This window comes from Carassius auratus, linkage group LG44F, assembly GCF_003368295.1.
Source record: "Carassius auratus strain Wakin linkage group LG44F, ASM336829v1, whole genome shotgun sequence".
NCBI lineage: Eukaryota > Metazoa > Chordata > Actinopteri > Cypriniformes > Cyprinidae > Carassius > Carassius auratus.
In genome coordinates, this window is record NC_039298.1 from 5,803,417 (window position 1) to 5,947,595 (window position 144,179).

General features: G+C 37.5%; 4 protein-coding genes and 1 pseudogene across 7 annotated transcripts; 2 read left to right on the forward strand and 3 right to left on the reverse strand.

Moving 5' to 3' along the window:
• Nucleotides 1-902: 902 nt before the first annotated feature.
• LOC113068405 (nucleolar complex protein 2 homolog) lies at nt 903-23,789 on the reverse strand (annotated as a pseudogene).
• A 316-nt stretch (nt 23,790-24,105) lies between these two features.
• LOC113068404 (kelch-like protein 17) lies at nt 24,106-39,131 on the forward strand. 2 transcript variants are annotated; one of them, XM_026241185.1, is made up of 12 exons: nt 24,106-24,337; nt 27,938-28,199; nt 29,393-29,514; nt 30,035-30,256; nt 32,850-32,966; nt 33,136-33,349; nt 33,430-33,574; nt 34,274-34,441; nt 34,617-34,705; nt 34,785-34,858; nt 36,288-36,469; nt 36,806-39,131. In XM_026241185.1, the coding sequence occupies exons 2-12, from the start codon at nt 27,986-27,988 to the stop codon at nt 37,032-37,034; spliced, it is 1,776 nt and encodes a 591-aa protein (XP_026096970.1). In that variant the 5' UTR covers nt 24,106-24,337; nt 27,938-27,985; the 3' UTR covers nt 37,035-39,131. The 2 variants fall into 2 exon arrangements, with proteins under 2 accessions (XP_026096970.1, XP_026096969.1); XM_026241184.1 differs by having other exon boundaries at nt 24,107-24,341.
• Nucleotides 39,132-46,264: 7,133 nt separating this feature from the next.
• LOC113068406 (pleckstrin homology domain-containing family N member 1-like) lies at nt 46,265-59,561 on the forward strand. Of its 2 annotated transcripts, none has more exons than XR_003279536.1 (16): nt 46,265-46,546; nt 48,461-48,551; nt 49,027-49,182; nt 50,171-50,251; nt 50,837-50,927; nt 52,279-52,412; nt 52,833-52,985; nt 54,643-54,723; nt 54,832-54,907; nt 55,071-55,216; nt 55,313-55,459; nt 56,166-56,414; nt 56,593-56,754; nt 57,117-57,338; nt 57,728-57,892; nt 57,977-58,167. XR_003279536.1 is itself a non-coding variant. In XM_026241186.1 (16 exons), exons 1-16 carry the CDS (start codon nt 46,473-46,475, stop codon nt 58,854-58,856), a joined length of 2,106 nt encoding a protein of 701 aa, XP_026096971.1. In that variant the 5' UTR covers nt 46,267-46,472; the 3' UTR covers nt 58,857-59,561. The 2 variants fall into 2 exon arrangements, 1 of the variants encoding a protein (XP_026096971.1); XM_026241186.1 differs by lacking the exon at nt 57,977-58,167 and adding an exon at nt 58,675-59,561 and having other exon boundaries at nt 46,267-46,546; nt 57,728-57,788.
• A 332-nt stretch (nt 59,562-59,893) lies between these two features.
• On the reverse strand, nt 59,894-66,196 carry LOC113068407 (uncharacterized). Of its 2 annotated transcripts, XR_003279537.1 has the most exons (5): nt 66,100-66,196; nt 62,077-65,611; nt 61,483-61,596; nt 61,017-61,269; nt 59,894-60,815 (listed from the first exon to the last, which is right to left on the reverse strand). XR_003279537.1 is itself a non-coding variant. In XM_026241187.1 (4 exons), the coding sequence occupies exons 2-4, from the start codon at nt 65,573-65,575 to the stop codon at nt 61,163-61,165; spliced, it is 3,720 nt and encodes a 1,239-aa protein (XP_026096972.1). In that variant the 5' UTR covers nt 65,576-65,611; nt 66,100-66,196; the 3' UTR covers nt 59,894-61,162. The 2 variants fall into 2 exon arrangements, 1 of the variants encoding a protein (XP_026096972.1); XM_026241187.1 differs by having other exon boundaries at nt 59,894-61,269.
• A 57,787-nt stretch (nt 66,197-123,983) lies between these two features.
• LOC113068408 (transcription factor HES-4-B-like) lies at nt 123,984-125,707 on the reverse strand. The gene is made up of 4 exons (XM_026241188.1): nt 125,355-125,707; nt 125,083-125,178; nt 124,890-124,977; nt 123,984-124,773 (listed from the first exon to the last, which is right to left on the reverse strand). The coding sequence occupies exons 1-4, from the start codon at nt 125,460-125,462 to the stop codon at nt 124,190-124,192; spliced, it is 876 nt and encodes a 291-aa protein (XP_026096973.1). The 5' UTR covers nt 125,463-125,707; the 3' UTR covers nt 123,984-124,189.
• Between the last annotated feature and the right edge of the window lie 18,472 nt (nt 125,708-144,179).

A 144,179-nucleotide genomic window follows, 5' to 3' on the forward strand; every position in this document is an offset into this window, starting at 1 on the left:
GAGTAATAGAAAGAACAGGACACAAAATAATGAGTGCTCATAAAGATGCTTCAGCCATCAACAACAGCGGTCACATGCAGTTGTGAGCATAAGAGAGGATGATTTAAAAAAAGTTAAAGGAATAAAATGGTTACCATTTACTGACCCTTTGAGGTTTTCCAAACCTTTGGCTTTCTTTCAAGACACACAAAGACAATGCATGGAAAACCATGTCCAGCACAAATACAGTGAATGAGGATTTTTAAAAAAGGATGAAGCAACACTATAAAAGTTGTTCGTATGTGTGCTATATTCAAAGACTTCTGACGTCTTATCTGACGACAGGTTTGAGACAGACCTAAATTAGTCATCGTCTGTGAATAGTCTTCACCTCCAGAGAACTGCATCAGTCAGCTGAAATTGAGAACGAGATCAGTCTAACTTCTAAACAAATCATTCAGACATGTGAACTGGATGAAACAACTCAATTGAAATGAGTCACAAAAAAAATAACTTTTGGAATAAGGACAATTTTCATTTTTTTTTTACTATTCTAGTAGAGTAGTTTTTAACCAAATTCCTACAGCATCACTAGAGCCGTGTGGAGCTCTGGCAGCTTAAACTCTGCTGTAAAACATTTAGAAAAAGCCAGGCGGTTTCAGAGAGTGATGTGAAAGCATTGAAGGGGAGAGATGTTTTGGCGAGAGAACAGGCTGCTCTCTGTTTTCCTCTCTTCCCACCTGGGCAGCACAGCCTGGCAGTGGATGATCCGAGCGTTTGCCAGCCTGGCGCTCAGGGCCGACCCCGTGCTTCCACCTCCTGCCTCTGGCCACACATTCACCACAAGCAGTGCCCTCGGCACAACAATGCAACATCTCTGAATACTGAGGTGAAAAAGTCTTTAGTTTTAAAACAAAGTTTTTGATAAGGTCTTTAATTTGAGATTTGACTTTATAGAATACAATGGTGCAGAAAAAGAAATGTAGTTACTACAACAGGGGCTGTACATGGCTCATCATTTCTTGGTGAGCTTTACTTATAAAGTACTTACTAATAACAGTATTAATTATGTTTAAATTTGAAATAGCAAAGCATTACTCTGGTGACTTTAGTCCTGATCAGAGAGCTCCAGGTCCTCTACCATATCTTCATCTCTTTCAGCCACCACCTTCAGCTCTGTGCTCAACATCTTCTTTGGTCTTTTGCTTTTAGAAGATGGGGGCTTATTCTGGTCTCCATGTGAGACAATGACAAAAATGGGCAAAAGTATGCTACTGTACATACAGTTAAGACGACTGAAAAATATGAGCAAAATTTTGATGAAAACAATTCCTCAGACATGCAATATAGTGAATATCTATCCCTACAGAGGCAATCCTAGCTCATTACAGAAACATATAATCACCTGAAACAGAGTCATCTACATCCTCTTCATTGCTCAGGTCTGAGAGGTCCTCAAGGCCTTCATCATCCTCATCAGAGCCACCCTGTTCTTCTGTAAAGAAAATCAGATAATGTCTTCAGAACAACATTCATTTGCATTTATCCAAATTTGCATTTTAATGTCAACATAAACATTTAAATTGACCCTTATTCATTGGTGCATGTTAATCCAAATAAATATGTTTGTCTTTATAACTTTAAACCTTTAAAATTAGTGGCACACAAAAATTGACAACCAAAATTATTCCAAGAATAAAAAGTTTTTTTTTCCAAACTTGTTTTAAAAGGGTTGGAATTGTTTAAACTACCAAAACAGTGACAAAAAATGTTACTCAAAAGAAATATGTTTGTCTTCAAAACCTTAAACCTTCAAAATTTGTGATGCACCAAAAGTCGTTTTCAAAACTCTGATGAAAAACAGTTTAGAATAAAAGGCGATGTTTAATTATTGCTTTTCCTCCATCTTGACTACTTATTAAATAAATGTGATTAACTGTGAATAAAAAAATAAAATAAAAATTTAACAACTACAAAAATTGGTGTTTCAGTGAAACATTTTTTTTTTCCGTGCTTCACTAATCACAATTCAATGCCTTGGTCTGCCTCTGAAATTTCTTTTTTCACTGACATCACAAATTCCTCTTCTCACTCTGTAAGGGAATACAAAGTTTTCTAATATAACACTTAACATTTTCAAGCCCATCTATGCACATGAATTCCCATTAAACGCACTCAACAGAAAGAGCTTGAATGATTTTAGAGGAAGCGTTCGTCTAGAGACTCGACTACGCCACAGCTGACCTACCCATGCTGCTCACGCATAGGTTACTATTTACATGACAAAAATAGAGGCTAGCTTCTAGCGGCAATTTAGCCTTCCTAATCCAAAGGTGTGTGTGGGAGTGTCTCGTGTTCTCTGAAGAGGACGGGTTTGAAATCCCTGAGCTTTGAAGTGGGATTTAATTAGATGCTGCCTGGGAGGTGAATGGCAGCACAGACACCTCCCCAGCCAGACACCCTCCACCCTAATTACCCAGCACACACTGGAGCCAGCCAGAGGGGGGAGCCAAGCTTAACACCAGGCACATCTTGCCTCATGCATCTTAATTTAACTGGCGACCGGCTGACCGGAGAGTTCAGAGAGGGTAAAGAAAGTCCACCAGGAGAACGAGGCAAAAACTTTAACAACTGCCTGTGGGCTGATCAATACAATGAGAGGGGGGAAAAGAAAAAAACAAATACACAATCTACATGTGACTCTGAGCATTGAATACAGCCTTGACACAGAAACACTGAAGATGAGGGTGTTTACAAAATCTCCACTTTAAGATGGAGAAACCTCAAGCCAAGTCTTTGAGAGCGTTGAAAGCATCAAATGATCTGGCACACTGCAGCGACAACAAAATAAACACCACTCAAGAATATTAATAGGCCAAAAACAGACCAACCCAGCAGGTAGTGAAGCACACCGAAACTTCAGAGACAAACTAACTAGAAGTTTGGAAAAGACATCAGACTGCCTCAAAATAGTAACAGCAATGGATACAGCACATTAATTGGACAATATTGGGCAATTTGAGTTTATAAGAGCTTGAGTTTGAATACAAATTATGAACTTAATAAATCATGATTTGAATAAAAAAAATGAACTGTTTGAAATCTGATTCTCTCTTTCATACTGAGGTGGATGAATTGACTATTAATTTTAAAAGTGTATGGAATTACAGAAAAATAATCAATGATTGGGGTTAATAAGATTTTTTAATGTTTTTGAAAGAATTGTCTTATGCTCACAAAGGCTGTTTTTTTTTAATCAAAGATAGTTAAAACAGTAATATTGTGAAATATTATTAAAATAACTTGCATTTTGATATAATCAATATAGACATAATAATTATTGTGACATTATTTATTTACTGTACTTTATCAATTAAATGCGTCTTTACTGAACAAGTTTTAATTTGTAAAAAAAAAAAAAAAAAAAAATCCTGACCCCAAATTTTTGGTTTTGTTTTGTTATTTGCAGAAAAAAAAGTAATAATTTTACAAAAAAGGGATATTACTACTATAAAAGTATATATTTCTAAAATATAATGGACATTCTGTGTTTTCATGATTTAAAACAAATATTGTGCACATTACGCTAGATAAATATTTGTATTTGTATGATACTGCCCATCATCAATTAATTTGACAAAAGCCCTATTCACGCAGGATTAGTATTACCCGGTGACCTCCAGTCATTTTTAATAATTGCGGAGGTTGTCTGTGATCTTAATCCGGTGCGAATCGGCCATGTCTGTAATTTGTAATGTAAAAATTCCCCCGCAAGGACCTACCATAATTCGCCCAACACTAAGGTTCTGTGATAATATTAGTTCTGTGCGAATTTACATTTTTGAGATTTGGCAGGTCGTATATAATTTTTCGAGGTTTTTATTTCCTGTGCGCCTTTTTCGCGAATAATGGAGCTGCGTTGGAGTGTTTGATAGTATTTTGGGTGCTGTCATCATATCGCTATCACCATACAATTTGCAAACAACCAGTTGTGCTGTAAGATATTACAGTCAGATCCTGTAATAGCCTAGCATCCAGGGTATGGACAAGTAAATATTGGTCATGTCATGTAATGTACAGTGAAATTAGAAATAATAGTCTCTTCCTTCCACTTCCACCCTTGTCCTTTCCTTTCCTCTCACTACAGCGATGACTCTTGTGGTCACACCAGCCGCTTATACTAAATCTCTGCCATGTGACCGCCATAAAACCAACTGCAGAAGTGAAAATGTCTTATTCAAAAGTGTTGAAAAATGAAATTATTTGTTGGTTTGGTAAAAGAGCAAATCAGAACAACAAATCAACAACAAACAAGAGCTTTTCCTTTGACAATATGCAACCAAGACCACAAATTAATATATTAGCGGTCCTGTGACTGTGTTCTTCAGGTCTAAGCGCTGGAGGTATGGGGCCAGTTAAGCCGTGTGGTGAAGGAGCGGCCACTAACATCTTTCCAAGCAAATGTTTTGAATTACAAACCCCCACTGGGATCCAAGTATGCGAAAAAAAAAGCTTCCTGTAAGAGAGAACGGAGTAAAAGAGAGTGAGAGACAGAATGAGAGAGAGGTAGGGACTCCACACAATGAGCACCAGATGTAAAAAAGAAAAAGAAAAAAAGAAGCCCCTCCACTCGCCTCCCAACCTCTATGGGACTTTTTCTGTGGCTGTCGGCCTGTCGGCTCATGGGCGGGAGGAGTGGGAGAGTGTGGCATGTGTCCGACATATGACCCAGCACACAACTCCAGATATAGAGTTAAAGAGGAGAGGCAAGTGCACGCCTGACAGCTGACCTGCCCTCCACTGAGATTCATTCACAGAGAGAGAGAGAGAGAGAGAGAGAGAGAAAACAAGCAATGGATATTGGATATGGACTCAATGAAATGGATTTATTTTGTGCATTTTTTTTGTTTTTGTGTTAACTGTTAATTGTTTCATGTTTTTATGGAAATTCTTCTAAATATTCAATATGAACATCACATTTTTTTTTATTAAAAATGTTCAATGGCAATATGAAATCAAAAATACATGCACATATTTTGGAATATATAAGGAATATTTATCCTTATATACAATCCTTCATCAAAATGATGATAACCTTGCTCGACCTCTATAAAAAATAAATAAATAAATAAATAACTTTTCCCTTCAGATGACATCATAAAGCCTTCTTATTTATCATCTTATTTTTATGTTTGTAATTAGTCAATAAACAAATTAAGATGTTTTTAACTTAAAATTGTTGCATTCGGAAAATCAAAATTTTTCCACTGGAGGAAATGTTATTATGGACTTATGTTTTGGCCATAAGCGACAGCTTAAAAGTTAAAATGTCTTAATGGCAGATTTGATTCTCACAAACACTAAGGTATTCACTTCCCAAAGAGTTAACTGGTGTCATGTGGATTATTGTGATGATTTTATCAGCTGCTTGGACTCTCTGACGGCACCCATTCACTGCAGAGTATCCACTGGTGAGGAAGTGATGTAATGTTACATTTTGCCAAATCTGTCCGATGAAGAAAAAAAACACTCATCTACATCTTGGAGGGAAAGTTTTCAACAAAATCTGGGTGAACTATTCCTATATCCTTCCTATATATTGTGAGCATTACAGTAAAACAGATCTAAAATAAAATTGCACTTTCAATAGACTTCTGGAGTTTATACTTTCTGTTTTTCAGAATCTTCTGACAGCGCAACGTAATGGACTACAGCCTCCCAGTGACAAAGAGAGGCATTACAGGAAAACAAAACTCTAGGAATCTTTCCCATTGGATGTTTCACAAGTAGATTAGATAATCATGTAGTTTATACATTAGTTGCAATAAAGGGTAATATATATTAACACGAAGCCTTCCTTACCTTTGGATTTGAACAGGTAGTAATCGTCGTCACTATCTGACTCAAAAAGACCCTTGAATTCCTTCTTCTTGGCATTCTTCTCTTCAGCCTTCTTGCATTTGATCTCAGGGAGATTCAAGTCCTCCATCTAAATAAAAAAACGATGAGAAAGAAAGAAAAAAAGGATCTTTAAATATTGTCATTAATCAAAACCAGCAAAAAATGAACAAAACACTCCAGACATAACATTAATGAGAATATAATGCTGATGAAATGCTGCTGTTATTTGTTTCAGATTTAATTTTAGACTAAATTTGCTCGAGTGGAAGTGTTTTTGGTTTGAGTTTCCTTCCATCTCATTAACATCAGATGTCACAAAATGAGTCACTGTTGAGACCGAGTATTCAACCTATTTTCTCTTTCTCTCTCTCTATATATCTTAATACTAAAAATGATTCAAAGTAATATTATATTATAAAAGTTATGTTATTCTCCCCTAAAACATAATGTGACAGTATGTGTGTGTTGAGGCAGCAGAAGCAGGAGGGAGGCAGTGGTAATCAGATCTGAGCGTGGGGACTCGGTGGATCAAAGCCTGGGACGCAGCCCTGAGCGATATAATGCTCTTCCTGTAGCACTAGCCCTGCCGCCGCCTCCGCCAATCTGCCGCTTCCTAGACGCCAACACTCCGCCTGGTGTCATCTCCATTATCTCCCCATGGACACGCTCCAGCTCCACACATACACGAACACACACAGTAGGTGCTTTCACAGAACCAGCACTACAGTTTTCACAAAGAATAACACATCTGTGCATTTCATGTAAGAACGGCATTAAAATAGCATTGGGGTAAACATACATCTTGATATATATAATCCAAATTATGAAATCCTTTCTGAAGATCAAACTATACAGTTGTAATGACGCTCTCACTGGTAAAACATGTCTAAATCCAGCTTCCTCTGAAAGGTGTGGTTGGGATGATTTGGGTCTAATGGGGATCATGGCTGGGGTTTTGCCATTTTTACCCTTTTTTTTCCAGAGATCTCCTTTTCACTTCCACTGGCTGTAATATTTAGTGAGTGGAGTATCTTCCTTTGCTACCCGCTTCTCCCAAGCTGCTTGTTGTCACATCAAAATAAAGAAACAATGAATGTTACTGCATGTTCACCCATAGGAGAGCTAAACAAAACAGATCTCAATGCACATTCTCAACAAAATAAAACCATAAATTTACTCAAAAAGTACAATTGTTAGACATGATGAGTACACACAGGCCTGCTCTGTTATTGTGGATCAATACCCCCCACCCCCCCCCTCCAAAAACAAAAAAAACAGAGCAGGAAATAATGTAGGGTCTAGTGTATTAATGGAGTATCAGGCAAATCATATCGGACCAAGAAGTGACCCTTGGTGCACAACTTTTCTCATGAAAAAGCAAAAGTAAGAACTTAATGGAAGGAAAAAAGTCAGGGGAGGGTGTAAGAGAGTGAATCCCTGTCAGCTTTTCCTTAAAGGTCTTTGTGGATGATACCGATCAGGTAAAATGTGATTACTTGACCTCCAAACCCAATAGACCATAATAAATATCAACTTCAGTCTACAGTTAGCTAAACTTATTTAGAACAATTTGTAGTAGTTTGTAGGATAGTGAAAACGATCGAAGCTAGAAAATGGCGCAATATGCTTCTTCCTTGATGCAACAGACCCAAAGAAAGCTAACAGATGTGTACATGACCAGTGAGGATGAGCTTCCCGCCAGACTCGGGGCTTCATCCTTTAAAGCATCTGTTCAACTACTGCTGTGCACATTCTGGAAGGAAATCCTGATGCGATCACTTCTTTCACTACTGTTCGAAGGCTAAAATGATCCGTAAGAGAGTTGCAACATTCAGTGCAGGTTCACAACACATTAACCTTTGGAGTTCAAGCAGGTGACACTGAATTTTAAGTTTAAGAGTGGTAAATCTTTCTTACAATCAATATAATAGTTATAAATAATTAACAAATAATAAATAAAATAACGGGCCATATAGTGTGACACTTATTATTTAACCTATGTTAACATGCATGTAAATATAAGTATGTATGTATTATGAGAAAGAGAGACAAAGTAAGAAAGACTAAAACTATTAGAAAATATTTTTAAAATAAATAACAAGTTAGAAAATATAGGCTTTGCATCTAACTGAAATAAGTTTAAGTACAACATTTACTAACTCAAAACTTTAAAATTAAATTTTGAAATAAACTAAAATAAAAAAGCGAATTCAAAATCCTGATATAATAACACTAGGTAGAAAGGTATCTAGATATTTAGCCTCTGTGTGTATTGTGTCATAGTGTGGAAGTATTAGAGCTGATGGAGGAACAGATATGACCCATAAAGACAGATATTTGTTTGTTGGACTGATCCATGGCTGGGGGATGCGGCTTTATGCAGCTGTGCTGGCGGCAGTGCTGGGTGAGAAGTGTGCCAAGCCACCCTCGTTACTAAAGGACATTTTTCCCGCTGGCCGGAGCCCAGCGACAGACGCACCCCGGCGAGGTGCCATGCTGTCTGCATGCTCTGCCCTGCTGCATCTCTCCCTACGGCTTAACATTACACAGAGGAGACACACAGACCCTTCCACCCCTCCTTCATTTCAGTCTTAAATGGCCTTAAATATTTATCAGAAGCACGAGTCAGTCCAGAGACAGCGAGGGGCGGGGAGGAGAGATGAACGGGCTGTGTGTCGGCAGGGGTGACAAATGAGAGTGGAGATGGAGATGAATGGAGCCGAGATCTCGCCCCAGAGAGGAAGCAACTTCTCACCTTCTCTCACAACCTTCACCCCTGCAGTCCCCTCATTTTTTCTTCCCACCAACTTAGTCATTATCATCCCATTCAGCACCATGGTTATTACTGTTAACTGAAACTGTTATGAAGACAAAAAATTACATTAAATAAAGTAAAAAAGAAAATGAATTATAAATGTGCACTACAATGTGATGAACAAATAAGCAGAATTATAAAGAAAATTAATATTATAGTTTCAATTATATATATATATATATATATATATATATATATATATATATATATATATATATATATATATATATAAATATATATATATATATTTTTATTAATATATATTAAATTCTAATTAAAGTTATTTTGCCAAGAAGAGACTGATGTCTGATTTATAACAACCAAAACAGTTCACTTTCTGTATACATTTTCTGAATTTGTGAATCTTAAAATGGGTGAAGACAACAACAAAAACAACAACAATAATAATAATTATTTAACTATTATTATTATTATTGTTATTGTTTTTAAGCAATAATGAAAATAATTGATAATAAAATGAATGCATATTATTTAGTAAACAATGACATATTTATAAAAATAATACATATTTAAAATCCAATGTACATTATTATATAACAAAATATGGATAAAACTATACTGAAACTAAATCAATTTGAAATAAATTCTAAAAATAAGATATATATATTTATACACCATCACTACTATTTAAAAGCAAACATAAAAACATTGATATTTTCAGTAAGTACAACCACCAAGTCTGATTCAATCCAATCTGCTACAGAGTTGACATTACCAGACACTCGCAGACAAAGCACTTAACATCTGCTCAACCTCCTCGGAGTCTCTCGTTGAGAGAAATGGCATTAGAAAGCTTTCGGCCCTTTACTTTCATCTGCTCTCAGCCACTGACCCTGTGTCAGGCTACGGCCGTAATAGCATTCCGTGCCACAACGGTTGTGTGTGTCTGTCTGAAGACCTGTGACTGCACTTCCTGACCTGCAGGTGGTGTGGTCAACTAGACTCCATGCTGTTTTCAACTGACCACAGCAACATGCATTCAGATGTGTTCACACGTAAACACGCAGGGCTCTGAACACGCAAACACAGACGAAGCCTGTGGGTAACCAGCAGTCACCTGCGAGGGGCCGGAAGGCAGGGTGGTGTTTGAGGTGGGTGGAAAGAGGAGGAACTGCAGGGATAACAGTCTGCTTTTACAGCTAAAATAAACATCTGACTGAAATGTCTGGTCCCAAAGCTCACAAATGTCTGACTAGAAGTGCTGGTATGGTCACTCTGTAATTGAAAAAAAAAAAAAAAACTCTAAAGGGAATAAAAAAAAAAACATCCTTGGGTTGACAGAATTAATCAAAACAAATGGATATAAATGTAATTTGCCAGTATAAGTCTTGTGATAAATTAATAATTTCTTTACGTATGTACAAACTTAAAACAATCTTAAACTATTGGCTTTATTTCGCATCAACCACAAGACATCTGTAAGCAAATAATGTATAATTAATATCTAAATGAATTCTTATTCAATTTATACAATAAAAATAAACCATACTTCAAATAAGAAGCCTTGGACAAACTATGCAAAAAAAAACTTTTCAGTCAAAAAGCACCTGATGGAGTTAGACTAAATGTAATCAGTTTTTGTCAACTAAAACTAGACTAAACTAAGAAGAGTGTGAATGTGACTAAAACTAATTAAAACTATTTAAATATTTTTTCTGTACCATGGTGTAAAAATAAATCACTGTGAATTTAACGGTAAAAGACTGTAAAAATGCACAGCGGTAAATTCCCCTACTATGGTGAAACTGTATTGGACATTAGATGTAATTTTACGGTAGTATACTGTTTTTTGGTAGTGTAAAAAGACCATATAATTAACAGTAAGTAACCGTAAATTGACATTTCTCAGAATTCGCTGCTAATTTTATGTTTTTTTTTTTCTGCTGCACAGAATGTACAAAAAGTACAAATGCAGAAATAAATGTAAATAATAATTTGAATCTATTTTAAATACATTGAAAGCATGAATTTATTGTATTGGTTTTATTAAATATAAAACATTTAATAAAATTTATAAATAAACGCGCGCACACGCACACACACACAAACACACACACACACACACACACACACACACACATATATATATATATATATATATTATAAAAAAAAAAAATGAATTGATATATAATATCATGATATCATGAATTATAAAACAGAATATTGAGGAATGAGGAATTTTCAAGTGAAAAAACATTCTGAAAAATAATGCAAGGTGGGTCTTGACTGCATGTTGCATCTAACAGGATTTTACCGGTTTTTGTTGAACTTTTATATTAATGTTTAATATTATTGTTCCCCATCTTTGTGGCTTTTTGATGCAAGGCCTATATTTTGCTAAAAGATTATGAGATCATTTAATTTCATATTGATTTCAACAACAGTTGGTCCATTCCTGGTAAAAAAAAAAAAAAAAAAAGTACTCACTCCAGCTGTGACATCAGCCGCGCCAAAAGCAGCTTTCTGCCTTCGTCCCGTGATGTAGCTGCAGTTCTCCTGTATCTTCTCCAGCAGCTGGCACATCTGCTGTCTGTAATTGGCCACTTTGCATTCCTTCAAGAACGCTTTCAACTAAGGAGACCAACATGAGAGTGCATGCATGAGAGACATTAGTGGAAAGATCAAACATAAAACACCGAAAAAATTATGCAGAAAGAATTTCTAACTATCCTAAAAGATTAACATTAATACATCTCTAAAAACTCTCTGTACAGATTAAATGATAACAAAATTTTGATTCTGCCAATGAAAAGTACGGAAGAAACAGGAGTGGATATTATAAATAAACCTGACTGGGCCAAAAGGATAAATATTCAAAACCAGATTTTCAAACAGCAGTGATGAGTGCTCGTTTTTGGCCAGAACAGAGGATGTGGCCAGAGTGTAGATCTGTGAGAGAAGGCTGAAAGAAGAAGCTGGCTTGTTTCCTACAGTCAGTGTGTTAGTGTGAACACTGCGGTGTATGTGTGCTATGTTGCAAGAGTAAGTGTCGGGATGTGTATGTTGAGGTGTGAGCACTAAAAGCAGCCATTAAATATAACCGTTGAGCATGCTCCATAACTTTCACTTATTATGAGCTGTTGGCAATGTGGTAAATGTCAGGAAGGGATGTGAATAAGTGAAAGCTTATTCCAGAGAGAGTGCGAAGAGTACCTGAACGATGGTGGGCAAAGCTAGCTCGGGAAAGCCAACGGAGCAGGCCTGTGTGTGGAAGTACTCCAGAATGAGGTACTCCACTTCTAGACCATCCTGAAACAGTGAAAACACAAACATTCACAAGTCAACACACAGGATTCATTCTCAACCCAGAAACAAACTATGCGAACACAGGGGGGAGGGGGGGGGACAGCTTTACATGTCTACACCATAAAATCCAACATGTGAATGCATCATTCAGGGAAGCTTTTTTTTCTTTCATTTCACTGCCCTGCACCTCACGTTTTAAAATGCAGAAGCGCGTTCCGTGTGAACCTGCCTGACAGTCACACAGTTGGGAGAAAGAAGAGTTTACAATGTAACATGTTCCTGCGTCATGAATTCAACACTAAATATTGGATTTGGGACAGCTAGGACCGTCTGCATTCACACACTTGCGTAGGATTTGATCAGGCCTTCAACAGCATCCAATTAAGCCCATTTTTAATTGTTGTATTTGGATTTAATTTTTAGCTATTTGTTCAGAGTTCGGCATTGTAAGCATTGTATTTCTAGGAATGCTGGGTTTTAGTTGAGTTAAAAACAAACTTTTGTTACACAGTGGTATTTTCAATAAATGTTCAATACCGTTTGATGTTTTATGTTTTAAAAGAAGTCACTAACGCTCACCAAAGCTGCTTTCATATGATCAAACATACTGTAAAAACTAATATTGTGACATATTCGTTTTCTATTTTAAAGTGTAATTTATTCCTGTCATGACAAAGCTGTATTTACCCGGTCGTCAGTGTCACATGATTCTTCAGAAATCAATCTAATATGCCGATTTACTGCTCAAGAATCATTTATTATTATTATTATGAATGTTTAAAATGTTCGTTTACAAAAGCATTTATTTAAAATTTGTATATTTTGTTTATAAGATTGCTTATTTAATGTGATTAACATTACTTTTTATCAATTTAATGCACACTTTCTTCATAAAAGTATTACATAAAAAAAAAAAAACCTTTTGAATGGTAGCGTAAATCCATTTTAAAAATATGTCTCAAGTTGGAGACATGGTGACATTTACAGAAGGGAAGGCAGAGTTTATTGCTTATTGCTCAAACTTTTGTGTCAGTCTAACACAAAAATAAAAATGAAAACCCAGTCTCAGAAACACTACGTCTATTACAAATGCCACCTGTTCCTGAGGTCACACACACACATGGAAAAAAGAGCAGTCAATCAGTTTTCCAAACAGAGAAATGGCAGCCCTGCCCCCCGACAGAGTTTTCACATCTCTACATCTCTAACACCTGGCATACAAGCATTCACACTAATCCTGACCCGGTTTAGTGCTGGGATCAGACCTAAATCCTCTGCCCTACCTAAAATTCACAGCCGCAGCCTTTGAAAACACATTCCTCCGCTATGGAAAAGGGAAAACCCTGCTGGTAACTGCCCTTACAGGAAATATTTAAGATTTAGTAAGTCAGACAGAGATCTCAGACAGCAAGGGTGTAGCGGCGTCTCGGGGGGTCTGTGGCTGCGGTGTCTTGGCCCGGGTGAACATACTGGAAATCTTCCCCGTGCCAACCAGGAGAGAAGGATAATCCCTTCAGCTTGTGTGGCAATCCTCTTGGCAACAACACGGTGCGCGTCGCTTTAGCCTGTGTAGCAGCGTGTTCGGGCTTTCATCTCTTAACCTCAATCCAGTTACATCCAGTCAGCATGAAGCCATGACGGGCTCCTGGCCCAGGAGGAGGGGCGATCTGATGCAAGTGATTGTCTTTTGTTTCTTTTTAATATGACTCTTTGCTCATTATTTTGGATTTACAATACCGTTCAAATTTTCGGGTCAGTAAAATTTGTAAGAAATTATATTTTATTCAGAAAGAATTTTAAATGGATCAAATATGACAGTAAAAACATTTGTAACGTTACAAAAGACTGACTTTTGAAAATTCTACTCATTAAAGAATCCTAAAAATGTTTCAACTTCTCTAGTAATAATGAATGTTTCTTGAGCAGAAAATCAGGATTTTAGAATGATTTCTGACACTGAAGACTGGAGTGATGATGCTGAAAAATCATCTTTGCCATCACAGGATTTTTTTTTTTTTCAATTATATTCAAATAGAAAACAATTTTAAATTGTTATTAATATTTAAAAACATCACTATTTTTACTGGATTTGTATCAAATAAATGAAACCTTGGTCAGCATAATTTATTTTATAAAAAAAAAAAAAAAACCTTTATACCGACCTACCTGCATACCTTTAAGAAAAAAAAAGTTTTAAAAAATTCAGTGTGAATTTGGGCTTAATCAATTTAAATGTTTAAGCTTTTTAAAAAGGTTATAATTAAGCTGTTTAAATTTAACTTTTTAAATTATTGATCAGCTGATTAATTGATGAACAAATCGTAAATCACCACGTATCCCATGAAGCCAGTTGTTAGGTCTTGTGTTGTCCTGTGTATTTATTATAATTTTTATTTTATAATTTTTTTATGTATTGTAAATTGTCTTTTTGTGTGCTGGTCTTGCTCAGATATATATATATATATATATATATATATATATATATATATATATATATATATATATATCCACACACACAATCTCTAAAAAATTCCAAATAAAAAAGTTCAGAAGAAATTCAGTCCAAATGTTTTTAGAAAATGTACATTTTTGGGTTAACTATTAAAGTATTTTACGCATTAAACCGTTTTCAATTAACTAAATGTGGTAACATTAATTCTGAAAGGCTTAGTGAACATACGTAGTCAGAAACAGAAAGAACATGAAGAATTGATGAAGATCTGAAACTCAAAGAAGTACAGGATGTGTGACCTTATAAGCCTTCTCTTGGAGATTGGTCTTGCTGAGTTTGAGGATCACTGCAAAATAGATGGGCTTTATACTCATGTGGCCTGGTTTCTTATTGAAGTCTTCCCGCTGGAGGATCTGAGGAGCAGAGTGAACAAACAGATACATCAGAGCACTGCATCACAGACATGTGTGCACAGAAACACACAAATAAGACTTGACTACAGCAGTAGCCCACTGATTATTCACACAAACACAAACCAGAGAATGACTCAAGGGCTTACAGGAACTTAAAATATACAATCTAAATCAGGTGTACAGATGAGTGTTTGGGAAGCTTTTCTGAAACTTAAAAGTAGTTCAAACCTTTTGCAACCATTGATAAGTGCATTGAGGCTAACACAGAAAGATCGCCTACTTCTTCATTAACTGATCTACAGAAATGGTATTGAGGGTGGGAGAGGGTGCTGTACATTCAGTCCCCCCATCTACAATCCCTCTCAGCACCAAGACTCAAACCTGCTACCTTTGGGTTACAAATAAGTCTCTCTAACCATTAGGCCATGACTGCCCCCAATTTTTTTTATTTACACTCCTGTGGTCTGGAGGAGTGGCAAGTATTATCCAGACCTTTATCAAAGGCATTTAAGTGGTTGTCTTTTGTTTAATTTTACTGTCTCTTTGCTCATTATTTTGGATTTACAGTACCAAAAAAAAAATTACAAAAGAAAGAAAATAAGTTTTTTATTACTTTGAGCAAGGATGCTTTAAATTGATCAAAAGTGACAGTAAAACCATTTATAATGATACAAAAAAAATTACATTTCAAACAAATGATGTTCTCTTGAACACCCTGAAAAGGTTAAGCAACACTGATAATTAAAGAAATGTTTCTTGAGTATGAAATCACCAAATTAAAATGCTTTCAGAAGGATCATGTGACACTGAAGACTGGAGTAATGGCTGCTGAAAATCAGCTTCGCATCACAGAAATAAGTTACGCTCTTAAATATACAGTTAATTTTAAACTGTAACAGTATCTTACAATATTTTATTGTATTTTTAATCAAATAAATGCAGCCTTGTTGAGTAGAAGTGAATTGAAACTTTAGAACAGTAGTGAAGTGATTCTTTAAAATTAATCTTTTTATATATTATTAATTTTATTTTAGCATTTTTATTTTTTTAATTTATTCAATCTGGAAGCGTAAAACAATACAATAAAAAATTGTCTGGGCGGTAAAAGTAACTGGGTGGTTTTTATATAATGTAATGTAATGTAATATAATATAATATAATATAATATAATATAATATAATATAATATAATATAATATAATATTATTTATCATAATCCAAAGAATACTTTTAAAGGTCCCGTTTTTCGTGCTTTTTTGAACCTTTGATTGTGTTTACAGTGTGCAATATAACATGCGTTCATGTTTCACGTGTAAAAAAAAAAAACAGTATTTTTCACACAATTCACCTATCTGTATACCGTTGTTTTCACTGTCATAAAAACGGACTGATGACTTTCTTGTTCTATAAAGTCCCTGCTTCAGAAATACATAACGAGTTCTGATTGGGCCAGCGGTTCCCGTGTTGTGATTCTGTTAAATAAAATATCTCGCTTGGCATTGAACTTTGAGCTTTAGAATTTTACAGATATTATTTATACTCTAACAACAACATTACACACTAACTAAAGTTTAAAACATGGGATCACGAAGAAGGGGACCTTTAAAAATACTTGCTCCATAACTAATATCTGAAAGATGCGGTGACTTCAACAAACAGTCAGCCAGCGTACTTTGGTACAGGGCTGTGGCGCATCCCATAACTCTCTCTCTGCACTTCCGCATTTAAGAGCAGTGGAAAGTGCTTGACGAGGTCATCTAGAACAAGCGAGGTGTGTGTGTGTTTGTGTGTGTGTGCACGCTCATGGACGGCCGGTCTACACAAACAGCGGATGTGGTGTCGGCCTGCGGGACACATGAGGAAGTGGTGGTGCATGGTCCCAACCTGATACGCTCAGAGGCTACTGAAACAGGAAGCTTGAAACCATAGGGGACAGATAAAGAGAGAGAGGGAGAAAGAGCGGGAAAAGAGAAAAGTAAAGAAAGCCATGCTCTACTCTACTTCTCGGCACACCGACTTTTTAACATGAGCGCGAAAACAGGAAGTGGACTGCATCACAAATAAACACAGGGAGCAAGAAGGGGGTCGGTGGGAGTCGCCACACTGACAGAGGATGTGGTCTGCGCAACACATTTGAGAGCTGAGTGAGAACCACAGACCTCCCTCACGTACGCTCTTCCCCCCCAGGCTTTATCGCAGTATGGTCAGGACTGGTGGGAGATCGGAGCCAAGCAGTGACCCCCCCATCCGGTGGTCTCGGCTGCTGTCGCCTCCACGCTTCTATTCTCACAACAGCTGTCACCACAGGGGCCCACGCCACCCAAACACAAACACCCGCCTCACACGGTGGAAAATGGTGACAGTTTGTGACCTCTACTTCTCCCAAAAATGAAGATGCGCAGCGTTCACACACATTAGGATGCGCGTTCATGCAGACCGCAAACTCTGGTGTCTATTATCTTTTAGTCTTTAATTCAAAGCTTGCCGACTGTTTAGGTAGCTTGCCTCGTCTTATTTATAGGTTTTTAATTTTCCACAATTTGATGGGTTTTCTAAATGACTAATCAATATTAAAGGCTCTGCCAGATCCCAAACAGATGTGATATTAGGGAGCGTCTTTTCTTGTGTTCCTTAAACCCGTATTATTTCTGTTTCCATTTACAACTCACTATACTGCCCTACAAAGCAAAAAGGCAGTAACTTAAAATGACTTAAAAGTTATCCTGTCATCCAGCCTAAGTAGTTACTGTACAAACAACTACCATTTTTCTCCTAAACGACACACATTTCAGATAAGATGTTTTGTCACATAACAAAGGATGCCTTGAATGTCATGAAAATGACAATAACTAATTTTTGACCAAAAATGCAGTTACTGCCTTTTTGCTTTGTAGGGCAGTATAGTTCTGTAATCTGAGAGATTTACAAGCTTGAAGTTTTATCCATTAGCAATGAATTTGATTTTTGAAAAGTGGTCAAATGCGAGTTTCCCTAATTAGCTAAACTACGATTTAAAAATGCGGTGTCAGTACATTTTTTTGTTTGTCTTTTAAAGTATTATTTTATGCTCGTGAAAACTACATTTAAAATACAGTAAAACAATAATATTAAAACAATAATATAATATTAAAATTAGAATACAATTTAAAAGAACTGTCTTCGATTTTATCATATTTTAAAATTGTATTTATTACTATGATGCCAAGAAGAATTTTCAGCATCATCACCACAGTCTTTGATAATTTCAGAAATCATTCTAATTTGCTGCTCAAGAAACATTTCTTATTACCAATGTTGAAAACGGTTGTGCTGCTCAATATTTTTGTGGAAATCATTATTTTTCCCCCACAATTAAAAACAAGAGCATTTATTTAAAATATAAATATTTTGTAACATTATGAATTTGTTTAATGTCAGATTTGATTCTTTTAATGAGACCTAAACCTAAAGACAGGTTTCTAAAATGTTTAAGCTTTTGAACACTAATGTATTTGGCGGTTGGTTAATGTTTTATTACAGCACTGCCTAAATAAAAATAAATGAATAAAGGGTAAAAGGAATTATGTTAAAATATATGAATGTATTAAATTGTTTATTTGTTACAATGAAACTCAAAGTCTAGCAGCATTCTAAACCCCTGCATCTCTTAATTAATTTACTAACAAAAGCAACAACATTTATTAAAGCAAAAAGATACATTAATTGACCTCACAAACTGACCCTTCAGTTTATTCGATTCTTCGTAGGAAGAATTCTTGTAATTGTACTTCAGATGTGACGAAAGGAAAGAGCATGAAGTCTTTTTATAGTTAACTGTTAAAAAGCAGGACGACCGTGATGACAGACGCCGTGGGTACAGTACTCATGCCCAAACCTCGTCCACCCACACATCAACCCGTTTATTCAAGACAGCCTGGGAGACTTCAGAACAGTTGATGATGGCATGAACTGCAAGTCTCACATCTAGCAGGAAGGGCAGGGCGGTCACGTATGTCTTGGTGTTGGCAGACAGCAGGGTGTGCGCTCTGACACATTAGAATCGCAGAGGTTAATAGCAGGAGATGGGCACAAGCCTACAAATACACACACAAACACATAAATGGAGCCATTAATGACTTGATAGAGAAGTTTCTGTAAGCAAATAAAATAATGTGGATTTAAAAAAAAAAATTTCCTATCTGCAGACAGAAATGTAAAGTAGTATTCAGAGCTTAAGTTCTTAGCTCAAATTGAAACACTGTGACTGAGGGCTGTAAACTTAAATGTGGCTAATGGCGCCACCTGCTGGTAAAAACAGTCAATGCAGTAACTCTTAATGGGATTTACAGAGTAGTTAACCTAAAAATAGATAAATAAACCTTCAGATCTTTCTGAAAAAAATTATAATATCAATTTTTTATTTTTTTGTGCTTGTTTGTAGGGCTGCACAATTTGGCTAAAATTTTGTGATTATCTATCAATCTGCCTATAAAATAATTACTAAAATAATAATTATTACTACTAAATAAACAATTTAAAAACTACAAAAATTTAAAATAAACATTACTATTGAAATATTCACTGCAAATTAGAGTAGTTCAGAAAACTAAAATAATGCCGTTACTTCACTCGAAAACATGCAGTGCATATTTATTTCATAAACACGCTATTACAATTTAGATTTTATTTTGAATAATCATGCATGCTATATTGATGATTTTAATTCTGACACTGTCAATTTCCAAAAAAGACACACACACAAAAAAAATTCTATACTGGCACATCTGACTCATGACTATGGGTGGAAAATATATTTAAAGATGCTGAGCAAAAAAAAAAAAGGTAGGCAAAAAAACATCAACAAAAAACAAACAACCAAACAGTCATACATACTTGATGCAGCCGATGATGACTTGACTTAGATCAATGGCTCCAAAACCTCACAGGGGTAAATGGTGCTCAATACCGACACCACAGATACAGACAGTGCACATACTGCCAGTTACACACAGACTCATGTGTCTCCTGAGGATGCACAAAACAGAAAAATACTGATCAAGATAAGCTGACATCTGCATCTGGACATATTTCTTAGTGTTAGAGTATTTTCTCAAAAATATGAGTAAAGTTGGATGAAAAGTGGGTGATTTAGAATTTGCCACAACCATACCTAACAATAACTAAACATCAATTTTAAAAATGAAGAATATCATTTTGAATAACAAGCACAGATGAATCATTCACAATAAGATTAAATAAATACAGTCAACTTTATTTTCATGTTAACTTCAAACAGTCATTCATTCAACACAAAAGAACACAGGTCAAGAGTTCAAACTACCTTCTTCTTCAAACTGATGGCGTTCCTGAGGTGGATGGCCAGCTGACGGATGTAAATAAAGGCATGCTGGTAGGACACCTGTGTGTCCAGTGAGTACCTCTCAGCGAGAGTCCGCTGCATGAAATTAATCGCTGGAAGAGTGTTGGGAGATGTGAACTGGCAGTTCTTTACGTAAGTGATGTACATTTGCTGCAAACAGAAAACTCACTGTTAATGATGAACCATGTATAATAAATATATTCACAATTTTTTCGTCTTTACGAATTCAAAAACATTTTTGTAGAAATCAGTCAATAATTCTACATTTTTACTATGTGCGCTATAATTTTAGTCAACTCAAATTCTATAGCTGCTTATGTTATTTGAGAATAAAAGCAATATATGAGAGTACCACAGTATTGCACACTGCTGTCAGGAACATTTAGTGCAAAAGAAAATTTCACCACATGGGAAATAAACTTATGATATGTTGTAAAACCCAACGTGCCTTAAGCACAGAGTTTAAGTAGATTTCCTGTTTGTGTCTGCAGATTTTGTTGAGAGCCAGGAAGAAGAGGACCCTCATCATCTCTTCTGTTTTCCAGTATTTGATCAGACTCTAGTGTCACAGACAAAAAAACACAACAGATGCTGATTAAAAACATCCATCTCAGTTCACGGAGCACCATTTCTGTCTGAGTTAGTGCCATTGATTTGCAGTGCTTACTTTTGCAAGTGCCTGCACTGTTTTGGCAGACACAGGTAGTATGGCACCATCTGGTGGGCATGACGGAGAACTGCAGCTATGACTGTGGTCTGTGTTAAACTGGAGGGGAGCTAAGGAGAGAGAAAAAATGGATCACACCTTAGCACTGTGATCCAGAAACTAGCTAAAAAAATAACTGACAAAGATGTGGGGAAAAATCTACCCAAACAACACCAGCAACATACATCTTAATATCAATCTGCTTTTTCTGCCACCTGGGACTTGAAGATGGAAGTATCAATCTGAAAATACAGATTAACACAATGTTACCTGAAGAAATCTAACTGATTAAACCATCTATGTCTACAGCAGGAGGAACAAAGCGGTTACTTTTTCTGGCCTTGCTCTGGAGCTTTCAGCTTCAGCATTTAGCTCAGAGCTGCTCATGTCCTTTATGCAGAACAGGACAAGGGAATTGAACACTGTAATGGGAAACAGGTAGAGGCTGTCAGTGAGCACATTAAACATCTTCGGTTCTGTACGCAAGTGTCTGAAATAAGCCGGATAGTTACCCGTGCTGTCTGAGATAGTATATCGACACAGCTTCTCAGAGTCGCCCTTCGTTGTAGCCACAGCAGCCTTAAAGGCTTGTGTGATGTCCCTAATCAATTTCGCCGTGGGCTCTTTCTGAGAAGAAAAACATAAAAAATAAATTAAAAAAAGATTAACTAAAAAGTTCTAAACCATGAATAAAACCAGCCAGCTCCCAGATTACCCTGCAATAATTGTATATATTAGTGCTGTAAAACGATTATTATATTATATTATATTATATTTATGTGTACTGTATTTATTTATTATTTATTTTATAAATACACACACATTCAGTATATACTTTGAAAAAATTTACAAATATATACTTTTATATATTTATATTATTATATTTCATACTATATATAAATGTAATATATAAACATAATATATTATTCTTAAATAAATACACATGCATGTGTTTGTATTTACATATATATAATAAATATACAAAGTGCACATATATTATGTAAACAAAAACTTTTATTTCGAATGCAATTAATCACAATTAATCGCTCGACAGCCCTAATATATATATCTATCTATATTTTTATCTATATATTAATATAATTTATATATCTATATCTATATAGATATATATATATAGATATATATATATATGTGTGTGTGTTTTTTTTTTTTATACATTGTAAAATGAAATTAAATCCTATGAAGGTAAAGCTTTTTTCAGCATCATTTCTCCAATCCTCAGCATCACATGATCCTTGGGAAATCATTTTAATTTGCTGATTTGCTGCTCAGGGAACATTTCTTATCACTGTTGAAAACAGCAGTACTTCTTAATATTTTAGTGGTTCTATTTTTTTTTTTTTTTAGGAATCTTTGATGAATAGAAAACATTTATTTAAGAATGTAAGACTTTTAATATTAGAAATTACTGTAATTTTTGATGAATTAAATAATAATAATAATAATTCCCTACATTTATATACTGTAGCACTTTTCTAGACACTCAAAGCGCTTATATAGTCAGGGGTATCTCCTCATCCACCACCAGTGTGTAGCATCCACCTGGATGATGCAACGGCAGCCATATTGCTCCAGAACACCCACCACACACCAGCTTACTGGTGGAGAGGAGACAGAGTGATGAACCCAATCAGCAGGTATAGGGATTGTTAGGAGGCCATGATGGTCGGAGCCCAATGGGCGAATTTAGCCAGGATGCTGAGGTCACACCTCTACTCTTTTCCGAGAAAAAGACCCCCTGCTGGCCTCACTAGCACCTCTTCCAGCAGCAACCTAGTTTTCTCAGGAGGTCTCCCATCCAGGTACTGACCAGGCTCAGCCCTGCTTAGCTTCAGTGGGAAACTGGTCTTGGGCTCCAGGGGGATATGGCTGCCAGATAATGAATCCTTACCAAATAAAACTATTGACCCCAAACTTTTAAATAGTAGTGATGTGTGGTCACTACTCCTTTGCCCCAACATTCATTTCACTGATTGGTGGTTCTTCACCAGAAATAACAATATCCCTTCTTATGCCAGTTAAAAAAAAGTACGACTAACCATTTCAATGGAAAATTTAAATTTTAGTGTAATTAAATTCAGGATGTCTCCATTACCATAAATCAAACAAACAAACGAAATACATATAACAGCTTAAAAAAATTCCACTACTGTTGACAATAGCTCACAAAAAAAAAGGAAAAAAAAAAAAGAAAAAAGGATGATGCAAATATGTTACCGTGAGTCCAGATCTCCGGTTCTCAATCATTGCTTCAGGGACTTTGGTAACGTTAGCTTCTTTAGACTTTTTCACATCATTTTTTTCTGATTCCTCCTCGTCATCATCAGCTTCCTAGTGTCACATAATAACTGTGATTTTTCAGATTCCAAGGAAAACACACACGTTCACACAAATTATATTAAAATTAATTTATTATTTAAAATATTATTTATCAAAAGTGCTGTTCATTTTTTAAATGCGTAGTGATTTTTTTTACTAGCAAAAAATTTTTTGGGGATGCATGTTTACACAACTTCCCTTCCACTGTAAAGTGAACATGTAAAGAATGTGATATAGAAATTACATTTAGAAAGTTACTGACGATCATTTATGTTCAATGTATGCTGATCTCCTTCAGTTTTTAGTTGATCAGTGGCTAAAACCAGCTAGCTGTCGTCAAATATATAATCAGGCAAGAGTCTATGAAATAAACTAAGCTCTGACAACTCGATCTAAGTTCAATGTTCTCTGACTCGAGCACTAATATATAATCATGTATGCGAGGTTAAATAGCTAAGAATTGAACAGACCTCTTGTTTTTCCCTGCCATGCTGGATAAGAAACTTGCGACGCATTACCCACAATGCATCGCTTTCGGGAGATGAGTTGATCTTTTGTCTAACGTTAGGTTTAAACGCAGAACAAAACACGAAGACTCAGTCGTTTAACTTAATGTCATTATGTCTGTTTTTGCTTGCTTATGTCTTTCGTAGTATTATTATAAAAAGATTATTTGCCTCTACGTGTGGCGGATTTTTTTTTTATTTTGTATTATTATTATTTTTTTTCCATAGCATAATTTTTCCAGCAACTGACAATATAAAAATAGATAAAATAACCCACCAGATACTTTAAATCCCCCTATACAGATTTACAGCCACAGAGACTGGTAGACAAGGCACACATACTGACAACGTTGTTGTATGACAAAAGCCTAGACACATTTGAGGTTGTCGTGACATAATAAACAGATTATTAAAATGTTGATTATTGCCGATCTGAGCTGAGACAGACGTCTGTTTTGATGCGACTTGTGATGTAGCATGTCAACCACGCACGGCTAAATAAATTACTACACGCATCAAAATTAATCATCACACACGGACCAAACTGGAGAGAGCGCTACTCAGAAAGAAACGAGTCTCGTCAATCAGACACAAACCAAGGCAGGTGAGTTTGGATTCTGATCTCATCCAGACCGAATTGCAACTGAGTCAGTTGACAATAAAAGCAACATTTATTTAATTATTTATCAGTTAATTGTCTTAACTTTTAACATTATACAACATGCTCATCGTGTCAAAGCTGCATTGTTGTGCTCTTTGTTCAGACGTCAGTTTGTCATTTGAGTTATTTTGAAAGCTCGCGCATTGACCATTGACTTCTCCATACCTAATGCTGTAGTGCAGTTTAATAAAGCGTCTGAAATATATTATGAGGGCTGAATGATGCTTTTTATTTGTCAGCTGTCTGATCTCTGTATGTCTCACTGTATCCTTTTGGACAAAGACAAAATTAGTTAAGTCACAAAGCGATTCCTATTATGTTGATTTTATGCGTTGTTATTGTTTTGTACGTGGACAGCAGACGTTTATTTCCGATACATGCACAATGAGCTTTAGCAATTTCCCATTAGTGAACGAATCGTTGTTTTTAGTCTTAGTTTTGAATCTTTTCAATGAGTCGGTTCAACACACTCTGGACGATTCGCGTCTCATTTAAATCGTTTCTCGCGTCAGGAACTCGTGAATCTTCTCTTCAGGATGTGTCGGAATGAGCTGTTGAGATTTTTTTTAGTGAAAGAAGTGGATCAAGCATTCAAATTTAGTTTTTAAATTGGAGAAAACATATGTATAAAAAAAAATCAAAAATATAAACTTCAAAAATGCATTTGGTTTAAGTTACTTGGAATATTCAAAGCATGTAATATGCACCGCGCTGAGGACCTTGCGTAAACCTAATTACGTCGTGATTATAGACTGTATAAAAACGGTCGTTTAAATAATTGCTGAATTGTTTTAGAACCGGTTCTTTGAAACGAACTCGATTCGATTCGCAGAAATGATTCGGACTTTCCATCACTAGCTAACTGTAGTTAAGGAGGTGTGATTTGAGAATTGTTATAGTTTTTTTAAGATTATAGATGGTGCGTTATCAGATTGCTAGATGACATCTTGTTCAGTTCTGTTTGGATGTGAGCAGTTTCACCAGAGCCACGTTTAAGAGCCAAATCGTTAGAAAAACAAACATCCGGCGCGACCTTAACATGTGACGTCAGTCTCCAGCACTCATGCGGCTTTCATTTACGTCAACACCACACAAGCTCAATGCATTTTTCATATGGACCCTGATGCTCAACTGCTGCACTCTAGGATTCAATCAAAAAAAAAAAAAAAATATATATATATATATAATATATATTCTTCATGAAGCAAGTAAAGAAATTAAAGGAAAAGGCGTCCATCAGTTCAGGTAGTGCTGGTTACACTCAGTGTTATTGTGCTGCATGCCTTGTATAGCACAGAGGGGAGAGATGCTCTGTCTGTTTGGCACACAGTGTGCTGAGTCAGATTTAAAGATACTGGAGATGTTTGTAGGGATTGTCTTTAGCTGTAGTAAACAGTCGTATTATAAAATAAATTGCACTTTTCTTCCTACATTCTAGACAGGCTGTCCTAGAATGTAGGAAGAAAAGTGCAATTTATTTTATAATCTGACTGTCACATTTCTTTCAAATACCAGTTACAACAGCTATTGCTGCTGCTGAAAAATCATAAAAATAAGGATATTATCAAAAACTTTGTAGTGTTATAGTCAGATTATGTTATATTATTTATTTTATCATTAGTTTATTTTTATTTGAGCACGGTTTTATTCTAGTAGCAATGACTTACAATGGGTTACAATAGTTAATGGAGTTTAGTTTTAATTGAGTATCTCTTGATAAACGCAGCATTGCCTGAAATGAATCATCATAATACAACTTTTATTCAGCAGCAGTACTGGAGTAGTGTCTCTGTTTGTTACTGTTTTAAAGGGCCACGCAGAGGCATCTGTAGAAGACCTATCCTGAGTGTCTACCAAACTACAAAAAAACTGTAGTCAACTGTTTCATCTCTTCTGCATGTTTAAACGGTTTACTAGTGACCTCAGGTTTCAGAACCGCAATGTTTGCTTTGTATAACTAAAGGATTTATACATTTGAAACCCCACAACCATTTTGTGGGCAGCCGCACGACTGCTGGCTGTAATACTGAGCCTCTGACTCCATGCACTTTTCATGCTCTTTCACCTGTCGACTGTTATTTGGAGTAACATGAGTAATGCTTTTAGAGCTGGAGTGGCATTGTAAGGAAAACAGAACCTTATAATCATTCTGTTCATTGAAACATCCCATTGCTGGATGCTTGATTTGATTTAAAACAGTATCAATCTCAACACTATTATCAAAGAAGTGGCATCTTGTAATCCCACCATGTCAAATGGATTGCCATTTATCACCTACCTTTAAAATGTCTCTCAGCTCCACCCTACTCCTTGTGACAGATATCAGCACATGTTACCGTGGGTACCTTGGTTTCTATAATGATGCTTTTGATGGAGAATTGAATGTTTGTGCAGCTGGCTGGCCAACTCATCACGACATGTCCTGGTCCAACCTTTCCATACCTCTGGTCCTTTCAGCTGGAAAACGGTTTCATTTTTATAATCAAGCAGCTGTTTTTTTATATTCAGTGAGTGTGCCAGAGTCTTTATGTGCACGAGAGACCAAATTAAAAATCTTTCAAGTCCTCAGGCCAGTGAGAAAAGGCCACTGACTGTTGAAGAGCAAATCATGTAAGCTGTAAATTGAGTGGGAATTTTTGAAGTGATCATTTTCATGATATTTAATGTTTGAGCGCTTCAGTCTGGCTCGCCTCTCCCATTGCAATTCTGTACTCATTGTTCATAATGCCTTGAAGCAACCATTATGCTGTATGGAAAGGAAATGTGAACCAAGAAAGCACAAATGAAGATGGATTTACAGCCTGCCAAATAACTCGAAGATTGTTAGAGGAAATGCACAGATGTATTAATAATTAGCTTTTGATTGAGAGTTCTTAAACACCTTGTGAAATCAGTTTTGATTTCCTGATTTTAACTATTTTTCTATTGAAATATGTTAAGACAGGAAGGTTTGCAGGTGGTAGAGTGCAAGCAGCCTGGTTCTGAAAGCAAAATTATTTATTTATTCCAAAGAGTAATTTATTTTATGAATGACATGTTATAAACAGACTTACTGTGAGCTGTGGGGTTGTTAATTGATGGTATATGTCATGATGATATGCTGTTGTTGAAGCTATCGTTTTTAATTCAGATATATTCCATTCACAATGTTTCTTGGGACTGCAATTATGAAGGAAAGTATATAATATTGTACCTTTTGTCTTTTTATCTGAATTTTGAATACTTTTTTGTAGCAAATGTAAGATGGTTTGGTTCATTGCTTATAACTCTTTAAAATCTCTATGGGGAAATACTTTCAGAACCAAGGCCAGTGAAAAAGTGCTTGTGCACTGTTGCGCTCTATTAGGGGGTGGGGCATTGACATTTTAAAGAGCATTTGAATGGAAAAAGAAATCTGAATAGTGCAGTATTTGTAGAATTTAGATTTCAAATGTGTCAACTTTTAATGCGTTAGTATACAGACAACCTTCAAACTAGGTGTGAAATAAAAGCCACAAAGCTCTATGCTTGATTTCATAGGGTTTTTTGTCTTTCTTTAGTGTCTTAGAGTGAGGCCTAGGCTCCAGCAGGCCTCGGTGAGCACCGGCATGATGGAGGGGGGTATGCAGCTGCTGAACCGGGATGGCCACAGCATCTCGCACAACTCCAAGCGCCACTACCATGACTCCTTCATATCCATGAACCGCATGCGGCAGCGTGGCCTGCTCTGCGACATTGTGCTCCATGTGGCCAACAAGGAGATCAAGGGACACAAGGTGGTGCTGGCCTCCTGCAGTCCATACTTCCATGCCATGTTTACAAGTAGGTCTATGTTATGATTTAAAAAATGTTTAGCATTTAATTTCTGTATATATTTATTAAAGATTATTTTTGTGAAATGTTTGGAGCATGTTACCGTATAGATGGTTTAAACACATAAACTAAAAGTCACAAAAAAAGCAACAACACATTTTTACTTCACATGGTCTTTAAGGTGTATTGTGTATTGTGTAGTGTTCTCTCCAATGTGTACATTTCCTAAGCTTCCTTTTCAAGCCGATGTGTACATTACCTAAGCTTCCTTTCTTTCCTTTCAGTCTTTTATCACCACCTAATGTTTTGTCCACAACCTCTGGACTAATTTGTTCTCACAATTTCTGAGTTTCTGCACTTCTCTTATAGGGGATATTGGCATTCCCTATAAGAGAAATGCAGAAATTCAGAAAGTATGAGAACAAATTAGTCTGTATATAATTTTTTATAATTTTCCAATATTATGATGAAAAATAATATCTGAATAGAAATAAGTTGATAATATTGTGGGTTTAAAATGCAAAAGTAGATCACTCCTTTCATAGAATAACATTACATAAGCTTTGTTAACTACACAGTCAATGGGAAATATGAAGAAAAAAACTGTGTAAACAGAGTGCAGAAAAAGAAGTTAGAAAATACAAATGAATCGATGTAGCGATTTATTTAGTGTGGAATGTTAATTTAACCTCAGTGTTGTCATAAATCTCAAACAGTGTTATTTTAGCTACACATATATACTATTATAGTGTTTATTAATAATTGTTAATAATTATTTTGTTTCAGCCTTATTTAATTAACAAGACTGGTTTTTATGCGGTTTCCGGTGTCATGAACATCATTGAACTTGGGCAACACATCAAATAAAGCAAAGTTTATGCAAAATTCATGCAAATTATAAAATGTGGTGAAAACCAATTGTTACACGTTACAGACAGTTTGATAGCTGTCGAGTAGGTTAATCTGCTAGCATTCAAAAGCACAAAGACTCAGTACTCTGATCAGATGTTCATCCCATTTGCGATCGGATTTTCAAAAGCTATTGCCAGTTGAGCAGTACCAATAACTTTAGGTCATCCAGCAATAGGAACGCCTCCTTCAACAAACAACATTTCACTTCAACATTTTGGTATCATCTAAATCAACCAGTGTTCTGCATAGGCCTTGGTTAAGAAAAACTGCTGTGTGTTGTGACTGTGCAGATGAGATGTCAGAGAGCCGTCAGACCCATGTGACCCTGCATGACATTGACCCTCAGGCTCTGGAGCAGCTGGTCCAGTACGCCTACACTGCCGAAATTGTAGTAGGAGAGGGAAATGTGCAGGTATGTCACCTTTAGTATCTTTTGAAGTGCATTCTATTATTACCCTGTGTGATGTCATCTTGTTTGCTTTGTGAGGTACAATGCAAGACAGGATGTTCAAGATGGTTTAGCTTAGAATTTGCATCTTTGCAAATGATGAGCTTCTCATACTTGTGTGGTTTCAAAAGAGCAGATGCGTATTCAGCTTGTTTAGACTAAAGGTGAAGTCACGTTTGCAAAATTTCTGCAACGTTTTCATTTTGCAAAAAAGTCTGTTGTTGTCGGTAGTGTAATGATGTAAAAACTCACATTCGAATCAAGCAGTTTTCTGCTGGTTAGTGCAGCGAATTCACATGCCCAACTTAAATCTGCATGGGGAATGTTTTTGCATTCATGCAAAACTCCTGATTGTGCGGGTTATTATTGAAATGATTGATCTTTGATAAAAAAACAAAAAAGCCTAATGATGTTAAATATCCACTTACTTCATTCTAGTTTTCATCCGTTTCACCCCCTGTAAACTTGTCTATACCTCGTGCAGACCCTGTTACCAGCAGCTAGTCTCCTGCAGCTCAACGGAGTGAGAGATGCCTGCTGCAAATTCCTTCTCAGCCAGCTGGACCCCTCAAACTGCCTGGGCATCCGTGGCTTTGCAGACACTCACTCCTGCAGCGACCTTCTCAAGTCAGCCCATAAGTATGTCCTGCAACACTTTGTAGAGGTATCGAAGACTGAGGAGTTCATGCTACTACCACTCAAACAGGTGAGCCAGCTGCTTTGGGACAGTAAGATAGTTAAATGCACAGTTTTACCCAAAATAAAAAATCTGTCATCACATCACAGTGTTTTTATATTGCATTTTTATTATATATTAAAATTCTTTTAAAAAATTATTAATTTATTTTTATTTTAGTTTTAATATTTTAGTACTTTTAAGTGCTTGAAATTATTTATTTTAGTCGAATTTTTAAGTTAGGTTTTACATTTTATATGTAATATGTATAATAAGATTATAAAGAATATATAATAGTATGATTTATATTTAAATTTTATTTCAGCTTTATTTTAATTAATGAAATTTAGCTAAAAACAAGACTGGCCCTACAATTTGTTTTATTATATCCTGACCACTCCTTTTCATATAATGATAGGACTGGGGCTGTTAAGCTCCAAACACACACACACCATAAAAGTACATATACAGTAGTAGCTTTGTATGAGGAACAGACTGAAACGTCCAAGGTCGTAAGAAAATTCAAACTTAATTACTGATGAATAAACTCTGATCCTAGAGGTTATTCAAGAATAGATTTATTCAGGATGTATAAAAAGAGGGGTAAAAGTGTACCTGTTAAATTATGCATGGAGAGCTGAGCGCTAACAATCCTTGGAGGAACAATAGTTTTGGCTACGGATGTCTAATTATTTATATGTCACTGACACCACTTCTTTTTATGTTTTTACTGTATTTTGATCCAATAAATCCAGCATAAAGTTTAAAAAAACATAAAAATCCTTGAACAGTAGTGTACATATTTGATATATGATTACATATCCCAAAATTATAATTATTACAATAGCATAATGAGATATTTGCATTTTACATATTGCTCAGAAGAAAATGTATTCAGTCAGCAGACACAGGAACATCTGAATGGCTGTGGAAACAGAGAGTTGTTTTTGGCCCCAGATAAGATAGTTAAAGCATCTATCAGCAGGAGCAAACTGGACCGTGCTAATCAGCCAAACCTTGACCTCTTCTTCGACTTGCAAAACCTAAAATGTCAGAACGCATTGTCCCACGATGATGACACTGATATAAGTGCTGTCTGCATCAGCACCTTCAATACAATGTCAATCATCCACTCAAATATGCGGTGTCAGCACCATGTCAGTGAGAAGCTAAGACAGCCAATCAGCAGAAAGCAGCTCCTGCTCTCATATGACACTATGACACTTCATCATTCCTAATCCGCGGTCTTCACAGAAGAGCGTTCTTTTGAATAATCAGAGTGCTGCTGGTCTTAGTATCTCTGTGGTTTGAGAGGCCGTGACTCCATGAAATCTCCCTGCTGTTTAGACATTGATTGGAGAGAACCAAGAGGTGCAAGAGTTGGCTGATGACATAGAACTGCGTTCTCTCTCTCTCTGTATGATGCTTTCTCACTCTTAACAGCTGTTGCAAGCTGTATCCATGTTAACTGTGCCCTCTGCCCCAAATAAACAAACAGTCTGTGACAGGAACACTACAGAGGCTGTTGTGGTGCTTCTGCGTGTATAGATTAGATGATAGTGTAATGGTAAGCTGAAGTCTTATCTCACAACACAGAGAAAAGAAGGCTAATGTGTTCAGTTATTGCTTCACTAATAGCACCAAATGGAATTGCAAAAATAGGGATAACAGTTTTCCAAACACTCCTATCAGCCCACCACCTCATCTGCCATTGTTTTAATCTAAACATTCACTCAGCACTATTGGTTGACCCGTAATGTGAAGTAAACACAAGAAAAACAGCAATGTTTTGAAAATAAGTCTAACTATAACTAGGCTGTCCCCCCCCAAAAAAATTTTCTGCATATATATATATATATATATATATATATATATATATATATATATATATATATATATATCCAAAATATATATATTTTGGGTCTTTTTTTAAATAAAATAATATTTTTTTTTTATTCCACAGGGTTGCATTAAATTGATCAAAGGTGACAGTAAATCTTACAAAAAATTATATTTCAAATAAATGACAAAAGCTGTTGTTTTGGAACGTTCTATTCATCATCGAATGCTGAAAAATTTCCACAATTTTGACAAAAATATTAAGCAGCTCAATGGTTTTTAACATTAATAATAATAAGAAATATTCCAAATCAGCATTTTTGAAAGATCATTTGACACTGAAATGAATATTAGTTATGGCTGTTGATAATTTAGCTTTTCATTAAAAAATCTTTCTGACCCCAAACTTTTGAAAGGTAGTGCTTATCTATATATTGGAGAGAAAAAAAAAATGTATATATATATATTATACTTTTTTATATATATATATTTATGATTACACCAACTTAATTTAATATATGTGTCTTTGAATAACACAAATTTAATAATAAATTGTCAACTGAATAGGGAATCAGTGTAATCATTGTGTTCTGCATTATCTCAGACTGAGCACATCTGTCCTTGTAAAATATATTACATAAGATGTTTAAATGCACTTCATTCAGATTAAAACAGCCATTTGTCTTTTAGTTATGTAAACACTTTAGTCCAACTGAAACCTTGCTAGTCAGACATCCTTTAGTTTTAAGACCAGTTCTGAACCCTTTCATGTTTTTTTCTACAGGTGCTGGATCTGATCTCTAGTGATAACTTGAATGTCCCATCAGAGGAGGAGGTGTACAGGGCTGTGCTGAGCTGGGTTAAACATGACATTGATGGACGGAGACAGCACGTGCCCCGGGTGGGTCTGATTCCTTCTGTCAAACTGCGCTTTTAGCAACATCACAGTAAATCACAGGATTATGTCTTTGCAAATCGATACTTGTTTCTCTATTCCCTCCTTTTGTATTCTTCCCTAATCATTTTTACACACACGTCTTACCTCTCACTCTTTCCATCCATGTCTTCAGCTGATGAAGTGTGTGCGTCTGCCCCTGCTGACACGAGACTTCCTGATGAGTAATGTGGACACGGAGCTGCTGGTGCGTCACCACTCTGAGTGCAAAGACCTGCTGATCGAGGCACTGAAGTATCACTTGATGCCCGAGCAGAGGGGTGTTCTCAGTAACAGCCGCACCCGACCGCGCCGCTGCGAGGGAGCCAGTCCGGTGCTCTTTGCTGTCGGTCTGTAAGAGCACGTAAAACACACATGCATATATGCCGGTATGTTGTTGGGTTGATTTTAAATGCTAAATGTCTTTCAGGCGGGGGCAGTCTTTTTGCCATTCATGGAGACTGTGAGGCCTATGACACAAGGACAGACCGCTGGCACATGGTTGCATCCATGTCAACACGGCGGGCACGAGTCGGAGTGGCTGCTATTGGAAACAAGCTCTATGCCGTGGGAGGGTAGGCAGACCCAAAAGCCTCGTGTTTGTCAGAGCAAACATAAAACTGAATCTGACACTGTTTTCTTCATTTTATAGCAGCAAAATAAAGTGGAGAGACCCTTGTGTTGCTGAGCTTTTGAGTTTAGACGCATTAACCTGAGTACCTAACCTGGTCAAACTTGAGATTTATGACAAAAAGTAATAATTATCACATTAAAAGGTAAAATCTGAATTATGATAAAAATCTAAATGTCTAAATTGAGAGAAAAGTATAATTATGACAGTCATTATGATAGGAATCAACTGTCATAATGATAGCTTTCTAATCATTTTTAATTTTGTCAAATGACTTAATATCTCATAACTACTTTATCTCATAAATTTGATACAATATACTAAAAATATGGCACTTATAATGCAAGTTGCTGAATAAACAGCTAAATGCGACACAGCAACCAAAAACGCACATACAGATTTGATTTATTACAAAAGGAACAGAATGTTCAGAAAGCCACATTAATTTCTTAAAATGACCTTGTTGAAGCAATCAGGAAGTTACCTAAGATTAGTTAGGAAATGTGTCCGGTGTTGACTAATGGATTTCTGTGAATGATGACGGTCTTGTCTTTACTTGCATGATATAGATGCGATATATACAACATCATATGTGAAAGATCTATTGTTTAGCTTTGTCTCTCCTTTGCATTTCCCAAACCAGGTATGACGGCACCTCTGATTTGTCTACTGTAGAGTCGTATGACCCAGTAACTAATGCGTGGCAACCTGAGGTGTCTATGGGAACGAGGAGGAGCTGTTTAGGTGTGGCGGTCCTGCATGGGCTGCTGTACGCAGCAGGAGGATACGATGGTGCTTCTTGTCTCAACAGGTATACTAGTCTAGACAAATGCGAAAAGACAAAAACATTAAAAAAAAAAAAGCATTACATTTTAATATTAAATTTATGTGAAATTATTATTAAATGATAAATGGTATTAACATTTTTTGATATTACTTTTTTTTTTTTTTTTACAATTCTCATTTCCTTTTTATTTTGTCTACAGTGCGGAGAGGTATGACCCTCTGACCAGTACCTGGACCTCCATCGCTGCCATGAGCACCAGAAGGAGATACGTCAGAGTGGCCACATTAGGTGAAAATCTATTGCTAATGTACTATTAAATGTAAAGGATTGTCATCAGAACAGCTGCAATTCTAATTTCTTCTATTAGATGGCAGTTTGTACGCAGTCGGCGGGTATGACAGCTCCTCACACTTAGCCACAGTAGAGAAGTACGACCCTCAGGTAGGTGACACGCGTCTCTCTGACATGTTCAAAACATCTCATGTCCAGTCAAGCTCAGCTTTATTGTCATTCCTCATTCATGTGTGGACATACAGTACAGTGGAACAAAATGTTGTGTCTCGCAGGACCATGGTGCTACAGAAATAAACATAAATATAAACATACAACACTAGACGTAAGAACAATTTTTAAATCTGTACATAACTAACTTACTGAAAGCGGTAATCTAACTAAACATACTACAAATAGTTGACTATACATATACATAACCTAATACAGATTATACAAGTACTTTACATAATAACTGTATAATATTGTGCAAAAGAGGTATTTAAGGGTTAAGAAGCAAATAGTGCAATATGATTTGTGGTGGATTCACAAGTAAACATTTGTAAGTCCTTATTAAGTGCTTGTAACATGGAGTGTTTATAAGAAAATGTCTGGTGCATTTAGAGAGAAATGAATGCGTTTCTACAGGTGATTTATTCAGCCCACTCACCTGTGTGTAGCACACTCAGAATTGCACAATGTTATTCTCGTAACATGGAGTGTTTATAAGAAAGTGTCTGGTGCATTTAGAGAGAAAAGAGTGTGTTTCAGGAGGCAGGGTTGTGGATGAGCTTTTAGAGGAGGGTAAGGTTATTGGAATTGAGAGCTCTCAAAGCCTGGGGTAAAAGCTGTTGAGAAATCTTGCTGAGTAGACTCTGATGCTCCGGTACCGTCTTCCTGATGACAAGAACTGGAAGTGATAATGGGAGGAATGGGTGAGATATTGGTGGCTTTACTTGAGCATCATGCAAGGAAAGCGGCTTAGCGGCTTTGTCGCCCTAAACTACACTAAAATCTAGTGAAGCCTCTGTCCACGTGCAGTATTCAAAAAAGCAACAGAGGTCAACCAATCAGATTTTTTTCGCTTTGAAATAAAGTAGCCTATAGTACGCTCCTAGTAGCCTATAGTAGCCTATAGCTTAATTAGTTTGTGCTTTTTATTATTTTCATTTTTAATTTAGGAACTTTAACTTTGCAGTTTTACAGTGTCATGTGATTTTAATCATTTTTTGCACAATAATTTTGCATAATTTTGCACTACATGCTTACATTCACTTTATTTGTTTAATCAAAGTACAAAATACAGAGATCTATAGGCTACTGTACACCGAAAATCTGCCAAAAAAAAAACAGAGGTATGAATGTTTGCTCATATTGCCCCGCCCTATACAGAAGTATAATTGAGCCTTTTTTTTCTTAATAGCAAAAGAAAAAACTAAATAGCAAAAATGAACTACACAGTTACTGTAAACTGTTTACCCTATACATAAGCGGTCAGCAGCACTGCAGGTCCTGTACCAGACAGTGATACAGCTCCAGAGAGTGTTTTGTTTTCTCCCCATGGTTAAAATAATGACTACGTTTGTTATTTTATTTTTAGAGTAATGCCTGGACTGCCATCGCCAACATGTTGAGCAGGAGGAGCAGCGCAGGAGTGGCTGTATTGGAGGGCATGCTTTATGTCGCGGGGGGCAATGATGGTACCAGCTGCCTAAATTCAGTGGAACGATATAATCCGAAAACCAACACCTGGGAGGGAGTGGCCCCCATGAACGTCCGCAGGTTTGGAAGTGACCTTCAAGCATTTGTTAAGCCCAAAATGTACTCGCCCACATGCAGTTACAAACCTGTATGACTTTCTCTCTTCTGAAGAACAAAGAACAACATATTGTGGGAAGTGTTTTTTTTTGTCCATACAATGAAAGTCCATTGTGTCTAGTGGGCTTGTTTTGGACCCCAGTGACATTCATTGTATGATCAAAAACAGCTGAAACAAATGTTTTCTTGTGTGTTTCACAAGTTTGGAATAAAAAAAATACTTATAATTTTTTGGTGAACTACCACTTTAAGTGCAAACCCCCCCAGTCAGTTCCTAATGTGCCTTCTTTTGGTCTTCAGGAGCACCCATGACCTGGTCGCCATGGATGGCTGGCTATATGCGGTTGGAGGCAATGATGGCAGCTCTAGTCTCAACTCCATAGAAAAGTACAACCCACGTAGCAATAAATGGGTGGCGGCGTCGTGCATGTTCACGCGTCGTAGCAGCGTGGGAGTCGCTGTTCTAGAGCTCCTCAACTTTCCTCCTCCATCCTCTCCTACTCTTTCCGTCTCCTCCACCAGTCTTTGACAAAGGGTAAAGACCCAGCTTAGCTCCAGCAGCCCGCCCTGTGTAGCCAAGAGGCGCAACTGCTCAGTTTGAGCATCAGACGAGAAGTGTTTCGTGGGCCACAGTGCCCTCCCTCTGCCTGGAGGAACACTGCAGCATTTTGCAAATAATATGGGTAAAAAGGACGAAAAGAAAAAACACACATTCACACTCACACTCCAGGCCTTCACAACTCTCATCCTATAAACCCCAGTGCTTGAAATGCTAAATAATGTTGCTCTGCCATTTTGCAGTCACTTTGTGTATGATGTATATTTAATTTATGTTTACGATTCTTTTTTTTTATATTAAAGTATAATATATTAAACTGAAAAAAATATTAATAATAATAATGAACAACTTTAGGAATGTAGCTCATGACATGTTCTGCCTCGCATGTTTACAGAAATTTCGTCCTGGCAGAAAAAAATATTGTAGTGCTGCTGTGCCACACTAGGTGGTAGTAATGTGCAAGGTTGCCCTGTCTCACCACAGATGAGCATGGACATTCAGAAGCAGAAAATTCACACAAACCGGTGGCTGGATTCATCACTATGAGTGTGTCAGATCATGTTGACAACATAATAAATGTTTTACTTATTTTCCTATTTATCAAATGTAATATAAATATATGGCACTATTTCAGAGATGTTTGAAGGACCACCTCTGACTTAAGAGGGGAAATATAGTTTTAATGTACAAATGGACATACTTATTACATATCATAGAAGCACTGGTGTTGGGTATGAAATGCAAGATTTAGGAAGAACAGGTATTACAAGCCTTCGAGAGTTTTAGCTCTACATGAGTACAAACTAAATAATATGACACATCTATATCACTAACCAGGTGATATCACTGTCTTTCTAATAAAGACTATAGTCATACCTAAAACTAGCTGTGAGATTAAAGCTGCACTTTCTCTTTTCTCTTGTTTTCGAAAGGGTGAACAGTGCTCAGAACCAATCCTGATTAACAGGTAATGAGTAACACTGACACTTCAATATCAAGCCCTTCAATCTAACTCTGCTTTTATGAGCTCTTATATGTTGTAAGTCAGATTTATTAGTATTTAGTCGTAAGTCTTTAGTTAGTGAACCATGTCACTGTATATTGAATTTTCAAAATTTAGCTTATTTTCCAGGACTGTCAGATTTGACAGCTTGATCAGATATAGATAGTGTGTGTTGTGCTGTGATGTCATTGGTAACGGCCACTACCAATGCATCTTAACCTCAGATGAGCAGATGAGGGAACGCTGGGTTTTGTAATTCGTTTATCTGAATAGGGCACAGATCATCCCAAAACAAGGTATAATTCCTCCAAAATAAAACAATTGTTTAGTTACCACGGTGTTGTTTCAAACCTGCATGACATTTTTTATTATGTATAACACAAAGGAATAGATTTAGAAGAATGTCCGAGATTGTATGTACAATTTGAAATAAATGGAAATTAGGATAGCTGAATGGGAAAAGAGCAGGACATTCTGCTAAATATCTTCTTTTAGATGAAATTAAGCAATATAGTTTGAAATGACATAAGGGTGAGTAAATGATATTCAATGATGGGTCATTCCTGCTCTTTGCTATTTTACGTAGGTTTTTAAATGTAGCATTGTATTATATGATTTCAAAACTTCTGAGAAGTTAGGATTTTGTTTCCTTTTTTTTAAGGGCTTTTTTTTAGTTCAGAGAAACTTGTTTAAGGTCATTATAACTTTGTGTCAAGGGAGATCAGAGTGCTGTGTATGTGTGTTTCTGTAAAATTAAATCATCCTGAATTTTGACAATACATACAAAGCACCACAGGACCCCACAGAAAAAAATTACAGAATATGTATATTACAGAATATCCAGAAATGTTGTGCAATGTCAATGTAACTGTTGCTTTCTTTTTCTTGAATCTCATTTATTTTTGAATTGTAATGTTGTTGAATGTGTTATTTATATTGTTTATGTTTTGCTATATTTAAGAACAAACATACATTTTTTGCACTAATGTCAAATGGAGCAATATACTGCTGTTTAAAATCAAAAGACTACTGTAAATGAAATAAAGCTGTTTTCAGGTGGAATGTGAGTTTAATCTCATTTGAACAAATACATTTACATATTATTAAAAGGAATAGTTCACCCAAATATAAAGATTCTGTCACCCTTATGTAAATCTTACTTTCTTCTGCAGAACACAAAGATATTTTAAAGAACGTTGATTACCAAACAGTTTTGGTGCCTTTTGACCCTTAATTGCACAGACAAAAAAAGAAAAAAAAAGAAAAAGAAACAAACACTGACATTTCGCAAAAAAGAAAAAGAAAAAAAAAGACGTTTTAGAACAAAAGTGAGTAAATTATATTTTCTTTTTTGCATTAACTAATTTCAGGAAGAAACACTGGGTTTATAATTTAGCATTTGTGCAAGATACATTAAAAATACTTCCAAGTATTGCCCCAAAGACTTAAAAGAATACAATTCTGTCATAGTTTTAAAACCTTACTTCATTAGAAAATAAAAGCATTCATATCAGAATACTCAAGTGAAAGTGAATGGTGACTAAAGCTGTCAAGCAAGATTTTTTCAATTTGAAACCTCAGTTTGTTCTCACAAATGGTTTCAGAAGTGCAAAAGTTTTATGGAGTAGTTTAATGATGCTTTATGTTGCTTAATCTCTGGTCAAAAGTGCAGCCTGGACATTCTGCTAAACATCTTGTATTTAGCTTAAACATCGTAAAGACGACATGAGGATGAGTGAACAATGACAGACTTTAATTATAAGGTGATCTGTCCCTTTGATGAACAAAATGAATTTTGGATTAAGAGCTAGACCTTCCAAAGCTCAGCCCATTAGAGTTCTGCTCTCTGACTGATGTACGCAAACAGCTGAGCACTCTCGCTTTACCCAACATGACCTCAGCTTCAGAGCACGAACACGTACAGACACATATGGGCAGTACATCTGATATGTTAGCTCTTGCTTTGAGTAGAAGATTCATTTCAGGACTGCAGTATTGTCCCTGCTGTTTTAGCATCTGTGTGTCTGTGAATTATCCCTCGTAGTCGTCTGTTGTTAGGCAGCTCTGTTAATGGGGCTAGCAGACTGGGGGCTATGGTGCAAGCTTCTGCGCATGTCTCGAGCCCTGAAGCACACTGATATGAGAGCCTATGATAAGTTTACAGCCTGGAAAGGCAGCTGTTGGCATAGCTGTACGACAGAGGAGACACTAGCACAGCCCCAGCATCTGTCCAGCAGCTACTCAGTCACCATAAACCATCCTCCGCTAGCTCTATTCACCTGAGCTCAGTCTACAAACATCAGTCCAGGCTCATAAATATGCATCTGCAGTTTTGTATCACATTAGACACACTATATAGGAATTCTTACACTTGGGGTAAGATGTTTTCAAGAAATTAAAAGTTTTATTCATCAAGAATGCATTAAATGTTTTTATTCAATCACAAATGCAGCAAAATAATAATACTGTAAAATGTTATTATAGTTAAAAATTGTTTTATTGTAAATTAAATTTGTATATTGTATATTAATATTGTATTCTAGTGATGGCAAGCAACTATTGCTCCATTATCAATATTGAAAACAGCTAAGCTGCTTAATATTTTTGTGGAAACTGTGATTATTATATTTTTTTTAAGTAGCATATCAAACCTATAACAACAAACAAGAAAATGTTTCTAACATTTACTACCCATTATCCAACCCACCGCATATCAGGAATAAGAAAATCCAGATAAATAAACAAAACAACACCAAAAATAATTGTGTAAATGACCAAGATCTCCCTAACGTTTAGCATGACTGTGATTCATTTTCAAGATTCTTTGCTAAATAGAAAGGTCAAAATAACATTCATTTATCTTTCGTAAAATTACAAATGTCTTTTGATCAGTTAAATGTGTCCCCGTTGAAAGAAGACATAAATAAATACAGAAACTTCACTGTGCCCAAACCTTTGACTGGTAAAGTATCAAGTTGTCTTCCCTATAGAATTATGCCCTAATTATTCCCTAGAAGTCGATCTTTCAGAACCTGCATGTTTTCCAGGGAACAAGGAAAGATTTGGCTTCTCGTCATTCTACTTGAACTGAATTCTGTGTCAGCAAAAATCCATTCCTAGGAAGCAACCAGTGTTGCCCAGATCTGGCCCACATAGATTTCACACGGGGCAGATGTGAGCTGCATCTGAGCCAACATTATATTTTTGGTGTCCTGGCAACATGGTCTCATTTAACACTGTCAACATCTATATCTTCATCTTTATAATCACTTCTGTTGAACACATAAAAAAAGAAAATTCACATCTTTCACTTCTTTCACCTGTTTGATGTGGCCCTTCAAAGCCTTGTTTACGCCACCTCTTACACCCTGTTTTTTTGTACCGTGAGAGCTCTGACACCTGTGGTTCTCTCTTGCACACGTGGTCCATTGAAAACAGCCAGAGGTGTGAAGTTAGCACCCCTTACGAACCCGGTGAGTCTGAAAAAACATTTGATAGGGACTTGCCAGACAGGGTCGTGCTGATAGTCTAGCTCAATGCACAGCTCTGGTACGCAGGGGCGGCGCCAGGGGGGGTCTTGGGGGGTCTCAAGACCCTGCCAAAAAATGCCTTGACCCCCCATTTGACCCCCCAGCCTCTTCCTGATTAAAAAAAATATATATATTCGGGATAAAGATCCAAAAATGTTTCTCTTCAAACTACGCAGAACAATAATAAATAATTATTTCGATATTTATTCATACACTGAAACGAGAACCGTTTCTGTCAGACGCGTCCGATTCGAGAACCGAGGAGCTGATGATAACTGCGCATGCGTGATTCAGCGCGAAGCAGACTGACACAGAGCGCATCTGAACCGACCTGATTCTTTTGGTGGTTGATTCTGAACTGATTCTGTGCTAATGTTATAAGCGCGGGTAAACCAAAGGCTTGAATGAAGGGCAATCATCGCCAATGACGGCATTACATCGAGCGCAAAAGAACCGGTGAACCATTTTTTTTTCAACTGGTTTATTTGATCGAATTGTCCGAAAGAACCGGTTCACTTGAGCACCTGCTCCTTTGCCCCTTAAGTGCCCTTTTGTCAAAGCAAAATTTCAATTTTTTTTTGTAATAACATAAACATTTGTGAATGCCTGCCCACGGCCAATTATAATATTAGTACAATTTATTAATAATAATCTAGCCGTAAATAAAATGACCAGCATGATGACAGTTCACCTGACTACGACCTCATCCAACCGGGAAGATTCCTCATGCTGCACGCGCATTTTTTAATTGCTACAGGATATTTTCAACATCGTGGCAGCTGGTAAGTGGTGTTTCATTCTCAGCGAAGTGATTTTGATGTTTATTTACTTATTATTATTTTACAAGAACGATGTGATGTGAGAACATGCAGATACGTTGTTTATATTGCTGTGTGTAGCCTGTAGTGTAGAAGTAACACTAGCGTGCTGTTTGAGGGAGAAAAGTTTCACAGGCATCGAGGGGTCTGGTCTTTTTTATGTTATTTGAATAAACTTTTATTATATTACAGTAGGCTACTTATTTATTTTTAACACGTAAAAATAATTATCACAACACTGGTAAGGCTTATTCAGATTTTCTCATTCTCTGAATTATCATTATAGAAATAAAAACAATTCAGAAATGAATTAAAATATAATTATATTTTAAATGTGATGCAAATATTTTTTCTACAATAGCAACAGTGTTTACAACAGCAAGACCACTTTAGCCTGTAAACTCAATAATATCTATCTGGAAATAAATGTAAAAATATCAATGTCAATAAAAATGCATAATATACCTGACATGAAAGTGCAGTGTGCAGGATATGAATAACAAATGTAGCCTGTCATTTGTTTACATTGCAAAGGTGTTTTTGTTGTTTAGTAGCAGTAATATGCAGTTATTAGCCATGTCCACTGTATTTTTTTGTTGGTTTTCATGAGACCCCCCTTGAAAAGACCAGGACCCCCCATTGCCCCCCCAATCAAAATTGTCTGGAGCCGCCACTGCTGGTACGTGTGTGTGAGATTCTTACTGAAGGATTCGTGACTTTGTGAACTAGAGATTTGCCTTATCACAATAACATTTGAGATCTTTTTTCACTTTTCCTGTAAACTGAAACATCTTTCTTTCAAATAGCGGTCTAGTTGAATGTATGCAATAGATACTGTCCAGTATTTCAGGAGTGTAAGGTGCAGGTCAAAGTATGGTCAAAATGACTATTAGGGGTATGAATCGTAAGTGAATGATGACTGAGAATCACATTATTTTTTCTCCATTTGTTTGCCTTTCCAAGCATTTAACCCCGTAGGATCCAAACAGAAGATCTCTTGCAGATGAGGAAGCAAGTCATTGTTTTGCGTAAGATCGGAAGAAGAGACAACATAAAATGTTGTGGGGGCGGTCAGATCCTCTGTTGTGTTTGGCTTGGTTTTCCACTTCCTTCCTTTCTTCTTTGTGACAGCTTTCAAAAACATGAGACTAATGTAAACCACTTGGGGGCTTTTTAAAATGCTTAAATCTCCCATTTTAATGCTTTTGAATGTCTGCATAGACTTAAAAATAGGGAAAAAAGTCATATTGTTAAATATTTTTTACAATTTAATATAACAGTTGTTTAATTCAATATATTTTAGCCACACAATCCTTCAGAAATCGTGCTAATATGCTAAGTTGTTGCTCAAGAAACATTTCTTATTATTTATCAATGTTGAAAACAGTTTGAAAATGGCTTTTTAATATTTTTGTGAAAACTTTAAAATCTTTAAAAAGTATTTTGATTTAATGCATCCTTGCTGTATAAAAGTAACTTACTGACAAATAATTAAATAATAAAAAATCAATTAACAATATTATGTATATTGTATAATCCCGGATTCAGTCCTTCCCTTATCTGAACTGATTATATGACTTGTATTCAAAAAGCAACTGAAACCTAAAGGAACAGACAGAAACCCACATGACTTGAAGTGAAATTTTCCCAGACTATGTCAGATGTTTCCATAGGATTTCTTATTCTGTAATTTCCTTTAGGAGGCTCAGAGCTTGATAAGCAGGGAGCACTTTCTGACTCATAGTTCAGTTCTTCAGTGCTCAGACTGAGAATGGGGAATGATACATCATCTCTGTTTCTTCATAATAGCTCTATGGCGATAAAATGAAAGAGCCATTTCAAGAATTTATATAATATAACTTCAGCTATTATTAGTCTGAATCATGAAACTTCTCAGTAAGCTATAAACACTGTCATTGTATCTGATAAGAATAAACATGTTGTAGCTGTTTAATACAGTGAATTGAGGAATGTGTCAGTTTAGTGCCTCCGGCATGGCCTCATTTACATTTTCTGGTTAAGCTGGTTTGGATCAGCAGCCGCCCCACACTAACAATAACTATAACATTTTATTTCTAAGGGTTTGTTTGAAAATATGCTGTTTGGGAATGAAACCATAAATGGTAAGAGCTGATATGCATACACGGAGTTTACCTACACATTCATTTACACGTCATTAGAAGAGCCATTCCAAGTATGCATTCAAACACAGAATGCCTCATACAATAGCTAATCATCATTAAATCACTTACATGTACAAAGAGGAAGGCTAGAACTTGTAATTGCATTTGTTATAATGTAATATTCTGTAGGCAGACTGCATGTCTGACAACTGGAAGATATCAGGGATACAAACCCTCACCAGGATGGGATTATTCACTTGTGTGCTTTTAAAGGGATTAGATCATATCTCACACAGAACCATACAGTCACAGGTGACATGTTTACAGCAAATACTTACAAGTGTAATTTTCAGAAATTTAGATCCTACAATGATCACATTTTTGTAGATTTTATATAGGTGATTTTGTAATGTTATCATTTTTCTTTTTGCTATTTATTATTATTATATATTTTTTTGTCATGAATGTAGCTTTTGATGAGGCCTAATTAAATTTATGAAGTTAAATTAGCTCAACTGGTAGAGCACTGCGCTAGCAAGCAAGCAAGCGCAAGGTTGGGGGTTCGATTCCCCGGGAACACATGATATGTAAAAAATGATAGCCTGAATGCACTGTAAGTCGCTTTGGATAAAAGCGTCTGCTAAATGCATAAATTTAATTTAATTTTAATTTTAATTCACACTAATTCAATTTGGCCAACTGAAACATTTAGATGTGACCACTAATTAACACAAATTAGGTTAGACCAATTGAAAAATATAGATGTGATTTTGAGTTGGAGAGGTCTGATTTTTTTTATTACAGTGTGTTATGGCATTTTTATACTTTATGAATGAATGAATGAATGAAGCAAGCAAGCTACATTTTCAACAAAACTGAAAAAATTAATAACAAGAAACACTATTTTTGTTGTAAAAAGTTGTGAAAATAGATTATATATTATACATATTATATTACATATTTATATAAAATTAAACACTATAAAACACTAATACTGCCAGTAACAGTAATACATTAATATTAATAATAAAAAAAGAAAAATAAAATATTATTTTTTATACATATATGAAATATAAACAAAATAAAAAAATGCCAGGAATCCATATTAATAAAAAAAAAACACACACATACACACAAATAAATATACAATAAAACAATCAAGAAAATAATAAGCATCCCATATTTCTGTCTATTTTAAAAAAGATTGAGATGCAGAATTGTGTAACATATTATAAGTTTATTTTTTTAACCCCATTGTCAGTTTTTTAAACCTCTATAATTAGTAGTAATATAAATAAAATCGAAATAGTGCCAGAAATAGTAATTAAAAATGTATCAATAATAAACACAAAAAATCTATATTTTTTAAAGTGTTCTATAACTTTTTGATTACACATTATTTTAATTATGTTGGTGTGTGAATAATATAATGAGCCTGAAGTATTCAGAGCATGTCCAGACATGTTTGTTGTGACCTCTTAAGTGACACCAGCAAGCTCCATTCAGACTTTAACACTCTTTCATCAGAGTATTCAAGCATTCAAATCAGTGCCATTTGTCCACTATAAGGTGTGAAAAACTACACGTTCCCCTTTGTCATTTATGCTTTATTTAGTGAGGGGATCTCATGCAGAAGGTGTGAACTTCATTGCTCCAGTCCCCTGTGTTCGTCTCCCTCCCTCACTCTTGCCCACACACACCTCCCTTTATCTCCACCCACTGACACACTCCCTCTCTCATACACTCCCCTCTCGCCTGTCTGCTGCTTCAGTATCAGTCTGGTCTCTCTGGTGAACAGACACACACTCACTCACTCACTCACTCACTCCAGGGAGGTTGGATTACAACAGGGATCACTAAACTCTATTGATCTTGCAGGAAGATACACCAGAGTTCTCTCATCAAGGAGATTCACACACTATCCCAGGATCAACATGGGGAGTAGTATGTCATGCGTCCCCCAACACAACTTCAGGTTCTCCAGCAAGAGCTTCATACGGAGGAACAGGTAAGAACCATGAGATACTGCCTTAAAACGATCAAGTTTTAAAGGTATGAAGTATGAGTTTGATATTGGACTGAAATGCCAAAAGTTTGGAAAGTAAATAACAATATTCAAACATCTGTATTTTTGTCCTGTTTTCCAGTAGAAATGTGTAATCGTCATTAAAATAAGATAAATTCACTTGAGAAGCAATTTTGTGTACACTGAAAACAATTTGATGTAGAAAATATTTTTGCACAAATTTCTTATAAATGTAACGATTACACACAAACGCACACATTTAATTAAACATGAAATTTTAAAGCAGAAAACCCTGAAATACTATTTATTGTAAAACGAACTCTAATAATCTGTTTAATTTACAACTAAAAACATTTTTTTTTCAGTGTATAAGATATTCATTTATAAGATTTGTTTTCAGAAAATTTATTATTATTTATTTTTTAATTAATTTTATTTTCCTCACCCCACTTAACTTTTTTTTTTTTATACTATGAAAATTACTATTATTAATTTAAAAAAAATCTGAAAAAATCTGTCATAATCTGTGAAAATACTTTTAGTTTTTGCCATATGGCTTATGGCATATATTATGAAGTTCTAATGGAAAACAAGGCAAAAAAAAAAAAAGTCTCATTGAAAAGTGATATTTTATAGCACACTGACATGATGAACATGGGTTAGTGATTTGAATTTGGCAGTGTAATGATGCTGCCTGTAAATCTCATTAGCTCAGTGTCAAGATCTCACTTCACACTGACTGATACATTCATCTGCTGATAGAATTCACTAGTGTAATGAAGTTAGCTCTATATCTGTTTCCAGTGCAGTCTTCAGGGAAGGTTCTCAGGTTTTGTGGTTTTTTGAGAGAATTGGATTTATCCTGCACAGAAAGTAATACTATTGTGCTTGCACTGCTAGTGACAGCGATCCGTGTAATTTACTGCTGTCCAATTTGGACAACTTTTCTGACTACCTTTCAGTTAAATAGACAGTTGGCCTATTTTAAATCAGACAGTTTGTCTGTTGTGTCTGGTTTGCATGTGCACCGAATGTAAGTTCCTGGGTTGAGTTAGGGTTCAGAGTCCAAGCCCATAAAAAAAAGTCTTTGTCGAACATATCAGATCAGAGTTCAGTGCAGCGGGACCCGGCCCCTTTAAAACCCAGGACCCCTATCAGATTTCAAATAAGTGCACTCAATGGTTGCAGTTTTAATTAAAACAGTTGATGCCTTTTTCATAAAGTTACAAAGTTGTCGCTGTCAAACTTTCATCACTTTTACGAGCATGTTCTGTATAACATGCCGCCTACAACCTGCATTCTTCCGGATGAATTCTCCGGATGCCAAACACGTTGATCACTGAGTCCTAGTAAATCACCGATACTTCCTATTATTGTCTGCATGAATGAGCCCAGTGTCGTTATGCTAATTGCATTCAAAGCAGAGACAGATTGACAAAGAGAGAGAAGAAAAACATGGGAGTCACTGAGGACGTGTCTCTCGCCGAGGATGACTTCCTCGCTGACACGGACTTCCTTAGCTTATCGTTGCGCAGGAAAGACTTCATTATACAGATCTGACACTAATGATTATAAATGGGGGTCATGGGTAACAAAAAGGCATTTCATGAGCGGTGCATTGTGGTTTTTAACATAAGCGCTATTGTTTTTTCTCTTTAAATGGTGCAGATAGTGATGTAAATCGTATATGTTGACTTGTGCAAGCTAAGGAAGAATGGACATGTGTAATGGTGAAGTAATCTTTTGTGTGGGACACTGAGCACCAGAGTGTTCAGACAGATTGACTTATAGTGATTAACTGATCATCTTGGGTCAAGATAACCCCTGTGTGGGGTCACATCACTTTTTCTTATCCCACAACCCTTGACTAATTAGAGTCTACTGTTTTGTGAGCAGCAGCCGCTTGTTCCGGAAAAAGTACCCACAAGAGGGCCAGGAGAAGTCCAATAGCATCATCAACATCCTCTGCACCATCACCCCAAGAAAGGTGAGCAACCTCCTGCTAATAATTCTTCTAACCTTCACAGTAAATCATGAAAAGTTCTGTGAAGGCTCAAAACACTTGTTTGTCTTGCATTATACTAACATCTTGTAAAATGTTACCAGAAAACAAGTTTACGTGCTAAGAACGTTTGAAAAACGTTATTTTTTAAAAAGCTCATTTAAAATGTCAATTTGTTTTAAATGTTGTAAAAACATTATAGAATTATTCAAAATTTGAAGCTTTCAATGTTTGGAAATACCAATGTCATAATTTACGACACTTGTCTTAGAACGTAAAAGTGTAGAAATATTATTTTGGTGCTAACATTTTTGTTTGTAACATTGAAAAACCTTTAAAGAACATTAAACAAATGTTCCGCAAACACTGCCTATTTGGGATTTCACATTTAATGCATACAGCTTTGCATATCAGATGTAACTGAGAAAAGGAACTCATTTTTAACACTGTCTTGACATAGGAAATGTCACCCAAAGATCTGCAGACGATCGAAAACATCAAATGGGACCCTCCCTACGACCCAGCTAGTGGATGGAAAAAGAGTAGCATCAATGTAAAGAACTATGGCAGAATGATCCACAGCTCCAAGGTCCGCTTCCGCTTCCTGCACTGCCAGGTAAGACACTCCAACTCACATCTAAAACACACATCCAATCAAACTCCAAAACAAACACGCAGTCGTCAAGAATAATCATTCAATAAACCTTTCAAAACAGACTTTCGTATGATGATTAAGGTGGTCTGAGCAGCCACGACAGTCACTTACTCACTCGCTATGAGGTAATGCATAACAAGCAGATGGAAGATACAAGATGTCACATGGTTGTTGTATGAAGCGCTGTCAGAATGACGTCCATGCTTTTGCTGATTAATTGATGCAACTCGGTTTGGGGAGTTTAGGCCGTGTCTGAACACGTGGAGATGTGAGGTGTTGTGAAATGGCTCAGAGATGCAGAGATATTTCCTGGGGCAGAGCACACTGATCAAACTGCTGATATGTTACACATTGGCTCTGAAGCGTGGGAATCTCTTTGGTTTTGATAACATGTGGTCATACTGGGAAGAAAATTAGTGTGAAGGAAAAGAAAAGCAAAATAACCCAAACCAGGGTGAGGTGAAAGGGGGAACATAACGTACAGTGGTGATATTACAGTTGAAAGGAAATGTTACCTAACAGTATTTGTGATAATGGCATATTCTGTAACATGGTAAAGGCCTAGATCAGATAAAAGGAAATGAGCTGTCAGTGATAAATCAATGTCAGCTGCTTTAAACTAGTCTTTAGAGCAAACAAACACTTCTCAGAAAGTATTCACAAAGATTGCCTTGATTTACACAGGATTATTTAACCGTTCATTCCAGGGACTGTCAACGAGATTGCTACATTTACCACATATTAATGCCCTGTCTATTGTTTTATTTTTTATTTTTTTTTGAGTTTGCCTTCAACATGACCTTTGAAAATCTTGCTATTCAGACTATGGGAGAGTGAAATCTTTTAATCCGTCAGCGTTGTTAAATTCAAGCCTATAAAGGAGCATGACTTAGAATGGTCCTTCTGATTGTGTGGATGCTGAGCTGATGAAATGTGTCTGTTCTTTCAGGACGTGCATGACTGCTATTTGGACCTGTTCCAAACACATCTTCATTTTGTCTCCAACAACACAACTGGACTCACATACCAGGTAAAAGATGCACCTACAGTATTTCTTTTGTAACCACACAATAGACAATGCATACCACAGGTCGAAATGTAAAGGAGCTCCAAATATGTCCATGCTTGTGTCACTGCTCTAGACAGGAACTGTCGTTTGAGTCATGTGGTAATGGAGACAGATATTACAGACTTTATACTTTAAGATGATGTAAAATGTGTCACCTCTCCATGCCAAAAATGCCACACTAAGTTGTATTCAATCATAAAATTAGTCTCTTTCTATTGTGACTGGTATTAATCAGGTTTTATTATGCCTATTCTTTAATCTGAGTCATTGGGAGGCAACGGTAATAAATGTTCATTAAATATTGTGCAATATTGAAAGTGACAGACGTCTGAAATGTCATAAGTAAAATTTATATATAAAAAGAAATCTTGAAACATTCTAATCATTCACAGGTTTAAATGAAAGTTATTCTTATATAAAATTGTATATCATAAAATATATTATTAAAAAATATAACTTTTTTAAATAATTGTTTTAAAAATAAATGTATAAATAATTTTGAATCCCGTATTTTCAATGAGGATTTAAATTTTTTTTTTTTTACAGGGAACACTTCCTCTCAAAGAGCTCACAATTTGCAAGCTGCAGAACAAGAACAGCTTTGGTGATATGCAGGAATTTGCATTCCAGATAAATGGTGAGTGTGCTTGATAATTCAGGGTTGAACAAACAGGAAAAGGTACGCAAGGAACCCAAGATAAAGCAACAGGGAGATATAGTGGCATACATATAATTGCCTAATACATAGTTGTATGTATTTCTGCAATATTTTATTACTTACATTTTGGAGGTCTATTTTTATTTATTTATTTTTAATTGATTTATTTTTATTCTACAGTAAACCCTGTTGTTCTCAGTGGTATTTAAGGGTGGGATCTGCGATCTTAAACTAATCAGAAAACAGCATACATTTTTTTTAATTCTTTTATTATCTATGTTTTTGTTCTGTTGCTGTAATTCTGTTGCACTGCGGAGCTTCTGTCACGAAAACAAATTCCTCGTATGTGTAAACACACCTGGCAATAAAGCTCATTCTGATTCTGATTCTGATTCTGATACATTGTAAAGCCATACCATGTAGGCCCAAAACCACTTTTCATAATTGGACATTCCAGAGGTTCAAAAGCACAAAGACTTTCCTCTTCACCTCTCCATCACAGTTAAAGTACTCCACATTCCAGGGCACTGGACCCGGAGACACAAGTTTGCTTACAAATTGTTTATTTTTACCACATATTGAAATATTGGCATTTTAATATTATTTTGTCACATTGGGCAATCAACAAAAAGCTTCAAACTATGCTTAACGTTCTCGGAAGATGAGTCAATGTGACCGTGATTGAATGAAAAAGAATTAAGCTTAACCGTTACGTGATGTTAAATCCTACTTTACAAATTAGTGAATAAATCTTCTTATTGCCACAACATTATATCAGATAGGACTCACTACTGTATTTCATATTGGAAAGATGATGTCTTAGATTGTTGGGAGTGAGAGATTTGGGAATCACACAGCCGCATTTCCAGTCCTGACTAAATATGTAATCTGGGAAAAAATGACCAAGACTTGCACATGAACGTGCTTTTGCTAAAAACACATCACATCTAACTGGAAATGACAGAGTGGTAAGAGTGGTTGATATCTGAACAGATAAAGCCTGGAATGCCAGTCTGATAAAAGGGAGATTCCAGGTTGGATGCATTCTTTCAGAATAGCTGTTTTCAAGAAGTGACAACAGGTTTAAATGCAGGGCATGTTGTAATGTTAAGAGCTCTTGAAAAAGAAATTTTGCTCTCAGGGTCAGAAGTGTTAACTCTGATATTTTAACATGAAACAGAGCAAATGTATCTAGACAAGTACATCTATACTTAAAAACAAGATTCACTAAAATATTAAGCAACCTGTTGCAGGTTTTAAAGAGATCCAGATGGTCACTGGTTGTAGTCATCTGACCTAACTTCTGACCCCTTGTCTTTGACCTTCGTAGGGGTCAGCTTGAACCCTATCATTGTGTATTGCTCGACGGAGGAGGAGATGAACAACTGGTTTGGCCTTTTGACTGAACAAATCGAGGCTAATGGCGGCACTGCAATCACACCAGAGACATACACAAGAATTAAGGTATTGCAAAATCAACCTTTTATCAGAATTACCTGTACTTGCTAGCTGCCAGATCAAAGTGTATGACAATAAACATAAAAAAAGGTGTTAATTCAGGTCATCATGATTAATGTTGGTCACTGTCCTTTGGGATCTTATGAGTTGTTTCTTTTGTGGTAGAGTTTCTTTCTTTAGCTGGATTTGATAAAGACATGGTTTCTTTCCTGTTTTGAAACAACATGCTATTGCAGTAAGTGAGCTTATAGAAAAAAAAAACACCTGCATCCTATAATTAGCAGAGATGTGCAATCAAATAGCAATGGATTTCTCTAAAATTCCCAATGCTAATGACACTCCCTGATCTTTCACATGACATAGCAAGAAACATCATGCCAGTTTTAACTTTTGAACATGGATTTAAACTCAATATTGCGTCCAAAGGTGCAGTACTCAGAAGAGACCAAAGTGGAAAAAGAAGAGCTGAGGAACTCCATCAGTAAAGAGCCCATTTATGAGTGGGAGGGCTCGCAACGAGAGAGTCTAGGGCCCATTACTTACGTCACGAAAGTCAGGCTGCAACACATGCCTTGTCAGGTAAGAGCTCTCCAAGATGTTGTCATTATCTCGCCCTTTATTTTGGTTACATTATTTATACAACCTGAAAAAATTGAAAAATAATATATTTATTATATAATGGAATAAAACAACAGCGGTATATGAAAGTGACGTGACAAATTCCCGCACTAGGAATTTGTGCTCTGCATTTAACCCATCCGAATGCACACAAACAGCAGTGAGTAGTGAACACACACACACCCACCCACCCAGAGCAGTGCCTTGCTGAAGGGTCTTATCTCAGTCGTTGTATTGAGGGTGGAAGAAAGCAACCACTCCCCCCAACTACAATCCCTGTCTATACCAAGACTCAAACCCACAACCAATAGGCCACAACTGCCCCGTCCTGTTAATCCTAATATTTATTATAAAGCTAAATCTAAATTTTATTCTAATTTTATTTAATACTCAAAATATTATAAGGATATCAAATTAGTGTTAAGTTCATTTGAACACAGATGTATTACAAAATTGAGAATGACTCTTGAGAAAAGCCTTTGAATTAATTGTTTGGCATTGGCATTGCCACTTCCACACCACCCTCATTAGTCAAAGTCTGGATCAAAATGCCTGAATTCAGCAGGTTTCATTGAACCGACAGCAAAAACACAAAGCATGTGACTTCACACTAGGGGGACTGTAGTGTAACCAGATATCCAGTGTACGTGTGGCCAAATATCTAAACCTTTTACCAGAGAGTGAGGGAGGGTGAGCAACTGATAGTGCATCTTAAGCTTACTGTGAGAGCAGAGAGGATCTGCTTGAGAAAAGGGTGTGTAAACCAGTTGCTTGCCTCAAGCCCTTGATTTGACTCACCCAACAGCTGACTTTGAACACACCCTGAGCCGAGTAAAAACACACACACTCGAGGCCGGGGCAAACCCTTGGGGAAAACTGTGCAAAGTGGTGGTCAGCTTCTTTATATTATTATACAACAGTTCCGGTCCTTGAATTCTGCTCCAACATGATTGGAATTTTCAACAGTTTGTTTCACTCTGCTTGTCCATATTTGGGTGTTAGTAGTAATGAGCACATTCAAAACAGTACTTCATGAAGCGTCAATGCTTTTGCAAATCTTTTGTTTCGAATCCGTGGTTCTTACCAAACTCACCACGTTAGGTGATTTAAGCAAACAAGGCTACTGTTTCGAAACAAATTCCGAAGGTTCACAGTTAAATGATTCTTAGTGGTTTGTAAAAAGGTGTCTGTGCAGGTTTGGGTTGAGCTCTTGTTGCATTTACACCATTTTGACCAGTCCAGGAGCTAACGCCAGCTTGCGGTCCAAAACAATGAAAATGTATTGAAATGAAAGCTTCATTTCCCCCATCACTAGATGTGAGTCACTGAATCATTCACTCACACTATTTATTCAAACACACTGATTCACTTAGGGATGCAAGTTAATGAGTGAGGCTTTCGATCGATTTGTTCAAAAACACTGATTCCTTTAGAAACACAACTATACAGATGCACTAGCTCTGCCGCTTATTTGGAAATAGTTTGTTGGTGGAGCAAAAATAGATGAATTAACTGCAATAAAGCGTCCGAAACAAGTTACTCAATATTTGCTTCATGCCTTTTTTACTGTAGTGTAAGCAATAATGAATGTGATTCAATTTCTCTGTTTGGCTAACAGGAGCAGTATGATCGTCTGCTGGTGTTGTATCCCAACTATCTCATAATTCTGTCAGAAGGGAGTGATGGCCTCTTTTACAAGGTAGGCCAATCTGAAAATAATTCCATTTTCACAAATGAATACAGCTGCAACATTACGCAATCCAGTGAGGCACTCTGAAAATAATCTTGAATGCGTTTGCAATTGCAGGGCAAACTTCCTCTCAATATGATCACAGTTACAACTCCCTGCCAGGACATCAAGCCCAACACATTTATGATTGAGGGTGAGTTAACAAATCAAACTTCAGTTGCTGCATGTTATCCTTCTTGGCAAGGATCTATGTGCACTAAAGATGAGTGTACACTCTTACTGATTTCCTTTCACGCTGTACCCTGTTTCTGCACAGATTCATATATGAATTTAACTCTTGTGGGTTTTGTTGTTAGGGAAGTTGATAAACCCCATCATTGTGTCCTGTCTGGACAAGAGCGAGTTCAGTGACTGGATCCTGTATTTCAAAAGCGCTGACGTCCCGATCCTCAGCCCTCCTCCCCCTGTCTATGACATCATTTACACTCCAACACAGAAACAGGTGAGCGCTCACTTCCATCTTGGACATGGTGCTGAATATCTTAGATATCGCATGTAAACGTTGTGAGATATTCACTTTCTCCTCTGTTATTCTCAGGCTCCAGAGTTTGACAGGTGGAGCGGCAGCAGCCACGGAGCTACCGAACCACTACGGCAGTCCCAGCACAAACGCAGATCCCATGAGTTCCAGCTGCCCAGTGCTGATGACAACCCTGTTTCCCCTGGATATGCTGAGCCTCTCTGTGTAAGTGTCTATCCCAACAGCCCAAACCCATTAATGTTAAGCTGTGAACATGTGTTATAGGGAACTAGTTTTCCTATGTGAATTGCTCTTACAGTTTTAGTTTAATTTGGTGTCTAGTGTGAAATTGAGTAAGGCAGTGGTTGTTCACAGCTGTAAAATATGGGGCATTATTCATAAAAATGACTTGTATGTTTATTTTGGAGGAGTATCACATGTGGTTGTGATCAAGATCAGTAGAATTTCTGTTAATAATTAATGTGTGTGCAATCAATTTCCGCTGTGTTACCACCCACAAGAATCTTGCGAATCAGTACTAAACACTATTTACCTATATCCTCCAGAAGTATCCATATTACATTCTTTATTCTAGTTATTCAAATTTTCAACTATTAAAATGTTCACATCTGAGACTTAGACATAAGCATGCGTTGATGTTCAACCACAATAGGACAAGATGCTACGACATTTTTTCACCTCTAAGTCAACATGGACTGCCATTTACAGCACATTTTATGTGTGTAAAGCTGAATATTTCTGATTGAAACCAGGGGAAAAAGTAGGTCTAGAGATTTTTCCACTAGATTTTATCCATTAATTTGACTGGAAAGTGGAAAATTGTCAAAAGGATTCTAAAGTTTGTTGTAATCTTGTAGAAGAATGTGAATACAGTCCAGTAAATCAGTGTTTGTGTTGTGTGTTGGTACAGTTCATTTCCAGTAGGCCCAGCTCCTCAGACATGCAGTACTCAGCTCACCTGGGCAGCAGGAGCAGCAGCTTCTCTTCTCATGTCCGACCGGCCCCTAACCACCGCCCTGTTTCACTCCACTACTCCTCCCCTCCACAGTCATCGTATCTCGCTTCAGAGGGGCCCATGTCACCGGTTTACAACACGCCATACAGTTCGGTGTACTGCAACGGCCCTGTTCAACGCATCGAGAAGGCCCCGCTAGTCAAGGTAGTAGAGCATTACTATAATCTGATGCACTACTTAGTAGTTTTGTTGTTTTTTTTACTTTGAAGACAGGTTTAGCAGAGATATTTGATTTGCATTAGATTTAGAATTTTGGGTTTGGTGTAAATAGAATGCATAAAAACATGCATAACTTATATGTTTTGCATCTGTCTCCATTCAGTCAAACAGCTGGAGCACGCCGCAGACAAATGTCAAACACCAGCTCTTAGTTCCTCACCGCCACTCAGACTTGATCGGTCACCGGAAACCTCTCTCGCCCCTTTATGACGACCCCAGCACCCCCAGTATGTTCCCTCTTGAGGAGAGCGCTGCACATGCATCGGTAAGTGGGTCAGGATATCAGATCCGCTCTCTCACTTGACACCACTGCCTTCGGTGACCAAACACCCGCAGGGGCCCTGATTTAATGAGCTAAAGCCATGGAAAGTCCCCATTGCATTCATTACTAATTTATCCATCCAGATGCATAATAAAAAAGGCTGCTGAGAGAACCCTAACTTGCACATTTGAGAGAATATTTCAACATAGAATGCAGGTTTTAACTTGTTAGGTTTTCGAACCTGGACTACATAACAGATTTAGGTTTAAACCCGTTAATCAGCTGAGTATGTTTGGTTTAGTTCACTATGCTATTTTTTTAATCACCCTTATAAGTCATAATTTGCATGTTTTTCTGTTACACAGCACTCTTCTCGGGCCTCCATGGAGCATTCGTATCCTCCTCTCCTTCCTTCCTCTTTCCGGCTGTGCACTCCCCCTCTTGGGCGGAAAAATAGACATGGCCAGGCCCTGGAGCCCGAGGTGGGCAGCAGTCAGTGGTCTGATGATCTACGTGCTCAGGCCGTTTCCAAACTCAAGTTACTGCCCGCCCCAAACCGACAGCCAGAACACAACCACATCTCTCAGGTAATGAGATGGTAGTAAATTTCTTTCAAGACTTAAATTCTTTTTGCTTCATCATCATATCAGGATAGTTGTATCACCCAGACATTCTTTATTTCTGCCCCCCCCCCCCCCCCCAAAATATCTAAATACATTTTTGGTTAAGTCACTTTATGCATGAGATTTACACTATACTGTTCTGTTTGGGGTTGTTGAGACTTTTTTAAAATGTTTTGAAAGAAGTCTCTTATGCTCACATAGGCTGCATTTATTTGATCAAATATACAGTAAAAACAGTAAAACTTTATTTTAATGAATTAATATGACAAAAAAATGCATATAAATATTGCTCTACATGTGTGTATCTTAAACAGTATAAAATAAATGAACTCCTGTTCTCCTGTCTTTTACAGAGAGGTTTCACAGGTCACATTGTCATGGAGGCGCAGCAGATATCTTACAGTTACACGCCAGGTGAGAATGTTTGACATGCTAAAGTCAGGAGGCAGTTACAGCACCACAATGGCATGATGATATGCTCCTTTCACGGATGTAGATAGATATGTACAGCAAGTTGCATGACCAGTTTTGTGGCCACAAGTTTTGTTTAGAGTGTGAAATGTTGACCTGGGCCATGAGTATGTTTCATAAATTGGTTAAACTGATCGAAAGAAAAAAAAATGGTGACACTGAATTGCTTAATCATCTAATTAGGCCACACGTGTACACACTCACTTGCCAGGTTTAAACACAACACCATAGGGAGGAAATAATTTATGGTAACGTGCACAGAGCAGAATCTCACGGCACAGCTAACAGGATGGTTTTAGAATGACCTTCTCCAACGCGCGCACACACACGTGCACACCCACACACACACACACACAGGGTTTGATCGGGTGTGGTTGCCCAGGCAGGACATGGCAGTGGAAACAAGAGTGCAGATGAAGGGGCATGTGTGTGTATGGTTGTGTGTGTAATATGGCTCAGGCTCAGGGTATTTAAATGACAGCACTGCAGGTGGCACTTGAAGGAAAGACCAGCGAAAGGACAGAATTACCACGGAGGGTGATTTAAAGCTCACAAGTGGGAGATCCTGCAAGACATTTAGAGCCTCTCTGTGAGAAAGAACACAACAAACGATATGTTAGATCTTAAATTACGGCATGAAGTATTTAGAAGGCTCAGTTTACAACACCTTAACCTTGGTCAGTGGATTTTGACTTAAATTATCAATTTTTACATATTGAATCCAAGTATTGGAAGACAGCTTAAGTTGGTCAAAATTTAGTTGAAAAACCATTAAACTAAATATTTCAAATATTTGAAGACATGAATCATTGTCTTTTGCTTCTCACAGATGACTCTTACCTTCAGCCGGTGGATCCAGATGACCAGGAAATAGACTATGATAACATATGGGAATTTGACCCAGATAATAGGAGGATTCAAGCCCTGCCTGGAACTTCTCCACACCGGACACTGGCTTACTTTGGAGCTCAAGGACTGGGCGCTATGACAACACAGCAGAGATGGTCATAAAAGAGAACAATGGGCTTATGCCCGTCCGGACTTGCACACATAGCAGACTAATCAAGCCACACATGCACACTGGGCATGTTTTCACCAAGGGCTGGCATGCCAGAGTATCTGAATTCTCACAGTTTGGTTATTCAGTGGCTTTATGACATATTTTGCACATGTAATATCCTTCAATTTAGGGGTGCTGATTTCAGACTGCTGTATGCATTCGGTACGAATTCGTGTATTACTCACTGATGCATCTATGTATATATAAATATAAGAAAAAATACTTAAGGTAGCATTTTGGAGTTTTTGAATTTAATTTAGTTTGTGATTCTTACAAACTTTTGGAAATTGTGATTAAAAGCATTTTTTTGTACATACCAAATGTAAATATGCTATTTTTTTCTATTTAAGTTTTAAATATACGTTTTTATTATTATCATTATTTTTATTTTATTTATACTTTTCATATTTCATTATGGCCTTCTGCTTTTTGTTGGAAAAATCTATTTGTCCTGTGGAGGTCAAAGCTATTCATTAGAAAATAAATAAATCTGAACTGCTTTTGTATTGTTGTGACAAATAAACACAAGTGATAAAACAATTGTAACACCGCATCTGTCCACTTTAAATATGTACACGTTGTTCAGTTTACATTTTGAACGATTTTGAAATGTATTTTTGCTAATAAAAAGTTCCCAGAACACCTTTATTCTTTACTCAGAACAGTCTGGATTTCCTTTTAAATTGTAACATATTTACATACAAGTCTAGCATGTGCAGGATGAGTTATAGGAAATAAATAGAAGCATTTAATTTTTTTTATTGTTATACCACAAAATGTGAAATATTAAAAGAGGGCCCCTACTGGGGTAACAAGCTTCCCTGGATAAACTTATATTACCTTGATGTAATTCTTATTAATATTTACATGTTTTTTTAAAGTGTCATTAATGTAAAATACTATATCAACCATTCTATTAAAATTTTTATTTTCACAATTTAGTTTAATCTGAAAGGTAAAATTATTCTATGACTTATATACAGGCAGATAAATATTTACATATTTTAATTGAAGATATGTTAATAGCAACACTATGAATGCAAATGTAATGATTTCTCTCATTGAACCTATATGTTTTAATGAAAGTGAAGATGTATGAAATGTACAGTAAATTCAAGGATATATTATTTATATTACTATATATTAATATTATTAACTCACGGGGGCCCATCTTCCCCAGGGGTCTATGTTTTACTGCAGAATAATAAATATAACTTTTACCCCACAAATCTAATAACACAGATGTGTCCACAGATCCCTTATCAGAAATCACTATTTTCCAAAGACACAAAATTAGAAAAATATCATAGTCATTCATTAGTGCTGAGATTATATATTTTGTTGCCATCTATGGTCAAGAGAAAAAGTTGGGTCATCTTACCCTACATTAAATTTAGTACAGCTGAACGGTGACACATGCCATACAAACGTTGGGAAAGGGAACATTCAACAATGTGCTGGAAATTATGCATTTGAATTATGAATTTCAGGGATCTTCCCGCGCCTTCTTTACTGTGACTTTAACCGCTGTCTTCTGTTGCCATCTGCTGGTAACATTGAGAAAAACTCGTTACATGTCTCTGTGGTTAAGGTTTCTTACCGTAGACTGGCACAATCATAATACAATTGACTGTTAGTTCCCTCTAGTGGCCAAAATAATCATTACTATTGACATACTATTGACTGGATTTTGAAGAAATAAAACACTGTTTTCAGATCCGAAGTGGCATCATCACATGGGTATCTGATTTTACACTTGTAAAATCATTTATAGATGATCTATAAATACACCAAAATAATTTGGCCCAGCAAAAATATCCCAATAATATCACAACAAACCGCCTATTTGTACATAGTCATTAGTTCTTCCGTTTGAATCTCTCCATAGGTACACTTATTGAGACACGCATCTCTATCTTCACCATAACACCTCCATACTCATCTCATTATCAAATATTAATCAACATACTGCTGCCCTCATCACAATGCACAACAGAATTCGCTGTGAACAGTGAATCCACTCATCTCAGAATCAGATAAAGAGCTTTGGTCATTTCATAATCAAACTACATTGCTTTTTTAAATCTGGCTCATCAGCAATAAACACACACCAGAGTGTTAATCATAATAATATGTACTGAGAAAGATGGAAAAAGTCATGCATGCACATGTTTGACATTCACCATCTAACCTTTTGGATTAGTATCATGGCAGTGTGACTGAAATCAGATCGGGGGGCTGTGGCGGTGCTATGGAGTTATGCTGGCTCTATCTGACGCAAAGGAGTTTTTCCAGAGACCTCCTCCCTCTTGTGTCTGCGCAGATATCGTATGGCAGAGAGTGCACTGACGTTTGCGAGAAGAGCTAGAAAAAAAGCCAGATATACGTCATTATGGATTACTACAAAATTTTTTGCTTAATTTGATGTGACAGAGAGCTTTTACCAGGAAAAAACGATTTCTTCTGTACAAATTGTAACATACTACGTAATAATGTCAAAACACAACTCAATGGATACATTAATGAATCACTTTATTAACCCTAATCAATTATATTTAGGCAAATAAAGATACATACCAGCTTTCCAGGTGTCTGCTCCTGAACCAGTTGATTTCAGCACCCACGAGGCAAAAGCAATACAAACCAAGCACATGTCTGCCTGTTTAAGAGGCAAGAATGGAGCATCCAACCCTAGAAAAGAAGCACCAAAATCAGAACAGAACAGTATCATTTCATAGTAGTGAGTCAACACTGAATAATAAACTAAGGCTGAATCCCCAATGACAATAAGTGATTGATGAAGTGATAATGACAAGTGTCCCGACGGTCCCTGAGTTTTCTCTATTTTTACTTGCTCATCAAAGTGAAGACATGTTCTTTAATGCTGGCACATGGCAGATCTGAGAAGCTGGCCAGCAGGAGTGAAGAACATACTACCATTACATCAGCCCGGGCATGGCTCTACATGTGACTAGATACTCTCAGTCAGCAGCTATTGACAGAAAAGAGGTGAGAGTTGACTAACATATGATAATTCTGAGATACCATTGTATTTTCTTATTTTAGGTTTAGGTTTAAAGGGAACAAACATACGACTTGAAGAAAGTGTTAGTGTGCAATTGCAGTTTCATTGTGTGTATGTGCAGAATACTGCATGCTAAGAGTTCTTACTTGGATCAGCAACAACTGTCTGCATCTCCATACACTTCTTCTGTTGTTCAGCCAGCTGCTGGAAGACGCAGTTCTCCAGGTTGAGAAGCAAAGTATCTGGGAAAGGGCTCCCATCAGGGTTCATAGCATTAATAGGTTGAATAATTCCTTTGGGAAATGTCTCCACAGGGACAAGCTCCCCAGAACATGTCTTCTCTTCAGGCATGGTAAAACCTGTGCGACGAACCTTTCTAAGTGACAGAGGGTTTGTCCAGAGGAAGTCGCTCTCATCTTCAGAAAAGAAGTGCTCGTACATGTCAACAAGATCATGGTTGGGAGGCTTATAGTCATTCCGTGTCACTACCTTGATTGCTGCATTGTCACTGTCATCATCTTCATCTGAATTCCCAGGGGAATCGGGGAAGAAATAGTCATATGCCTCTGGGAAATGAAGGATTGTGTTAGCTGAGCGGGAGCAGGAAAATATGGGAACCAATTTATCACCACCTGACTCTTCCACAATTGGAAAAACAAAACTCCCAGCATCAAACTCGGAGAAGAAATGGTCATACGTCTCAGGCAAAGAGGTGCCTGTTTCATCAAGGTATGAAGCAGCTATGTTGTCTGCACGAGGTGCACATTTTTCAGGTTCATCCTCACCGAAGAAATACTGAATTATTTCTGAAAAAGTTATACCACTGCTCTCTATTTCTTCTTCGTCATCAGAAAAGATCTTTGAACCTGAAGTGTTCACATGGTAGAACGGATCCATAAAATCATCTTCTACCTCTGCATGGATTGAATGCATTGAGGCACTCCTCAGGATTTGCCTGATTGGTTGAGTGTCTAGAATTTGCAGGTTCTGCACAGACATGTTCTTACACGTTCTCCTGAAGCAGTGTTGAGCATTAGCCATGCAGGGATGTTGAGGAAGAGTTGTTTCAGCACTTATGTGCAGCATTCCGTCATCCACAACCACTGGATCTGGATTATTCTCCCACATCACCCCACAAGAGCTAGGAAACTCAATTGATTCATCCTCTTGCTTGGAAGGAAATGGGGTTTGAAGTTGTGCAGGGTCTTCATCCAGATCAGATATGTAGGACATGTCTCCAGTTAAGCGGTCGAGCTTAGAGTCATTAAGTTGGGTAAAGTAGCCTGAGTCTGCAGCGTCTGTAATGTCCAGTATACTACCATCCTCTGCCTGGTTCAAAGTGCTGGGGTGATGGGCGTTACTGATCAACCGCAGACCCAATACGTCATTGATGGTTAATTTCTCCATTTCATTCCAAAAGGAGGAGATAGCAGACACAGGACATGGACGTTGATGTGAAGCATCAAGAGAAGCAGTCTGTAGGTCTTTGGTTCCACTTTTTAACTCACCGGAAGAAGGGTTACTTTCAGCTAACATATTTTGAGGTAACTCTACAACTTCTCGAGAAGGATTTTCACTTAGCATTTCTTCCATAGGACCATGTATGTGTTCACTAGATTTGACGAACTTGCCACAAAATAACTGTTCACTATTATTCCTCTCTGAAACAGCAACTTCATTATCACTATTGTCACTCTTGTCATCTAATTCAACCAAATTCCTTGGGTTTATGGGTGAGGCATTCATAATTGATATCTCACTAGTCTTATTTCTGCTTTGGATATGACAATCATTTGTTCCATGAGCAATATTATCAGAGATACGACTCTCAGTCTTTGCATCTGTCTTGTTTACAGTGTTTATTTCAATGGTTTGAGAGCCTGAATGGCTTTGAAATTCCAAAATGTTCTCATGAATACATGCTTTCTGTTTTTGAGAATAATCCTGTGAACAAGTAAAGGATTCTGGTCCGTTTCCATCTGAACCAGGTCCTAGTCTTTCAATGTTGTCCGTTAAAAACAAGCTGCTTTCTTTGGTGGCTGAAAACTCCACAATATTAATACTGCGTGGAATGGTTTGTTCATTTTTTAATGGAGAACAGTCATTCTCATTTCCTATACAGGATAAATCTTTGTCTTCCATCAATTTAAAAGAGACTGTAAAGGAAGGAGGCTCTGTTGAATTAATAACACTGGAAATGCTAGGAGATGATAAGGATTTCCTCTTACATCCTGCATCAGAATTATCACTTGATATGGTCTCTTTTAAGTGTACGGCAGGATCAAGCTGAAGGGATTCGGTTATATTTAATCCACTATCTTTTACATTTAGAACTTTATCTACCTGGGAAAATAAAGACAGCTCACAAATCTTTGCTTTCAATTGTCCATTGTTTTCAAGGGACGTATTATGCATGCGTTTAGTATTAAAGCTTCTGTTGTGTTCAACTTCAGACTTTGGAAGTATGGTGCCTAAATCATTGGCAAAAGATACTGGCAAGCTTTTTGAAAACATAAAATCAGCTGAAGCCTCCAAATCAGATGTGTTTTTAAGCTGTAAATGATCAGTATTATGCACAATCGAAGGTGTTTTAATTCTCTGAAGTGATATGTGGTCTGTCTTCCAGACATTTGAAGGAAGGTTGTTTATCTCTTCCCACTGAATGAATCTATCTTCCTCTGATTCACTTTGACGGTAATGGATCTGAGCATCATGTCCTTGCTCCAATGGTTCGATACTCAATCTCTTCTTCCTCCTCCTCTTTCTCCTGAGATTGGAAGGTGACACTGGGATCTGACCGACTGGTGGATCTTTCAAGTCAGAACTACTTATAGCATCCACTTGAGCAACGTTTTGTCTCGCTGGATATGGGTCAGTCATGTCTTTTCTATTAACCACTACCATTTTCACTTTTTCAGGTGGCTTTGTTTCAGGAGATAGCTCTGGATCTTTGCTGAGACTGCTACGTCTTCCCTGTTGTCCTTGTTTCATTCTTACTGTAATCAGGGGTGTTGTCAATGGCTTCCCACCAATGACTAGCTCTGTGTCAGACTTTGATGCATCTTCTTGCGCATTAGTGGATGTGATCTCTAAAGCTTTTTCTGAGGCTATATCACCCCAGGTATCAGCAACACCCTTTTTAGTGATTTCAAGACTGGCCTCATTTTGGCCAGATGAACCAAGGTCTATATACAGAATATCCTGCTTATCAAACAAACCCTCCAGACGGCCTGTCTTCTCACTTCCACAAATGAGAATGTGGCTTTGTTCCAAGGGCTGTTGATTTTCTGTGACAATTAATTGCTCAAAGAAGAGATTGACAGTCTGAAGGTGCAAGTCTTCCTCACTGCCAGAGAGAACCTGCTCTGGACTACGTATTCCGTACTTGCTGAGGTAATTACAGACAGGTGAACCCTCACAGTCTGGCGGGCCATCAATCTGAAGGTCTGGATCAGGGTCTGTGGATGCTGTGCCCACGGCCGGGGTCCTGTTTAGAAAGAAGCTGCCTGTCTCATCAATGTCACTCACACCAGAGTCCTCTCGGCTGGCAAGCAATGGAGAGAGTAGGTCACAGTCCTCACACTCCTGAAAAAAACAGTCCCAGTCTTGGTTGGAGATGTGCACACTGTGTTCAAAGTCGTCCATCGTGAATGGGCAATACACAGGTACTAGACTCTGAATCTATAAATGAATAAACATGAATGACATGAATAAAGAGTCCGGCAAAACAAATACACAAAAATAGCGAAAAATGCAGAAATGTGGATGTTTTTATTGCCATTTTGAGAATGGCACAGCCATTGTCAACTGACATCTAATTAATCTTAACATATATGCCATTCATCTTATAAACTAGGACTACACATGTTGTAAACACAAATTATGATACATACAAAATATATATTGTTTTTCAGAAACAAGGTGCACTTAAGCTAAAAAAAATTGAACAAACTACAATTATTTCAAGCTTTAAAAATACAATCAGTGAATATATACAGTCAAACACAACACTTTCCAAAAAAATCAAAAGTTTCTCCGCTCTATCGTTGGTAAAACTGCATAGGGAACCAAGAATGCAGAACCCACTGCTTTTGTTCACATTTAGATTTTTATTTGGTGTGAGCAATACTATCAAACTATAAAACTCAAAGCAGAAATCTGTACAGTACCTGTTCAATGATGTGAAAGTCCAAAAGTCCTAGAGCAGTTACCCTGTCAAACCATTTCAATAGACAGTGAATGCCCTTTGAAGTGTGCCCTTCTGAGTAAGGCCCTATGATTTGTTATAAATAGAACGCTGTTACACATCACATAATACACCCAGCACTTTTCCAACAGTCCCCCAAACAAATGTGTACACAGTGATCACTACAGCTTCTTGATTGGCAAGGCTGTTATATCTGCTAGAGTATATATTATTATGGTTTTCAGCACTGTAGAAGGCACAGAAGAATCTTCCAGAAGAATGACTAGTCATGAAAAACCATGCTTCAGTTGCATATATAAATTACATATAAGCTAATAAAAGGTGTGGCAGCTTTGGGTTTTATTGGTGTTCATATTGCAAAAACAAATAAATGATTTGTAAAAAAAAAAAATATATATATTTTTATAACAAACAATATTCACATACAGGAAGAAGTAAAGATTTTATCACTTTTATTCAGCAACATAAGAGTGATTTCTGAATGGATCATGTGACACTGAATACTGGAGTATTATGCTAAAATTCAACTTCAACATTAATGGAAAAATGACATTTTAAAATTGCACCTTTGCAACATGCAACAAGAACATTTGCAACCAAATACCAAGAGTAGAATATTGACAAACAGCATTATAGCTTTTACTGCATTTTTTTTAAATAAAATGCAGCTTTAGAAAGCATAAGATACTCCTTTCAAAATAATATATATATTATATTGCACACACACACACACACACACACACACAAACACATAGTTATAATAGTTGTAAAAGTATTTTCCTTTCAATTTCCAATCTCAGGTTTTAATTCTATTGTACACTTCTATTGACTGTATTGCCTGTAGTCAAAAAGATTCCATCAGCTAAAACAGTGGAGGACACGCAAACTAGAGGTCATTTCATTGTGTCTGCTGCCAGCTTTCTGATGTGATATCATGCGTATATATGTAGGTTCTTCTCTCCCACTGCTTAAAAGTCATGGCGAATGCCACCTACAGATTTTGGTCATTTGACACAATCGTGGTGGTCTGACACATCTCACATGCTTAAAACACGAGCTGCTAGTTTAAAACACGCCACATCTAGTGTTGTATGTTATGTTTATTTATGTAGCACCGTGACTAAAACGGTAGAGCATGGTGGTACCCAAGATCATGGGTTCCATTCCCAAAGAAAGCTTAGACTGGTAAAAAGTAAATGTAAACTTTGAATGCAATTGTAAGTTGCTTTGTTTTTTAAAGATTTCTTTTTGGCATTTTTGCCTTTATTTTTATTGGACAATATTTAGACAGGAAGCAAAGTGGGAGAAAGAAAGGCGGGACAGGATCAGGAAAGGTCAATGAGCCAGGACTCAAACTCTGTACATGCGTAGTGCAACGGCACTATATGTCGGTGCACTGCACAAGGCTATTTGGCACCGACTGCATAATTGTAATTTTACAACAAATTCATCAAGAACATAATTTTACAATGATTTCAAACTGAGCAAAAAACATGCATATCATTTGTACAAATTGCTCATGTTGGCTCCTGTCCAGCCTAAGGCTGAATGCCAAATGGGGTCCGAGGTCATGTTGAGAGACATCAAGATTATAAACGTAGACAGTAGGATTAACTAATCAGGCCAATTTGCGAAGTGCCATTAAGTCATTATGATATTAAGATAACAGATCTCTCTTTATCCCATTATCTACAGATCTAAAGCGGTGTCTCGTGCCTTCTGCTCTTTATTGGAGAAAACAAACTGTATTTTTTTTTTACTGTCTAACATGTAATATTTAAAAAAAAAAAATTAAATGTAAGAACCAAGGACTATAAATCAAATAACAAGTCAGTAGTACTTGGAGTCCCTTTTCTTTCACAGAAGGAATGTTAATTAAGTCTTTCTGAAGTGAGAAGTTTGCTTGATATTTGGACCAACAAAACCTACTTTGCATTCACTCTTTTAATTATTCATGACCTTTATACATTTTATTGTGGCTTCAGTGCGAAAACATTCCCCCCACCAATTAACCAACCACAGACCGGGCACACTGCCCAGCGAGGTCCTACACTATCAATTCATCAGAGCTTTACTAAAACAGAAGCCTTGTCTAGTGAGTTTACTGCACCTGGGGCGGTGGGCTGTCTGAACGTGGGTGGGATTCTGTTTTCATCAAGAGGATTAAGCCCAATAAATCTGTTTCTGGGATTAAGATTGGGATCTGTTTGGACTACTTAGCAGTTGCTAATACAGTGGTGTTTCTTCTCTAATTAGACTGCTGTTTCAGCAGCAACTGTTGCTCGCCTGACTTTTCATTCCCTTGTAAATAGAAACGCCCAGGTCAAGTGGCAGTTTTTCAACAAAGCATGGCATGGCATTGAATAACTTTCAGTTTTGCATGTAACAAAAGACACTGTATTTATTTGAGAAAAAGATAATTAAATTCATGCTTGTCTTTTAAAGAATAGTGGCACTATTGCTACAAATGCTAAAATCTATTTTGAATTGAAATGAAATAGCTTGGCATCATGGTCTGTATCTCCAATAGTTTATTGGAAAACTACATATCCTCATCTGAGGTTTGAAAACAGGACTCCTTGTTATAGGATTTTTATTTTTGAGTTGTTCAGAAGTTCTTTTTCGTGGAAAAAAATGGCAATTTAAGACACTAAATACTATAAAAATATATGTTCATAGTATGCTAACTAGGTAAAACTTCAAGATCCTGGTCCATCTCTGCCTATTAGAACCTCTCAACCTTTTTTCTGCCCTTTGTTCAAGACAATATTCAAAAGGCCCTGATATGTGTATGATAAAAGCTGGACATTTTACTCAAACTCATCTTTATTTTTATTTTTTATTTTTTTAAGCATTTTAATTAACATTATACAACTACATTTTAATTATTATAAGAATTGGGCACTCTTGTTGAGAGAACTACTGGTCTAAAAAGTGGAAGAATTGTAATCAGGAGATCTTACTGATCATAGGGTTGGATTATAAAAGTCAATCCATGAACATGGAATGACAGAAATGTAGTAATTTCACAATAAATGTATATAATTAAAGTCTACTGTGTTTCACAGTCAACACGTGGCTTTTTGGCTAGGTTCAAAAAAAGGGAAAAGTTCACTTTTAGATAAACAAGGCAACACAATAACTACTTGTGGAGATAAACAAAAGAAAAGGCAGAGAGCTGACTGTTTCTGTCAGTTTCAGTTTTGTGAATTTACATGTTTGTGCTAGTAGCCTAATTTTAACAAGAAAAGTAAAGTGTTCCAATGTTTTGCCACTTGCTTGAGCAACTTAATATACAAATAATTCTTTGTTTAGCCTATATTTATTGAGTTTAACGAATGTCTATGGAAGATTATACTGTACTGTGATAACAGATCACAGTGCTGAAAAAGCATGTTCAGTAATAGTTTGGATTTGAATTCAAAATAATGGATACATGTTGTGTTTGTGGTAGCATAAACAACCGTGCATCAGTAGCTACTGCAAACTGCAAACGCGTCCTGCTTCTGCACCGCATACGTGACGCACTTCACTGGCACGGAGTAGCTACAGTATGTGTCAAACAGGCGTAAATTGTGGTGGGGTTCATGTGCGTCCAACTCGTTCATATCTATCCGACATGACTTGAAAGCATCATAAACAGCCACATCAAAGAATATAGTAGCCCTTATGACGCAAATATGGCAGCATCTGGGTTGTGTACTTCCAGGAGATAAGCTGAGCAATTACCAATAACTTCTGCCATTTATTAAAGATATAAAGTCACCAAAAACCATTAAATGGAAGTTTTATGAACAAAATAAATATGCATAGTGTAGTTGGTGTATTCGAATCAAATCAGTTGCGTTATTAACTTAAACAACCAACGAGTGCAATCTTGTGCAGAAATAGGAGAAAAATTACTTTAAGTGTGACTACTCGTCACCCCCAATAATTTGACGGGCCAGCGCGCGGTCGCGCGGAGCTCATCCCTGCACGTGAGAGCAGATGACAACAAATGCGCATCGTCTCAATCACCTGAGCGATAGCGGCCACCGGGACCTCCGAGTCTGAATACTGCCTCATCCGTGCTTTACTCAAGCCCATTATTTACAAGCGGTTTGATGTCCTTTAAGGAGGATATGAACTGCTCATTTCGGATTCAGGATTGATAGACTGGATTTGCATCAAGAGTGTCAGGTTCTGACACAAATACGCTGCTCAGCTTGAAATAAAATAATAACAAAAGAAACAAAATCAATGAATTACTATTATTTCTGTAAATAATGGGTGGCTAATTAATTATTATTATTTTTAAGTTAGGGCCCACTACCAGAAACCTAAAGCGAACGCTTAAAATATAGCCTATTACATTTTTTAAAATGGCAAAATAACATTTTTCTTTAATAATTATATAATAATAAAAAATATATAATAAATAAGAACTACTGTTTGCAATCACACTATAATTTTTTTTCTTTCCACTGTTGAACACAAGGTGGCAGTCGAGATTAATATTACAACAGAAGAGAAGCTTTCATTCACCAAGTTTCGCATTGTTTGTTCCCAGTTAACATGTGTGACATTTATTTGTAGGCTGGATGTTATAATACCACCGTGTGCTCTACATATTTTAGTTCTTTGTTATTATCATGCAATGTATTTCGTGTAGACATTAACCATTTACTTTTAGTTCGTTTACTTTAAATCCAATTACACTTAATTACATTATATATTATTATATAAAATAAAAATAAGTGTTGCATGTCAGTGTTTATTTTTTATTTTTTTGCTTTCAAGTACAGGCCTATGGCATCAGCCTCACAATACTCATAGACTCACACTGTCTAATTAGTCTACTCTGGGCATCCTTTTTTCACACAAAGCTCTGTATCTTTACATTTAGTATAGATAAAAAAAATAAATCCAGCTGGCTTTCTCTGACTCATAAGTCTGGCTGTGGTCCACAGTGTGTCTCGCTCAGCAGAGGGCAGGCTGTGCTCCCCTCTTCCAGGCCTGGTAGGGAGTCATCAGGGAAGGGTCTCAGACCACAGCCTTCCTCTTCATGATGAGTAATTTCTGAAGCATTAAAGGTCATACAGGCAGGAATAGGATGAATGTTATTTTTAGTTTAATGACCCACCTCCATTGTCCTATCCTGTTACAAAGTTGACTGTGTAATATAATCCCATTTATTCTTATCAGGAACTCATCTTTTACTACAAATTGTGTTTTTGGATAAAGTAGATATGGAAATTTCACAGCAGTTTAGGATAAGAGTGTTGATTAAACATCACATTATGTCTGTCTGAAAGGCTGTCTCACTTTTTTTGGCCTCACACATCAGTTTAGTTGCTTATTAGCTTTTCAGACAGACATGTGGCCTCCATATGTCACAAGATGTTCGGAAGTTTGTCAGTTAGTAAAATTAACAGCACACTCTGGAATATGTGCAGCTGTATCCTTAAGAATCAATTTCTCTTTTAATCCATAAAATGACTTTGGTGTAAAGTCAGGATGATTAACTCAGGTTCTGATCATATTTTTTACAAAATGAATTTTTAGGAGACCCGACAAAGCATTTTATCAAACCATTGAGTTATTATAACAGAAAGATATGGATGCCTTAATATCAGGCAAGCCCAGGTGGGGGGCTGACAGGAAATGTGATTAAAATCCTTCCAGACTGCATCCTCTCAACCTCCTGCACAGCTTGTGTGTTTGCTCTGAGTTAAACATACCAGGACTGTTCACAGATCCATTTTCCACTGGTGGAAGTGTTTGTTAATGAATGATCTGATGACAAAGGTCTGACAGGCCCTCTACCACACACAGACTGATGGCTCAACCTGCTTCCCCAAGGTCGCCTGGGTTATCATTGGCCACAAAACAATGGGACGGGCCCAATGGGGCAGGGCCTGGCACTTGCCAGGTCTAGCATTGACAGGCTGCATGTCTACAGACACTGCACTGGACACACAGCCCTCTTCACTCACCCCGTCACTCATCATGGCTGATAACAAGAGCAGGGCTGTCACTACTCATTCATTTAGCCATGCCATGAATGGACTGAGAGTTGCCCTCTGACCTCTCAGGTCTGCTGCTATTACTCCTCACAGCCCAATCAGCACTGAACAGAGAAACAATGAGCTCTGTAAGTGCTGAATAGAACTGATGAAAGATATTGCTTGGTAATGCAAGATTAGTAAAGTATGTACTTATAACAAGGCCTAGATTTTTCAGATGCACATTGTTTAGCATTTTCTCGACTGATTTGATTAGAAAAGCTGTTAAATACTGTGGAAGTGGTTTATAATCATACATTGTAAAATCTTAAAAGATGCTTTATCATTGGAAAGTTTCTTTGTAATATCTTAGCTTAAGTAAGGCTCAAGATTTATTTGCAGTATAGGTTAATTTTCTAAATGAAAACATTTCTAATGATGATAACTTTATTTATTATTATTATTAATACTAATATTAATAATATATGATAAAATGTCATACGTTTCTAAAAATAAATTCCACAAAATATTAAAAATATCATTCTAAAATATAAATATATAATATAAATTAAACATTTACACCACTACTAATAATAGTTGTTTATATTTGTAAATATTTAAGTCTAATTGTATAATAATAATTTTTATAGGCTTCTGCATCCCTGTGACAAGATTAGAGAAAGGTGGATGGAAATAATTTTAAATAATACATTTTTTGAATTATGCAAATGCCTTTGAGATTGAAAGACAGCTTGTAATAACATATATATATATATATATATATATATATATATATATATAGATAGATAGATATAGATATATATAAATATATATTATATATATATAATGTTATAATATTATTATATGAGATTTATAAGATATTTACTGAAAACTTTCAACTATGTATACAATAAAAAAAAATGTCTTTTGTTCTATATACGCTTTTTATTCACAACTGTGTGAGATAGATTTGCACATTGGTGCACATACGAAATCACTGATGTGTTTTACTGTTGTTTAGGTGAACTGTTTAGAAATAGGGCTTTTGTTGTGCTTTCACACAGTTATAAGCCATTATGCTTTGACAGGCACTTTTGACGTCATCTATGATTCTCTTTCATGTACCTTCCAAAACACACAGTTTTTAGATGGTTAAATCCCATTCTTAGATTCATCTAGGTGTGTCTTCATCCCACGCTCCACGGTTCGCATGCTGCTTCTGTTCTGTGTACAGTAGAGCTGGGTCCTGGCAGAGCAGCCCGGTGAGCAGAACGTTGAGACATTGCTGCTTTAGGGAGTGTTTCGTGTGCCTGTGTGCTTGGCTCTGAAGGGCTAGAGAGCGGATGACGTCAAGGCTGGAGTGTAATCAGGATCAGACAGTAAATCACAGAGCATCCGCTCTCTCACCGCAAACACACCCGGCTCGGCCTGGGGAGGACACATCTGGACTCACTCCTACTCTCTCTCTTGGTTCACTCCCTTACTATGTGGCCCATGGATTGGCTGGACAGACAGAGCAATAGCCTGCTGCTGAGAGGAGTGAGGTCTGGTGCTTTCCCTGGACTTCCCCTGCAGTATGCCAGGCTTCAGGCTGAGGCCCGAATAGCAACTGAGATGCTACTTGTGCATGTGGGCTTCAAATAAATCATACTAGATGTGGCTTTTATCAATTATATAGTTTGAAATGTTTTTGGCGGCTGATGCTGTTTGAAAAATGAGCAAGGGGGAATTTAGAAGGTAGAACTTTCCAGACTTGTAATTGCTGTGACGTGATCATTACAGAAGGTAGTGTTTAACATCCAATTAAATTGCTGAATTACTAACACTCACCATCCTCGCTTCAGTCCTCAGCATGGGACCTACAGGTATGCAGTGTCTCAGAGGAGTTAGGGCTAAATGTTATCTTATTTTTCAGGTAAATGGGCCCAGAGCATACAAACGTTTCCTTCTCCGGAGGAGTCTGTTTGTGTCCTTCTGATTTGGATCAGCAATTCTCTCCCATCACTAGCTAATTAGTCACTGGTGACATCCGCCTTACCCAGTGTAAAATTGTATTGCTCTTTCATAGCTAAAGAGATGTAATTGAGTTCTCAGTTGCATATCATTGGATTATGACTGTGTTTTAGATTTTTCTCCAAAAATTTCTTTGGAAAAAAAAAAAAAACAGGATTATAACTATAACAATTACAATGATCTTTATAATAAACCAGAGGTTTAGTGCAGTTGCGTGGGGGGGAGAGAACGCAAGTTAGCAGAAGCCAGAGATTACTGTTTATAAGATTTGAATAGTTTTCTAACAAAAATTCATCAATTCACTACAGGAGAACTGTATTTCCCTGGACTGTTGAACAGAAACCACTGCCCAGTGTCATAAGGCTAGGAAGAGCCAGGAATTTTTTTTTATATAACTCTGATTGATTTTGTCTGAAAGAAGAAAGTCAAATACACCTAGAATGGCTTGAGGGTGTGTAAATCATGGGCAAATTTTCATTTTTGGGTGAACTATCCCTTTAACTTACTGTTTTGTGAAACTTTGAGACTGACTTTGAGATTACTGGGGGCTTTTTGTTCTTGGAAAACATTTAAGGAAAAACTTAAAACATTTTCTGTTGTGTAGAAGAAATAACTGAGAACTTTTGAGGCCCTATAAAACAATATTGTTGCATAACCATTGAAAGATTTTTTTAAACACCCTCTGCATGTGCTATGTTTTCTATTAGCAGTAACTCTTATCTCTTATGAGTTTGTTTGTATGTGTAAATGAAGGTTTTTAGGAGTCCCAGTGTTTAATTCTCTTGTTGAATGGCAACATTCTTCACCAGTGCTGTCAAATTACCCAGAGCTGAATGAGACCAGCGAGGTTATAGATAAGATTTGGAGGTGAAAACAACTAAATTAACATAACCAATGAGTTAATTCTTTCATTCTCTTCAAGAGCGTGGAAGAATTTGTGTCCTGGCAGCCCCATTCTCTGGACAATAAAGTGGATTCCAAGCAAGTGCTGCTGACAGGACCCTGTTCTCGAGGAGTGCTGCTCTCTGAAGGGTAATAGCCCTTATGTAGTTGACGACACGGTCTGAGGCAAGAGGTTGGAGCTTATTTGCTTGAATGTTGCCATAACAGTAGGATAACAAGTAGTTGCAACCGATGTGTTGCCTTGTTTAATGAGCCATGCGAATAGGGGATAGGTCATAGGTCAGACAGGGCTTTAAGCACTTTTGGCTCTTTAAAAGACACAAGCATCACTCCGATACTTTAATATACCTAAATACATGTCTCAAAACTTCTCAAGGTTATCGCACCGTAGTGATCCAGACCTATGATGGTGAATAAAAGCAGACATAGCCTTCTGAGCAGTTAATCTGTGGTGTACCTTGCCAACTAGAGACAAGAACTTTTTATACCTCTCCGCAGGAGCTCCCTGCCCTTCTCTCCCACAGCTCAGTGTGGAGCTGCCCCACTCTTTGAAGTGATATTTACTCTCTCATTCATCGCATGAGAAGAAAAATAAAAAAGAGGTAAAATAAAGAGAAAGAAACACCTGCCAGACAGCAAACAGCTCCCAAGGTCCACAGCTCCTCAACAGCGATCCCCATGATGTCATTGCAGCCACATAAAACACTGGAAGTTTTCTGCCTCTACTTCATTAGTGGCAGACGCATTTAGAGCAGTGCAGGTTTTGTGTAAAACTGTCTGACGGCTGTCTGTCAGCCGGACAAGTCAGAGGTTAGAGGTTTAAAGTTGCCAATAATGATTTTTGATGAAGTACAAACCTGCTTTTCATCATCCAGAACTTCTCAGTCCAAACGATCTCAGATTTCTTACTAGATTTCTTTTGAAGTGTGAAAAATAATGTCCTGTGCTGATATAAAACTCAAAATGTGACTTTGCTTAAGCTTCAAAGAGATGAGAGCGACAGTCGGTCGAAAACACAAGCTGTTAGCTTTCCACGATAGTCTCAGTTTTAATCAAACAGGGTGAGCTGCATGCTGGGAATGAAGTTTCACTCTTGGCCACCAAAAACACGAGCCTGCCTAAACAATGGGAAACTCAAAATAAACTTAGACTCCTTCACTCCCTCTCCAAGCTCCCACTGTGGGCAATATGATAAGAGAGGCAGGAGCAGGACTTCAAGACATTTAGGCCTTTAATGCATTATGAGGTTCACACAGCGAAATCACATTAAATACTTTAATTCTTACTGTTGGGGTGGGGTTGCTGAGGTGAACGCGTAGAGGGGGGTTGGTTCCTCCATACACTCCATTTGATTAAAAAACCCCTTCATGGGTGCATGTGCTATACTTTTATTACTCTCAGGCAGCACTTCATAGCCGTTCTGCTGGCTGGTGTTCACAAACAGTTTTGACGATATGAGGAGAGGATTCACAATATCGGTTTAGGACTCTTGTGTGTCAATCAAATCTTTTCACAGTGTTATATCTGATTTATTTATTTATTTATTATTTTTGAGATAATGAGGAAGATATGACATGTACCTCCATTGAATCCAAAAAGTCTTGAGGACAGCAGAGAATGTGTCATGAACATCAGTGTCGTATGTCATACTTAATGATGTTGCTAATTTGATAAAGGTTTTAAAGTTCCCAGTATGCACTCTGGCATGAATAAATGACCTTTATGGTCAGAAATGTGCACATTGAATAAGCTACCATAACAACAGTAAAAGTTGACTTACAGAGCAAAATGATCTATTTGTGTTAATTAAGTTTTAAACCGTGTGTTACCTTTAGCTGTAATGTTGTGTTAAGCATGTAAGGTACAATAACACATTAAAAGATGTCAAAAAATAACATAATTAGCAATCTCTGATTAATGTATCCCCCTCTTTTTGCCATCTCCCCCTGCTGACAATAGTTTACCATCAGATGTCCCTCCCCCTCAGCTGTGAAGGATCTTGTGATTTGAGATCCCTCCTGTGCAGTCATTCTAAGGAGCCCGAGGCCTCGTTACCCCCAAATACCCAACACTCTCTCTGTCAGACCCCCTGTGAGCTCCAGCATGGTCAAACGTCTGCTGGCCATGTATGTAAATGCCATAAACTTGCAGCCTCAAGGCTCTCTGTTTGCTCTCCTCACATTACCCATATGTCACCTTGCTGCCTGCAAAATCTATAGTACGTACATCCAGAGCTATGCTAAATTAATTGATTATATTGAGCCAGATTTGTTCTTTTTGTTCTCCTTGCCATTGGTGTCTTCTCCATTTAGAGGAGTGAGTCAATGTGTGTGCGTTTTCCTGAGCAGAAGCAAAGACCTCCACTTGCGTTGCACTTCCCCGCTGCGTCACTTTTCCAGTCCGAGGCTATTTCTGAACATATTGACGCGTTGTCCAGCTGTGCCGCTGAGACTCTGCTAAATACTGACCCTAAGCCACAGGTTACAAGTCCAAATCCTGCTCATTAGGGCCCTAATTGATTGTAATGTGGCCTTTGAGAAGCACTCCCTGCTATGGGGTGGTACTGCTATGAGGTGGTACTACGGGTTTCCCCGCCGTCCCTTTCCTGTTGTCTGCATTGGACACCAGCAGGGTCTACGGTTTGGCTACAGTCGGCCTTTGCAGACGGAATCATTAAAAGCAAGGGGTGGCACGAAGCCTTTCATTGTGGCTGTTTCCGTGTACCAGCTTGAGCCCAGCACAGTGTCCACTCTGCCTTCCCAGCAGGAGAACCCCATCCTGGGAAGGACATTGTTGGGCTCTCCCCTTGACTTGCTGCCTGCTGCTTGAGATGCATGGGTTTGATTTTAATGCCAAGTCCTTGGACTAAAGCCCACCTTGCAGGGGAGCTAGGTCAATATTGGTTTTGAGAGCATGTGGAAAAATGTCAAAATGTTAAGTTCTATTCACTTTTCCCAGTTCTGTTTGTTTCTGCCGTGAAAGGCCTAGTGAGCCATTAGTGTAAACAGCGCTTTGTCTCAGCTCAGTCTCCAGCAGGAGGAGACAGAACAAAACAGATATAGAGATTTAAGTCTGGCCTTAAAAAGGCAAAACAGCAGGACTTACAGAGACCTTAAAATGAAAAAAAGAGAGATAAAGAAAACAAACTGTAATCATCTCACTGTTAGGTGAATGAAACGCAATGCATCTTTTGAATCATTCTCCCTGTCTGAGGTTGGAGAATATTAGGTTCTGAAAATGGAGGGAAAGGGAAAGGCTTTGTTTGAAATGCAGGATGAATTTACACACATTAGCCCCACTTAATAGAATGTTCTTTCAATTATGGGCACTTAGAAAATTATGCACTTTTGACACTCTCAGTGGTATATATAAACCACTGAGAGTGTCAAAAGTGCATCATTTTATAAGTGCCCATAATTGACACATCATTCTAATAATACTACTACTAATAATAATAATTAATATTTAATAATAATTTATATATTATAATTTTGCATAATTTGATTTACCTTCAGAATTATATAATTCCGTCACTCATAAACAGCATTTTTCTTTTGAGAAAACTGTATTAGTGGTAAATTATTGGAATAATGCTGTGGGACAGTCGTAATCTACAATTTTTATAATAGATTCTCATATAGTAAGTCTGGATTTGGGAGTTCATTTTTAACTGAAGACAAGCACTTGAACGACTAATGATAACGTTTCTTGACAGTAAAAGGACTGAGATTAACAAGACTGCACTGATGATCAGGCTGGTTGATAAGACACTACAGTTTACAGTTTGATAAGACACTATCCTGTTTTCCATGATTTGGTCAAAACCTTCCAGGCTCCATTTGAAATAAAAAATGTCTTTAGAAAAATCTAGATCATCTATTGATTTTAAACATTTTTGGCGTGCGTCACCTGTATTTCTGCATTCTGTTTGTATAACCAGTGGAAGTAAATGTAAAACGTAAAGATGTCATTTGACACATTTTGCAGAGGGATTGCAATCACCAATTTGGGTCATTGACTAAGAATATTTGCGTAATGTTGTTTAAAATCGGTCATTCTTCTAGATATATTCTCCACACTGATAAACAAGGGCTTTTAGGACATCAGGTCTGAAAAATGCCCAAAATGCCCCTTTATTGCCATGAAAATCAGACTCTACAATACAAATTTCTACTGGAAACGGATGACATTGTGTGCTATTTTACTGCAGTCCATCCCCTTCCTCTCACTTTGAGCTGTCCTTTCTCTTCATGGCCCTAAGGGACCATGCCACTCTCCCCTCAATGAGTTCAATTAAACATGCAGCAGTAAAACTGTTCTCACTCCACCTCCTCCTCTATTTTCTTTCACCACATTCTGCTCTTTTATTTGTCTGTTCTGCCTTTTATTGCCCAGGAAGACTGTGTCACATGGCTTTTTCTGAAAAGAAACAAGGAAGAAAACAGTTAATTTAAAAAATGGAAAAAGAAAATGGAAAAAAATTGATAACTAACTGCATTGATAATACATTAATAACATTGACAGCAATGACATACAAAAGTCTCCATTAAGCTATTTTCAGGCATGTATCCTCAAATGTATTGACCCTACATAGCGTTTCAAGACAAACACATTTTTCTTTTTTGTATTGACGTATTTCTTACTGAAACAGGAAATTTGACAGCCATGAACTAGTCAGATGCAGATGGAATTGGGGTTGGGACTTTCTCATTCTAGAGCATATGATTGGACAAAAATCTGTAAGGTGCAGAATGAGTCATCAATATTTTTGGCAAATTTTCCTTGATGAGAAAGATTGTTAAAACAAATTCTTTTTTTCAGTGTTTAGAAGCACACTACCATACACTACCATACACTTAGCCTCACAGCTAATGGTCTTTTAGTTCTGTCTTTTGAAATAAAACATGCCTCTAGATACAGTATTTGTTTTTTTCAATGATAATTACTAACTTTATAGGTTGTAGACAGATATTAACTAAACCAAAGATAACATTATCTGCCTCATCTCTGTGGTTCACAGTTGCTAGTGGGATAACTGAAGACCCTCACACCTTGAAGAAACATCTCAGACTCTGTTCACACATTGTTGTTATTTATGGCTATGTGCGATTAGGTCTTCCACACTTCAGGTGTCGGGCATGGGGCGAGATGACTCCTCTGTATAAACTCCACCATACATGAGCATTACAAGGTTTACTCACACTGACCCTACACAAACAAATAACATTTACATGGGCAGCCGTTCCACTGAGGTCATGTTAACCACACATACTCCCTTCAGTGGTCTGTACAAAGCAACATTTCATTCAGACTGTGGGGGAGCAGAAGAGAGAAAGAATTTAGTTCCAAATACATCCAAATACCTATTTTTGTCCTATTTTGAAACAATTTTTATTTAAAACATATTAGAGAAGATTGTGTTTCTACAAATGAATGATTTTTTAGTTAGTAATAATATTGTTGATAGATTTCAATCAGGTTTCAGAGCTGGTCATTGTACAGAGTCTGCTTTATTGAGGGTTAGATGTAGATTCAGGTAGTCCTGTTGTTCTTCTACTGTTGGATCTCAGTGCTGCCTTCGACATGGCTGATCATGATATCCTCATTGATCATCTCAAATACCAAGTGGGTATACAGGGTTTAGACTTGGTCTTGTTTTCATCATATCTTAAAGGTAGAACCGTTTCAGTCAGTTAGGGAAATTCTTCTGTTGTACTATTAGTGTGTGGGGTTCCTCAGGGCTATATCTTGAGACCAGTTTTGTTTCACCTTTATTTGATTCTATCAGGAAAGATCTTTGATAAGCACAGTAAAAAATTACCATCTGTATGCAGATGATTCTCAAATTTATTTCCCTATAAAATATGAGTAGCAATATGGGTTGGCAAACAACTTTCTCCAATTGAATGAGGACAAGTCAGAGTTTATTGTTTTTGGCCAGAAAGGATTTGGTATGGATTCTAATGACAATCTGTTATTGCTTCCGGGGAAAAGTCTATTCTCTCTTCAGTGATTTAGAGAAGGTTGTTCATTCCTTTTTGTGTCTTCTGGTTTGGATTATTGCAACGCTTTGTATCTGGGTGTGAGTCAGACTTCCCTCTTTCACCTGCAGCTTGTTCAGAACTCAGCTTCTAGGCTTTTAACTGGTACCAAAAAAGAGACCACATAACCCCTACATTGGTTCCGTTGCATTGGTTACAGATTTGATACAGAATCCAGTATAAAGTGCTGTCATATGTTTTTAAATCTCTCCATGGCTTAGCACCTGAGTATGTTTCTGATTTAATTAGTCTACCTTTGATATCTCTTCTCTCCATTGATCAACTGATCTACAAATCTAATTTTTAGATTTGGTGCTTGGCAAGTATTCATTTTGGACCCTTATTTGGAGCATTTTTATTTAAACTTTGAATCCAGACAGCACACACTGTATTGAAACGCAGAGACATACAGAATGCTAAAGCATACATTGCTTTGATCTCTGCTGCTCTGGCTACAGGTTTGGGTTCAGTAACCTCAGACACAGAGTTGGGTTTGGCACCACCTGCTCTCTCACATTGGTTCTGTTCTCTCCTTGCCTTCCTCTCTCACCTTTGTCCATGGTTCATGGGAAATAAGGCCCCACAATGGGATGCAGGGCCTGTGCCTCATGCCGGTTTTGTGTGTGCTGTAGAAGTGATCAGATTACATTGCAGACAGTGGACAATAACAACATGTAAATGAGTCTGGATGGAGAGAGAAGAGGGCTGTCCAGCGGTGTGGAGAGAACAGATCTGTATTGGCAGAATTGATCCTGGGCTGCACTCTGGGGACAGGGCTCAGTGACTGGACAATGTTCATTCAGCTTTGTTCTGGTTTCCCACCCAGGCCAGAAACAACAGATTTCGGTGGCTAACGTGTTTTTTGAGAAAAAGTCCCGATTAGGACGTGCATGGAGTGCTTCGGTCCATTTAGTAACTCAACAAAAGATTGTTTCAGTCTGCTGCTCTGCTGACTGGACAATTTGCTTTGCCTGCATAAATTTCTTTGAAACACATCTTACAACTATAGTTGTGAAATTACATCACTCTAATTTTTTACCATTAATATGTTTGCCAATAGCAGACACACCTTTGTGCAGGTAGTACTTTTTAAGAGAAACTTACAGGTGACTTAAGTCAGCCTAATCTAGTTTGAGAAGTGTCTGGGTGTTCTTGCAGTGACCACGAAAAAGATTTGAGCTCATACTTGTCAGTCTGAGACAGAGCCAGTGCAGACAGACTAACTAGACTATGTTTACATTATAATTGAACTTTAGTAGGTTTTTGCATAGTCTCTGTCTCTCTGAACTGTTATACATGACAGTAATTGAACATACACATATGTGCACTACTGTTCAAAAGTTTGGGGTCTGTAAGACCTTGTTTTGCATGATCCTCCACAAATCATTCTAATATGCTAATTTTGTGCTCAAGAAACAATTTCTTATATATATATATATATATATATATATATATATATATATATATATATATATATATATATATATATATATAATGCTTAATACATATTCAATATGGAAAATTCCATATTAACACAATACATTGTGCCTTATTTAATGTACATGTTCTGTATACATGTGTGTGTGTATATGCTGTTTGTGTGTTGTGTGTGTGGGTATATATATATATATATATATATATATATATATATATATATATATATATATGTATGTATGTATGTATGTATATATACAGTATATATACACACACTACTGTACATGTAAACACCTTTACTGGTGTGCATGTTTGTTAATGCTTTAATGTCAAAGAAAAGCACAATGATTCTAAATCTTTGCCTGTTTTCTTGCATTGTTCATTTTTTTTTTTTTATAATGAGTTGCTTTATGATGGTTATCAGCATATTGTTGTACATGTAAAAACTTGGACAAATTCCCTACAAATTCCTAACAAAAACCCATGTTGGTATGCACACATATACATGCACACACATAATCTTTCCACACATGCATCAGTTTCAAACCGTAGTTGTGCGTACACATCAAACACATACACACCTTCATTTATATGTCATATTATGTGTGATGTGTGTGTGTGTGCAGATACTGTCCATCAGTAACAGTTAGCTTTGAGACATTGCAGAGACCACTTAAGCCACACTCAGCAAACTGATGAAAATGTAATGGGGTCTTTGGTCTCTCAGGGTACAAATACAATTCTGAACCAAGGTTTTTATTTATTTGTTTTATTTATTTATTTTCACAGTACCATGTATCATAATACTTTCGATGACCTAAGGGTGGCAGTATTGGATCTACCCCAGTGATTGTTTGAAACCAGAATTCTTGCAGTGCACATGAATAAAGCTCTAACTTTTCTATGATGCCTTGAGAAATCAACTTCACACAAATGTAGACTTCACACAATAAATAAAAAATAATAATATACAACATGTTAAAAATCTGCATAAGAAGTGGTTTTGTACAATATGTTAAATTCAGTTTAAGTTAGTTTTTCTTGCTCAAAGTAGTTTTATCTATCTAAAAATGTATTTTTAGTAACACTTTACAGTAAAGTCAATCTAGTTATTTCTGTTACTGCATTAACTAATATTAACAAACATAGAGCAATATATGTGTTACAGTATTTATGAATGGATCAATAAAGGTTTAAATTAAATTAAAAAATGATTTAATTTTTTTTTATTGTTTGTTCATGATAACAAATATAATGTGACTATTTTTTCTTTCTTTCTTTTTTATAATTGATTTATTTATGTTGTTTTGTTGATGTTTATGCTTAAAAAAAAGAATCAATCCATCTATCTATGAAATGTAATCAGCAAAGGTCGGAGTGCAGCACAGGTGCACTCCGACCAGCATCTAAAGGGTTAACAACAATGAAACCACTCAGATTGGAATAAAGGAAGGAGGAAAAGTTCCCACACTTCGGCTCTGTTTTGTTTCTCTCTTTCTTTCTTTTTTCTCTTCTGAATAGTGCCAAGATAGGCTGATGTAAAGCCCAATGTCATGAATGAAATAAGGGGAAGGAAAAAAAGAAGTAAATTGAACACACTTGACTTCTGTAACTCACCTGTTGGTAAAAGGTTTTGTTTTGTATTCATTAGGTGGGCAGGTTGCTGGCCCTTCCCTTTACTTGTGTGAGTTTTCCAGGTAAGGTTGTGTAAAGCCGTCAGAGCGGAGACAGAGAAAGAGAGCAAGAGAAAGAAGGGAGGAGAGTTCCCACCACCTTCATTCGTCTTTCTCACAGGAGCTGATTGGCCAGATCTTGCCTCATCATTGTAACCTGACCTCCCCAGCAATGAAGGCAGGTGTCTGCAGCCCGGAGACAAGAGAAGCAGTGCACACGTATAGACAGAGAGGTGGGAAAGTTAAAACAAGTTTCACCTTATATTGCTCCTTTTGTCACTCTTTAACAACTCATCTTATGAAAATTCATATTACAATGTAGGCTTGAAACTGCTTTTGTGTTACTTCTGCACCAGCTGGCAATGTGAAATTCATCCTGCCCCGAGCCATCAGATACCACAGGCTTCCTGCTCTGGGTTTTGACCAGACATGTTTCTCACGCTTAACAAAAAGTTGCACGTATGGAATTGCTGCCACTCGATGACGAGTAGTCGACAAATATTTAACCATTTGAAGACTCCTTTGAACTGCTGTACTATGAGTCTGTTGACTGTGGCTATTTTTCCAAGTCATGGACTTTGATCTGAGGTGGTGACCATCTAAAGCCCTCAGATGTGGTAACACTGACGTATGCATGGGAAAATAGGGGCATGAGATAGATCTGTCTGTCTGTCTGTCTATCCATCCATCCAACTGAGAAAAAAAATCAAGTTTTCCAGTAAAACAAACATTCTTAAAACAAGATACATTTACTTAAGACTTGAATTAAGTTTATATTTCTTATCCAACATTCTTAAAAATAAAGGTTGCTTTTTGTCATCTATATTCACCTATTGGGAAATCCATCCATTCGTTTATAGACATATCTGGCTTTAAATTACTTTTTTTTTTGTTCACAATCACACATACACACATAGTATAATAGAAACACTCATGAGACGGATAGTGGACACTCCTACTCAGGCAGCATGTGAGAGTGTTTACTGCAGTCTGAAGAGCTTTATCACCATTCACTGTCAGCTGCTGTGCACAAACCACACCCATCCTCTATACCTCACACAAAACACAATACGTCGAGCCATTAACTAAATGACAGGGAGCAGAGGACGCTCAGCATTCAGTAATAATATCTTCTTAACATGACCTCAGCCATGACATGAGCTGGAGTGGATGAAAAATAGCCAAAATTGTGCATCCTCGAGTTTGTCCCTGATCATCCGTGATTTGCGGATATTGTTATGTGGTATGTGTATTGTTAACCAAAAAAGTTCATTGTAAATGCGTATATCTTTGAAGGTTGAGAGAGGAAAAACACTCGGCCTTTGTATTTGAGTGTGGGCCATGTGTTTTTAAGTGTGTGTGTGTGTGTGTGTGTTCGTCTGTGGGTGCCTCAGGCTTCCTCATCTGACTGTTAAAGTGTGTCAGTGCGAGAGGAAGGCGGAAAGCTCGACTGTGTGCCGCTGGGAGCGTGTGTGCGTGTGCTTACGGGTGTGTGTGTGTGTGTAAGGCTGCTGACGGGACTTGTCACTATCAGTCCCACAAATCTCTGGCACCGGGTATGTTGACACTCTGCCCGAGGGGAAAGGAGCCGGCAGAGGTTGAGGAGAGCAGCGGTTTCCCACGGCTCAAGCTCGCCCCCCTCAGCCCTGCCTCTGCATTCCGAGGCTGCCAGCACTCTGTAAATGTTTGGACAGCCTTGAACAAATAACACACCTTGAAAGGCACAAGTACAGGCTCTTTTTGCCTTTTCTTATTCTTTCTCACACGCTCCTTCTCTCCCACCTCTCCCTCGCTAACTGTTCAACTCTCCTCTGACGACCTCCTGACCACCTCCGGACCCTTCTGCCTCTCTTTAAACTTGTCTGTCAAAAATATGACGTGTAAACATGAGTCTAGAATATGGGCGCACGTAAGCACGGATACACATGCCACACATCACAAAGCTTGCCTTACAGAGGGTCTCTTTCTCTCACATACACCAACACGTGATCCCTTCTTACATTTTAAAGGGAGTTTTCACCCTAAAATAAAAATTGGTCATCACTTATACAGTTTCAGACTTTTTTTTTCTTCTGTGCAACACAAATGAAGATAATTTGAAAAATGTTACAGTGCTTTTTTAATTTTGTAATTTTTTTTAATTAATTATATATATATTTTTCCATACAATTGAAGTCACTAGGGTTCAGTGTTGTTTCGGACTACCACTGAATGAAACTGGATGAAAACAGTCTTTCAAAACATCTTGTGTGTGTGTGTGTTCTGCTTAAAAATTATATAGGCCATATATAGGGCTTTTCACACTTGAAATAGTGAACCCTGGGTCATTTTAAACCCTGGGTAAATGGAATCCTGGTTTATCTTGTTTCACTGCGTAGTGTGTCAGTGAATGAAGCATGTGCATATGCGGCTCTTAATTGGAGATTTTAAGGTACATCCCCTAAATTAAAGTAAATAAATAATTACAAAATACAGTCTGAAACACTTTAAAATTAAAATATGGCAAGAGGTTAAAAGGTGATAAATTTTTTTGACAAAATCACTGTGCAATGTAAAGTGCTTACTATTTTAAAAATAATCTTTTACTTCATATATTTTAAGGGAGCAACAGAAGTACATCTCTAAAATAAAATAAAATGATAATATAAAATAATATTTGGCAATACACCCTAAAACGCTTTTAAACAAAATGAAGGTAGCAAGTTAAATTGTGGTAGAAAAAAAGGCTATTAACTTTAATGGATTTAAATAAGTACTACAATAACTTCATCATCCTGTGGTTTTTGTTGGCTCTTTTCGGGTTTTGTTTTCAGTCACAACAGAGTGTGACTAACAGTGCAGCTATCTGCTTAAAAAGTACACGAATAAGGTGAAATCTGAAGCTGGCATAACCTAAGCATAATGCACATACTTCAAAGCCGGGCCCCTATGGGGAAAATGCAGAGCACTGAGGATGACAATCTGATGATTGGTAAGTGAGAAACTACTGCGTAAAACACAACTAAGCATGTTGAAGAACATTTGATAAGAGCGGGTGTGAAATGGGTTATATGGGCTTACAGGAAAAGCAGCTGATAACTGAGAACTATTTATTCATGGTTTAGGCATGCTCTGTAGAAAAGGGACTCAGGTTTAAAATGTCATGAATTTATTTTTATATGGAGGGACAATCTGAGAAACCATAGAATTTAAAAATTGATTTTTTTTATTATTATTTATTTATTTACTTTTTTTGTGTGTGTGTGAAATTCTTCTTTAAGAGAATATATGAGACTCATAGTTGTTGTGAAATTTTAAACTGAAATACATGTGTGATGCCTCTGTGATGGAAGATATTTATGAGGAAAAAGCAGGATAAATACATAAATAATAAGAACACACAATTACAATAGAATAATATTCCAAAACAGGAGAGAAAACGAGGTGAAAGTAGAATTACGTTGCTTTACCTTTAACATTTTTTTTAAACATTAATAAAATACAGAATTAAATTACAAAATAGGGTCTGCATCAAAAAATTTAGGAGAAAAGAAAAGAGTGAAAAGGAGGTTAAAGTTGAAAGAAGAGCTTAAGCTTCAAGAAATGTAAAACAAAACAAAATGATATATTAGATTACAAAATAAGGCCTGCAAAAAAAAAAAAAAAAATGTTAGAGAATGATGTGAAAGGTGAAAGTATGAACAGAAAGGAAGTGCTTAACCTTTAAAAAAAATACTGATTAGATGCCTTAGAAGGTTTCATATGAACTATTGCATTTTCTATACATTTTCTTTAGTGGTTGCAATTAAAATAAACAAAACAAAACAATCAACAACAACAACAAAAAAAACTTTTCAACCCCTGGTTTTCTAGCAACAAACATATTATATATATTATATATTATTATATATCATATATATATATATAATGTGGAATATATTTTACATAGTTGCCACTGTCAATCATTATTATAGCTTTAATTCTCTAATTATTTATTTTTCTTCTTCTCAGGTTAAATTTTGGGAGAAAAGAAACCTAATGCCACAAACACACCTACGCACGCCTGGGTTGATGTCAGACGGCAGCTGTGGAATCCTGGAGCTCCTCACGTGCTGTAAATTTCACGTCACTGATCGGAGGACACGCTACACTAGCGCTCTCTGGAAGCGGCCAGTCAAACGCTGCTCTGTTTTCACTGTCAGGAGGCCTCCGGCTGCATATTTCTGTAATTAGGCCTTTATGCTCAGCAGTTCTGCAGCTGTGCTGACATTTGGGTGTCGCCCCCCTGTTTCTCACGGTCTCGCTGCTAATGCTGCTCGACCGCTGGTCACCGGCCAAGACTGAGGTCCGTGTGTCAGAATGAAGGTGCTTTTTCAAAATATATTCCTGGCAAGTGGAAGCTAAATGTGATGCCATGTCAAGGTCACCTCGCAAAACCGCAGCTCGCAGAGGTGCTTTTAAAAAGTAATGCTTGCAACTGTATGTGGACAAGACCATGTAAAACAAGATGTAAAACTCAAAATCTCATCACCAGAATTTTGGAGTTTGCATAAAGGCAAAAGACCCCCCTTCAAGGTTCCCACAATTTTCCAGTGTGCTAAAAAGATGCAATGCAAGCAATTGGTTCAAAACGGAATTCTGTAACTGCTGCTCAACTTGACACAATTACATCTAGTCATGGAACACATATCATATTTACGAGTCATAATTATGCCACAAGAAATTCGTAATTATGAGTAGGAAACTTGGTGGACGCAATCTTTTTTAATGTTAAATATGTTCAAATGAATAACACTTTACAATTATTGTTGGTTCCATTTGTTAACATTAGTTAACTGCATTAATTTACACAAACAAACCATGAAAAATAATTCTAAAACAGTTATTATTAATTTCAGCATTTACTATTTATTGACAACATAAGTTAGTAATAAGTATCTGTTAATATTATTTCATGGAATTAAGCTAACATGGACTATCTGCATTATCTAATGTTAACCAATGGGAACGTATTGTAAAGGGTTACAATTTTCTCTTTACAATAAAACTAGCGGTCATTTAAAATAATATGATAATATTGTATAATTATGATAGAATAAAGATTCAATTTACAGCACCATAAATTTAATTAAAACATTTTTACTTTTTTTCTAATGTTTTACTTAAAAAATGTTTTTGCTGTTTTTTTGTTTAAAAGATCGCCATCTCCAAAAAAAGTGATCTGAATTCATATTATACTATAATTCCGACTTCCCAGGAGGACTTTATTATTCAAATGAGATTTCACAGTGGATGGGGTTACTCAGAGATAGAAACTTATGTAGAAGAGATTCATTCATTTTATCACATTGCATCTGGTTCAGACAAAATATAACAGATTTTTTTCACCCTTTTTTAAATTTGCCATTCCAATAAGCTTTCAAAGTTTTAGGTGAAAGAAAAACAAGAAGTATGAGAAAAAAAGAAAAAAAAAAGAGCAAGCACTGCTATCACCGTCTCAGTTATACACATGTATACAAGGAGCAAATTTAAATAATATAAACCCTTCTCCTCTTTAGCTGCATGCTGACAGCTTTCCAAAATGTCCTAATAAGCCAGTCCCACTGAGAGTTTACTCATTAGAGTGTAATCGCGGGACTTTAGCTGAATGACCTTTTGTGTCCCCAGAGAGCTGTTAAGCAGCATGTTGAAATGTATGTTCAGTGCTCTATAATGGCCCCATATGTTGCTACTTTGGGACCTGACAAAAGAGTTAAAAGCACTGCTTTCAAAAGAAGGCAGTTCATAAGCCAAGAAAATATGTTTTAATTTCTGAAATTATACAATATTGAATGAAATAGCATGTAATTATAAGACATAGGGAGTTATGGGTATGAAACACAGTGCAATTTAATCCTAATAGCAGCAAAACTTGGATGAGACACACAGCGCACAGTTCGGGAGGTCGGGAAGGACGGGGTGTCCCTCTGTGTCCGCCAGCGCTCAGCTGTCCTCCCGGAAACCCCGGTCCAGCTGCTGCCCATTACAGCAGGAATGTATCCTTGGGTCGGATGCCAGTAGTGTAGTAGAATATTATTAATGTGGTGACCACCAGCCTCTGCCATTTGTGAGATATTAACATTTCACACACAGAGCCTTCCCATGAGCCCCCACCCACATCCTGCCAATGTCAGAAAGGCCCGCTACAACTGCTGTGCATCTCAAACTCCACCGGGGGCATTTAAAGCTTCAGATAAAATATCAGACATGTGATGTATGGGTAATACTTTACACAATATTTTCCATTTGTTAACTACATTAGTTAATATGTAAAATATGAATAAACATTTCATTACTTAATGCTAGTTTTCACATTTACTAATATATTATTATGTTTAAAAAATAATAATATATTGCTTGATTAATGTTTTGTTAATCCAACTAATGGGACATTACTGTAAAGTTTTTCCAATGTGCGAAGGACACACACACACACACACACACACGCACACACACACACACACACACACACACACACACACACACACACACACACACACACACACACACACACACACACACACAAATCTATGTAAATATGACCAATATTTTTTTATCTTGTGTAATTTCCAGTTTAGCTATAATTTAGAAAATTATGCAAGTAGAGCAGAAATACTATTACATTGTCTGTATTTTAGATACATAAAATGCAAGCTGTATATTTAGCCTTAGAAAGACAAAGACATCTGCTGTTTTGCTTTAAAAAATTTTAAGATGTAATTTCCATACCAAATTGCTTAATTTTATAATTTGAAATATGATGGATTCCCACACTGTGGTGAGAATATTCATAATTCCATAGTTAGCAGACAAATTCAATTAATGACAGTGTTTTTATAGTTGAACAAACACACTGGATTTGTGTAGGCATAATAATGTAAAGTGAAAAAAATGTCATACAAAAACTACAATATATATATATATATATATACATATATATATATATATTTTTTTTTTTTTTTCATTTAGTTGACACTAAATGCCAAAGGCATGTTTATGGTATTGCTTCTTATATGTGTACTTGCTTTGAAGCACAAAACATAAGGTCTGGCCCCTTTAAATTAAACTTCTTTAGAACCCAAGGAGCCAGACCTATACATATAACATGGCAAAACAACGCACTAACAATGCATTACAAGCACTGAGAATTGTTCCGCTTTAAACAATCTCCTCTATTATACTAAGCCATATAGAGCACCTGGGCAGGGCATGCCATTTGGCCTAATAATACATTAAACAAAAAAAAAAAAAATAATCTAGAAGACTTTTTAAAGATTTTAAAGCTGCCTCCTAATTAGAGCGAATGAAAAGCAAAATCAAAACGCTCAGTGCAATAATTGGCCTCTTTTCTTTGATGCTTCTATAGATGTCATTGAAGGTAGGGACCAAGCCAAACAAAACCAGTGTTTTCACTGACCCAAAGCTTTCCCCTAATTAAAGCAGCTTTGTATAATACAGCTGTGCGCCCCTTCTCCTTAGGGTCGCATCTACACACTCCCAAATGAGGAGCGTTTCAAAGCATTTCTCCAGACGCACAGGAAGGTGTATCAGAGATGACCTGATTAAATAGAGTGGCCAATATCTGAGCAAGATATTCTCTGGATCACAAATGAGAAGCAGATTTCGCTTGTGTAATAATTGCAATGATTATTTAATGGTTTGGCCTGCTTGATTACAAGGCATCTGTTGTTCTTTTTAAGTGCAGAGGTCCGTGGGGTGAAAGAAGGGCTGTGGGATGCACTTGTACTTGCATATTCACACTTGTTACAGATCACATTGCAGACATGTGCCAGAATGATGGCCAGCCTCGAGGGCGACTGAACAGACAGAACACATCAGTCTGCTGCTATCTGGCAGTGAGTATCCCTGAAACGTCTCGGACAGATTGATAACATCTTAGCAATGTGAGAAAAGCATTTAATCTTAGAACAACAACCTTTCACTGTCAGGACATATTTATATAATGTATTACCATTCAGTTAATTTTACCTAATATTTATATTGAAAGTTATATTTATACATATTTAACATAATATTTATGTCAATAAAAATTTAAAAAAATCTCACACACACACACACACACACACACACACACACACACGCACACACACATGCACACACACACACACACACACACACACACACACACACACATAATATATAACACTGCTAATATTAATGTTTATATTTTTTTTGTTTTTTGTTTTATATAACAATTTCAGTTTCAGCAGATTATATTATATAAAATGTGTGTGTATACAATATATACATTTACTAATATCAATAATGTGAGTTATATTTATTTAGCTATGTTTATATAGGTTGCAGTTATATTTATACAACTTTACATCATTATATTACTATCATTAAGCTTCAGTTTTTAAATTAAAATAATTACAATATTTTATACAATAATTACAACTATGTGTGTGTGTGTGTGTTTGTGTGTTTGTGTGTTAGAAAATAGAGATATAAATTATAATGTGTATATGTCATTGATAATATCTTTAAACCATTACTTTATATTTTTAGTCGCTTTTTTTTAACTTTTATATTTTCACAGCTTTTTCAGTATTTTCCCACCTTTTTAAGGTATGCACTGAAACCATGCTTCATATACTCTAGAATGAGATTTCGAGACATTGTATTTGTTGCGTTGTTTTGCCCACATTCACATTTAGTATGCCACTTCCTTTAGAGAAAGAAGAAATGGTTTAACAGTTTAGTGCAATGGCTGCTCAGTGAAAATGTACTGTGTATTCGCTTTCATGAGATGAAGAGTCCAGTCATATCACTACACTTAAGCTATTTTACCTACATATGGGGTGGGTTGCATCACGGGGACACCATATTGAGATCACACAACTAGCCTAATGCTACTAACTCATTGATGTCATCAACCCTGTTGAAATTCATATGAAAGAGTGCACCCTTGAAATCTACCTCTAAGAAAGTTAAGTTATACTAAGAAAACCGAGGTTAGACTGAACAGCTGAACTATTTACAAAGCATTTACAAAGTACAGAACAGCACACATTTTCCGGAGCTCACAGAGCAGCCACACGTGCATCAGCCGAACTGCCTCTGTGAATAGGCCAGCTCTGTTGAAAGGCATTTGCAGGCAGAGAAGTGGAGCAAATGTGCTGGTGTGTGAAGCCGCCGGAGAGGCCTAGCTGAATGTGGCTCTGCCAAGCGTCTCTCAGGGGCCACGCACGACCCCTTTCAGAGCCGGCCCAATCGCGTCTAATCTCTGACCCCATCAATAAGATGTATTCAGACTCCATCAAACAGCCGAGCTGCTGTGCAGGCGGGCAGAAACCGCTGGGGGAGAACCATGGGAAACACTCCTTTAATTGTCCCTCGACCTTTTTAAAGAATATTAAGCTGCATTAGTTGTCTATGAGCCTTTCTTTCCTGGCCTTTCTTTTGGAGAGGGCTACAGCAGCCCACTCAGCCAACAGGCCATTAAACGTGACAGTTCTTTGTGGAGAGAGGGGAAACACACGGCGGAGATGAGGCTCGGCCGCTGTGCATGAGGAGGGCAGCGAGAGGCTCTGGTTTACATCAATCCTCTCAGCCCACACGGAGGACTCCATATCTCCCATGAATAATTCTCTGTCTGCCATAGACTCGTGCTCAGCTGCCGCCAACACAGCGCTTGTAGTCCAAAACGAGATGGACACTAAAGAGTGTACAGTAATTACTGTATAATGGTTACATTTCCCAGTCACATTCTCTGTGGTGAGCGTTATCTTTATTATGGATATTGCTAGAAACCTACAGCCCACCCGAGTTATTCCACAGCGGGAAATACGACTGATTCAGAGAGGAATGTGATGAAGGGTTTTTTGTTTTTGTTTGATAAGTTGCAGTTGTAATATCTAACCTGTGGAATGCAAGCTTATTAAGAGACTACAGTCTTAGCACCCATCACTAATTATTAATTTAACAAAACTGACCTGTATGATTCCTCTTCTACAAAGTTTCTGAATGAAAAGGAACAGTGCTTAAGGCTTAATATACAGTAGGAGCCCTTTTCTGCATCAACAAGTACATCAACAAAAAATTAGGGATGCACGATATTGGATTTTGGCCGATATTCGATATGCCGATATTTTCAAAATAATTTTGGCCGATGCCGATACCGATATCGATATATATACAAATATATACTGATATATTTAAACTTTAATTTTACTGAAGAGAAATCCATGTATCTCTTCTGTAATGATTCTACCATAAATTTATTATTTTACAAATGTAGACAGACATTCACATCTGAAAAACAGGTCAATTATTTCACTTGGAGAATATCGGTTTGGCTCATCGGCAGAAATATTCATATCGGCCGATACCGATAATGGTCATTTTAAGCTTTTATCGGCCGATACCGATATTGTGCCGATATTATCGTGCATCCCTACAAAAAATATGACTATGCAGCTTCATAATTGCAACTTAATTTCTTCATTTTAACTTTATATCTCAATTTCAACTTTCATAATGTTACTCTATATCTCACATCTGCAATTTTTATATCTCATAATTGTGACTATATATGTAATTTACAACTTTATCACAGTTGCAACTTAATTTCTCGTAATTGTGACTTTCTCTCTAACAATATAACAACTGTCACATTTGTCAATTCTAACACATTTCTCAGGATGGTGTCTCTGTCTTGCAATTGTGATTTAACACCACAACTAAAACGTTATATCTCAGAATTCTGACAGCTGCAGCTACTGTATATATCCCATGTGCAACTGTAAATATCTCATTGCAACATTACATCTTTCTATTTAAATGTTAAATCTCACAATTGCAAGTTTAAATCACTCAACTGCAACTTTATATTTCACAAATGTGACTTTGTCTCTCACAATTTCTCCCCATAATTATGACTTTATATCTTATAACTGACACATATCTCATAATTTTGACTATATCTCTTTTATATTTTTATATATCACTATATTTTATATTTCACAATAGTAACTTTAAATATATTTCAGCTGCAACTATATATCTCATAATTGCAACTGTTCATTTCAGTTGCAACTTTATATCTCACTTGCAAGATTAAAAGATTTTCAATTTTAATGTTAAAATATTTTAATGTTAAATCTCACATTAACTTTATTAACTTTATAACTGTAACCTTTATATCCCACAATAGCAACTTTGTTCCACAATTGCAAATGTTTATTTCAGTTGCACATTTATATATCTAATTTGCAACATTAAACTTAATGTCAGTGTTAAATTTCACAAATGGATTTTTATATTGCACAATTGAGACTTTATATCTCACTATTGCAACTTTAGAATTCACATGATTGTGAGTTTACGATTTTCTGTCTTATTGTACACTGTATGTTCTGCTCTGAAGCCAAAAAAAGAAAAAAAGGTTTCTGTACCTTGGTTTAGCTCTTTGTCACAAAACATGTAATGATTTTTTCAGTGCACATTGCTCTTTTCTGTACAATTCCTGCAAAGCAGGCAATGATAAAAGGATAATTTCATTCGAAAGAACAGCAGACTCATGGGCAGATGCACCTGACAAGCATTTGGAGAGGTTAAAATGATGTTTTGCAACCTCCCTTAGTTTGGAGGGAAATTGTTATTGTGAGCTTAAACCACTCAGTGAATAGCTGCATTCTGAGTAAATTATGCATCACCTCCTTTTCACGTGTAGTGTGTTAAAAAGCTTGCCTTGACCTTGTGACACCAAGCATAGAAATTCAACATAAAGCTCTTATAGAATCCCAAAATGGCATATGTTCTATTGAATGGAGGGTCCATTAATCAACAACCATTAAGGTCTAAATAGGCAGATTTTAAAGGGGGACATGGCAAGAATAGCCTGTAGACTCTTCTGCGTATCTCAAGTGATCATATGATCCAAAAAAGTAGGGATTCATAACCTTTTCATCTTTTAAATGACCACAGATATAGAGGAGAACAGAACGATGGCAGAGATGGACGGAAGGGGGGAGAGAACGAGCGAGGGTCTTTGGTGAGGTTGGGTGGGGCTCTCTTTTAGCCATGACACAAAGGCGTTGCTGTGCAATCAGCTCTGTGTAAAATTGGTGCTCTGTGCCGGGCACAATGGGGCACAAAGGCAGGGGGCTGGTGGCCCAGTCGGGAGCGCAAGGACACAGCTGTGAACAGAGCCTGCACAGCCCCGCTCAATATGGGCCCTCATCACATCTGTAGTGGTCTGGCCGCGGCTTCCGCAAGTCCGTCACACAATGAGAGCCCTCAGCAAATCCTTTGTTGTGACTTTCAAGGCCCTTTTTAGCCAAAATCTTAAATATTTCATTAGGCCCCCTTCCCATTCTTCAGGTCTATTATGAAGAGGCGAACTGTGCTTTACCCTGAAATCCATTCCCCTGAGTGTCAACAAAAGACTTCTTCAAATCTGTTTGAGTTCTGATCAAATCCTGTTGCTCCTTAAGTTTCAAACTGTGAAAAAAGGGGCTAAACTTACTTTTCTCTTTTATGTGTTCACATCAGCCGTTCATATTGTAAATATATATGGATGGATCCTAATCAAGTTGTGATTTATGGCTGAAATTAGGAAAATATCTGCAATTTCCAATGTTCAATTAATGTTGAAATTAACCTTTAAAATTAGTTTGATAGATGACTTGAGCAAGACATAAATTTAGGCAGAAGTTAATAGGATGCATCTGAATAAACTTTATCTCCATTACAACGTTACATACCTCAATTTCAACATTAAATCTCATATCCAGCTTTAATCCTCCTTTATTTGTGCTTCAAGTAAGTCTTATTGTTTATTTAATCTCTGGATGAACATAAATGTATCATAATTGTTTCAATAATTTTCATTAGAGCAAAATTTTTCACTATTATTTTTGCAAATAAATAATATATATATAAAATCATTACATTAATCACCGTATTATAACTAACTTATTAAGCATTTTAATCATGAATTGTTCAGACAACTTTGACTTTGAGTTTCTTAAATAAAAAAACTGTAAATGACTTATGATTATTGTAATTAAGAAATGATGTACTGAATCATATTGTCAGTTACTCTATTTTCTCATACTCATCCAATAAAGTGTGTTTGCTGATAGTTATAATTCGACTGCTTCGCAATCATAGACTACTAGCAGAAGATGATAAACCACTCCCATACAAATATTAAACTCTTGTTAATAACTTTTGCCTCTGTGGCGCAAAGAGCTCTGTCAGCCTCGCTAAACAGGTCTGAAAAGGATTTGCCTTTATGCGAGGCCTTAAACTTCCGTGCTGATTTGGCCGATAACAATGAGCAGGCTTTTGTTGGGGTTGAAGGGGCCCTGATTTATCCAACACTTTAAGCAGCCCTAATGAATAATTCAATGTTATCATTCAACTTGCCGCTCAGTTATTATGTTTTGATTCTTTTTTTCACACGTGAGGGAACCGGCCGGACAGGGGGTATCGTGCAGGGGCACCAAGGGGGAAGTAATGCACAGCATGGGACAAAACAAGAAAGGTCCCGGCACAGGACTCTGGCTGTCAGCTTGATAAATATAATGTGTCACCAATTAAAAACTCATTGCCATTCTCTAATTCAGCCAGCGCCTTGTTAACCGCTGCCTGGCAGGGAGGCTCCCGCTCTGTCCCCGGCCCCTGCTACCAGCACCCTCCATAATAGAGGGCCTGCTTTTCCCATCCTTTAAAACCACATCCCCTTTCCATTGGCATGTAAATAAGACATTCATTCAGCTTCACTTTTTCCATCAGAGTCAAAAAAAAAGAAAGAAAAAAAGACCATCAGTGTCTTTGATTCAAATCTTTTTTTCTCCGGAAAACAAAGAATTCTATAGTTTCAGATTTTTTTAACGCCGAAAAAAACTTTTCTTGCCTTTCTTTTAGGGCATTCTCATGTTAATGGTGTTGACACAACTTTGGGCAGGGTGGGTATACAACGCATATGAACCCTAGCAGGAGTCCATTACAGAAATGCCATTTAGCAAGCTGTTTCTGTGAGAAAGTCAAACGTTTAAGAGGCTTTTTTAAAAGCGGCTGAATCAGTGCTTCACTGGAGCAGCGGGAGGCCTTTTCTGAGCGTTTTCCTGAAACTAAAGGCTGTCCAGGTCTCTGATGTTTGCTAACCGGAGTCAAAAGTGCTGGAATGCATAAGAATGCTGTTTATTCGTAAGCGATGTGTAATGGTTTGTACTTTAGGACTTTTTCTGTTATCACTGTTCATTCAAAGTATTCTTTGGTCTCTGCTTTTGCCTTGAAGAGTACTGGTTGTTTATTTAGTTATTCATGCATTTGTTTATTTATTGTTTTTAAAATTATGCCAAACGGTTCCAAACTCTAACATACAAATTAGAGTATTCAGGTTAAAGGTCAGAGGACTAATCAGAGCAATGGATCAGTTAAGTCAACGAGGTGTCAGTGCGTCAACATCATTGTCTAAGAGAGGAAGAAAGTCTGAGAGGGAGTCTCCAACAAAATTGGTTGAAATAATTTAAATGAAGCTAGATAAAACAAATTTTATCATAAATTGTTGGCTAACAGTTTCATCATTAATTACATTACGGTATATAAATTGACAACATTTGCTGCCCATCATTGACAAAGACTTTGCTTTTCCAGATCTGTGGAAATCAACAGCATGTTGCAGATGCTTTCATTGACAGTTGAATGTATTTTTGTAGATTTGCCTTTAATGAAATAATAATGATAATAACAATAACTGCAAAAAGTGAAAATGTGCAGGTTTTATATTGTTGAGTGGAAAACAATACAATACAATGATGATTGAGAGATGTGCATGTTAAACATTCCTCAAAAGTCTTATGTATCATATCTTTGCATATCAAATATGATACAGCAGATATTTCCATCTGACCTGTTCAGGTGTAACAGTATAACAATAGTTCAATATTAAATAACATAATAATAATAATAATAATAAATAAAAAAGGTTTACATTGCCACTCAGTGCATATATTTTCAGTTCTTTTTATTTGTATTTTTTGAAACAATGGGATGAAATTATTGTCTGGCTGGCGATCAGCAGAATGCCACAGGTGCTTTCAAAGAAGGAATTAGTATTTTAAACAGGAAATTCATTTTAATGATAATCGTTAACAGTCCTAATAATCAATAATCATACATACTGAAATCTAAAAGCAGTCACATGATTGTGACACTCTTGACATGTGACACATGACACTCTTAAAATAGCTTAATTATTTCCATTTTATTTTACTATTAATTATATGTTTTTTTTATTTTTTCCCATTTTTATGATTTATTTTAAATTATTATACTTTATTTTATTACTTTCCTAGATTATTTAATATCATCTTCCCCATCAAAATACTGAGCCAGACTTGTTTGTATTGCATATTCAGATTGCAACGTACTATTTAAAGGAAATCCACGTAAGCACAGTCCCTTCCGCAACATCACAGTTCTCCGTTGATGTGTCTTCAAAGAAACTGTTTTCCACATCCGCTCTGAATCAGTGTGGCCTCTGGCATGCAAAGATGAGAGGCCAGCTGTGTCTGTGCCACACAGTGGAAAGAAAAAGGGAGAGAGAATCAGTCGAACACCCAGTGCAATAGATAATGCCTGCTTGTGTCTCTTCTCAAGCCTCTCTCATACAGCCGTACAGGAATGCGGAATATTCCATTTAAAAGGGTCTAAATAAGTGTTTCCAAGCTGTTTTCAGCATTTCAAAGACTGTCTACCAGAGGCATTGAATTAAGGAGAGCATTCCCCTCTCCCCAACCAAAGCCCACCCTACCTACACACACTCCCGCCCCACCAGCAGGACGGCTCAAAGCCCAAGCTCATTACTACTGTCACACCGGCAGTGGAGAGGCTTGGCACAGTCTCGTGTACTTAATTGAATTAGACATACCCGCTTGTTTAGGCATTGTGCAATGGCATGAGAATCCTGCAGCCTTTCTACATGATAAAAACGAGAGGCCTCGGCAACACTTGTCAGCAGATCTAAGCGTTCCGAAACGGAGCATGAAACTGTAGAGCCAGAGGGAAGGTGCCACGGAGGGAGAAAACACACAGGAGCATCTTTTCACAACCTGGAGAGGTGCCCGCCAAGGAATGCTGGGAGCAGTGTGTTAGGGCACTGTACCCGTGCTCCGTAATCACACAGTAATCATTGTCTTACTAAGATATGACCACATGTTAAGGGCCTCGGTCAACAATAATTACTTGTGGAGGCGGTTGCCAAAGCATTTGGCTCATTGCAGTATTTTCTATGAAGATCATCACTTTTTAGCAGATTAACAGATGACAGGAAACCTGTAGGAATAAAAACAATATTAATAATTCTGATTGATACCGATAAACCATGTAAAATGTACATGTTATAACTGATAAATTGCCAATATTACATTATTTTGTCTTAATAGATTAAACAAAAGAAACTCAATTTATAAAATAAATGATTTTTCAAATAAAATAACATGTTGTTTTTGAGAAGTTGCTTAATGTATGATTACTCTTAAGTGAGTGTTAAATGACAGCAAAGGTGTTCTACACGTAAAAGTAGATCAAATGAGCATGCACAGAAGAGAAAATCTTATATTGGTCTGCATGCTACCATTGAAAAGTTTGCGGTGTGTAGGATTTTTTAACATTTTTTAAAGAAGTTATGCACACCAAGGCAGCATGTATGTGAAATATAAACAGTAATACTGTGAATCTAAAATAACTGTTTCCTTCTGAATATATTTTGAAATGTAATTTATTTCTGTGATTCAAAGTGGAATTTTCAGCAGCCATTAATCCAGTCTTCAGTGTCACATCAATCTCATTCTAATTTGCTGATTGGTTGAAAACAGTTGTGCTGCTAAATGTTTTGTGAAAACTTTGATAATTTTTGTTTTTGTTTTTCAGAATTAGAAATCTTTTGTAAGATTATAAATATCTTAATTGTCCCTTTTGATCAATTTAATGCATCTTTGCAAAAAAAAAAAAAAAATTCCTGATTTCACACTTTTGATTGGTATATATTATTTTGACAACATAAAACCCCTCTGATGTTGGATGACAGCCAATATGATACATCATGTGTCTATAGAATTCTCATTTCGTATTTAAGAAAAACTGTGGCTACATGTTCATTTATGTACTTTTTGTCTGAATTCACAGACATAAAAGAGGCAAAAAACGTCACTGTTAGATGACATCAGAAGCCAGAGCTCGGCCCCATGACCCACATCTCTTAACCTAACTTTAAACGACAACAGCCTGTATGCACTTTAGGATTTTAGAGTTTTGCTTTAAAATTCAGGGTGAAAGAGGGTGAGCACAAGAGACAGAAAGATAGTGAAAGAGCTGCCTAATGTGATTGCCCTCTGCATTTATCCCGCCAGCTTTGAAGAGAGCTAAGAGGAGATGCCCCAGTGCTGTCACTACATAATGTCACCTCACTAACCTCTGGGGTCAGACCCAGACTAACGCCGTAACCCAGGGCCCTGATCCGCCTCCAGCCCCTTTAGTGGTGCACCCAGCTGTCAGTAATGCAGCCCAAACGTTATTCAATTCGCGATCAGTCAACGTAAAAAGGATAATCTCTGAATAATTGAAGCCTATGGACCCTGGAAAATCTTATGCCTTTTCTTAACTTTTCCTCAAAGCCCCTGTCTTATTTCCAAGAGGACACCCTTGTTACCCTCAATGAACAACCAGATGGGCAATTATAATTTTGCAATAATTGTTGAGAGGGTTTTCAGTGGCCATGGAGGGCTGTCAGTCAGGCTGAGAGGGCGTGAATATGGCTTCTTCTGGGCCACCAGCAGTCTACAAGTGAAAGAACAGCAAATACCAGACATGTCGATGGTCCACCATCTAAATCCATCTTTGCTCTTCACATGAAATAAACGCAGACAATTAATGACCGAGATGGTCACATTCCTTCGCATTAGCATTGAAGAGTCCCAACATTCTTGAGATGTTTCCTATTATGACCTACGGACTGTAGAGCTTTTGAAATGTCACAGACAATGCTCTTTCACAAACATCTAATAAATCTTCATTTTGCTTTCTCTCTGGGAAATCTGTCACTGAGATGATTTATAATGATGCAAAACCATCTGAAGTCATTCCAGGATTTCACTATGTTATCATGAAGTGTTTATGTTCATCATTTCACTGAGAATCAATGTCACATTTCCATGCTAGCAACAGTAGCATTGATAAATGAATCTGATCAAAACAGAATGATAAAACAACACTGTTTACACTTGAAAAGTGACCTTTCCATCAGCTAAATCCCACAGTGCATGAATGGATGACACAGAGAGAGCAAGCGAGCCTCGGAGCATCCGTACCGCTGTGCTTTACGTGTCTGTCTCTCCGTGGTACGGATGATCCACTAATGGAAGCCTCTGTCTCACTGGGAGGGCTGATGCTGAACACAATAAGATATGAAAATTAGCAAAGCTGATGCTGCTGCTACTAATATCAGTCATCAGACTGTCAAATTTACATCGGTTGAGCTCCATCTGGGACAAGTCAGAGGTGGTGGGATACCAGTGGAGATGGCAGCCCGCCAGACCACACCTGTGAGAGCTTTCCAAACACATTTTTGTGTTTTTACTTAAATTTTTACATTTGTTTTATTACATTTTTTTTACATTGCATTTAAATTTGGCAGGTGGATTCATCCACAGTGGGTGAAATCACGCCTCAATTTATCTGGGGTTTCTGCGGGTCCTAAAAAGTACTTGAAGTCTAAAAGGGCCTTATAATTCTTATAATATATAATATAAAGGTCTAAAATTGAAGCAGAAGACTTAAAGCCATGACATTAAATGTTGCATGCCCTGCAAAAATATATGTTTTTTCTTTCATGTGTAACTTTTTTACAAGTATGCTTGAGACCCAAAAGTGGAGATATTAAGTATTGTTTTCTGAATAAATTGAATAAAATTAAGTGAATTTATGCTTATAAAAGGAAAAAATATCAGTGAATGGAAAACTTTTTTTTCCTTTTGAATTAAGTAGATTTTCTGAGGCCATTGCAAGTTATTGGTCCCATTTTTATCATAATTTCACTTTCATTTTGATAAATATCTCAGAGAACAAGACTTATATTGTAACGACAGATAAAAGAGGAGGAAGCAATTGCAGGCGATCAGATGTAGTTTATTGAGAAAGAGAGTCCAGGATGTTGGCAATGGCAAGGAAGGTCTACGGTGGCGTGAGAAGAGCTGGGGGGTGAAGTCGGCGGTGCAGGTGAAGGTGGTCAATGGTTGAAACCAGGAACAGACCGGAACACTGACACGAGGACGACAACACTTAATCCACTCCAGCACACGAACACGGAAGACGGTAATCCAACTAGGACACGAAGACATGAGAGAGGATCTGACGACAGAGAGAGAGCGAGGTGAGTATAAGTAGCTGAGGTGTGATGAAGATCAGCTGGAGCGAGACAATCAACACCCAGGTGATGACAATCAACTAAACGAGCACATGGAGACAACGTAAGTACAAAAACAATCACAAAACATGACACGGAGGAAACACTGGATTTCCTACCATGACAGTACCCTCTCCCCTAGGACGTCACCTGACGTTCCCAGCCTGCTTTACCTGTAGATTGTAATCATCTATAAGGTGGTGATCCAATATGTCCCGAGCAGGAACCCAGCTTCTCTCCTCCGGACCGTAACCTTCCCAATCCACCAAGTACTGAAAACCGCGTCCCCTCCGTCTAGAGTCCAGAATACGATTAACCGAATAGGTGGTCTCCCCATTAACGAGACGAGGCGGGGGGGGAACCGGAGCAGGCGGATTAAGACGGGAAGAAATCACCGATTTAATTTTGGACACGTGGAACACGGGATGAATCCTCCTGTACGCCGGAGGAAGGCTAAGACGCACGGTTACCGGATTAATAATCTTGGTAATAGAAAACGGGCCAATAAATTTGGGAGCAAGTTTGTTAGAAACGGAACGCATAGGAATATTCTGGGTAGAAAGCCACACTCTTTGACCGACGACGTAACGGGGAGGCTTCGACCGGTGGCGATCGGCCTTAGCCTTGGTGCGCGACCTAGCCTGGAGCAGAGCTCTGCGAGCTCTGGTCCAGGTTCGGTGACACCTCTGGACTAGTGCGTGTGCGGAGGGGACCGAAACCTCGGATTCCGTACTGACAAAATTAGGTGGTTGGTACCCTAAACTACACTTAAATGGAGACATGCCCGTAGATGACACTGGCAAAGAATTGTGTGCGTACTCCACAACTGAGAGTTGCTGACACCAGGACGAAGGATTATTGGAAACCAAACATCGCAAAACCCTCTCGACATCCTGATTGGCTCGTTCGGTTTGACCATTGCTCTGGGGATGGAACCCGGAAGAAAGACTAACAGTCGCTCCTAACAATTTACAAAATTCTCGCCAAAATTTGGACACAAATTGGGGACCCCTGTCAGAAACCACGTCTGTCGGGAGGCCATGTATGCGGAAGACGTGGTCAATGACTGCTACCGCTGTTTCCTTGGCTGAAGGTAATTTGGGCAAGGGAATAAAATGAGTCGCCTTCGAGAACCGGTCCACTACGGTTAAAATCACCGTATTGCCTCTAGAGGGCGGGAGGGCGGTGATAAAATCTAGCGAAATGTGGGACCAGGGTCTTGAAGGGACAGACAGCGGTAAGAGTAACCCCTCTGGAGGTCGATTGGAAGTCTTACCAATAGCGCAAACTGAACAAGCCAAGACGAAATCGTGGACGTCACGAGCCATACCAGGCCACCAAAATCGTTGCTTGACTAGAAATCTAGTTCTACTAACCCCTGGGTGACAAGCAACACTGGAACAATGACCCCACTGGAGAACGTCTGACCGTAACCCCTCCGGCACAAACAATCGGTTCGGTGGGCAACGAGCCGGGGGCGTTACCCCTTCTAAGGCGGTCAACACCTTCGATTCGACCTTCCATCTGAGCGCGGAGATAATGATGGTCCCCGGTAAAATGGGCTCGGGAGTAGCAGTACGATCGGAACGCTCAAAAAGACGGGATAAAGCATCGGGTTTGATGTTTTTGGAACCCGGCCGGTAAGAAAGTGTAAAATCGAAACGACCGAAAAACAATGCCCACCGAGCCTGCCTGGAGTTAAGTCTTTTGGCGGTTCTAATGTATTCGAGATTCTTATGGTCCGTCCATACAATGAAAGGTACACCCGACCCCTCAAGCCAGTGACGCCATTCTTCCAGTGCAAGTTTGACTGCCAACAACTCTCGATTGCCAATGTCATAATTAACTTCTGCAGGAGATAAACGGTGAGAATAATACGCGCACGGATGCACCTTTCCGTCTGAGGATGCGCGTTGGGATAACACTGCTCCTACCCCCACCTCTGACGCGTCGACCTCCACTATGAATTGACGTGAGCGATCAGGGGTGACGAGAATGGGAGCTGAAACAAAGCAGCTTTTCAGTTTGGCAAACGCAGCCTCAGCTGCGTCTGACCACCTGAACGTCAAACTAGGGGAGGTCAAGGCGGTCAGAGGAGCGGCTAGTTGGCTGAAATTGCGAATGAAACGCCGGTAAAAATTGGCGAACCCCAGAAATCTCTGCAGGACCTTGCGAGACTCTGGGGATGGCCAATTTACCACAGCCTTAACCTTCTCAGGATCCATGCGAACACCCTCAGTCGAAATGATGTGTCCTAGAAAAGAAACAGACTGTGCATGAAAAACTCATTTCTCCGCCTTGACAAACAATCCATTCTCTAGCAACCGCAGAAGCACTCGTCGTACGTGTTGCACGTGTTCCTGGAGAGACGAAGAAAAAATCAATATGTCATCCAGGTAAACATATATGAACAGATCGACCATGTCTCGCAACACGTCATTAACGAGTGCTTGAAAGACTGCCGGCGAGTTGGTTAGCCCGAACGGCATAACGCAGTACTCAAAATGGCCTCTAGGGGTGTTAAAGGCAGTCTTCCACTCATCCCCCTCCCTGATGCGGACCAAATGATAAGCATTACGTAAGTCCAATTTAGTGAAAACGGACGCTCCCTGCAACCTCTCAAAAGCTGAAGACATAAGCGGTAAAGGATAGGTATTCTTTACCGTTATGTTGTTCAGCCCTCGGTAGTCAATGCAAGGTCGCAAGGATCCGTCCTTCTTTCCCACAAAAAAGAACCCCGCCCCCGCTGGAGAAGAAGAAGGGCGGATAAACCCCGTTGCTAGAGAACTGGATATATATTTCTCCATGGCCGCCGTCTCTGGAATAGACAAAGAATATAACTTGCCCTTAGGCGGAGAAGTACCTGGCAATAACTCTATCGCACAGTCATAGGGACGATGAGGAGGAAGAGAATCAGCACGAGACTTACTGAACACCTCCTTCAGGTCGTGGTACTCCGCGGGCACGCTAGCCAAATCCACTGCTTCCCCCTGAAACACAGACTCAGAAACATTAACACCAGCAGACAAAAGACAAGACAAATGACATTCCTCGCTCCAGCTAACCACAGATCCAAGGCGCCAATTGATCCTGGGGTTGTGTTTCTGAAGCCAGGTGTGACCGAGAACGATGGGGGATTGAGGTGAGTCCGTGATGTAAAATGATATCTCCTCAGTATGGTTGCCAGATGTGGTGAGGGAAACAGGTAAGGTGGTCTGAGTGATGACTGGTAGTCTGTGTCCGTTGAGAGCAAAGGGTGCAATGGGGTGTTTGAGGGAGGTGAGAGGAATGTTAAGCTTACAAGCGAACTTGAAGTCCATGAAATTAACCTCTGCCCCAGAATCCAACAAGGCGTGATGCTCGAGTGCGTGGGTGGACCACCGTAGACTCACCGGAAGGAGTGTCGATGTAGATGAGGTCTTCCTGGCAGAGATCCCACCCGATAGTAGCCTCCGTTTTACTATCGGGCTTGGTCTTTTACCGGACAACGCTGGATGTGATGTTCTTGACTGCCGCAGTATAAACATAGTCCCAGGGATCTCCGCCTGATCCTCTCCTCCCGGGAGAGCCGAGCTCGCCCCACCTGCATGGGTTCAAGATCTCCCGGTGGGCTGACCGCAACATCTGAGCGCTGATACTGAGCCTCCGGTCTGTTCGCGAGAACTGTTCTCCCCCTCCGTCTGGCGGCTTGATCGAGTCGATTGTCAACTCTGATGGTGAGGTCAATCAGACTATTGAGAGAAGTGGGGAGCTCGACGGCGCGGATCTCCTGTTGGATGCGGTCAGCCAACCCATGCAGGAAGTGATCCCACTGCGCCTCTTCGTTCCACTTACACTCCGCCGCCAGGGTGCGGAACTCAATCGAGTAATCGGAAACGGACCTTTCCCCCTGACGTAGGTCCGTGAGAAGGCGAGCCGCTTCCCTCCCGGCGACGGAGCGGTCGAAGACCCGTCTCATCTCTTCCGAAAGGGCGTGGAACGAGGCACAGCAGCTGTCTTGGTTCTCCCACACCGCCGTCCCCCAGAGGGCAGCCCTTCCCGTAAGTAGTGATAAGACGAATGCCACCTTCATCTCCTCGGTGTAGAACGTGCGGGGCTGCATGGCGAAGTGCAGAGAACAATGAGACAGAAATGATCGACAGAACTCTGGCTCACCCGCATATTTCTCCGGGATGGGGAGGCGTGGTTCGGGCTGGGAAATCCCCCCGGAGACGATCGGCAGTGTGGGTGGCGTGGGAGGCGCAGCGGGTGACGGTTGTTGTTGGTGTTGCGTCTGGAGAGCGAGCTCGGACACCTTCGTCACCATTGCTTGGAAGGCTCGACCCATCTCATCTATCGCCTTGTCTTGGCGATCCATACGACCCACAGCTCGTTGCAGAAATTCTTCCAGATGAGATGGGGAGCGGTCGCCTGCTGCTTCCATGATGGTCAGATCCTTCTGTAACGACAGATAAAAGAGGAGGAAGCAATTGCAGGCGATCAGATGTAGTTTATTGAGAAAGAGAGTCCAGGATGTTGGCAATGGCAAGGAAGGTCTACGGTGGCGTGAGAAGAGCTGGGGGGTGAAGTCGGCGGTGCAGGTGAAGGTGGTCAATGGTTGAAACCAGGAACAGACCGGAACACTGACACGAGGACGACAACACTTAATCCACTCCAGCACACGAACACGGAAGACGGTAATCCAACTAGGACACGAAGACATGAGAGAGGATCTGACGACAGAGAGAGAGCGAGGTGAGTATAAGTAGTTGAGGTGTGATGAAGATCAGCTGGAGCGAGACAATCAACACCCAGGTGATGACAATCAACTAAACGAGCACATGGAGACAACGTAAGTACAAAAACAATCACAAAACATGACACGGAGGAAACACTGGATTTCCTACCGTGACATATATATATTCAGATTGATTCATTTTAGTCATTTTCACTGGAAAACAAGACAAAAATACTGAAGAAGAATATCTCTGGGGAGGTGTCTGAAGGATTTTTGTAATTTTTTTTTTTTTCAGATTTATTAAAAACTAATGGAGATCAGTTGTAGGCTGCATTTTCTGTAGCTTCTAAGAAGAAAACTCCACAAAAGGGGAAATACAAAACAGAAAAGCTGCCCATTGTGAGAGTGGTCTCAGGGCCGTCAGGGGATGGGAACAGTCTCTTTAGCAACAGCAGAGAAACAAGCACACGGACGGCTGTAAAATAAGCCAGTTTTGTGAGCTTGGAAAAATGCCGCTCAGACCCCAACTCATTAATGAGACACTGAAGAGATCAGGATTTATGGCCTGCTACAGAAGCACAGACAAGAGCACTAGAAATGTGTCAAACTAAACCACACAATGAATTCTAACACGCACACACACACATGAAATCTTGAAGTAAAAAGGCTGGATTTGGGAAGTAAAGTGGTATGATTTCATAATATGATCACATTCACAATGGCACTTTTTTTAAATTACAAATATTTATAAAAATCAAGTGTACAGTGTGGTTCAAACATATGACTTTACATTCCCCTTTAAACCTGACAACACTTGTTGGCGCTTTTAATATTTACAGATATTTGTTCTTTTTTTCATTATGCTCATGTAACTATTTATTTTTAGATAAATACAAAATGATACAACAAAAAAATCTAGCAAGGGTCTTCCCAACTATTTTGACATTTATGTGACAATTATACATGATTACATTCAGCCTTAGAGATAAAAATGTATCTATAAATGACAAGTATCTGAATGAAAGGCAATGTTTCCACCTCTGATCCTCTTTAATTACCCTGTTAGTGTGAAAGTCCTTGTGAACAGACCCCTTTAAGTGGCTAGATATTATAAATCAATGACGTTTTGTTATTCTGTTCATTTAAACAAAGGGGAGACGCATAAAAAGCCATTAAAATGACACGTGGATTGGCAAACAAACTGTTTAATTTGTGTCTGCGCTGAGGAGACAGTGACATCGGGGAAAGGAAATTTACATCTGATTTGAGTTTAATGGGCCGAAGCGGGCCAGCCGCCTGGTCTCCATGGAAACCAGTCTTTTCTCAAGATTTCAACAGGCCAAAATGTTCCTTTTTTTGTTGATTTCAAATGTGTCATGTGATCCCAATGGGGCAGGAGCTTGTATGTATCAATTTGTTTCTGTTGCAGGGCCTGCAATAGCCCAGCAATGAATATATGGGCTATTGAGTCCAGCCACACAATGGCCACAGCTGATTCGGTTGCCACAGAGACACGCCCACACAAAGCCCAGGAATGATGACATATGGTCTCAACCCGTCTGGTCAGAAGACCCCCAATAGCCCTGACTGCATCAGATGACAAAACCCTCGAACAGGCCATTTATCTGTGCCTACTCATTTCATGCTAAAATAAACTTTTTATAAAGTTTCTACAGGCCATGCACAAGCCACCATGTAAAGAGAAGAATTCATCATTAAGTGATTAACAAAGGCTTCTTTTCCACCTGTTCCTACATTTATACGGACATTACTGACAGCTTGTTCCTTTTTAGAGTATATCAACAGCAATGTAAAGATAGATAGTCTGAAATGCTGCTTTTGTATTATTTATGTGTTATTTATGTTATTTATTTTAGTATGGAAGCCTGTTTCCACCATAATAATAAATAAATAAATAAATAAATAAATAAATAAATAAATAAATAAATAATAATAATAGAAACTTTTTTCACAGAATTCACAGAAGAAAACGCCAGAATTGTGAGATGTAAACTCAGAATTGCAAGAAAAAGTCTGAATTCTGATTCTTTAACTCATAAATATGATTTTATATGTCACTTTTTTTCTTTTTCTTTTTTTTTCTCAGAACTGCTATTTGCAAAGATATAAACTCAAAATTATGGGAAAACAGTCATAAATGCAAGAAAAATAGGCAGAATTCTGAATTGAAATCTTGCAATTCTGACCTTTTTTCTCAAAACTGTGATCTCATTTTTTTCTGAGAATTGTAAGAAACAACGGAATTTGTTTCTTACAATTCTCAGAAAAAAAATGAGATCAAAAAGTTGCAGTTTCACAATTTGTATTTTTTTTTTATTGCTTATTGGTAACAGGATTCCATACATTTGACTGAAACTGTAACTGTTTATAAGAAATAATTCATTACTGCTGTAATAAACCTCTCAGATTCCTGAAACATGTCTTCTTCTGTTTTAATTCCGTCCTAAACGAGTCAGTGCAGATCAGTCGCAGTTATGCCAGCCTTTCCCATGGAATGATAAGACAATTGCTAACATACCATTAAATGCAGTGGGTGCCAAGCATCTGAATTCTTCAGATGGTTAAAGTGGAGCAGTTCACCCCCTGGAGTTTGTCCAGAAATGTAATACTTTAATGGTCACAGAGAGAGAGTGAACATAATTGTAAAGAAGAAGCAAGAGCATAACAACAACTAAAATTAGAAAAAAAAAAACAAGTTATTACATGGATGCGGTTTGACTAAATTACTGAACTATATATATGAACTACAATAATAAATATTAAGACATTAAGTTTGGAAGCTCCTCTCACCCCCCAAAACACAGCTCTCTCCTGAGAACAACTGTTAGCTGAATCATGAAATGCTATTTTAAAAATGTTTTACTTAAATATAGGCTGAACAATCAACCATATTGAGAAAATTAAACACTGATCAATTTAGCAACTTCTAAATAACCTTAAGAAAAGCTAAAAGAATTGAAAAGCTGTTTAAATTTAATTTGTTTCATTTTTTGTTAATTACTTAAATATTGATTTTCAGTGATATTTTATGTTAATTTATTTTATGGGTCTGGTGATCCACAATTCAGCAGTCTCTTACTGATGTCTTAGATGCACTTTCAAGACTTTTAAAGGCAATTTATTAAATCTGAAACAACAAATCACACTTATTATTTATAATTTTGTCTTCTCATTTTGCACTGAATGGGTGCATAGCCTTTTCAGTACTGTCAAACTATTCAGCAACCCCTTACCTTATTAGACTTTAAAAAATAATAATTTATGTAGTGTTTTTCTGTGAACTGCTCCTTTAAGAGCTTACTTGTGGCATTAACTTTGATTTGCATAATTAATCCTCTGAATTAGACAAGCACATGAATGAGTGACAAGGTAACTGTGGTTGCACACTGACCCGGAGCTGAATGTGAAAACAACGACTGAATAAATTAGCTTTCTCAAAGACAAACAGCAAAAAAGCCGATGCGGTTAATAGTTATTGACCAAAAACGTATTTGCATTTCGCAACATTTTTTTTTCAGCAACTACAGAAAAACACATATGAAAGGGAGAATAAGGATGGAAATAAAGAAGAAAAAGTTAAAGTATTGTGAGGAAGTGGCACAGTTTCGCTGCTAACTGGATTTGTGGAGATAATCTGAGCTTGAATAAGACATCTCATGAGCTGTCCCTCTGGATTACTCGTTGAGAAAACTTGGTGATGTCATCACAGACTTTTGTTTCATGGGGGGCTGGGAGTGAACACTGAATAGGGATGAGAGCCCTCTTCTTAAACTCCACATGACACAAGGGATATAAAATGAATTAATGAAAAGAAAAGCAAAAATAAAATAGTGACATGTAGACTAACCAATTTTTTATTTATTTTTGTGCTCTATGAAACCACTATATAACTTGATCAATGTAGCCCTATTCACGAATGAATAACTCTTATGAGACGGTTCTTTTAAATTAATCAAAACATATTGCGTGAAACTTTATGGCGTGTGGACACAACAGGAAGCAAAATATTCCATGCAAGTCTTAAAAACGCCAATGCGCAGTGTTCTTAAAGGGATATTACACCCAAAAATGAAAATGACCACATTATTTTAAGCCATCCTAAGTATATTTGACTTTCTTCTTTCAGACGAATACATTGAGAGTTATATATATATATAAAAAAAATACCCTGGTTTCCAAGCTTTATAAGGGCAGTGATTTGCAGATTTTCAATATATTGTAAGTGTGTCCAACTGGATAATCAGAAGTTATACATACACTTGTGGTTTGCACATCATGCAAAGACCAAAAGTGTAGTCTGTAGTCTAGGAATGACTGTAATAAGTCTCTCATCTCTTAAACATGATTTTTAGTTTCAGGTGTGCATGTAAACGTATGATTTCCGAACAAATGAGCTGGTTCTTTTATTATTTAATGATTGGTTCAGAAAGAGCTGTTTGAGTCTGACGAATCCTTCAATTTGATGAATGCGCTCTGAACTAAATCAAATCAGAGCGGTTAATGAATCATCAACATCTTCCACGCTGTGTAAAGGGCAAATGATTATTACTTTCAGTCAAACCCCTATTGAAATCAATCAGGTTTTGTGTCAGAAAGATATATTGAAGCTGTTTTCTTGCTAAAATTCTGAAAGTATATGTTTGTCCAAGACCTGTATGAGTAACAAATCTTAATTCAGCTGCCAACAGAACGGAGGTGAAGCAGAATGGATAAGGGTCTCTTCTGCTTATTCACATTCTTTATTGTATATCCCCAGATGTTTCCTCTGCTGGACAAAAGTCAAAGTTTCTCTAGGTTTCATGGTGTGAGGCTGAAAGAAGCATCTTCCAAAAGAAGTCCATTTATTCACCAGAAATGACAATGCTCTCTAAATATGTCTTGTTAACCATGTTCCATCACTTTAGTTATCAGTGCTCCTGTCTACTGGATGGCCGCATCCATTGATGGCTTCTCAATGGCCCCGGTTCCAGGCAACTCTCAACCAGTTTAAATAAGAAGGGTCAAGGACCCAAAATGCCCCCACTGTCCCCTTGCCACACACCCCACAGGGAGCAAACAGTCCCTCAGGAAGTGACCCAGTGCTGCCGTCTGACAGTTTATGTATTGATTTGTCATAAAATGGAAGACAATAGGCTGCTCAAACACGCTTTTGTAATCTTCTAAATCACACTTTTTTCTCTAGTATAAATAAAAGTCCATCTAAGACTGTCTTGAATTTAATGTCCGGTCTCAAAATAATCCACAGGAAGTGCGACATTCCAGACTGATAGTCCCAGCGGTACAAAGCAGCATACAAACAATAAACTCTCCCTAAATCGGAATCACCTCAGACATTATAGGAAGTGAGAGGCTGCAGAAGGGTTGTCTTCCTCTGATGAACTGTTGTGTCTAAGCTTGTTTGGAGCCGGCCATGGAAACATGGAGGCTATGGCAAGTGGCCACATCAAAAGAATAGGATGTTAAATGTGATAAACAGATACTGGAGAGCTAGACCCCTGAAAAATGCAACAAGTGCTGATGTCAATGTACGGAAGCCATAGATCTACCAAACAGGAGTGCAGCCAGGCAGACAGTGGATAAATTGGTCCACCTCCAAAACAGCACTTACATGAAAGTAATCGCACTTTTATACCCAAGATTGAAAAAGACACTGTAGAGAGAGGCAAATCCACTTCACACTGATGAAGACTCCCAAATGTGGCCCGACCATGAACAATGAATGTGATTAAAAGCAATTCAAGTGTCAAATGAGGAAAAGACAAAGTCATACCTTCGGTTTGACTGACGTCATCACAAAAAAGCATTTGACCTGAGTGATTTGTCACTGGAGAGAGATGGACACAAAGAGGTATTGATTGGCTGGGGAGAAAACGGAGGACACAATGTGGTAGTCTGCAGGATCAGTGAAACAATCAATATGGTGGTTCTGCTCCAGGGATCCTCTTCACCAAGGCAGTGAGGCAGGAACCAAAGAGCAGCACACAAATACTTACACTCTGAGCGGAAACCCTGAGCGGTAACTTACATTCTCATACCCACATACACTCCCATGCATGCAAACAAACTGTCTCCTAACCACAAGCGAAAACAAGCTTTTGCGCAAGTCTTTTAAATTCAAAGAGCACTATCATGCCCCAAAATCATTCATTTTCACTCATGTTTCACATTCTGATTTGGTGCTTTTCTCTGTTATGACTCACGGTGCGGTTCATGCCCTTTGGTGAGGAAACTGACAGCAAGTGAAAATAATAATCTTTAGCTTGCTAAATGTTGAGTTATTCCGGGAGTAAATATGAGATGATGAAACTTTGAATATGAAATATGAGATACTTTTAAAAGATCTGTCTTCTCCTACAAATGCCTTCATTAATAGATGTTGCTATGTTTGCTTATCCTAATCTTGTTACTTTTGTCATGGGTTTGTCCTATGATGAAAGAAACCTGGTGAAGGCATCGGGCTAATCGTATAAATTAGTACTGTAATGAAGTTCATACACCAGAACAGGGTTAAATATTATTATAATATGTGCTTTAAGTAGATGATAAAAAACTATTTATAATTTAGCAATCATGTATCCATATTATCATGGTATGTATGCACAAAGAAGAAGAGAAAGGTTTCAAAAAGTCTTTAAACCAACACATAGGAAATACAACCACAGGGTGTCAGGATCTCTTGCTGGAGTGCCCGTGAGCATTAACGAGACCAGACAAAGAATGAACGAAAGGGTACAACTATATACGACTTTTGAAGATTAATTGAACACAGATGAAACAAACAAACTCAGGATGACTGAAACCATAAGGACAAAGGAAGAGCGGGAAATACAAACAAAGTAATACATGAACTAAAGAATTACAAACTAAAAGTCCATGAACTAAACTAAACTGAACATAAAGGTGACATATGACTACTCCTTCCGGCAAGATGTGACCTCATGCCATAACAGAACAACAATGGGAGGGATGTAGGGGTTTTTGGAGGTGGACGAGGAGATGGTAAAGGGATGGTGAGAGGCTGAAGTGAAGAGATGGAGGCAGGATGTGATGAAGGGAGGAGACAGGAACCCAGGAGAGGTGATGATCAGAGCAACCAAGGAGGTGTAGATGGTGGGACGATCCAGGGAGGAGCCTAGAGTAGGAGGAGCCAGGTGGCACTCCAGAGTCCAGCCAGGACTGGGGCCATGGTGGAGGTAAGGCTGATGACACCAAGGGGCCGGCTGATAGAGATAAAGCTCATAGAGGGGGAGCTCTGGAAGGAGATGTAGAGCTAAAGAGCCAGGTGACACAGAGGGCCAAGGTGGAGTCGATGGCTCCTGCAACAGAGGCGGAGGTCATCTTTCCATCCCCTCGTACTCCACTAATACTCCCTCCCATTTTTTAATGTAACACTCCAAAATTTGTATAAAAAATGTTAATGGTTTTATTAATATTTTAAAGTAAAAAGTTAGCAAAATCAACATTTACTAAGTCACTAGTAAGGAATAATTCACCAAGGAAACATGATTTGGAGAGTATCACCATGTATTGTTTGTTTGTGTGTGTGTGTGTGTGTGTGCCCAGCTGGGCTCTCATTTCACCCTACCATTCATCAGCTGCTTTTGTTTGGAGTGAAGCCTTTCTCTTATTGACACTTGACTCAACTGTTTCATGCATGAGAATCAACACCATAAAATCTCCAAGTGCAGGGCACACTGCAACAAGTAAGACAAGTAAACTTTACCTTCCTATCTGAAGAAAAGAGACAAGAAAGATCAAAAAAAAAAGAAAAAAAAAGACAAGCACTAATAATTACGAGCAGCCCCATTCAGACAGAGACCTGTCACAGTCTGAGTCAAGAGCCTTTAAAAAGGAAGATCCACATGAGGCTGCATGATAAAGAAAGGAAGAAAAACAGTTTGATCTTTTGACAAGCTGAGGGGAGGGAAAGTGCAGGATAAGAAAGCTCCCATACACCTTTTCAAAAGCTGGTAACATCTGTGAGAAGATTTGCCTTGTAGTTTCTCTTTTACTTTTCTTTGTCACACACACACTAGCAACCCTGCTCCTGGTAGTGCCCTTCCAGATACCAGGAGGACATCCTGTATGAGGACAATGAGCCACACGACTGGATAAGTGGAGAGATTAAACTGCCTGTGCAATCTATCATAAACACACAGTTAATCCTTGTGATCTGAACACGGAGAACATCAACAGATGGCTCTTTAGAGGTGAAGTCTGTAATCTGTTGTGCCACTTGAAACAAGTGGAAACACTTTACCTTTCAAGGAGAAAAAAATAATAATAATGGGTTAATATAAGGTATTCATATGGAAATACTAACTTCACCTTTAAAAATATAATAATATAATAAAACAATTTATATATAATAACTACTTATGAAGTTAATATAAAATTATGTTTTTAAAAAGTCAGGTCTGCTCCCAAAACTGCAAATTTTATTTAATTTCTTTTTAATTTAAATTTCATTACAAGAGCATTACAAAAATATTTTTTGTAAATAAATAAATGAAATAAAATGCACACTTCATTTTTATAAATGGCTTTTTAAAATGTTAAATAAATAAGTTCTTACAAAAAATTGGCCTAGGAATGAATGAATTAATGACTGTGTCTCACCAAGATATAATACAAAACCCACACAATTTAAACCCACAAATGAATTGAATACTTTTTTCCAAAAGGTGGCCCATAAATAAACAAACAAATTAAATGAATGAATGACTGTCCCACTAAGACATAATAAAGTCTATATATATATATATATATATATATATATATATATATATATATATATATATATATATATATATATATACATTTTTATTTTTAAAAATAAATTAAAATACAGAACACTTTTAAAAGAACAGGACAGAAGTCTGATGTTGCACCAGTTTTTTCAAAGTATTTATCTTGTTTGCAGCTTACATCATCAAAACACCCGACGGAAACTCACTGTGCCATTTGCGTTAACGTATTGTTCTGCCTTTTGTTGTTTTGTTTCTTGGCTTCACACTAAAATTACAGTGAAGATCCTGTGTTTGACGTGAGCACACACCACACACATACATTCTCACAGATGGTTTGAAAGGACTGACATGAGTCAGAGTAGTGAGCAGTTACTCTCAGGTGTCTATCTAGGGCATGTCTGAGCTTGTGGTGAGGCAGCGGCTGATTCACCACCCATGCAGGGGCCAGACTTCCCACTACCACTAACTGTGCCCTCAAAGTGACCCTTATGTGCTCGCTGCCAGTCTGGAAAAAAATAAGAGAATCGCATTTTCCTCAAATATTAAAATGATGTCAAAATTTTAAAATATGCTGAAAATAAAACGGCATTCACTGCAAAGAGCACAACTGGGATAAACAACTTACAAAAAAAAAAAGTTTTATTATCGGTCTTCACAAATTCCATTGAACAGTTACCATTTGGAACATAAACACTTAATGTGAACATGACTCACTGGGTTTCCTGAAACCCAACTTCAATTAAGTGTTTGTCCAAATGTATTACTGAGCTCAGCAAGCACAGGAAATGCCATGCTGAGAGGACTGTTTTCACTACCTCAGAAATACATCCCACAAACATGCAAGTCTTCAGCACACTCATTTCGAGAAAACCCACAGATTGTGCCCTCTGCTTGACTTTTCAGTTAACCATTTGTCATCCACAAGGTTGTACAAAGTAATCAGAAATTATAGTGTAAATGTTAATAAATGTTACTAAAATAATGTCGAAGGATCTATTAAAAAAAACACACACACACACACACACACACACACATATATATATATATATATATATATATATATATATATATATATATATATATATAAACAAGTAATTGTTCCATTGTACTTAGGTTTGAAAATATATACTTATTTTTATTTAGAAGTAAATATCATCAAATCATTTACCTGTTAAATATTTAATAGTGAGGCAGGTGAATGTAATTGTTATAGATATTTGACTCTTTAATACAGTTAATTATACAGTGATAATCACCAACCAATTTTCCACTTTTTTTTTTTTTTTTTTTTTGGGTTGATGGTTGATGATCACTGTATAATTAACAACATTAAAGTGCAATACTGTATATTAAGGCATAATGCTACACTCCACTGAAGACTGGAGTAACATTTTTAGATACATATAAAAATATTTTTTATTAATATTCCACACTATTTGAATATTTTCAGTATGTGTGCATGTGTGTGTATGTGTTTGAGTGTTTAATCATTACATTAACTAAATAAAAATCTTGAAAATGTCTTCTCTGCAGTGTGTTTGTAATATAAGAACTTCACTTAAAATAGTCCAACAGCTGACCAGTCAGATCCTCATAAATAAATGGACTTCAAGATGAGTAAAAACATAAATAAAAAGCATGTCCAAATTTAAAGTCAGTCTTCTTCAAGGCCACCAAGGAGATGGGATTATAAATACTTGGAAAGACCTCCTGACTGTCAGGGGGTGGTCCTTAACATTCTCCCTTGGAATCTATACTATTCGCAAAGGCTTCAAAGACTGCCAAAGCACCATGACTTGAAACCATAGATTGTGCTGAAAAGCAAAACTTGGACTCAGAAATATGTCCTGCAGACAAGTGACAAGGGTCTGCGGACCTTGCGGCTCCTTGGGCTGTGATATCTGATAAGGGCCGGCAGTGCGTCCACCCTCCCCACCACACGACTCCTGCTACTAGGGAAAGATAGGCCGCTTGCTATTAATATCAGTGGAAGAATGGATAAACCCCCAAAAAATAAAATAAAATTTAAGAATAATTGTTAACATTTCTTGATTAACATCCACTAGAGATTTTTAAAGGGATAGTTAACCCAAAAGACTTACTAAATACTTACTTAACCTCATGTTGTTCCAAATCTATATGACTTCTGTAAAACATAAGAGCATTTTATTGACTTCATTGTATGGTCAAAGAATATATATATATATATTTCAAATATTGTGTTTTGTGTTTGTGTTCCAAAGAAAGTAAGTCATACAGATTATGAATGACATGAAGGCAATTATCTAATGACAGAATTGTCATGTTTGGTTGAATTGTCCCTTTAATGTCTTCTTAAGGAGTTCATGCATTTCACATGTGGGGATGTTGGGATGAGGAACTAAGTCTGGGTCTCCAGGAACATTTTGCTGATCACTGTGTCTTTCATGACTTCTTGGGCAACAGGTGCTGAAGGAGAAAGGAGTGTCACACTCATCTGGTTTCTTTTCTGGACCACAGTGCCATTGCCCCCCCCCCCCCACCTTTCTCCCATATCAAGAATGCTGAGCATTTCCCCCTTGTCCTCATGAGTGTGACTTTGAACTAGAATAAATTTAGACAGGATTACTTTAGTTAGCCTGTTTTGTTGTGAAGGCAAAAGAGGAAAAAATTATACACAAACACACACAACGTGCATACAAATAGATAAATATATTTATATGTATTGAAAATTAATCTATTCTCTATGATTCTACATCAACTGGTCTTCTCACCTCTCTTACATAAACCTAATTTCATATCATTAAATCATAATCAAATATATCTGTGTGGCACAACACAAGATGTTATTTTCCTCCTTGTGGTAAAAAAGGACACTACATTTGGACACCACATTCACAACATTGCTGACCAGTACTTTCCAGTCATAGCATCATGATGCTAATGTATTTTGTTGTGTTGATATAAAATATTGTAAGTTTTTGAGACACATCTGGCAAATAAACAGTTCAAACAAAAATCAGAGTCCATAAAAATCTAGCTGGTCCATTCATGGAAGGTTTAGTCAAAAACTAAGAACAGCCTGCTAATGAATCATCAGCTGGTTGTATTTAGTATTTGTGGAAATGGTCTGACCTCAGAAAAAGGCCCTGCAGACAAATGAAAAAAAAAATTATAAAATGTGTTACGTTTTTAACACTTTTTTTTATTGCGGTAGTAGTGCATCCTGTTTTTTTTAAGCAGTCAGAAGTTTATTCATCATTCAACTCTATATGAACAACCCCTGTACTACGTGTGTGTGTGTGTGTCTGTGTGTATGTATAATTTTGACTGTATTTATTAGAGCCAAACTTTAAAAGAATAGATTCAGTGGTGGAAATGAAAAAGAAATTTACTGTGTGGACTCTATCTTGGAGGGGAGGGCTAGGAGGGTCACTTTAGATTACCTTTAAAAAAAAATAAAATGGGATTAGGGAAGGATAGCGAACCAGGACTCAAACTCGGGTCATCCAAGGTGAAACAGCGATGTGGTCGTGCTGCTGCGATATTTGTTGACTATCAGAGCCAACACGTTAAATTTATTTAATGCTTCCTATATAAAATATAATTATTTTTTTTTTTTTTTTTTTTTTTTGAGACAGGCACTTTACAGGTCAATGAATAATGCCCATTAATTATGTGTGACAATGACAATAATTAACCTTCCGATTTAAGATGATATATGACTCCTTACAGTGATTTGCAGGGTCACCCTTTGTATTTTTTTAGAACCTCATTAAATGTCATTATGCATGTTAAATTCATATTTATATTATAAATCTTTACATTTGATGAAAACAATAAATTGAATTAGAATAATAAGCCACAATCAGGAAGAATAAGTTACCATTCAAATGAAATCAGTAATACATCTTCTATAGAGGGGGCACAGCAAACACAAAAGTGGCATTTAGGTATATTTACAGACTGTTTAAGGAAGATGAGTTTAATTTTTAAATAAAAAGTTTTGAACATATGAAATACTAGGCTAAATTATTTAAATAACTGGAATTATTCTTCAAAAATGAAACTAAAACTGCCAGTAGGTGACGGTAAGTCACATTTTCTTTGTAACTGAATCATTCATTCAATTGATTTGTTCAAACAGCTGATTCATTCAGGAACTATGCAAGTCTTTATGAATGGGTCATTGAATCTTGACTAACTAGATTCGTTCAAAAACGCACATTCATTCATAAGAAACAGCGTTTGCTTGGAGAAGTGCAGTGACCTTGTTTGGAACTATTGAAATAGAGCACTTAATATTAACTTGTTGTTTATTGAACTGCTGTATAAAATCAATAACACATTTGTAATCTTTCTTTATTGAAAAGCTGTCACTCATGTCAGTTTATCGCGATCTCACAATCTTTTGTTGTAATCAGTGAAGCTCTATGGTGCACAATGAATCTTATTTACATTGTGTCTCTTTTTTATTTATTTAATTTATTAGAAGATAACCATGCACTGAGCAAACATCCAGTGTTTTATGTTAACATTCTATCCGTATCCAAATCAAATTTTCTGTTGTTGCATATGTTAAAGATGTTCAGATTTTCGGCAAAAAACAACGGATTACCCCAGATAATTGATCAGTCTTTTTTCATGTTCTGCTCTGTGAGGAACAGGGCCATTGCATTGGCTGTGATCTGAAGGTATAGGCCTATTATGGACAATCACAAAAGTCAACATTATGCGGTTTTTTTATTATTATAATAATATAGGCCTACTGTGCACTTATTTGCAGAACTCAGATAGCTTTCGTAGGTTACTGAATGGATACAATTTAGAAATCCCTTTCATTTCACAAAAATCGAACCAGTTAGTGCTTCCGCGAAGTTGCCAGTCCTGAATACGCCTATATTAAATATAAAAATAGTAGCATAGCCTACATTAAATAAATATGCTATATCAAACAAATAAGAATATATGTCCTAACCCCCAGAAAACATGTCCTCAATATTCGAAATACTCATAAATCTGCCATATTATGTTTTTGCTTCAAACGCGATTGTGTCACCAGGTTTATGGACTTGTAGATAATACTTAAAAAAGAACAATGCATCTTTGAGAAGTCCTCCTGTTGCTTCAATAGTCTCTGTGTTTTGAATCTGGCCAGTGGCTCTTGTAATTATTGGCTCAAAACTCTAAAAGCATCTTGGCGGCCAGCGTGTGTGCCTCTTCACCTCCAGAGGGGCTGTGCGGCCAAAGCACGACCCGGCCTGCCAGCGGGGATTTACGGATTGGCGCTCTGCCCGACCGCAGGCAGTCTAGTTCGCTCGGTTCTCACGACCTCAGCACCACAACGGCATCTCTGAACTATTAACTCAGACACGCAGGCAGAGAGAGAAGCCACGGAGCCCACACACTGCCAACTAGTGTTTCAGCAATGCACGTGCGAAAACAAGCTTTTCTGTGCGATTTAGATTAGCCCCGAGGGTTCTGAACAGTGTACGGATCTTTCAATGAATTTCGGGGGGTCTGTTTTTTTTTTTTTTTTTTTTATTAAAACAACGCATTATTTTTGTGATATTTGTGGTTTATTCCTGTTTAAAGCTTGTAGTTGAGTTTGTATTAAAAATAGGCTATACAACAAACCGTCTGTAGACCATAGACTGTATAAAAACAGGTTTAGACTTCCCTTTTGACTTCGTGAAAAGAAAAAATTCAATTTAAGGGTGAAATTTATGACCACTCCTGACTCGGCGTGAATTAAGTAAATCACAATAATAAAGCAGATAATAAATATTCTAATACAAGAACATGCTGAAATTATCCTACTTAGTGACTTGTTAATAAATAACTTCCCAAAACCCGTACAGCATTGGTTTTAACAAGACGGGAGTTGTTAAGTGGGGAAACCCTCTGGCCGTCGGTCACCAGGGTATGTAACACAATCCGAAAACGAAGTGGGCCGCTTACTGCAAGTGGCAGACACACGGCAAACGCCATGCCGACAACCCAAGCGACACGTCTCGCAGTTCCGGAGCTTACGCGCAAAGGGAAGATAAGTTTACATCCAGGGAAAACTTCGACTCACCTGGGGAGGCCTGCATGTCAAGCTGCCTGTAAAAAGATATATGATTTTTCATATTCACATTTTAATTCTATTACATTTTAATTAGGAAAGAGGTTTGGCGTTATAACTCATTAGTTTAGTCAGAAAAGAGGCGCGAAACTGCCCCACGCGCTATTCAGGTATCTAAAGCGGCTTGTACACAAAAGGAAGAGATTCTTCCATATTCTCTTTTCACTGAGGCAATCTGTTAGTGACCAATGAATGGGGGTTTAGGACTTCTTAAAGACACCGCTGCATACAGGATGAGACCCTTTTCAGATGTTTAATTACCTTTTTGCAAAAGAAAAGGAAAACCCCCTCGCACTAGCTTTCACTTTAGAGTGATCTATTCCCGCCAGAAGTAGAACTGATCCCGGGTAGCCAGGTGACGTATTTGAGACTTTAAATTAGAAAAGGGAAACAGCTGTAATAGAAAAGTTTTATGCCTTTTATTTAACACTGCACTTAAATAAATTAATGTTTAATAAAGCGTAAAATCTTTATGTTGGCTATAAACTGTCACTTGTCAATTGAAAGTAGGCTATAAAGCATCATAATGTAAGAAATATCAAAAATATAAATAATTTGTCATTTATATTACTCCATCCAATATAGGCAACCTATTACAGATTTACATTGACTGATCTTTAAAAAAGAGCCTGAACACGACAGATTTCGTTATTTTGATTTATTCATCATGAAAAAAAAACCAATACGAAACCTTTGGCATGATACAATCTTTTACAAACTTTGTACAAAACTAAATTCTTTCATTTAAAAAAAGTACTTTATAAACATTAAGTGTAATGCTGTTGAATTAACGACAGCATATTCATCAACAACATCCAAATATTGGAATCAGCTAACAAACAACAAGACATACGCCTTGTTCAACATAAGTTCAAAAAGTCCCTTAAAACGGAACTGAACATATATTCTTCATCGTGAAAAACAGTTTTAGAAGCTCGTATGGGATGAGCAAGACTACCAAGGTCTCCACACCGGCTCATTGCTTTCTGCTCCGGCACTAACACCAACGGGACTGATGGCCTGTGAAACGCCTGCGAAGGAGGTCATTCCCTGGACAGGAGATGCCAGCGTGGGAGCTGAGCTGGCCTGGAGGGGACTGGCGTTGACAGTCACTGGAACACTTGCGTTTGCGTACAAAGGAATGACCGGTGTTGAAGCAGAAGCGAAAGCTGGGTTGGGGATAAGGAAAGCAAACTGTCCATCAGTAGCTGGCACCAGCTGGAATCCTCCAAAGACTTTGGGTGAGACCGCTTCTGATGGACTGAGTTTGGGGCCCATAGAGGCGCTGTTGATCGGCAAAGTTGAAGGAAGCTGCACGTGAAGAGGCTGAGCCAGATGCGCCTGCTGAGCTGGGGCAGGCTGTGGGTAGTTCATGGCCATCATCTGTCCAAAACAACCGGACAGGTGGTTGAGAAGTCGCGACCTAACCTCCGTGTTCACCCCTTCGCAGGTAGAGAGAAATCGAGTCACCTCGTTCATGCACTCGTTGAATCCAGCGCGATACTTGCTGAGGACGTTTGTGTCAGCTGACAGCGCCGCTGCAAAGCAAACGTAACGTTCATTAACATTGTCTGTTTAGGAAATTCACTTACGTTTTTTAATTAGGCTATGTGTTTAAAGGTCCACATTTTAATAAATCAGACTTATAACTTACCAGTCATCTGAACACGTTGCAAATTGCGCAGGTGCTTAACTGTCATCTCAAGAATGTCAGCTTTCTCCAATTTAGAGTGTCTGGAGCTCTGTAAATGAGAAGAACTGATTAGGATTTTTTTTTTTTAAATGAAGATTACTTATTTATTGACACATGCAAATAATAGACCTATTCATATAGCTACACAACTTACATCTTTTTTAAGAGCATCAAGAATAAGTGTCTTCAGCTGTCCAAGGCTCTCGTTGATTCTCGCTCTGCGGCGTTTCTCCATGATTGGCTTTGAAGACTGCAGAAGAAATGCAAAGATCATTAAATTATATAACAAAGACGCTACTTTTTATTTCCCCCCTTATATTTACTGGAATTTATTTATTTATTTATTTATTTTGGAAATGACAAATGACATTTGTCTAAACTGAAATACAACCGCAAAAAGTGTCAAAACAATAAAATGATATTTACCTTTCTGTGCTCGCTGGCATTCTTTGGTTTGTCCGGAGTATGAGATCCACTGGCAGGGGCACCAGCTATAGGTGATGCAGTCTGCTTCTCCATGATATCGGCTGGCATGATCAAAACCAAAATTTGGGTCCGATGTGAGCCAAAAATTGTTTATATTCCGTGTGTGGATTTTCAAAACACCGAGACGGAGTGTTAGGATTAGATGCGGAGCGTAGACAAGACCTCGGGATGTTCACGAGAGGGAGTGTGAGTCCCTCTTATCAGCTATATGACTTATAGTCTGCAGACTGTCATATGAGGAAACGAGAGTGTGTGGTGTAGCGCTTCTGAGGGCAAGTCGAATCTCCCACTGCCACACGCCAGCGGTATTTATAGATAGATCGCATGCTCCCAGTTCGTGTGAAACCTTCTCTGCATTCTTTCCCACACTCGCTTCAGCCAATAGGCGCGCGGACTCACCCATTGGGCGCGGGCAGACTGCTGATTGGACAACACCCCCGCGGGCTGTCAGTCACGCGCTGCTCAATCAGCCCTGGAGGGACAAACAACAAAGAGGCGAGTGCAGTCGGCCTGGCTGTGAAGTGATAAGGGGAATACTCTTGCTATTCGCCACCAACGTTTCTTCATAGCCGATTCACGTATTTCTGCATTCAGGCACTGCGCGACCAACATTCCTGTACACTTGATGTCGGAATGGTTAAACTGATAAATCATGTAATTTTATCAACATTACAAAAACTATAATTTTATGCTTGAAAAAACTTTATCAGATATGTCCTCCTCGAATTACTATGATTTTACTAGCATTAAAAGTATTACATGCATCTTGCAATCTAGCATTAAGATTGCATTTAATTGCACTGGATTTCGTTGAAAGGTTTTGCATTGAACATTTTGTTCTTACTCTCTAAATATTTCAATCTTATTAATTTTCTGTATTTTTTATATATATATTTTTTATATACTGACTTTTTACCACAGTGTAACATCCTGACAGCATTTTATATTGTTTAGTTTAATCGTTCGTGGGAAAATGTTCGTGTTATATATCAGAAATACGAGTCTCCGGTCGTTTTAGAATGAAAATAGAACCGAGAAAACTTAGAGTATCTAGTTGCGCTTCAAAGAAGAAAACAGCTGTATAGGCACGCGAGGCGGTTCGGAGCTGCACGCAGGAAACCAATGGGAAGCTGGCTCCTTTATGCAAATAAAGCGGAATTTCGTCTTATTGGCTGGGTGAACATCTACGCGTCAATCATTCCAGCAGTGCAGGAGGCAGAGAGCGCGCGGGGGAGGTGCCTTTACATCTGTCCGCGTGCCAGCCAGTCTGCGCGCCCGCTCGTTGCACCCGTTTGCACCGCTGCGTCCTCGGAGCACGTGCCGTTTCTAAACTCTCAGGCTGCGGGGTTTAGAGAGCGAGCTTCGTGGCTGCGATTGTTGTTGCTGAATTATGAACTCGTGTTTTTCTTTCTTGGCAGGACACTGCTTAAACTTGTAGGAGTTTTGCTAATGTTTGTTGTTGGTTCGATGCAAAACGACTGGGAAAAATGCAATACTGTTTTAGACTTGCATCTATTAATCTATGCAAAACTAATGCATTGAATAAAATTCAAGAAACACCTATTACACCCTCAACTATAAGTTTGTATTTCACTTATTTAAGATAATAACTTTTGGGGGGTTTCTGAGTACTTTTTTTTTTAAAGTAAAGACACAGTTAAAAGAAAAACGGGATTTAAAACGCATTGGCCCATATTAATTGCAACCATCTTAAACTTAAACATTAAATTATATATTATTTAGTGTAAATATTTTTTTTGAAAAATATAATTTATGAAGATCAATGGAGATTTTATTTTGCCGATAAGATGCTGTTAGGGAGAAGTCATTTATTGGTGTCGCGCGCCATCTATCGAAAATTTTACTAGAACTTTAAACTGTCAAGTGCGATAACATATCTGACCACGAGGTGGAGCACAGCGGTAACCCAGTCTATACCTCGATACAAATGACTAATTACATCAGATGATTTGCAAGTAACAGACATACTCAATTTTTGAAATCTCATATTGTTCACTTTGCAGAGTCAATATATTAAAAAAGAGAAAATACTTCCTACAACATTGCCAGAGTTTTGCATCCCAAAACTATTAAAACAGCGATTTGCAATATTGTAGTGAGTTAGTAACACATAATAATCATAATAATGTATATTAAATTACATCAATTTAAATTAGCATGAAATAGGACTGCCAGTGTAACAAGTACTACAAAAACTCATCTAATTAAAGTCTGTCTTCTTCTTATATCTAATAAGGTAGAGAAGTCCCATAGCAATGAGAATTTACTAAGTTTGTTTGGCTTGTTGACCATTGTTTAGGGACTCTTGTCATTTGTTGCCAAGACTAGCTGGGGCATGCTGGAATCCTGTTTGCCAAGGATCCTGAGTTCTCAGGGGCCAGCTGTGCGTTCACCTCTTCACATTTGCCCTGTTTGCTTTGGGATTATTACATATAATCCTGCTTTCTGTATGTGTTAAACCTCCATAAACAGAGCTTCAGAGGTTACTTAGATGGTCAGGACATACATTTTATTGACCCTTTGTCCAAACATTTTAAGATATTTTTTAGAATTTAACAAAGGTCCCAGAAAAAAGTTTCCTGGATACTGATCACTGGATTAATAATAATAATAACAATAATAATTATATATATATATATATATATATATATATATATATATATATATATATATATATATATATATATATATATATATATATATATATCACAAAAATAAAATTACTGTTCTTCGAATTCAGATCAATGGATTAAATTTAGAATAACAAGGAGACCATTATATGTTTGTGGGATGTGTTTGACTTTAGCGTACAGGATAAACTTTTTGTCTGAAAGGAAAGGAAGATGAAAAAAAAGATGAAGGGATTGTGTGTTTTGTAATAAGACTTAACACTGACCAGCAAACTGTTGTCCAAAATCAGAGAGTGCACAAAGTTTCTTTGCACTGAAGTAAAGTTAATTTGTTGTTGGTTTATGAGTCTCAGTCCCCAAATCTGTTCACAGAATGGCGAGAACACAGTCAATTATGTCTACATTAGCCACTGTTGTCTGGCCAATCCCTTTACACACTCTTTACACACTCTTTGATTTTATACATTTTTGATGCAAAGAATTGAATGACAGCGCAGAATATTGTTATGAATGTTATGATGAAAACAGTGTAGGCCCTATTAGATTGTAAATTCACATGTGAAAAAAATAAGCATTTGAATCGAGTATTTTGTAATACAATTAAGTATTTTGGCTTCAGTTGATTATTTTGACTTTCTAAATCCTTTGACTTTAATTTAGTGTTTTGGCTTTATAAAACTTCTTTTATGAGCCGCACAATCAAGAAATCAAATGTCACACTGACCTCAGTGAATGTTTTTGCATTTTGAATTCTCTCATCATCAAAAATACTGAAAAGGAAAGATGATGAGAATAACTGGGGGACCACTGAGATCTGTCTTTGTCAGTGCTTGAAGTTCCTCTCTTGGCCTCTTGTTTTGCTTCTAAGTTGTTCTTCTGGTAGAACTTTGTATCTCTGTTGGTAACATTGAAATATGTGACGCATTAAGAAAAAATAAAATAAAATAAATAAATAAATAATAAAAATAAATAAATAAATAAAAAGAAAACAGTTTCCCATACGAACCTGGAGCTACACCATACAGGGCTTGTGCTAGGTTTCTGAACTTATTCTGGGGTACTTAAGTTGACATCATCCAGATTCCAGAATAAGAGAAAATATTGACAAAAGATCTAAAGAGGGAAGATCTTGGCAGGGAAGATATCTTAAACACACTGTTGCTAAGGATTTCTGTAAACCAAACGTATTAAAATACATCAATGTGTCGGATTATATTGTCTGAGTTTATCATCTTTATTTCTGGCCCTGTGGGGAGTTTTTAGATAGAATCCCACATTCAATTCTTAAAATATTGAGATATTTTTTACTGGAGTGTTTGAGTCAGGATGAATTTAGTCCTCAGGGCTTCAACGTAAAGTTCTAGCAGTGGTGTGACATGAAGTAAAGCAATTTTTTTGGACTTTTTACTTTATTCAGTCTCATTGTTCTTATACCTGCAGAAACCTTGGATAAATTCTGTTAGCTTTGCTTCAAATGGATCGTTGTCATTTCACCATCTGCGGACCAGCATGTCCTTTACAATGTGTGGTATTCATTGAGACTCTTTGGTGCTCTTAGAGCAAGTGAGAGCATCCCCCATCCCCTAGCCTTTCTGACCAATTCATGGCTTTCTTCTCTTTTTTAAGAGGCCGTTGATGAGGTTAGCCTAATCAGATTAAGTCAATTCACATTGGTTGGTATAGTTTGTTTTCCCTCAGAGAGCCTGCTGATATCTCCAAATACTTCTTCTTTGAGCACTTTTCATTGTGGCTTCCCCCCAAAAATCTTTTGAGAGTGAGTTCCAATAGAATCTTTTATAAACCTCGGTTCCAGACTGATATGGGTTACTTGGAATGGGTCACTTCACTGCAATGCTATAGGACCAAATGCGTAAAAGCTGTGCAACGACACTTTTGATCATTCTTATTGATGTCGATGTAAAAGGGTGGACCGAGACAGATTGTGGAAACACAAAATGGCAAATTGAATTCTGAGAATCGCTGGAACCTCTAATTTAATTCATAAATAAATGTTTGGAGGAGCTTACAGGGACTACAACGCTAATGCAATCTTTTCTCATTTTAAAACAATGATATGGCTTCAGTGCCTTTGTGGTTACTTGTAGCTCAGTTCGGCTACAATCAAGAGGCTAATGTTCTATTAAACAGCAATATGTTGATTATAAGCTCATTTAGGTTCATTTGAATTGTACAATTGTTATAGAATTGCTGACAGAAGAAACTAGAAAACAAGTAATGCTTTAAAAATTATTGGAAATAAACATTGTTGGTAGATAAAATTTTGAGGTTTCCAAAATTCTAATATTTAAGTTTAAGCTTCGGGGTCAGTAAGATTTTACATAAATATATATATATATATATATATATATATATATATATATATATATATACATTTGTTCAGCAAATATGCATTTAGTTGATCAAAAGAAAGATTGAATACTTTCACAGTGTTACAAAAATAAATAAAAATTAAATTTAACATTCAATAAATTCAATTAAACATTTAATTTGAAAAACATTTTGTTTAATAAATGAAGGCTGTTCTTTTGAACACTCTATTCATTAATCAATCCTAAAAATAGTTTCCACAAAACTATGATGCAGGAAAACTATTTTCAACATTGATAAATAATGATTATAAATAGTTCTTGAGCCACAAATCAGCATATGATTGAATGATTTTCTAGGAATCATATGACATTGAAGGCTGAAGTAATGGAGACTGAAAAATTAATCTTGCCGAAAAAATGTAATGTTAAACGTATATATATATATATATATACATATATATATATATATATAAAATAGTTATTTTAAATAATAATAATAATATTTCACAATATTACTGTTTCACTGTATTTTTAATAATGTGAATTGCAGCCCTGGTGAGTAAAAGAAAGTAAAAATAAATAAATAAACTTATTACCAACACCGAATAAGGCATTGTATGTGAATATCACACACACACACACACACACACACACACACACACAAGGTGTGGCACTACTGTATTCCAACTGCAGACTATTCCAAAGCAGAATATTATCTCATTACATCATTTAAGGACATTTGCGATGAGCTCACTCTTCCACAGTTATAAAGGAATTTAGGAGCATGAAAGCCTAGTGAGGACTCTTGGATCTCTTCCTTCTGTTAAAAGCTGATCTGAGATAATTACCGGTGTTACCCGGCACACCCATAGTACATAATTGTTCAGTTTAACAGGACTGTCATTTTGGAGCCATTAAATAAGCTCAACAAAAGTGTCTTTAGGAGAAACTTATAATTACATCTCATTTTAAGTTGATCTGGACGAAACTCACACCACTAACACTCCCACCGTTGCCTCTATTCAAGCATATACACAGTATGAACAGTAGGCAGATTTCCAATTAAGAACAGATCTTACACCTTTTAAGTTCTCTGATGTCCTCATCAGCAGCTCAGCATCATTTTTAGAGAGGGACAGTAACAAAGTATACATTTACTTGAGTACTGTTTGGGTATCTGTACTTTACTTGAGAATTTTTTTTTCTGGAAACTTGATTTTGCAAAACTCACTTGTTTCATTTCTAATGGTTTTTAACATTCTAAAAGCTCTTTATTTTAAAGATACTATTGTATTCAGTAGACTTAATGCATTGTAAGTTGCTTCGGAGGCATAAAATATCGCAATAATTAAATTAAACAAAAATTAACAGCATGTTGACATAAAAAAGGAAATTTGCTTTTGGTATCTTTTAAGTGCAAGTACTTCTGTACTTTTACTTAAGTAAAAATCTGTCTTCACAACTTTTACTTGTAATGGAGTAATATTTGACTAGCACTATCTGTACTTTCACTTAAGTAATGCAGTTGTGTACTTTGTCCACCTCTTTGACTCCTTCCTCTAATAACTGGCTTTAAAGACAATGAGAGCAATGAGTAAAGACAAGCCTTTTTATAAGGTTTTAAGAGGCCTCACTTCAGATGGAAGGCATGTTGCTTAAATGGGAACAACAGGGACACAGCAAGCTCGTAGATCTTGGGACTTGCCGCTTTAATTACATTATGAGGAATCAGCAGTGATTTGGGTCCCGCATAGTATGCTGTGACACACTGGTACACTTCTTTCACATCTCAGCTTTAAACTGCAAATTTGTGCTGACATTATGCCTTCCCCACCGCTAAGGAACATGCCATTGCCAATTCCTGGACGACTTGGAGTGACACAGATAAAACAATACATCAAAGAGGATGGAAAAACATATCTAATTATTTCCAAAGCAGGTGTGCAGTGTTGTGCATAGTGTCTCTGCTTAAAATATATAATGAGGGAGAAGATAAAAGATGCAAGACTGCAAACCAGTAAAATTTAAAGTGTATTTAATGGTCACATTACATATAGGCGAACAAATAAAATACTTGCATTTTTTTATGTTTTACTTAGATTTATGTTGTTTTCAGTTTATTTGTTTTAATTTGAACTTTTTATGGTTTAATAAATTTGTAGCTTTTCATTAAACTCACAAACCCCCTGCAGTTCCTTTAGGAACCCCAGTTGGGAAACCATGATAATTTAAAGTAATGTTTAATGCACTTCATTTTTAGGAATATATTTTCTTTTTCATTGTACTTTTATATCAATATGGTACAAGATAATCCTATTTGAAATAATGTGATAAACCAGTTAGTTGAAAGAAGTTCGGCTGACAAAAACAAACAATGCCTGCATTACATGTAAATAAGAAATGATGGGATTTTGTGCAATTTAATGTATTTGAAAGACAAAGCCTTCCAAGGACAAACACATGATTAAATAACATGGTGATAATTCAACAACAACAACAACAACAACAAATAATGTTCATCAGTATGTAATGTTAAAATGCTAAGAAAACACTTCTTAAAACTGAAATTATTTTTGTGTCTTCTGTGTAATTAAAGCCACCTGACTAGTGACTATTTTTTGTGTGAATGCTCACAAAACTGGAAGACTTTCTTAGTGTATATAAGTGGTATGATATTGTGTATATGTGAATAAGAAAGATTGTTCTTAATTCATTTTGAGTCAACACAAAACAACAAGCCAGAAAAACCATTGAAATGCTTTGGTTAATGCATTTGAACGAGTTAAAAGCTGAAAATGTACGAGAAAAAATTAGCATTTGTCACTGCTTTAACATTCTGAATGCTATCATGAATCCTGTGATTTAACCTAAATCTTGCATTGTGAACATAACAGAATTATTTAAATTTATCTGGTTTTCTCTTGTGCTAAAGCACACATTTTCTCTGAAGGATTCGGTGCAAACTTTGGACACAGACAATGCATAGAATGCATAAAACCAATATTGTTCAAAGGGACCGTTTCCAGGTTTTGGTCATTGATAACCATGCTAAAAGTGCCATTGATCGTTTTGTTCCATTCGTTTGGTTGAGGAAAATGGCTTGTATTCTGGTTCTTTAGTCCATAAAATTACTCTCTTTGTCAGGAAGCAAAATCGATGGAAATTAATCTTTTATCTGTTTCCCTGTGAATAATTAAATGTCTTTCTACTTTTGTCTGCGCCTACTTGCCAAAACAAAATCAAAAAGGTAAAGAATGTGGGCATTTATTAGCTGGCTGGAGAAGTGAGTTGACCCTTCTCTCCAGCCACAAAGAAGCTTTTATTGAGGCAGCACATTGTATGGAGTGAGTTTATTCCCTCTTGACTGACCAGCACTGCGGGACACCCACCACGTGTTATCGGTGCCTCAGCCAAACCGGGACTATTTACCCCCATGAAAGGCAGGCTAAACAAACCACAAAATCCATGGCCATGACCCATTCTCATCTGGTGCTCTCTAGGATACCATGACAGTCAAGATAGCAGAAGACACTGAAGTTAGGAAGCCATTATTAAAGGGATAAGCATTTATATTCTTCATTGACAGTACCTGGGTTCAGAAGTGGGGTCTTACTGAGCCAAACAGCAGTGGAGGAGATGGGCTGTTTTTCTCAAAACACCATGGACTCATAGGACAAAATAAACTCCTGTAAGATCAGAGCAACAAAGACTCGGCTGGAAAGAAGAGACAAACACTCCCATTAGTTGTTCCTCTCTCCTATTGAGGGGCTTCAGTGCAGAGATCACTACTGTGGTGTTTACACTGGGAATACTACGGGATTGTAAAGCCTGAGGGGTGGGGGTGATGACGAGAAGACTATTCAACACTGTTTCTTTAAACACATCGACAATCAGCATTGGAGAATTGATAGACGGCACATGTGCAAAATAAAGCTTTTCGCTGACAAATTGTCACTTCATCCCCCTCCACATGGCCTTACAGTCTGTATCCCAAATCTAAATGGACTATCTGTCAATTCTGTTGGCTCTCCCCCAGCTCAAGCCCCCTGTGAATGGCTGACCCCGTACCCCTCTGCCTCTGGCCCTTCCTGCCCAGGGAGGCTGCAGTCGAGCTGGGGCCCTGGCTCATTAGTGTGCAGGGGGGGGGGGGGGGGGGGGCTGATCTGTGGGCTATGAGCAACATTTTGACACAAGGTCCGAATGGAGTAAGCAGACCAGCCAAGACAACACAACACAACACAACAGCATGGATGCCTCCACAGCGCAGCTCCAGCCAATCACTTTGATGATCCCTGTGACGCTTTTTCCTCTCACATTCTTCCCTGTTCTGATGTGAAGTTGTTTTGAGGTTAACAATTTCAGCTTTTGTATCTGTTTCCAAAAACTCCCACATTATGTCTAACTCTATAACCTGCACTCTCAGAAAAAAAGGTACAAAAGCTGTCACTGTGGAGGTACCTTTAGAAAAGGTACAATGTTGTACTTTTTATGTACTAATATGCACACTTTATGTACTTATATGTATCTTTAATGTACCAATATGGACTGTTTAGGTACAAAGGTGTGCCTTTTGAAAAGGTACCAGCCCCTCAGCTTTTGTACCTTTTTTTTCTGAGAGTGTGCCATGGTTTTGATGATGATGTTATGTGTTGTGGGAATTTCCACAAAGATCGGATATGGGTTGATATGGGTCAGTCCTGTTATGCAGTACCTTTCGAACTTTAGAGAATGAACATTGTAATTTATTTAAACTTTTTTTTTAAGAGAAAAATGGGTGGACTAGACTTTCAGAAATATGCTCTGGTTAAGCTCATGCATTTTTTGCTCGTTTTATTATAACCTGACTGTTTACATAAACAAATAATAATAATAATATAAAAAAAATAAAAAAAACGTGTAACAGGGTGGAAGTTAAAGAACCAAAGTCAATGTTAGCATCATTTACATGAGGCTTTGAGCAAGGCAGTGTATATCTGTTGCATCCACCGCACTCAAAATCAGCGCTTACTGTCCGGTTTTATCCTAGTTAACCTCTCAACAGGAAGACATCTCCTCAGAGCTGTGAAGGCACTTTAATGAAAAGATGCTAACAGTAGCTCTTCACTCTCTGCTCCTTACTAACTGCATGATGACAGATCTGAATTGAAAGAAAACAGTGGGGAGGAGACAATGTGGTGTATTTAGAAGAGCTCATGAAGCCCTCAGTTCTGTTTGATGACTGAGCACGGCCTCAGGTGAAGGGGAACTTCGACACCTCTGGGACGTGTGCTCACCCAGCCTCTCCCCACTGAGACAGAAGCACAGCTAACACTGATGAGCAATAAGTAATCCTTCAAAGCATAGCCTGGACCTGCACAGACAAAACTGGTATTTTCTTTGGGTATGCCATCAACAGTAAAATGAATGTGTTTTGATTTGAACTTTGAATATTTAACATTCAATGATCATGGTTCAAGCGACCTGGAAAGCTATGCTAATCAAAATTATAATGAGAGGAAAGCCTTCTTATTCAGCTAAGCCAACAGTTCAAAGGAATTTAGACAAATTAACCTTCAGGCACCTGCAACGACCCAGCAGGGAAGAACTGGTCCATCAAAAATCCCACTGACATCACTCATTTACATACACACTCTTCACAATCTGAGACATACCAGTAGTGCTGCTATTTTCTAGTTTTTAAAACAAGGCAAGGCAAGGCAAGTTTATTTATATAGCACATTTCGTACACAATGGTAATTCAAAGTGCTTTACATAAAAGAAAGTAAAATAATCATGAGGAAAAATAATAACAAAAATAAAACAAGTAATTTTAAAACTTTTAAAATGATTAAAACATTTAAAAACAGTTAGAAAATGATTTTACATAAAAATTATAATAATAAAACAATAATAAACATAAAACTGTGAAAATATAGTGCAATCAGTTCGGACATTGCACAGTGCTCATTCAACAAATGCACAGCTAAAAAGATGCGTTTTGAGTCTAGATTTAAATGTGGCTAGTGTTTTAGCACATCTGATCTCTTCTGGAAGCTGATTCCAACTGCGGGCAGCATAGTAACTAAAGGCAGACTCCCCTTGTTTTGTGTGAACCCTTGGTATTTCTAAATGACTTGATCCTAGTGATCTGAGTGGTCTGGTAAGTTTATATTCATTGAGCATATCTGCAATATATTTCTGTCCTAGGTCATTTAGTGACTTATATACGAGTAAAAGTACTTTAAAATCAATCCTAAATGTAACTGGGAGCCAGCGTAAGGACCTGAGGACTGGTGTGATATGCTCAGATTTTCTGGTTCTAGTCAGAATCCTGGCAGCAGCTTTCTGGATGAGCTGCAGCTGTCTAATGGTCTTTTTGGGAAGGCCAGTGAGGAGCCCATTACAATAGTCCACCCTGCTGGTGATAAAGACATGAACAAGTTTCTCCAAGTCTTGACTGGAAACAAAACATCTAATTCTTGCGATGTTTTTTAAATGATAGTATGCTGATTTAGTTACTACTTTGACATGACTACTGAAACTAAGGTCTGTCTCCAGAATCACACCAAGATTCCTGACTTGATTTTTAGTTGTTTGACCCCTAGAGTCAAGGTATGCATTCACCTTGAACACTTCATCTTTGTTTCCAAATGCAATGACTTCAGTTTTTTCCTTGTTTAACTGAAGAAAGTTCTGGCACATCCAATTATTAATTTCATCAATGCATTGGCAGAGGGAGTCAATGGGGCTGTAGTCATTTGGAGATAAGGCTAGGTAAATCTGGGTATCATCAGCATAGCTGTGATAGGCAATTTGGTTCTTTCTCATTATTTGACTTAGTGGAAGCACATACAGGCTAAACAAGAGCGGTGCAAGAATTGACCCTTGTGGGACTCCGCATGTCATGGACGTCCACTTAGACTTATGCTCTCCTAGACTCACATAATAGCCTCTCCCTTCTAAGTATGATCTGAACCATTTGAGTACCATCCCAGAAAGCCTGACCCAGTTTCCCAGTCTCTCTAGTAGTATGTTATGATCGACAGTGTCAAACGCAGCACTGAGATCTAGCAATACCAGCACCGATATTTTGCCAGAGTCACAATTTAAGCGAATATCATTTATTATCTTAATGAGTGCTGTCTCTGTGCTGTGATGTGGTCGGAAACCAGATTGAAAATTGTCCAGGTATCCATTTGAGTTTAAGTATTTGTTCAGCTGATTAAAAACTACCTTTTCTATAACAATATAAATCAATAGATCTTCAGGGTCAACGGTTCTCTCTCAAGGGGTCTTCTCTTGTTCAGTGAATTTCTTCATTGTTTTAAAGCGGCTGAAGAAGCCTTCAGGTTGATTGAGGCTTCATGTTGCTCTTGATAGCTCATAATCTTTAAATAATGAGAATTTCCCACCTGGCTATGAGTTTACTGAAGTCAAATGTTTTTATCACAATTTTTTCTCTATTCCTTGTGTGCCAATAGAAGACAAAGAATAGTGACTTGCTGATCATTTTTATAGATTTGGTTAATTTAGATTTTTTGTAGTTCTTTTAGTAACATGAGGCACATTTAAAGGGATAGTTCAACCAAAAAAAAGCAAAATGTGTCATAATTTACTCGCCCTCATATTGTTTCAAACCAAACAGTTGACAGTAGCCATTTACTTTCATGAAGTACTGGAAGTCAGTGACCACTATCAACTGTTTGTTTACCCACATTCTACAAAATATCTTCTTTGGGCTCATCAGAAGAAGAAAAAATATACAGATTTAGAGTGACAAGGGTAGGTAAAGGATGATAGAATGCACTGGGCTGTGCAGGTCTCTCCAGGCTCAGTGATATTGTTGAAAGACGCTGATGAGAATGTCTAATGTCTGAATTGATTTTACAGTGTGCGGTTGGACACCAATTGTAGAGCACAGCAAGTTTTCAGGCTTCTAGCGGCTCCAATCCTAATTGTGCTCAGTCAAATGTCTGACTAAGCCTAAAGCATCCTGGGTAATCATTTCCTTTGGGATACAGGGCCAAGAGAATGGCTGTCTCTCATATGAGCTGAATTTAAAGGGCAAGCAACACAAAAACAATGTCCACTGTCAACCGACCGATGATTTTCTTCTGGATTTATAGCCTATAAAGGTGAATGACAACTCAAAATCCCAAGATGTATTCTGAAAACACAAATCCAGAGAAATACATTGAATAAAAAAGGTGCAAAGGTCTTCACTTTCTGCGTTGGCATATTTAATTAACAAATCACACTACTGTGGCAGGCCTAGGTCCCTGTTGTCGAGTATATTAAAGTAAAGGGCAGGAGACCTGTCTACCCTCCTGGGAAAGTGTGCAAACCAATAATGTTGCTTTACCTCCTGCTGCTTGAGTGATTTGGGAGATTCCTGGGTTAGGGTGGCGCGTCAGGTCCCTATGCTTTGATGGCCTTTGGCTACTCTGTAACAATACAACAAGACACATACACACTCTCATAAATATCTCTGCATTGTTTCAATTGTTTCAGGACTGAAGCGCTTGTGATTTGGCTTTGAGAAAAGACACTCTGCACAACTGAAGATCTGATGAGATGATATCACAAGCCTTTGGTGATGCTGGGAGAAGATGGAATGGATATGATGGGCAGAGTTTGTGACATCCAAATAAAATAAAAAAACAATAAAATGTTGACCTCTGACTCTCAATACATCGGACAAATCAGGCTACATTAGTCAAAAATAAAGTTCATGTTTGGAGATATTCATTTATGTTTTATTCAACTTCTCTTTCCTTGCTCTTTCCTTTTTATTACAAAATGTATTATGGTCAACATGTCAGATGCAAAGGTTAATGGATAGTGTCACATCTAATACATTTATAATTATGTTATTTATCTTTTTTTTTTTTTTTTTTTTTGCAAATATACTTTACTTAGATTAGGAATATCTATCATATTGTTTCAAACTCATTTTGAGCTCACTCTGTTTAAATGTCACCACCATCAATCAGTGAAGGAATATAATTTACCAAATAACTATTCACACATGGATGACTATAAACACTACCTACTTAAAATGAAGGAAAATAATTTATGTAAAATTTGTGTAAAATTTGTGTGACAAAGCTGAGAAAAAAAAGAAAAAAAATCTGGAACAAAAATAATAAATAAATAATGACTACAAATAATAATAATAATAATAATAATAATAAAAATTAATCAACAAAAAAAGTTTGTTTCCCAAGAACCATTATGTTGCTTTAACACTAGGATTTTGTCTTGTGTTTGGGATAATAAATGGAGTCGAGCACTTGCCAGGACACATGGATACACTTAATCACTTACTGGTGGACTACTGTTAATACATAACTTTTCCATGTCAGGCTAAACAGAGTGCAGAACACGAACAACCAAAGATTTGCAAAGCAAGTCTTATTATCTTTATTTAAATGTTCTATATTATAGATATGCATTATTATTTTATATTTTTATCTGATGTTGGTACACATGACCACATTATCAAGACTCAACAGCTTCATAGCAACTTTTGAATATGTGCAATAAATAATAACAGATAATCTGCATAAATCACACTTATACACCTCAGTAATGTGTGTGTGTGGGAAAAAATGGAAGAGAAAGAGAGACTGTTAGAGAATGTGTGATGAAGGGCTGATCTCACCGTGACCTATAGGGCATCAGAGCACTGTGAGTAGAATTCACACCAGCTTAACAGCAAACACAGGCTGTGAGAACCCATCTCGCACTGTACAGGATGAATTCTTCACCTGCAGAATATACCCACCATGACAATAAGCTGTCAGTTGAAACATTGCCACAACATTCCTTTCAGAATGTTTACACCGTACCACCAGCAAAATATTTACTGGATTAATGGAAAACCGAGAAAGGGTAAATCATTGCATGCAACACAATGTGTCTTTTGGAGCGATTTTAAAAAAACACATTATGGTAGCAAACATTTTGGATGTTATTAAAAAAAATATCACTAAGAAAACAGGTCTGGAAAAACAAAGACATTCCAATGAAGGTCACACATGTGCTTTCACGCCAGGAGAAACATCCCAACACAATCAGTGATGAATACACCAGTCCTCCATGCCTGATGCAGCACAGACGACTAGAAATGCCAGGAATGCTAGACTCCAGCCCCATGGGAGACCATGTTCCACTTATTGGCTACAAGTGTCCACATCCACAGGAACAATGTCCAAGATGAGTTCCCACACAATAGGAAACAGGACATTTATGATACCGATACGATGAAAAAATAAAAGGGGTCTCATTCCCGGGCCATAGAGCTCCATGTATCTCCGTCTGACACCCCAGGATCGGGCTGCTCAGACAGACACCTCCACATTTCTGAGAGGTGGACATGGAGAGAGTTTAAAGGGAGACTCCTCTTGTCCCATTTGGTTGATTTAAATGGTATGTTATTAGCTTTCACAGGCATTGTCTCACTTTCTCTGCATAAATGCCTGCATCATTACTGACAAGCCTGAATGAAACAAAGGTTCCCATGTAATGTAGTAGAAGCACAAACTGCAGTCTGAAGATGGTTGCATGTCATATTTTGAAAGATTTGATTGATATTTATTAATAAACAAGCTCTCTGAAATTTATCGGAAAGTGTTAACTGATACAGCTTAGAAATAGGATTCTTGTGAGATGCAAGGCAAACAAATCACTTACTGGAGAATGACTGAATTTCTGAGTCATACTCAGAACATACTGTGTTAGCATTGCAGGAAACCATGGTCATCCAAATGTTCAGCTGCACTAAAATATCACTTCCATTTTATGTTAAAATGTATATTTACTGCATATAGCATACTTTATGACTTTCCCTTTTCTGTGGAACATAAAAAAATACATTTTGAAAAGTTTTTTTTTTTATTAATACAATGAGAGACAAAGGGGCTGATGTTGCTTTGTTCTTTGCAAAATGTACAGTTTGTCTGATCTCTTAGGTTCTAACAAAAACAAATATATCAAAAGGCCTGATAACATTGCAACTTATAATCAACAGACAAATAAATAAAACCAGCCAGAACCTGTAGAGAAAAAAGTCTAAAGGCAAAACAGTCTGAATCAATTACGGTTTGTGAAAAAAAACACTACATAAATTAGCTTGATTTGTTTTAAAATATTGATTTTTTTGTGCCAAGCTAACTAAAATGTTATTAAGAATCATGAGTTATATATTATAAAATGTTCAGTTATTACAGTTATTCACTTTGCACAAAAACACAGGTAGGTTAAATAAGACAGACCAAGCCCTCACAATTTAGTAGTGTTATATCATTTATTTTAGATTTGCATTCAGTGTTTACATTTCCCATGCATTTTATTTTATTAATCAAAAATCTGTATTATTTAGTTTAACAAAATCTAAATTTGCATGCATCCCCTGGAACTGAACCTAAATATACCCTTGGATATGGGATTCACTGCTGTAGAAGGTCCAGTTACACCAAAATGGGAATTAATTGGTCTAGATTGCCACCTTCTGGTAGCCAATGATAAGTGCTGCAGTAAGAGAAACAGATGTCAATACATTGCAAAGGCCTACCAAAGCACACACCTGCAATAAGTCCTCAAAAACCAGGAAAATGTCTACAATTTAGCAGAAGTTAACTTACTGGGGCACACATCGGTATACAATAAATGCTGATTTATTCTAATAATATTTAACTTTAAGGAAATGAAGCACACTCACTTTGTCCTCAGTTTGAACTGATATTTTAGCTTTGATTTTGTTAGCCGATGATCCTTCCTAAATAAGTTATGCACTGTTTTCTTTTTTGGACATCCTTTGATATTTTTCATTCATTCAGGCCGCTAGTTAACGCGGCAACTCCAATCAGCGGAACATATCTGTCCTCTTGGCATAGCCTTTTGTGCTTGAACCCCACACACTAATTAGAACCATCTTCCACTTCTCTTTGGAGTTTTCTTTAAATAACGAGAGGGAAAACAGCCATTTAACAAGTGTGCAGCATTCTCCAGATCTCTGGAAGTTTACCCACATCTGCACAGCTCTCTAACCCTTGCAATAGAGAGGGTCATCCAGAGGGTTAGGGGTCAGCACTTATCCTATTGTGCGGCAGAGCCAACATGAACCTCAGTCCAACGCCGTAGGAGTGGGGTGGTTTAGGTTGAGGAATGAGAAATGAACAAGAGAGCTTCTTCGACACGGCTTGCCACTCGGAATGCTGAAAGGAGGAATTCTAATTAGGAGGAAAACGTATAGTCGTGAGGCTTTGTCTGCCTTTTATGCGTTATCAATGACGGGGAACAAAACAAGAAAACAAGCATAGGCTGGGACTTCGCAGGTGTGCAAAGACCAATGCAAGACCGGATGAAAGGTACACCGGGGATCGCCAGCAGGAAGAGGTACTCGTAAGAAGGGATCTGTCGGGAACATCACAACGGGGCTGGTTAAACAAGGAGCGGGTCAGGCCAAGGGTCTGCTCGATTATCTTAAAACGCCTCTCTCCGACTCGCGCTCATCACGAACGCCCCGGCCTCTCTAATTAACCTGATTCCCACAATCCACTGCCCTGTGACCACCCTTGCTGCTGAAAAATGGGCAGCATAGGTGACAGAACACTGCCCGAGCCAAAGGATTGCCAAAGAATGTATTCTTCTAATGGCTCTGAATAGCAGCAAAACAGGCAGATCAGCATAATGGTCATGCACCCCTCCCACACATTCAGTCACACACTCTCTCCCCTCCTCCTCCTCATCCAAACCTTGATTAACCTCCTCTTTCCCTCCCATGCACATTCACACAGGCACAATGTGCCTCAGAGGCCCTGACAGATGGGGCCAGGGCTGTTTCATGGGGGTTTCTCTGTGCAAACGGCAGCCTGGTTTGGTACTGTGTTGTCAGGCCAATGAATTGATTCCGACCACTATAGAAGATTCTCTCTGCCAGAGTGTCACAATGGCGACGAGTGTGGGGAGCTGGGAGCAAGCTTGTGGAGGCATGGAGCCCTCACTCATGAATGATGGCCCTGCGAATGGCACTCCTTTAATTGGCATTCATACCTACTTCGCTCTCATGCTGCCCATCCAAAAACACAGAGAGCGAAAGTCTGATTGCACTACAGCAAAAGCAGTACATTTTAATGCTTATTTTGTCGCACTTCCTGGCTCAGCCGTTCTTAAACATGTCACAGGCTTCGTGTTGGTGTCAGCTTTATAAATCAAAGGCCAGTTTGGTAACTTTTCGCTATCCCCGTCCTTAAATTAATATGGGTGTTACATCCACAAGTGATCTCTGAGATGACCCCGGACAACTGAGTTGGAGCTGAAGACAATCCTTCCTCATACTGGACAACAGGGCCATCAACACTCCTGTCTCATTCCGTCAGTGTCAGCCACCACAACATGGTTAATGTTTCACCAGCCCTCCATTTTGTTCCCTCGCCTTGGAAAAGAAAAGGAGAGGAGAGCAGGGGAGGGATGGTTAATCACAGGGAAAACGGAAGGCAATCGATCGACAAACAAACAGGCTGGAGGGACAATGCAAAGAGACTGGGGAGATTCTTTCGTCGGTGTATCTGCAGCACATTCATTTATCACAGTCCATTAGAACCGAAGCAAAGCATGAGGCCACTGGATGTCTGGAGTTAAATGGTCTGTGGACAAACTTCATGCAATGAATCATTTGAATTCATTAACGAAATAGTTCATCGAAACTGCACAGTAAAACAGTCCTTGTTCAGTGTTTTTGAGTTGAATTCAAGCACTGGATCAGTCCAATCCCTCAACGAATCATTCAGACCAGTTCTGTG

What these genes read in the sequence shown, in the direction of transcription:
- LOC113068404 (XM_026241185.1), top strand. Translation starts at nt 27,986, where the DNA reads ATGATGGAGGGGGGTATGCAGCTGCTGAACCGGGATGGCCACAGCATC. An exon ending in CTTCCATGCCATGTTTACAA is followed by an intron (nt 28,200 to 29,392) that starts GTAGGTCTATGT and finishes GTGACTGTGCAG; the next exon opens with ATGAGATGTCAGAGAGCCGT. An exon ending in TAGGAGAGGGAAATGTGCAG is followed by an intron (nt 29,515 to 30,034) that starts GTATGTCACCTT and finishes TACCTCGTGCAG; the next exon opens with ACCCTGTTACCAGCAGCTAG.
- LOC113068408 (XM_026241188.1), bottom strand. Translation starts at nt 125,462, where the DNA reads ATGCCAGCCGATATCATGGAGAAGCAGACTGCATCACCTATAGCTGGT. An exon ending in ATGCCAGCGAGCACAGAAAG is followed by an intron (nt 125,179 to 125,354) that starts GTAAATATCATT and finishes TTTCTTCTGCAG; the next exon opens with TCTTCAAAGCCAATCATGGA. An exon ending in GCAACGTGTTCAGATGACTG is followed by an intron (nt 124,774 to 124,889) that starts GTAAGTTATAAG and finishes TTTGCTTTGCAG; the next exon opens with CGGCGCTGTCAGCTGACACA.
- LOC113068407 (XM_026241187.1), bottom strand. Translation starts at nt 65,575, where the DNA reads ATGGACGACTTTGAACACAGTGTGCACATCTCCAACCAAGACTGGGAC. An exon ending in GACAGTTGTTGCTGATCCAA is followed by an intron (nt 61,597 to 62,076) that starts GTAAGAACTCTT and finishes CTTCTTTTCTAG; the next exon opens with GGTTGGATGCTCCATTCTTG. An exon ending in AGCAGACACCTGGAAAGCTG is followed by an intron (nt 61,270 to 61,482) that starts GTATGTATCTTT and finishes CTTTTTTTCTAG; the next exon opens with CTCTTCTCGCAAACGTCAGT.
- LOC113068406 (XM_026241186.1), top strand. Translation starts at nt 46,473, where the DNA reads ATGGGGAGTAGTATGTCATGCGTCCCCCAACACAACTTCAGGTTCTCC. An exon ending in TGCAACACATGCCTTGTCAG is followed by an intron (nt 52,986 to 54,642) that starts GTAAGAGCTCTC and finishes TTTGGCTAACAG; the next exon opens with GAGCAGTATGATCGTCTGCT. An exon ending in ACACTCCAACACAGAAACAG is followed by an intron (nt 55,217 to 55,312) that starts GTGAGCGCTCAC and finishes TGTTATTCTCAG; the next exon opens with GCTCCAGAGTTTGACAGGTG.